Source organism: Lissotriton vulgaris, chromosome 3_1, assembly GCF_964263255.1.
Source record: "Lissotriton vulgaris chromosome 3_1, aLisVul1.2, whole genome shotgun sequence".
Taxonomy (NCBI): domain Eukaryota; kingdom Metazoa; phylum Chordata; class Amphibia; order Caudata; family Salamandridae; genus Lissotriton; species Lissotriton vulgaris.
Window position 1 is genome coordinate 665,774,541 of NC_141689.1, and position 144,179 is coordinate 665,918,719.

Here is a 144,179-nt window from a genome sequence, read left to right on the forward strand (position 1 = left end):
AGTCCGAAGGGTGAGCTTCAAAGAAGAAGTGCCTTTGAAGGGCTACTGGTTGATACATACAAGGGGATGTTCTTTTGTTCTTTGTTCTTGCTGGTGGGAAGGCATTGAGGACAGAGAGGGCAACACCCTTGGCAAACTGGTTTTCCGTAGGTGGGTAGCCCCCAGATAGCGACACCTCTGGGGTGGATTAGGAACACCACATACCAAGAAAAGAGTTCTGCCATCTTGGGAGGGGGCAAAATAGAGTATTCTAGGATAGCTAGATCCCACACTTCACAGGATGTGTTCATTAAGGGGGAGGATATCTGGTAGCCCATTGGCTAGTAGCCACTGCATCCACTGAGGGCATGAACTGGGCATAAAAGTGGCAACCTTGGAACATGGACCTCAGATCACATTTGTGCTGAAGAGTGGACTAACGAAGGACTGCCTTGCTGTTCCCTGGACCCAGGAAAGAGAGGCTTCACCATGACTGGACTGCCCCTGCTGCTTCTTGGGCTAGCAAACAGAGGACTGCTCCTGTGGTGCCCTACTTCAGCAAAAGTCATTCCCGATCCTCAGACAGAACAGGTGACTCTGCTACAGATACAGGGCAACAAAAACTGAAGAAGCCTGCTTTGGTGAGTTGGTAACCAAGAACACCTGACCACCATGGATCGACGATGCGCAGCCTGGGAGACCGAGTCCTGACCCTCAAGAAATCACTCTTATGGACTTACACACATTAAGTCTTGGCCCAGTCTTCGCCGGGCTTAGCATGGGTACATCCTGTAGTGCAGGAAGGGCATTATGTTTCAAGGTTCACCTTCTCCACAACCTACTGGACACTGGTGCAGCTTGGGAGGTGACATGCCTTGTGCCAGAGCAAAAGAGCAACAGTTAGTAAGTCCTGTACTGTGGAAGCAGGAAAAGTACTACAAGGTGCTGGTTTTAGTATCCACCTCCTCCTCCACCAGCACCCATTGAATAGAGGTTAACCCTGAGAGGTGTAGTCTCTCTCTCACTCTCTCTCAGGCACCATGGCAGCACTCAGTGGGTAGCTGCTGTGGAAGCAGGAAGAGCAGCCATTGCTGAATGGATGAGGAACAGCCGACTGAAGCTGAACTCGGACAAGACAGAGGTCCTCATCCTCGGATCCAACCCTTCGGCCTGGGACGACTCCTCGTGGCCGACCACATTGGGAACCGCTCCAACACCCACCGACCACGCACACAACCTAGGGGTCATCCTCGACTCCACCCTCTCCATGACTAAACAGGTTAACGCCGTCTCCTGCTTCTGCTTCAACACCCTCTGCAGGCTCCGTAGGATCTACAAGTGGATCCCCCTTGAAACGAGAAGAAGTCACCCAGGCCCTTGTCAGCAGTAGGTTGGACTATGGAAACTTCCTCTACGCAGGAGCCTCGGCCAAACTCATGAGACGGCTCCAACGCATCCAGAACGCCTATGCATGCCTGATCCTCGACATCCCTTGCTGCAGCCACATCACACCCCACCTGAGAGACCTGCACTGGCTCCTGGTCGACAAGAGGATAACCTTCAAGCTCCTCTCCCACGCACACAAGGCACTCCACAACACCGGACCAACGTGTCTCAACAAACGACTCAGGTTCTACACCCCCACCCACCAGCTCCGAAAAGACCTGGAACACCCTCCCCGTCCACCTACGGCAGACCCAAGACCTGCTGACCTTCAGAAAACTCCTCAAGACGTGGCTTTTCGAGCAGTAGCAGCATTCCCCACCCCAGTGCCTTGAGACCCTCACGGGTGAGTAGTGAGCTTTACAAATGATATGATTGATTGATTGATTGATTGCATGCTTCAGGGTCTGTCTCTTCCATGAACCACTCTAAACAGGTGAGGTCTCGGAGGATTAGTATCTCCCTCTAGGTTTTAGCTGTCAGTGAGTCACTCAGGTTTTCAGCAATTTATTTTCAAAACATGGCAATTACCTTCTGTGTCCTGCAGAAAGAGAAATATCCCTTCTAATGCATGCCTAATATCTGTATTTCCCTGCAGAGTACCTATGGGCAATAAACTGGATGCAGTGCTTTCTAGAAATTTTAAAGCAAAGTACTGGTATAAAGTACTTGTTATTTGGTTGCAGGTATCACCCCATGGCTGAATGGAAAACTGCCACATCCATATATCATCATCTGCATATCCTAAGGCTCCTAGCACTGGTACTAGACTTGCCACTCCCAGACTGCTCAGAATATACTGATAATTATATTTGAACCTTTTTGAACAATTTTTGCAATACATGATAACTCTCCCCAGAATTTATCACGCAGCAAAATTCCATGGATTGACCCACGTTTGTGTCCCCGACCTTGCTTTTCCATGACTGGTTGACCTGGAGAACACTCAAGTCAAGTCAAGTCAAATATAACTTTATTCGGTTAGATTAAAACCATCAAAGTGCATGAGATATAGCATTAAAATTCAAACAGTACATTAATACATAATACTTACACCGTAACAGTATATTGAATAAACCCTATATATTAAACATGCTTACTCATGTCCTCAGGAGTTAAACAAATATATGATATATATGTCTAAACTGATCAAAAATTGACGATTTACATAGGAATATGTTAAAAAGTACATGTTAATAAATAGATAACCTCACTTAAGACACAGTCCACTCTACAGTTCCATGAGCCCCTTCCTACACCTTATTGCGCCTGTTATATAACTTGCAACCCCAAAACACACCACTGGCGATTCTAACATTTGCAAATAAGCCAGCGCTGGCCTAACTTGTACAAAATGTTGGCCTTTTAGGAGGGTAATGATGAATTTCCTACGTAATGACACATAAAAGTCACAAAAAAATATCATGTGTATAGTATTCTAATCAGAGAAGTTGTCACAAGGACAAGGACTCAATGATCCTTCTTTAAAATTCCCTTTTGGAAAACCTAGTAGCCAGGGAACCATATTATGCTTAAATCTAATTAGAATAAATAAATGAAAAGGTTTATTTATATAAGACAAATACGGCTGCAACTCTCTACCTAAGTTCAATGTGACAAAACTTCTCACTGTAGGTTTTACTGTTTCTCTTTCCTCCTTTATCAGCATTGATCTAGCCAAAAACAGCCTCTTCAGATTTCTAATAACTGGCTTACCAAGGAATCTGGGGCTTAAAAAGAGATCAGGGCCGCCCAGAGAGTCCATCCAAGACTTAATGTAACGTAGCCAAGGTATATCTAATCCTTGGTCTAACGAAATGCAGTCTTGGATGACCAACTGGTTTAGGTTTGGGGACGGTTGCGCCAAAATTCTCAGCCAAAACATTAAAGGTGCCACCGCAATCTAGTCCGCACTAAAACCAGCTCCCAGGTCCTCGTGGAGATTGAAAACAGGGGTGGAGGCAGGAAGCGACAGCAGCCTGCGAAAAAGGCTTCCTAAAGTTTCCAGCTGACCAATTCCAACTGGACCTGACCTGGACTCTGCTGATGGACTCTTTTGGAGTGTGTCTTAGACACCAAGCACTGTTCCTAAGGTCCTGGGTCACTTGGCTGTGTCTAACTGGACTTTCCTTCTCACTCCTGAAAAACCCTGGACTTTTTGGACCTTTTAAACTTCCAGATTTCCAGAGGACCGGTATAAAATATTTATTTTTTCCTACTTGAAACTTCTCTGCAGTAGCAAATCCCATTCAGCTGACCTACAGCAAGAAGGTATCTGGCCTTTGTGGAAATCAACGATAGATTCAGCCACAGCCTTGCCCCCCTGAAAGATTGTGAGGTCCAAAAAAGAGACAAAGTTTGAAGGGAAAAAAGGCATAAGACGTCAATCATTTCCAACAAGCCTAGTGAACTTCCCTTTTGGGTAAAATTTCTCCCGCTCAGGGCTTTTCCCGCCAAATCCAATGGCTTCAGTGGTACCTTGTCCAACATCAAACCAACTTCATGAAGACTTTGTAGTATACAGCCTGCTTATTTAAGATTTTACTAAAATCCTGGGTCACAAGCCAGTGAAGAATTAGTTCACATCATAAGAACAAGTGTCTTTCTATTAGCATTTGTGGTGCTGGAGTGTGGGGGCACGTAGACATTGACCAAATGCAAAAAGTTGAAAATAGTTTTTTATGCAGTCTTCTGGCTCTGCTGCAATCCTCACACATGATTGTATGTCATGTAGAGATTGGCTTAGAATTTGTGGAGGATTATATCAAATTGCAACCTCTATTGCTGTGGCTGAGAGCATGGCCAACCCAGAAGCCCATTTTACTAGAGCTGTAATGTCTGATTGTCTTGCTGTGGACAGTGAACCTTACATTCCATGACTGGCACATATACAGCAAACCTTCAGTGACTTGGAGGCCCATGAACTGTATACAAATCCAGAGAATGCAAATCCAGAGAAAACTTTGCATCACTCACTAGATTTGGTGAAAGGACAGTTTTTAAATTTGTGCCATAATGCGCAAAGGAGGAGAGCCTCTCTGGAAGGCAGTTGTAAGACTTGTTCCAGAGGTCTATCTATCCTTTATCTCAAATCCATGGTATCGTTCCCAAGGTCAAACCTCCGAACCGACAAAACCTGGTTGGTGTAGCCGACCAGTGCTCCTCAAAGGTTGGCCTCAAGTCTTGCCTAGGTCCTATTCTAACCAGATTATTGGTGCTTTGCTCTGTTTTGCATTATTTTCACTTACAACTTTAAAAATTCATATTTCTGGTTCAACTTATTGGACTTTTTTCGTTTTGGTGTAATTTTAAACAGTAAATCTTACTACGTAAGTTTGAGATTAGTATTGCTTGGGATTTTGGCTTTGGTTCTGCATACTGCTTTACACATTGCCCTAAAATAAGCCTGTTTGCTACCTGCCATAGCTATCAGGGGGTTCACCTCAGATTGGCTTTGAGAATTGACATTGACAAGGTTTGGAAGCCGTACGGATTAAGGGTGGGCGTAGTGGGGCTTCTCGGCCGTAAACTACGCCCACACACGTGCTTCGCGTAGCCCCACTACGCACAGGCGGCCTCCCTCCCGCCCTCTTCTACATCCCTAATTTAGTTTTAAAATAGTATAAAAATAAAATACCAGCACTTACCTGATAAGCGGTGTCCCGGGGCTCCATCTTCTATTTCACGCCGACTTCTTCCAATCAAATGCGCATGCGCATTTCTTGCGAGCAGGCAACACTACGTGCACTCCGTGGGCGGAGCGAAGCACTCTGCCCAGGGTTAGTACACTTCAAAGTTCAAAGTGAGTATCTCCGTAAAGAATCAAACTTGCTACACTTTCGGAAATTACTCAAAACTCTCCAGTTTAAAGAAGCATTAAAAGCAGGCTAACTCCTTGATGATCCGTGATGTCCACCATCTACTCAGCTAGTTTTTTCCTCTACCCTGGTTCCAAGCGCTAAGAGACCTGTCGGTGATTTGGCGCTACATAAATGCCAGTTAACATAACATAACAGTTAACATAACAGTACTGATTTGATGCAGTCCCAGGATTACAAACCTTTTTAAATCTGGAATTGCATCAAATCCATGAATGGATGCACTGAAACACCCATGCTCCACCTATGGTGCACCTCCTAGTTCAAAATGTAACATAGCACAGTGAAAATTGGTGTGTTGTGTTATATTTCTTTACAAATCCACACAAGGCAGCACAAATCACACCTTGTGTGTAAATCCTACTGAAGCATTTGCATTGTCTTTGCAGCACCTTATGCCTTTTGAGTTCCGATTATTGCTGTACCAAATTTATTTGGAGAGTGGGCATTGGAACATGAGGGTGTAGGAGTAATCCTAGTACCCCCTTTTCAATTATTATCTTCTGGATTATTTCTTCAGTTATTGGAGGGAGAGGGGTGGTCTGGAGCACTGCTACTCCTCCTCCCCTGTCTCCCACCTCCCTTCATCACTAACTCCAGAAAGGTGTATCAGGCAAGTGGATAATTACCGACCAATTGCGCGTGTCCCGTTAACTGCTAAATGTGCTGAGAACAATATGAATGATCAACTGGCCCAATACATCTCTGAAAGTAAGCTGTTGGATGAAGCACAATTTGGTTTCAGAAATGGCCATAATACAGAGACTGCACTTATCAAAGCTACTAATGAGATTAGGTTTGGTTTAGACAGAGGAGGAGCGGTTGTCCTTGTGCTACTGGATTTATCTGCAGCATTCGACACAGTTGATCATGGGCTGCTGATCAACTGTGTCTCCGCGCTAGGCATTGGGAATAAGGCCGAATTTCTGTTGACTTCTTTCTTATCAAAAATTCCTCAATTAGTCAGCTTGGGCGACCATGACTCTCCCGTTTTTTCACTCCATTTTGGAGTTCTGCTGGGGTCTTCCAGTAGCCCCACGTTGTTTAACATTTATGTTACAAACTGGGCATGGGTGATCAAGTCTTTTGGTTTAGCGCTCACGTCATATGTAGATGACACCCAATTAGTGCTCTCCGTTCATAGGAATGGGGACACTGTTTTGGTTAATTTTCATGATGGCATGTTGGCCATCAGCGCTTGGGTTTATTTTAGTTTCTTATATCGCGCTGGACTCAATCCCGTAAGGGTATCTCCGCGCTTTGCCGGTCAGAGCATTAACAGAGTCAGAAGGAGATGATTAAAGAGTCTGAGATGCTTCCTGAAAGAGGAAAGTTTTTAATGCCTTTCTAAAGGACAGATGGTTGGTGGTCATTCTCAGGTCTGTTGGAAGTTTATTCCATAAGGCAGGGCCAACTGAGGAGAATGCTCGGTCTCCCTGTCTGGATTTTTTTGTTACAGGGGGTTTCAAAAGAGCTTGGTTGCTTGAACGGAGTGACCGGCTGGGTTGATACAGCTCCAATGATTGGGACAGGTATTTAGGACTATCCCCATATAAGCACTTGTGGACCGTACAGCATATCTTGAAGCTGATACGCTGCCGTATAGGGAGCCAATGCAGCTCATCCAACAACGGCTTAGAGGGAGTCCTAGCCGGTGCACTCATGACCAATCTGGCTGCAGTATTCTGAACTACCTGCAAACGGCCTACTGCATCTGCATTTGCTAATGTCAGCAGGCCGTTGCAGTAGTCCAGGCGGCTAGTAATCAAAGCCTGTACGAGTGTCTTCCAATAGGTGTCCGGAAGATATGGGAAGACTCGTCTTAGAAGGCCAATAGTGTGAAAGCACTGTCCTGCGATAAAGTTGGCATGTTCCTTAAGGGTCAATTTTTGATCAATTTTTACCCCTAAGTTTTTAACATGTGGCTTTGATGTTTGAATTGGACCCAAATCCAGCGGCCACCAGTCTGGAGACCACAGGAGACTTGCTTTGGCGAAGAGCATAACCTCTGTTTTTGCAACGTTACATTGGAGGCAGTTTGTGGCCATCCAATGTGACACTGCTCTCATACCCTCAGCAAAGTTTTCCATGACTCTAGGGCCAAGGGAGCTGAAAGGGTAGAGAAGCTGGGTGTCATCAGCGTAGGAAACCGGTGTGAACCCATACTTCCGCACAATCTCAGCAAGGGGGGCCACGTATACATTAAACAATGTAGGGCTAAGGCATGAGCCCTGTGGCACCCCCTTCGTGAGTTCCCTCGAGATGGAGCGATAGGGACCTAGACTGATAGATTGCGACCTCCCGGAAAGGAAACTCTCCAGCCAAGATAGTGCTGAGCCTCCAATCCCCACTCCCTGCAAACGGCTGAAAAGGATGTTATGAGACACGGTATCAAAGGCCGCAGACAGGTCCAACAGCACTAGAATCATGGATCCCCCTCTATCCTGTGACATTTTGATCTTATCAGTCACCGAGAGGAGGGCCGATTCAGTGCTGTGGTTGGGCCTGAACCCAGATTGTGATTGGTCCAGGCCCCCTGTCGCCTCAATAAAGCTGGAAATGATGGTATTAACGTGTTTCTCAGCCAGTTTGCTAATAAAAGGGAGGAGGGAAATAGGGCGGAGGTTGGAGAGTTCTGACCAAGGTAGAGTGGTGGTTTTGCGTATAGGGTTCACTATCGCTTCTTCCCAGGGTTGTGGGAGTTGTCCTTCGACAAAGGAAAGATTCATTAGTTTTTTAATAGTGGGGCCTAATGATTCCGTCAGAGGGGAAATCATTTTAGCAGAGATCAAATCAGTGGGGGAGCCGGTTTTCATTTTGTTGATAAGTGTAGTCAGATCTTGTAGAGTTATTTCAGGGATTACATGAAGGGTATTCCCATGGGTCACCATTGGGGAAATTTCAGAGGTCTCCGTCTCTGAAGGACCTGCAACTTTCAGAATTTTTTTATATATCCCCTCAATTTTGTCCTCAAAAAATTGAGAGATTTTATTACAAAGATCTTGGGAAAAAATATCCGGGCTCTCACACATTACTGGATTAGTGAAGGCCTGTATAATTTTAAATAGCTCTCAAGTAGAGTTGCCTGCCTCTGGTATTTGGGAGGTGAGACTGATTTACCTTGCTTTTTTTATATTTTTATAATAAGTGGTCATGGCTACCAAGTATCGATCCTTATCTTCTCCCTTATGTGTCCGTCTCCACAGCTTCTCCAATTTCCTACACCCCTGCTTTTCTACTTTGAGGGCCTCAGTGTACCATGTTTCCCTCTTAGATGTGGTTGGCTGTTTAACAGTTTTCTGAGGAGCTAGTGTGTTAATGGCTGTCATCAGTGTAGAGTTGAATTTAGAGAGGGATGTCTCAACGTCATCCGAATTTAAAAATGTTGACTGCTTCCAGACTTGTGCAAATCTGGCAGGAGTGACTTTATGCCAAGGTCTACGTTTGACGGGCTGCGTAATAGGGTGATTAGTAGACTCAGGTAGATGCGGAAAAGAGAAGTCTAGCATTTTGTGATCAGACCAGTAAATGTTTTTAGGAGGATGACAATAAACGTTAGGGAGGGAAGTAAAAATTAAGTCCAGGGTGTGGCCAGTGTTACGAAGGTGAAGGCCCAGCAAGGTCTGCAGCATCAATATGAAAATTAAAATCTCCGAGTAGGATAACATTTTCATTGGTTTTAATGTAAGGAGCTAAGAGTTCAGCCAAGGCTAGAGAAAAACCAGCATTAGGTCCGGGTGGGCGGTATACTAGTGCCCCTTTCCAGTGTACCATAGGGCTAGCTTTTAGGTGAAAAATCACTACTTCCATAGTAGGTTTCAAGACACTGCCTCAAATTCAACTCATCCAAGACTGTCTGGTATACTGGCTGCTGGCCAGATAAATTGGGATCACTCCCAATCCCGCTTACTGTAGCCAAGAACTTGGGTGTCATCCTAGATAACAAGCTGTCCTTTGAATGTCATGTTAATGCAGTGGTCTCCTCATGCTTCTATGTTCTCAGAATGGTGAAGAAACTGTTCCTTTTCATTCCGGTTGATGCCAGGAGAAAGATAATATCCACTTTGGTTATGTCCAAAGTTAATTACTGTAACAGTTTATTGATTAATGCAAAGGAAATGGTTCTAAATAAGCTACTGCTGGTACAGAATGCATCTGCCAGAGTGCTTTTGGGCACTACAAAATTCAAGTCAGTCTCCAAGGTGATTAGACAACTTCATTGGTTGCCTATATAGTCAAAATAGCGGTAAAATAATCCTGAACAGACTTCAAGAGTGGGCTAAATCTAGGGGTGTTTTGGTGGATATACAATACGAGTTTCGTACTTGGGTGTGGACTATCGAACAAAACCTTAACCTGAGCATACTAGTTGGGAAATATACGAAGATCGAAGCAGGAAACTTGTATTTGGGGTTTGTAGATTTGTTTTCCGCCTTTGTCTACATTAACCACTCAAAGCTTTGATTGAGTGATTTGGGTGTGGATCCTGCTATTATTTCCTTTCTGAAGGACTTATACTCTGGTACTAAGGCTAGGATTAGATATGGGAACAGGGGTGAGTGTACAAGACCATTCAGCATACAGAGTGGGGTGAGGCAGGGCTGTGTCCTAGTATTTTCACTTTATATTATTAATGTAGGCACTACCCTGACATTGCAACCGAGGGATCTAGCCCAGGTGGGACATCGCCCTGTACCTGCCCTCTATGCTGATGACACTGTCTTGATGGTACACACTCCAATCTCCCTGCTGTTGGTACTGAATGATTTGGTTAATTATATGCAGGATCTTGTTCTACAAATTAACCAGTCTAAGACATTTATAATAAAAGGCGGCAGGAGAATAGGCAACTGCCGCGATTCCAGCATTGAATGTACCAACACTTTTGCGTATCTTGGTGTCTTATTTGACAAAAGTTAAACATGGACCCCCACCATCAAGACAGGGACACTGTTTTTTATAAGCGCTTATATGGTACATAAATTTGCGATAAGATTAGGTACAAACCCACCATGAGAAATTATTACTATTTACAAGGCAAAATGCATCAGAAAAGCAGTATACAGGGTTAGCATATGGGGTTATGCAAACTATATGGTGATACAACTGGTGGAGAATTAGTTTTAAAGATATCTACTTGCTTGCACTAAATCCCCTTCGACCTTTGTGTGTCACACAGGGCTGGGGGTACCATTCTTTGTAGATTTAATTACAATTCAACCAATCCTGCTGGTCGTCAGATTACACCGCCCTAAACCAGCTCATTATCATTTTAAGGGATTGCCTAAAGTCTACTCTATATTCATATGGCTTAAAAGACGGCAGATGCAGGATGCTCCTATTCCTCGGAGCGGCACATGGGTAGGATTAATGCATTGCAAAAAGCGGCAACGTAAGTAATAGACTCCGACCACGAATTGACGAAAGGGTGCGGTTTTCTTTTACAGTTTACCTCGTAGAATACCCTTCGCCTGCCAGCTCATGGGGCACGCAACATTTGTCGAACTAGTATGTATGCATACCTTTCCTTTGGTTTATTGACATTGGCCATTTCACTTATTTATTTTATTCTCTATATCCACTTAAAAATAGACCAAAGGTCTTCCAGATCAGAACATTCATAGCAACGGAGTCCTCAGTCTCTTTGTCTTGAGGGTGCCACTTAAGTGTATTGAGTCACGCCTGTGTGTGTGTTTGTATCTTGAGATAATTTTGTCCGCATATCAGTGTGGCTACATGAAATTCGTTTAACTACATTTGGCAAACGAGTAACAGCAAGAAAAGTGCATATAATGCTTCTCTCGCCTTATGAAGCGTAATGTGAATGCTTGATACAAAAGAGGTCACCCAAGAATATTATGACCCTCGACATAATACGGACGTTGAAAACTGTGCGCAAACAACTTTATAATTATGTTTTTGCATTTTTTCCCCATCTTCCTTTACAGAGACCACAATAGGTCAATATTTTTCACGCTTCACCTAGGGCCAACTCATGCCCTGAAGCTCAAACGGGTGGCCGATTTTTGCTACCAGTTTGTAGGACTTTAGGCTTACTACTTTAGGACTGAGTATTAGTAGGGACCACTAGAGGTCCTGATGAATAAGGAGTAGGGGACTGCTTATGAAACATGTCTAACAGCTCTACCACAAAACCCCCTTTTTAACGTTCCCAGCCAGAGAAGTTAATAAAATATATTTTTTCTACTAGCCAGGGAATTTTTAATTTCTTTTTTATCTTGCACCTACATATTTAGGTCCCTACACCTCACTGATATCACCTACACTGCACCATCACATAGCCTTCTGTCACAATAAAATCAGTGCTCCCGCGTAGTCCGTAGGTCGTAGCACGCCCCGCCCCGTAGAGGGACGGGAAGACCCCTATGATGAAGCATGACACTAAGGGACTCTTAGTGTGTGAGGGGTATTCTAAAAGCACATAGTGCCCTCGTCTTGTCATTTTAAGAGAGAGCCTAGTACCACACTCATATAATAAAAAAAATTAAAAATTTAGTCACCATCACACATTGATAGAATCCTTTTTTTTAGATAGATTGGTTAGGAGGGTGATTCTATCATTACCTCTACACTTCCTCTACTGTTCACAAGAAACTGTATCTCAAGCGCACCCCGTGATTCTACACTTGATAGCGCCCCACGAGTGGGACTGAAAGGAATCCTCTTTTTTCTTTTTCCGAAAATGGCCGATCTGGGCCTCACATTCACCGAAGATGAAATCTCTAACCTAATGGCTTCTTTGGGGACTTTTGAGGGCCTTAGCTCCACAGCTCCTTCTACAAGAAACAATGACTGGGATGAGTTGGAAGAACTGAGAAGAACCCAAATTAAGACCGCAATCCATGGGCTACTAATGTCAGAATACCTCAAAAGTAAACACCGCTCCATCAGGCCTTATAGTTCGTAACGAACCATTCATCTTCCATGACGACATAACTTTTGAAATCGACTGGTCACAAATCTCGTGGCGATGTACACAAGACTGGTTTGTACTCATAATCAAAACCGCCAGTAGGCGAGCATCAGCACTCACGGTTGAGATACAAACAATTGAAGTACGGCTAAAAAGTAATGAATCTCCTACCAATCTTAAAAAACATCTAGACGAACTTAACAAAAAACTAAATGAGGTTGAAACATCCCTCAAACTAAGCAAGTATGAAAAACTAAATAAAGACACAAGCCGGTGGACCAAAGAAAGAATTTATCCCTACATAAAAGATGACTACAAACCGTCACGCGACAATGTCACAGATGACGCATCATCTGATGCTGGATCCAGTAGTTCGGACTCTAGTAGAAGCAAAAGCCCTAGATATCAAGGCACGAGACAAAACTTCAGACGCCCCAACTATCGAGGTACAGGAGGATGGAACAATTATCCACCACATATGATGTATCCTCAACAACAATATGGCCCACCACCTTTTCCACATCCACATTGGCTGTTTCCACCTTGGGGATACCAACAGCAAGACTACGGCTACTTTGACCAATCGTCGTCTTTTTTAGGTGCGTGCCAAGGACGGAACAAAGGAAGGAACAGGAGAGGGATCAATGTGCACTGGAATACCGGAGAAGAAGAAACTCCGAGGGTGTCCACAAGGAACATGACAGGGGCATCGAAGAAGCTGAAACAAGCCTAGTGGTAAACCTTACAGACATAGAATTGTCTGAATCTCAGGAAAGAGTTTTGGAGAAGGGCTTAGGATACGACCCACTGCCAATATGGACAAGTTCCACCTCTGCAAAGAAGTGCAGGAATTCATGAGACGACTAAAACTCCAAGTCTTCTTTAAAGATAAAGAGGATATGACCGAACAAGGAGATACCGGTCTAAAACCAAAATCCAAATTCACTCCTATGGACAACACACTACCCATTGAACTTCTTACATTCGAAAAAGCTGTCATGAAAGATCTTGAAGAACTCAATCCACTAAACAAACGAGTGTTACTGAATGTTTCAAATGAAGAGCGGAAAGCTTTGCGAGAACTGAGTAATAAAACCATCGGATAAGGGGGGTGCCACGGTGATACAAAGCCAGACACTGTACGACAACGAATGCATGCGACTCTTACAAGACCGACGAAATTATGAAGTTCTCCGGGTGGACCCCCACTGAGAGTATAAAAATTAAGATCAACACAATGGTGGAGTAGGCATTGGCCCACAATTGGATCACCAAAAAAGAAGGGGATTTCTTATGTCAAAAAAATCCTAAGACTCCCTATATGTACACTCTACCGAAGATCCATAAAAATCTGGACAACCCCCTGGGACATCCCATTGTCTCGGGGATTGGGTCAGTTTTAGAACCGATCTCGAAATTTGCAGATGCATTTCTCAGACCTATGGTTCAACGGACATCGACCTACCTTAGGGACACAAAAGACGTGCTGAACCTACTCGAGGATTTGACTTTTGATCCCAACACCCAGCTCTTAATTAGCTGTGATGTGGAAAGCCTATACACTAGCCTGCCACACAATGAAACCCTTGCAATCATTGAAGATGTACTCTTTGAAGACGATTGGGAATACCAGACCCCACGAAACGTGATCATGGAATGTTGCTCTTTGGCACTAATAGAGAATTTCTTTGAATACAAGGGCACCATATACCTCCAGAAGCACGGGACCAGCATGGGGAGCACTTTTGCTCCCAGCATAGCAGGTCTCTATGTGCTTCACCTGGAGGTAACCAGGATACTGAACCCTAGAAATCCATTCAGGGACAACATCAGGACTTGGAAAAGGTACATCGATGATATCCTTATCATCTGGGATGGAGATGAAAGGACCTCCCAACAGTTCCTAACCTGGTTGAACTTACATGATGATTTTCTCAAATTTACCAGCACCACCTCAAACAGCAATCTTGTATTCCTAGATTTGAACATCTTGCCCAAGAATGGCAGGCTGATGACTACCACCCACTTTAAGAGTACTTCTAAGAACTGCCTGTTAATGTACCAGAGTTTCCATCCAAAACTTATACGGGTCAATTTACCGTATGGTCAGTTTCTGCGCCTTTGCAGAAACTGCACAGAAATTGAGAATTTTAAACTCCAGTCCAGACACCTACCGAAAAAGTTGAAAACCCGCCAGTATCCGGATAAAATCATTAACCAGGCATATAAAAGGGCGAGAAACAACTGCAGAGAGAGTCTTCTTGAGGAGAAGGTACCAAAGGAAGAGGATCAGAGACCCATTTGTGTAACCACGTATAACACAAGCTTGAAGTTTGAACCAGGTGACAAGAATTATCAACAAGAACTGGAAGATCCTAAACAGTGGAGGTCTTCAGATACCAAAACCCATCTTCTCCCACAGAAAGGCACGGAGTATAATAGACATATTGGTACATACGAGACCAAGAGCTGACAAAACCAACTCTCAGAAAAACTCTAACTTTGTACAAGGGCACCACCCCTGTGGCAGTTGCAAAGTATGTTGCCTGACCAGAAAGAGCAAAAAACTGACTTTCCGCAATGGGACCACCTGGGAACAGAGATGTTTCAGCAACTGCAATAGTCTCAATGTGGTATATCTCATCACCTGCCCATGCCACCTGGAATATGTCGGCATGACACGCAGGGCCATAAAGACTAGAATAGGGGAACATAAAAGCACAATAAAATGCAAAAAATCCAGCACAAAACTGACTAGCCATTTCTTGGAAAACGGCCACAAACCGGAGGACATTTCCTGGACAATAATCGAATTGGTCGATAATGAGGAACGCCTCCTAGAAAAAGAACAGAGGTGGGTTTTCCGCATTAACTCAAACAAAAATGGTCTGAACGATGAAATTCCCTGGGCTCAACTATAGAGTGATAACTACAATATGTGACCTATCTACCTCCCCTTTCTGAACTTATCTTGTACATATTCGTAACAATCAGACTTATGTCTGTCGAAAATGCCCATGTGAGTAGTTGGCGATTCACATGACGGTAAAAAACAAGGCCTCAAATACGTGACCATTTTTCCTTCAAATCTACAACTCATCTTCCCTCCATCTGGCCATAGGATGAAACCTGAGACCATCCAACTTATGCAAATCCACTTGTAAAACCATGCCCATGTGAGCAGTTGGCGATCCACGTAGAGACAACGCCTCTAAATACGAGATCAACCATAGTCACAAAAGACATGGAGTATCCCCTTGGTGAGAAACGCTTTTGCACTGGATCATCGCGATTCAAAATTCATACTTTTTGAAATAATTATTGTAGAGAAAGGTACAATGTAAAAGAATATCCCCTAATGAGACATTGCCCAAATGTAAGTAACACTTCATAGACAAAAAGAAAATAGAAGAAATACTTTCAAAACTATCAGATCAATCACTGGATGTTCCACGGCTGGCGGCCATCTTGGGTTAGCGCACCAGTGTTTGCCGGCATCTGAAACTAGAGATGACAATGCAGCTTGCATGGGGCTTAAAAGACGGCAGATGCAGGATGCTCCTATTCCTCGGAGCGGCACAAGGGTGGGATTAAGGCATTGCACAAAAGCGGCAACGTAAGTAATAGACTCCGACCACGAGTCTCTAAACTTGGTCATTCACATCACAAAGGTTAAAACGAATTACGGGCAACGAGTAATTGACGAAATGGTGCGGTTTTCTTTTACAGTTCACCGTGTGGAATACCCTTCGCCTGCCAGCTCATGGGGCACGCAACATTTGTCGAACTAGTATGTATGCATACCTTTCCTTTGGTTTATTGACATTGGCCATTTCATTTATTTATTTTATTCTCTATATCCACTTAAAACCATACCAAAGGTCTTCCAGATCAGATCAATCATAGCAGCGGAGTCCTCAGTCTCTTTGTCTTGAGGGTGCCACTTAAGTGTATTGAGTCACGTGTGTGTGTGTATCTTGAGATTATTTTGTCCGCATATCAGTGTGGCTACATGAAATTCGTTTAACTACAGTTGGCAAATGAGTAACAGCAAGAAAAGTGCATATAATGCTTCTCTCGCCTTATGAAGCGTAATGTGAACGCTTGATACAAAAGAGGTCACCCAAGAATATTGTGACCCTCGAATAATACGGACGTTTAGAACTGTGCGCAAACAACTTTATAATTATGTTTTTGCATTTTTTTCCCATCTTCCTTTACAGAGACCACAATAGGTCAATATTTTTCACGCTTCACCTAGGGCCGACTCATGCCCTGAAGCTCAAACGGGTGGCCGATTTTTGCTACCAGTTTGTAGGACTTTAGGCTCACTACTTTAGAACTGAATATTAGTAGGGGCCACTAGAGGTCCTGATGAATAAGCAGTAGTGGACTGCTTATGAAACATGTCGACCAGGTAGCCAGCTAACAGCTCTACCACAAAACCCCCTTTTTAACGTTCCCAGCCAGAGAAGTTAATAAAATATATTTTTTCTACTAGCTTGGGAATTTTTTATTTCTTTTTTATCTTGCACTCACATATTTAGGTCCCTACACCTCACTGATATCACCTACACTGCACCATCACATAGCCTTCTGTCACAACAAAATCAGTGCTCCCACGTAGTCCGTAGGTCGTAGCACGCCCGCCCCGTAGAGGGACGGGAAGACCCCCACGATGAAGCATGACACTAAGGGACTCTTAGTGTGTGATGGGTATTTTAAAAGCACATAGTGCCCTCATCTTGTCATTTTAAGAGAGAGCCTAGTACCACACTCATATAATACAAAAAATTAAACATTTAGTCACCATCACACATTGATAGAATCCTTTTGTTTAGATAGATCTGTTAGGAGGGGTGATTCTATCATTACCTCTACACTTCCTCTACTGTTGTTCTGGAGCATGATTTGAACCTCCAAATAATAAACAAATATACAAAAACAAGTATCCACCAGGCAAATGGTCAGATATAGAAAATGTTCATGTAATTTAAATATAGGCAAAGTTATCAAACTTTTCTTATTTAACTTTGTAAAGCATAAGCATTGCATACACATCATTGGGATAAGTGCAATGTTACAAGATGTAGAAATTGCACTAAGCAAGGTGTAACCTTTACTTTATTAATTACCTGTAATGGCAAAGTCATTCTAAACTTGGAATCATTCAACATATTCATCCATGTAACATTTCCCTTGTCTAGTGCAAGTCCCGTAGTGTATCCAAGTTCAATAGTTACATTAGTTTTTAAGATGAATGCATATGTGTTTATTCTTATCAGTTATCAAGGTGAAATAAACCCACCGGTAGAAACACTTCAAATAATAATGTCAAATATCTATTTTTTGGTGCATGTGTCCATTATCATGCTGAATTGCTGCACCTAAATACAAATGACTATGACATACTATTTTAAACTGTGTATGCACTTAACAAAGTAAAACAATATATATATTTAGTTTTTCATGCCATAATGGTAAATAAAAAATACGCACTGCACATTTTAGTCATAAACATTGCTAGGAATCAAACATTTGCCCCAAAAAATTGATACCAGTACAAACTTAGTGAAATCAGAATGGTGATTTATTACCCCAAAGAGATATGGCTCTCAAATAAAAAAAAAAAATGTAGTGGCAGTCCAATACATCATAATGTTTAGTGCACAGTTGTGCTGTAGCAATAAGCATGGCTCCTAAATAACCGCCAAGGGGAAGCTCTTTAGGAAGGGGCATCTAGTGGGGACAGAGACCACACCTCAATGATCTTTTTTGGGAGGGGGGATTGTTTTGGGAGAGCTGGGTTTGGGTTTGGTTTTGGGAGGGTGGTTTTCGGTTTGGGTGGCCTTGGGTATGGGAGAGGCGCATTGGTTTTTGGAAGGGCTGGGTTGTTGTTTGAATAGGCTCAAGGCAACTGCAAATAAATTATCCTCACAGAGAAAACGGGTAGGATGGTCAGGAGTATGTTGGGTTTGGGAGGTAGAGAGAGTGGCAGTGGGTGATGTACATTGAGGTTTGATTTGCATGTGGGTCTGGTATATGCCATGTACATTTGGGTGTGTGGTTCTACCTAAGTGCTTATTTTCTGGTTGAGTGTGGGCATTTGTGTTTTTTCTAATGTATGTGTGTTTTGTCAACGAGTGTACTTTTGACGTGTTGGGTGTGGTTAGGGTACTTGTGGTTATGTTGGTGCATGTGGGTGTGGTGTCTGTGGTGGTGGCTGTGGGAGTGTTGGTGGCTTTAGAAGTCCTGGTGGTGGTGGTTGTGGGTGTGGTGGTAGTTGTGGGTATGGTGGTGGGGTGGTGGGTGTTGGTGAGTGTTGGGTGTGGGTGTGGTGTTTGTATGTTGTTTGGGTGTGCACCTGTGTTTTTGGTATGTTTGTTTTTATGTATGTGTATGCTGCTTGTGTGTTAGGGTGGGTGTGCGCTACAGAGTGAGTGTGCTTGGGACAGGGCTGGGAGTATGGAATTGGGATGGGAAAATGTCCTGATTCAGGGCACAAGGTTGGGATACTTAGGAGGTTGCAGTCAGGGAGGAGGCTAGGCCAGTGAATGCATTCTCCAAGCCAGACATAAGACTATGGGGCAGATTTACAAGACCCTCGCGACACTTTTGCGCAGCGATTGTGTCACTTTTGTGATGCAGCTGTGGCTTAAAAAATGTGGCCAATTTACAATGTGAGGCATCTAGGGAGATGCATCATGTTGTGAAGCCCTGCATCACATTATACCTGCATCAGGTATAATGTATGCAGGGTGGGCGGTCCCACGCTGGAAAATCTCATAAAAGTGACACAGTGAAATATATGATTTCACTTCACCTCTTCTAGGATGCCACTGAGTCATATTGAAGCAGGCATAAGAAGTTACACAGTGTAGTGAGAAAAAGCCCCAACATGCATTGCTGGAGTTGGGTAGTGCTTGCAACACCACTCCAGCAATGCATGACTTTTGCGGCAACAGATGCTTCAGAATTTCCGCCGCCTCTATCTATCCTTGCGACATGGTGAACCGTATTGTAAATATGGCGCATCCATGGTGGGACTGGCGCAGAGAAACAAATGCATCTCTACAGATGTGTCAGTTTCTTGTAAATCTTCCCTCATGAATGTCTTCTAGGTATGCTACTATTTATAGTATGTGGCAACTAAGCCCCTGTATGGCGTTCAGGAGTGCAGTCTGGCCTACAGAGATGTTTGGTAGGAGGTCAATAGCCGCCTCACTAAGCGCAACTATGGTTATAGTGGCAAGGAGTGAGGTACCTACAGCAAAGGAAACACCACACCCTTTAGGGGGCAGGTGTGGCCAACTTGGGAGGAGCAAGAGGGAGCAGGGAGATGGTTCTCTGGGTAGCGGAAAACGATGCATTGGTGGAATTCCTGTAATGTCTGCCAGTACTAGGGACCACTCGCTTTCCGAGGCCTCCAATGCTGTCTCCTCACCCACCGTGCCACAGAATCCCTCAGTGTTGGTGGTCTCAGCACCCAAACCACAGTGGCCAGCTTCTTTCCGCTTATGTGGCCAATGTCTCCTCTGTCTGCTCCTGATGATGCTGAAATTGCATATAAAACATTGCATTTTATCTGTGTAAATAGAAATGATCATAAACTTTGATCACAAAACATTTTCAAAGTTGTTATATTTCACCTGCTTCAAGGCTCTCAACTGTGGTACTACATTAGCATAAGCTCATGCAGGTAGGCAACCTTTTCAGAAACCATTTGGTCACAGTTTTGGAATTCCCCATGATAGCGCCTATATCATGCATGGTCATGTCTCTTATCCAATTATATTTCTCTGTAGGAAGTGTTTAACACAAGTGAATTGTTGGGCTTAGTTGTTAGGAAAAGTTAACTTATGTCACTCAAAAAGATAAAGTAAAATATGAATCAATATTTGTAGACATTAAATGGTGCAGTTCCTCGAACATCACAGTACATATTACATACAATATTTCATATATATTTGTAAATCCAAAGTTTCTAATGTTATTCACAATAAGAAAAACCTTACCACTTGATGCATTTCTACATTTAATTAACGAGTCATGAATTGGGCCTGAGTTTTCCAGGTGGGCTACTCCTACATACATGTTATAGAACATTCCGTCTTCAAAAATCCCTTTAAGAAACCCATTTTTCTCCATCACCGATTTATCATCTGGACATAGCAAGGGACATTGGAAAATGGTTTTGGCTATGTTTAGCTCTGTCAACAATGGATACATATTCCTGTCAGTGTTGTTCAAAAAATTGGATGCCTCTCACAAATATTTTCCCAAAAACTGGCTTACATGCACACTTGTGAAGGGGTAGGATATCATGCAAATCGGTCACTTTTAAAATGAATTAACTAGTATTTTGTAATCAAATACATTTGGGTAATATGTTGAATCTAAAATGTAGCCATTGATCTAATGATACTAGACATTTTGGCCTAACATGCTTAATCTTGTTTCTGTATAAAACCACCTTACCAATGTGACACTTGGAGCGTCCACTGTATCATAACTGCATTTTATGCTATGTCACCTGTAGTAGTGCTAACTGTACATCATTCACAATAGTGAAGGAGCATCACATCTGACACAATAAAGACTAGAGGACAGTTTGGTACTGCTGTCCCTTATAATATCAAACACACTCTTCAATATTTGTTGTTTAGGCAGACATGTGCCTGCTAAAACCAGTCATTTGTTGGTGAACAGAAATCAGGTTGTATTCTTTTCCACAAATTGATATACAAAACACATCAACATATACCTTTTGCAAAATGTACTGCTGCAAGAACTGAATTAGACATGTTTCAACCTTAATGTTGGGCTGGTTTCCTGAGATGGAGTATTGTTGTGCAGGTCCCGGAAAATCGATCTGTTCTACGATTCCATCTAACAACAAAGCAGTACAGGTGTTTTAGCCCATTTTGGTGTGGTGGGGCCACAGCAAGTGTATCAGGTATACGTATTGTGTTCCCCCCTTAAATTTTCACCTGAGATGATGGCGATCTGAGGTCAAAAATAAAAATTTAAAAAAACGTAATGTTGATGGCAAAGTGAATTGCTGTAACAGGAATTATTTCATAAACATGTGGTACTCACACTAGAACCTACCCCCCCTTTATGCTGCTGTTGGGCTCTCAACTACCCATGAAGCTCCAGATAGGTCACCACAAGTATGTAGCCATAAGGCGATTCAGGGTGTGGCGCATGTGTGTTGAAGCCATCTTTTCCTTTGATAACAAATATAACAGCTTCAGGCCTATTAACTTAGCCTACATCTAAAAAACCTCCATCTTGGGAAGTTTTGCCCTTTCACCGTCTGAGAAATGCTATCCTTGCATTTCTCCACGCCCAGACGAGGTACGTGACACACGGCTTGCACAATACATTTTATTAACAAATAACACATTTCGCAATATTACTCATCGCCTTGCTTCTGTCGCAGTTTGTATGGAAATATACTAGGCCATGGCAGCTCGCATTTTGATTGACTGTCCCCAAAACTGCCCATTCTGATCACATGGTTAGCTACAGTATGTGTGCATCAAATATATCACACCTTACAAGGAGATGTCTTGTTACAGCTCTTGTCCATTGGCTGTGGGATACTGTAAACTACGTATAATACATCTTGCTACGTGTCATATGGGTGGTCTTGTGGTTTGAGTCTATAAAGTATACCAGACTCAATAAATCTTTGGACATTCTAGCTTCTATGCTGACTGTCACTGTGTTGCACGTTAAAATTGTTATTTGCTGTGGCTAATAAATATACCATATTCTGAGCTGACAAAAATCTGTGGTTGTGTCTGTCTTTCCTATCATTAATTATCCCTTGTATTTCAGACTCGCTTCTACACGTGCTTCCCACATTGGGAGGACTTGCTGAGCTTGACTTCGGATGACTTCTTGGTCCAGCATCGTAGGTCCTTCCACCTCTTTCAACATTGAATGCTGTGCCACTTGTAGACCCCCACGGTCTACCCCTTCTTGGCAATGTTCTTCCATATTTTTTTTTCTGATGGGCCTTGACCTGTATGGATGAAAGAAATGAAGGAAAAATGAATGGCTTTGTGACGTGTTGTTTATCTGTATTGATCTAACTCAATTTTACTACATCAATGCCAAGCAGTCAGTAGTTACTACACAATACATTTTTCATGTTGCCAAAGTCTGACAATAATTAATACTTTTGTTCTAACCTAGTGACTACCTGTATCCCTAGTCACTCCCTAATTTCTATTAACCAGGCAGGTGACATCATCTTTGCCAGGGGGCTCCAACATTTTCTGTAAAGAGAGCAACCTCTCTTCAGTGAATATCAATATAAAATACTGAAGGCTAAACCATATGCACATTGTAACCAGACACCCCCATATCCAGCTACAGTGACTTGAGGCCTAATGACCATAGAGTCAGATAATATGGTTTAGACTATATACAGGGACTAAGGGCACTATGAAAGGGCTGTCAAGTCTGTCAGTGAGAGCATGATCTTTGGGAATGTATGAACATATGTGCTTATGAAGGTGAGGTAATTGAAATTTTTATGGTCAAGTATGTCCCCTAACGTGTACCCCATCATCTCCATGTACGAGTTTAAAGTACATGTAACTTCCCTCCGCAACCGAATCTGAAGACGCAAATACATTTGCATCCAACGTTAACATGTCCTTTATCAGATCCACCATGAATGGATTGATAATTCCGTTCCTAACTATGCCTTGCCAACATCTTTACATGGTGCACTTCCACGTTTTTCCTGGCTCTGCAGAGCTAGGCCCTGATTCCTGCCCTCGAACCACTTTTTGTCTCCGTCTCTGAAAACTGCATCCCTGACCTCTGCCTTACTTCCTGCCAAGCGAAGCGGTGCCTGGCTCGGCCTGGCCTGCATGCCAAACAGTATTTTGCCTTCAAGTTATCAGTGTAGCCGGCTCAGCCTCCTCGAAAACACATTCCTGTCTAGTGAAATAGGTAAACAGCTCCCCGGCTGCAGAGCAAAGGGCCAAGCCTCCCTGTCTCCCTCATGTAATTCATAGCTCCCGTTACCGTGGTAGGCCCATGGCCCCGCGCATTGCACTTAGACACATATGCATTCAGTATAGAATAGCCTCTGCCCGAGAGACCTTTTACTTCAGATTACACCTACCCCAAATACCAGATATCAGATATGTTATAGGAACAGGTCGGTCTGACATGCCAGACGTCTGTCTCTTCTACTAGTGCTAAAAGTCAGACCCTTAGCTTTCTCCAGACACACGTAAATCACACGTCATACCAGCTGCGCGCGCACCCAGGTTATAGGTCTTAGCTGACTCTGCAGAATCTTCTATGTATCCACCCACTTATGACACTTTTCTGTGATGTTTCCAGCACACACCTCCGTGCACGCCTTTGTACACGCCTTTTTGCTACGCACATTCACTTGTCACGCCTACTGTATTCATTGCTATTGCACCGTTATGCTATATATGTCCTGTACTGTTAATAAATCGTTGACATCTATTTGCCATCATTGCATATACCCCCGAACCCTTGTATTGATGGAATTGATTTCCATGGCTCGAGCCATCCTGAATTAAAGCCCTTATGACTCAGACACCCCGGACTCTGCCTCTCATTTGATTGAGCTATTCTTCTCTTGTCAGTAATTATACGGTAAAAATTGACCGGTAAATTATATTTACCACATAATTTGGCGCCCGAATAGGGACCCCTCCCCCACCCCACGCGCCGGCGATGCGTCGCAGGCCTTGCCCCCTGCCACAGCCGTGACGGACTCCTATGCGCATCTGCAGGTTTTCCTGTATCTCCCTCAGGCCTACGGAGGTGACGGAGACTGCGATCGACATCCAGACGAGGCGGTGAGGAGTGCGGAGGATCCCGACCAGAGCCCAGCCGAGAGAACAGTGTCCGAGGTGTACAGAGGCCCACCTGTCCGAAGCGTCCGAGGCGCATGCGTAGCAGTGACGTCGTAGCGGTCCAGTCCAGTCGAGTTTTCAAGGCCTTCCGTTCCGTGCTTCCCGGTGAGTACTGTTGCTGGGGACGCATCAAGACGGGTGCATTGATTTGTATCCGGTCAAGACGGGTTTGGGTACACAGATCCGGTCTGCACTGTTTTAGCAGTGTATCTGTGCTGTTTAGCAGTACATCTAGTAATTCAGTTTTTCAGCGGTTCAGTTTTGTTTTCGTTATAGAATTCGTTAATAGTCAGTATCTGTTTGAAATGTTTCAATGTGTTTAATGTCGTGGTATGAGTGATTGTTTGCATTTTTTTTGTGTTTGTTCATTGTGTTCAAATAGAGGTAACGATGCCTTTGTTCTCGAAATTACGACAGATAGGAACTAGGAAAGGGATACTCGAAGAAGCTGTTCCCATCCCACCTAGGGACACTCCAGGACATTTTATGTACCATAAACATGGCTTAGATGCCATACTGTACTTAGACTTATGGGTGGATTATACCAAAGACTTGCCAGAGAATCAGAGATGGCCCGTTACAGGGACATGGGATGCCGAGTGCATCATGAGAGTAGAAGAGGCGTTATGGAAAAAGAAAGCCAGACAATCACAGAAAGATGCCATTGAATTGTGGCGCAAAGAATCGCATAGGCGGACAGAGAAGGCACTCAGAAAAGCAGAGAAGAGTAGAGAAGATTCCGAAAAAGCTAAAGAAAAAGAACTACTAGAAGAGGGACAGCGAGTCAAGATCGAACAACCTGAAAGACAGAGTAATGCCCTTATAACAGGATTGTATCCAGTCCTGGCCGAGGGCCCAAGGCAACCCTGGAAATACCAAATGATCTGCCCCCTCCACTAGTTCCGACCAAAGTACGTCATAAACAGACCGCAGCAGATATTTTCCTTTCTTCCTATTTAGATGATGTTGCTTCCGCATATACCAATGCACCTCGACAACCCGCTAATAATGATCAGCCACCTGATCAGCCACAGCATCTTCCTGCTGATCAAGGCACGACCCCTCCACGTCATCAACTTCCCGCACCTGTTGTCACTTGCCCTGCTGGTCCCCTTACTATTGGTCCTAATAACCCTTTTGGTACAGATGCGACGCATAGACAGTCGTCCCCGATAAATATACCTCACCCACACCCATTAACATCGAGTCATGCTCACGGTTCTGCCTCAGGAGGTGCTTCAGGAAGTTCCCATCACACTCCACCACCGTTACACCGAGTGACAATGAGAGAAATAGCAATGTCGCGTACACCTAAAGCAAGCCCAGCCGAAAAACTTAAAGAGTACCTGACAGATTGCAGATACGATCCAGTACCTGGCAAGACAGGTACCATGATGCTAGCCTCACTACGTCTACGCCGTGTTAGAGATTATCTGCTGTTGTTACCAGACATGCCAGAACATCTAGATAACATATATCATTTTGTTAGAACAGGAGAAAGGCCGAAATGTGTTCGCGAAGCCATGGCACACGAGAAAGTTGAGACACAAAGTATGATATTGCGATTTCTGATTAATTGTTTGATAAGGGTACTGGACAAGCCAGGCTTTTCGCAAGAAGAGATGGAGGGATTGACGAGGTGGAGTCAGAATATTGCAGATTGTAAGCATGATAAAGAGAAATGTATAGCGGCCATGACTAGAAAGATCCGTAAAGAAATATTAGCAATACATGCCAGACGAGAGACTGACAAGCCTCTCGAGTCAGACGATAAAGACACCTCAGAGGAGGACGAACCAGAAGATTCAGCAGCAACCCAAGTGGCTCCAGGCACAATAGCTTACGTAGGTAGGGCGAAACTCCCTAAGCAATATACTCTTGATAGGCCATTCGACAGACCCATTCGCCTGGAAAACAAGAAACGTTACCTTTCCCCGATTCCAGAGCAATGTTCCCTTGAACATGTTTTCCAAGTTACTGATAGAATCCTGAAAGAAAGAGTGGGTTATCATGAACTCACTACCTTGCGGGATCAGGAACTGGCCCGGTCCGCAGTCCAATGGGCCGGGGATGACAGTATATATAAAGATGACTTAGTAGTACAAACATTTCTAAGTCTTACTCCAGATGAACAGCGACTAGCTGGTGTATACATGACCCAACATCTTATTATACAGTACGAAAATCAACAATCTGATCCAGGTCCGCTGTATATTCTATTACAAGACCTACTCCTGCATACATGGAGAGGCCTAGGTACTGATTTGATTAATGTAATTCTCGAACAACGCCATAAATACAGAAAGTTCTTGACCCCACGTTTTGTGTCTGTTCCACCCCCAGTAAGCAATCCTTTTCACCTAGACAGACAGAACCCTTTACGAGAAGTACATCCCATCCGGAAACCAGATGATACACTAGAACGCGTATTTGTATATACGCCCATAACTAAGATGGAATTATTGGAAATGAAGAAAATAGTGCCAAGTCATGATAAAGATCCAGCTGGGTTTCACCGTGAAATAAAAGACATGTTACTCATGGGAGATTACACATATTCCGATATTATGAAAATACTGAAAGTGTTATTGCCTGCCGGTATTTACGAGAAACTCAAAGAAAAAGAATGGGAGGTGGGAGACAAAAAGATTAATTGGACTGAATTGGAAGACGAAGACAAGGGTCGGACCTGAGGTTTAGGTCTTGGGGATAAGACTAAAGCGTTACCAGGATTATTAGTACAGGTCTTGCCAAGATTATTGACAACTAAAAAGGAGGACTGGGATGCAATCTCAGCCTGCAAACAGAAACACGATGAAGACACTAGTGATTTTTATTCTAGATTCTAGAAATGTTTTATCATTAATAGTGGCCTGAAAACAAGTAGCGAGTCATACCCACACCTATTTGTAACCAAATTGGTTGAGAATTCATTGCCCCAGGTTAAGAACCGTGTATTGTAGGTCGAGAGCACGTGGCAAGCAAATACGCCATCTCAAATGTTACAAATGTTACAGTACCATCAGAACAGAATTAGGGAGGAACATGATCACGAACAAAGACGAATGAAAGACACGAAAATGAAAATGCTAGTTGCTCAGTCAGTTCCAGCTGATGGTCAGAAAAAGGGTATGACACAGTCCAATAATTCGGCAGCTCCCGTTAAAGGGACATGCAACTATTGTAAACAGCCAGGTCACTATGTAAACGAGTGTGCAGTTTTGAAGCACAATATTGCCACAGGTAAAACCAAAGAGAGACCACGTCCACCTAGACAGGACCAGGTCCAACAACATATTCCACAGAATGTACAACCTATGCATGTTCCACAACAGACTGTAGCGGTACCACAGCCCCAACCCATTGCCGCGACACAGCATGTCACACAACAGATGTACCAGTATGCACAATCTGATTACCCCGATTATCAGCAGTACACATGAAACAGCCTAGAGAGGGAGGTTGGCTTGCCTCTTATTGAAGTTCCTGTAGATCAAGAGGGTCCTTATGTACATAGTCAGGTGTTAGGAAAGGATAGAAAGTTTTTGATTGACACAGGGGCAAGCAGAACTACCATCAGTCATGACGAGGTTCCAGGGGCACCCCTCTCAGGCTCACATAATGTTTCTCTTGGATTTTCAGGAAAGCCTATTGTTAACGAAGTATCGAAACCTGTTCCCCTTGCAGTTGGTCCATTATCCCGTACTACTGATTTATTGCTTACAAACTCATGTCCAGAAAACTTGCTTGGTATAAAGACTCTGAAAGCTCTAGGAGCTGTAATTTGTTGTTCTCCGGAAGGAGTAAGGCTGTTTCTTCGTGATTTTAAGGGCCATTATGTGTTGAGAGATTTTGATCCCAGGTTACAGAATGTCCCTGCACATTTATGGGCACAAGGCCCCACTGATGTAGGTTGTATGCACATTACACCATACCGTGTCACACTCAAGCCAGGAGTAGTACTGCCCCGAATCCGACAATACAAGTTACCACCTGATGCTGTAGTGGCTTTACTGAAAATCATTGACGAGCTCATTGCCCAAGGAGTGGTTGTAGAAACCGACTCCAATGTTTGTAATTCCCCTATCATTCCGATTCTTAAACGCACTGATCCAAATGCACCTCCAGTCTATCGACTGGTGATTGATTTACGAGAACTGAATAAATGCATTGTGCCACAGTATCCTGTGGTCCCTGACATCTCTTCATTATTGACAGCTATTGATTCAGAGGCGACGTTCTTTACTGTAATCGATCTCAAGAACGCCTTCTTTAGTGTCCCCATTGACCCGGAAAGCCAGTATCTTTTCGGATTCTGTTTAAATGGCCGTAGCTTCAAATTTGCACGCACCCCTCAAGGATTCACAGAAAGCCCCAGCATCTACAGCCAAGCATTGAAACGACAACTTGACAATATACACATGCCTCCTAATACTGCCCTACTCCAATATGTCGATGATCTATTGATCACCGCCCGAAGTGAACCAGAATGTGAACAAGCATCACTGACAGTTTTGTTTTTCCTGGCGGACAAGGGACACAAGGTGTCTCCTTCGAAGCTACAATTCTGCGCCCAGCGAGTGGTGTACCTTGGGCACTTGCTGTCCAAAGAGGGGAGACAGCTGACACCAGATCGTATAAAGTTAATTGCACATCTTCCACAACCCAAGTCACAGAAGGAAGTACGAGCTTTTATTGGTCTCACTTCCTATTGTAGACAATGGATTCCCCAATATGCATTTCTAGCTAAACCACTTATACAGTTGACAACACAAGAGGCAGCGTCTTCGTCTGTCCTCCCATGGACTCAGGAACATACACAAGCTTTTGACGAATTAAAGAAAGCCTTATGTCAAGCACCTGTTTTAGCGACACCATGTTACAGCAAACCTTTTACACTTTTTGTCACAGAACGCGATGGCACAGCATTATCGGTTCTCACTCAGGTTCAAGCAGACAAATACAGACCGTGTGCTTATTTTTCGAGCACATTAGATCCAGTAGCCCAGGCCTTGCCTGCGTGCTTAAAATCAGTTGCAGCAACAGCCCTAGCAATCAGACAAAGTGATTCCATTGTATTAGGACACCAATTGACAGTACAGGTTCCACACTCTGTGGAAGTTCTCCTAAACAGAACACAGACTCAACACTTGACCATAGCACGACTGACAGGTTATGAATTGACATTATTCCAACCACACATAGAAATCAGACGTTGCAATACACTGAATCCTGCTACACTTTTACCATCGAGCACAACAGATCCTACTCCACATGACTGCGTGGAGGTCATTGATACTATCACGAAACCCAGACAAGACTTGACAGATGTTGCATTACCCGATCCAGACCTAACACTTTATGTGGATGGTTCATGTATGAGAACAAGTACAGGAGAGCTAGTGGCCGCATATGCAGTGACCACTGAAACTGAAGTCTTAGAAACACACCGCATTGACATCCTGTCAGCCCAAGCAGCAGAGCTCATTGCTCTGACCCAAGCCTGTATACGAGCCAAGAACCTTAAAGTAAACATATACACCGATTCGCGTTATGCATTTGGAGTCGTACACGACTTCGGTGTCCTCTGGCAAGAAAGAGGTTTTCTGACCTCTCACGGAGCCAAAATCCAGCATGGTCCCCTCATTCAAGCTCTGTTAGAAGCAATACATCTGCCTACAGCCATAGCCATCATAAAGTGCAAGGCACATACAAAGGTCACAGACACAATTTCCCAGGGTAACGACTTTGCAGATCGGACAGCGAAGCATACAGCACAGACTCATACTCATACGACTGATATGACAAAGACTGACATATCATCGCTGACACATTGCATGACAGCTGGTCCCCGGCGATGTAGTCGTCGTGCGCAACTTCGACAGGTCAAGCCCTCTGGAGCCCCGTTGGAAGGATCCGAAGATCGTCTTGTTAACCACCCGGACTGCGGTAAAGCTAGAAGGAAGAAAAACTTGGCTCCACTCGAGTCATGTGAAACGATTTTATGGACTTCCGCCAAAGACTGATTCCCAGCCCTGCCACATTCCAGACATTGATACTAAACTCCCCCTGATAGAGAAAACTCCTCAGCAGGAGTACAGAATGAAATTGAGGTCTAGTAAGTCAGACAGTTTAATTGTTTAAGTCCCCTCCTGGGTGAAGCGGTTAGACAGTTTCTTGACATGTACAAGTTAGACCCCAATAGAGAGAGAGATAGACAGGAGATCAAGAAAATAAATTATTGTAAAAATCTCCGAAGTCGCTGCATCTGCACGTTACTTATTATGTTTTTTCTGAGTCTTACGTTAATTTGCATCAGTTGGATGTTATATATGTACTTTCCTATTGCACCTTCTTTTCCTAATGAAACTACAGAACACACGTTTAGTGAATTACCCCCACACGAATTGTCTTATCGACTTGCGCTGCGCAACAATACATTCATTCGTATGTTACACCATTCTCACCAGATCAACAATGCTACAAATTGTTGGATATGTGGCCGACTCCCTCCCTATCAGTACTACAAGGGAGCTCTGCCCCTCTTTCCTTACCCGTTTACACATAATGGTTCCTGTGGTGCATGGTTTAGTTTAATATCTTCTTTAGACACTGAATCCAGAGTTTCCCGAGGCAAATGGATATAGGGAAACCTGAACACAGTCATGAACAAAGCATGTTTCCCAGATGAAGAAGGTTTTCCACAAATGACAGGGACCGATCTAGGAAATGAAGTGTATGGATTAGGCAACTTTACACTTAACCTCATGATTCTAAATGTTCAGTCAGAAACTAGTCCAGACTTGCCATCTATATCAGTTTTACCAGCAAAGGGTGTAATATGCGTCAGAAAGAATGGTTCAGTACATCTAGGCCATAGTGACTGTACTACTGTGGTCGAATTCAGTGATGAAGGCAAGTCTACATTCAAAGCTTCCCGACATTCCTATTTCATTTGTGGCCATACAGCTTATGTACGTCTACCTCTATACTGGGATGGTACTTGTTTCATTGCATTCCTATTGCCACCAGTTTTCCTAGCCCCATCTGACTATCACAGGAATTCCCGCCTCAATCTTGTTAGGCACAAGAGAGATCTTACAATAGTTGATCAGACTGAAACCGCATGGGAACAATATACAGATTTCAATAAAGGATTCTTTCCTTATTTAGGCACTGTCTCCAATAGTAAACTGATACGCAAATTTACCAGAATTCTTGAAGCAGTAGTGAATGAGACTACTTCAGCTTTGGGCAACTTAACAGAGGAGCAATCTGCTATGAGACTTGTTGTTCTTCAGAACCGCCTTGTCCTTGACGTCATCCTGGCCGATAGGGGCGGAGCTTGTAGAGTCATCGGATCCAGTTGTTGCGTGCTTATTCCTAATAACGCGCCATCAGTCTATAAGGCCATCACCAGACTTCACGAAATTGCCCATCAGATTCATCAGAACCCAGGCTCCTGGACTTGGTCCGGTTGGCTCTGGAGTGTAATAACAGCCTGGGGATGGAAGCTATTGTCATTCCTAGGGATTATATTGGCCATAGTATTCAGTTGTTGTTTATGTCTTCAATGTGGGCCAGCGATTTGCGGCTTGTGCGCCACAGCTTGTATTCGCCGCTCAAGTTCACATTCCCATTCCCGACTAAAGAAAGAAGAACAGATGATGTTATATGAACAGATAGATGGTCTCATGAAAATAGATATATCCTAATGGGTCCGTAGGGGACAAGGAGGGAATGAGGTAATTGAAATTTGTATGGTCAAGTATGTCCCCTAACGTGTACCCCATCGTCTCCATGTACGAGTTTAAAGTACATGTAACTTCCCTCCGCAACCGAATCTGAAGACGCAAATACATTTGCGTCCAACGTTAACATGTCCTTTATCAGATCCACCATGAATGGATTGATAATTCCGTTCCTAACTATGCCTTGCCAACGTCTTTACATGGTGCACTTCCACGTTTTTCCTGGCTCTGCAGAGCTAGGCCCTGATTCCTGCCCTCGAACCACTTTTTGTCTCCGTCTCTGAAAACTGCAGCGTGGAGATGCATCCCTGACCTCGGCCTTACTTCCTGCCAAGCGAAGCGGTGCCTGGCTCGGCCTGGCCTGCATGCCAAACAGTATTTTGCCTTCAAGTTATCAGTGTAGCCGGCTCAGCCTCCTCGAAAACACATTCCTGTCTAGTGAAATAGGTAAACAGCTCCCCGGCTGCAGAGCAAAGGGCCAAGCCTCCCTGTCTCCCTCATGTAATTCATAGCTCCCATTACCGTGGTAGGCCCATGGCCCCGCGCATTGCACTTAGACACATATGCATTCAGTATAGAATAGCCTCTGCCCGAGAGACCTTTTACTTCAGATTACACCTACCCCAAATACCAGATATCAGATATGTTATAGGAACAGGTCGGTCTGACATGCCAGACGTCTGTCTCTTCTACTAGTGCTAAAAGTCAGACCCTTAGCTTTCTCCAGACACACGTAAATCACACGTCATACCAGCTGCGCGCACACCCAGGTTATAGGTCTTAGCTGACTCTGCAGAATCTTCTATGTATCCACCCACTTATGACACTTTTCTGTGACGTTTCCAGCACACACCTCCGTGCACGCCTTTGTACACGCCTTTTTGCTACGCACATTCACTTGTCACGCCTACTGTATTCATTGCTATTGCACCGTTATGCTATATATGTCCTGTACTGTTAATAAATCGTTGACATCTATTTGCCATCATTGCATATACCCCCGAACCCTTGTATTGATGGAATTGATTTCCATGGCTCGAGCCATCCTGAATTAAAGCCCTTATGACTCAGACACCCCGGACTCTGCCTCTCATTTGATTGAGCTATTCTTCTCTTGTCAGTAATTATACGGTAAAAATTGACCGGTAAATTATATTTACCACAAAGGTGGTATATTTGCATGGGTGACTTAGAGCTTGTAAAAAGTAAGGCTACACCATATTTACAAGTTGATGGTGCAGCCTTGGGTTCCCCCCTGTGCTAGTGCTACACTTAGCAGTGTAGCACCAACACAGGTACCCTTGCACCATAGTGCAAGGGTGTCTGCGTGCAACGGAGGATTGTTTATGTGTAGGACGATGTGCCTCCCTACACAGAAACAATCCTCAAATGCCATTTTGTCACATCTATGTGTGCTGCATGTCATTTTCCTTACAGATCGTTTATGTGCAGGAAGGTCCGCCCTGGTTTCCATGTTGGACAGGCCGGCATGGAAACCATGTCGCAAACCAACCATTGTAATCTCAAGGGCAGAAAGGCCCACCCTTGAGGTTTCTGTCAAGATTCCAACTGGCCCGTCAGATGCCAACAGGAATGACCATCTGGTTTACTTTCCAACGGCCTATATCTTAATTAGGCAGTCAGAAAGTAAACCGATGAACCCATTACAATGAGGCTCGAATGGCTCCCACCATCAGTCGGAGCCTTCCGAGCCACATCGTAATCGGCCCCTAAATGTGTGTTCTATTAAAAATAGTTTGTACATGTTTGAAACTGTTGACAATTTTTTAATTATAGACATATGAACCCAGGGAGAGTGAGGAGATAACAGCATTTGGTGTTCTAACTATTTCCAAACCTTATGGAAGAACAGGATATTATAAAAAGAAATTATATTAAATAGGCAAACTATAGTGGATTTATGCAATCAGCTGGAACACGATATTTTGCCTCACAATAGTAATCCCACATCTATTGCACCAATTGTCAAACTCATGGCAGTACTTAATTGATTCTAATACATTGTGGCAGTATCTGGTGGAATCTCACAATTAACCATCAGAGATGTGCTACAAGATGTTATTGCTTCAATGACGAGACACAACAGCTTCATCCAGTTTCGACAACATGAGCATATGGTGACTATGAAGGGAGCATTTTGTGGTTTGGGTCACATACCATACATGTGGTTGGAGCAATTGATGGCCTACATATTGCATTAGTGCCACCTCATGCCAGGGATCAAGACTACTAGAATCAGAGGCACTTCCATTCAATCAATGTGGAAGTTATCTGCTTACCTGATTTGTATATCAAAAGTGTCTGTGCACATTTCCCTAGATCAACCCATGATTCCTTTTTACTACGGAAAAGCAGCATACCCCTGCAAATGACACATCTTGCTGGTAAGTAGAATCTGACAATATATGTTCTTTGGTTAATTTCAAGTTACATTTTCTGCAATAGTAATTTTACTTCTGCCTCTTTTTTTGTCATATAGGAGACTCAGCTCATCCTAACTGACCATGGTTGTTGGCACCCCTACGGAATCCTACAACACCAAGTGAAGTCTGTTTCAATTAGTTGAATAGAAGAACACAGAGGTCAGTGGAGTGGGCTTTTTGGCTCCTAAAGGTCAGATTTTGCTGTTTGGATAATACTTATGTAGCCCTCCTCCACGCACCGATAAAGTGTTCCAAATCACTATGGCTTGCTCCATGTTGCACAACATAGCTCTTCAATGGAACATCCTATACATCGCAGAGGATGGAGCCCTTCAAGAGCCACCAGGTGAGGATGTTGAAATGCCAAACCAAGATGATATGTTATCCGAATGTTATCCGAATTTATTGAGTGCACAGATGCCTCAGCAAAGGGGCGTCCTGGCGCTGGCAGAACAGAAAACCGGATAAAGCAATACCAGAATGAACAAACACAACAAAATTAGAGAACCAGAGGAAAGAGGAAGGTTTTTACAGCTCTCCTAAAACCCAAAAGGTTGTCAATCACACGAATTTGAACAGGGAGGGAGTTCCTCAACCTGGCAGCAAGCACACAAAAGGAGTGGCCGCCGGATCTGGACCTCTTGAAGCGTGGAACTATAGCCAGATGCAGGTTAGAGGACCTCAGAGAGCCAGTGGGAATGTACGGAGAGATGAGATTCTCCAGGATCTGGGGAGAAGAAAGTTTAAGGATTTTAAATGAAAGACAAAGGCACTTAAACTTAATACGCTGAGCCACAGGGAGCCAGTGGAGCTTTTTTTTTTTTTTTAAATATATTTTTTATTTTAACCATTGCACAGTTAGCACATTGCGATGCACATTCTCCAATAATACAATTAATTTCTTACAGCACACTACTTATCAAATCATTTCCATCATAAACACAATTCATCAAAACATCCTACTGAGTTCGGTAAGCTGATATCATCTCAAATTTCTACAATACATGCAGCAATGTCATCCGAAACTGTCCTAACCTAATCGATCAACCCCAGGCCCTCTCTCCATCTTATAATAGGGTCCCATATCCTTAACCCCAAGCTCCTCCCTTTTCTACCTTTCCGAGCATATATATTTTTTTCCAGAATGTAAGTTGACAAAAGGTTAGACAGCCAGACTTGCATTGCTGGGGGGTTTTCATCAAGCCAGGCCCTGGCTATGCAGAGCCTGTAAACTGCCATAGCAACAAAAACAAACTCCCCCTGAGTAACATTACTATCTGTGACTATCCCTAACAATATTTATGCCGGTTTTAGGGTGATCTGGATATCCAGGGAGGCATCAAGAAACTTCTCTATCTCTTTTATCACTGTATGTAATTGCGGACATGTCGCAAATACATGTATTAAATCTGTATTGGGGGAACTACATCTTGGACATGTAATACCTACGCTGCCCCCCCATTTTGCTATCTTAGCTGGTGTAAAGTACAGCGAGTAGAGGATTTTATACTGCTGCGACTGCAGCGGCGCTGAGCAGAGCAGAGTGCGACCTAAATCCAATGACTCTTGAAACCAACTAACCTCGCCTTCCAACTTGTCTGCCCACTTAACACTATACTTGTCCATATCATCCGGCTTTGCTGCTATCAGGCTTGCGTAGAAGCTCCGAATAGAGCAATCCCCCCCTAACCTTATTTTCTCCAATATTTCTACCTTACCGAACCCCACAAGCCCACCCTGCTTATTTCCGAGAAAACTTCTTAACTGCAGAAATTTAAAAAAATCCCTCCTGTCTAATCCAAATCTGCTCATTAAGTCTGTAAATTGAAACACCCCCTCCCTACTCCTCACATCCCCAATTTGAACGATCCCCTTTTCCATCCAGCCCGCCAATGTAGTATCCCCAAATATCTGCATTGGAAAGGAGACATTTTTAAACAACCTGGTATACCAATTGTACCGGCTTAGGCCAATTTTCTTCATCACAGCATTCCAAATCTTAATTGCGGCTTGGACTGTCTTGAATCTGGTTCTTTTATAATATGCGAAATCGGTACATTTAAGAAAAGAATTCTCAACCTCCGGTCCCAACACTACAGAGTATATCCTAGATGAATCATTTGTTGTTCTGACGTCCAAACCGCCCCCTCCAATCAGTCCCCGCATATATTGCAGTGCAGATTCCCAGTAATATAATCTGAAATCAGGCACCCCCATCCTCCTCTTTCTCTAGGCAGTGACATAAAACGATACGCCCTACGAGTCTTGCCATGAGCCCAAATAAATCTATTCAGAATGCTTTTCAGATCTTTAAACCATTTCGCCTCAAAAAATAACGGTATTGCCCTATAGAAATACAAATATTTTGGCAATATTAACATCTTTATGACATTGGTGCAGCCCACTAATGAGAAATGCAAATTATTCATTTGATCTAGATCCGTCTTGACCTTTAGCATCAGGGGCACGAGGTTGTTCTGTACCAGTGAGTCTAAATCAGCTGTGATTGCAACCCCCAAATATACCGCTGAGCCCACAACTCTTTGATCATTACAAACAATGTGATGGTTACACACTATCTGAGTTTTTGAGCTATTTAAACTGTACCCCGATATTTGCCCAAATCTTTGTGCTTCGGACTCGATTTCCCCTATGGCCATGCTGGGATTGGGTGTCAAGATGGCCACGTCGTCAGCATCGGCCAGCGTCTTTACCTCACACCCATTCAGCCTTATTGGTGGAATCCTTGGTTTGCCCTCCAATTTACTTATCAATGGGTTCAGATAAAGAGCGAAGAGCAGTGGGTAAGACGGGCAGCCCTGTCTAGTCCCTCTCCCAATCCTAACTGCTGACGATTGTCCTCTGTTAACTCTGATCCTTCCTGACGGATTCTTATACAGAGTCTGCATCGTGGTTATAAAGCTATTCCCCATTCCATTCCACTTTAACGTTTGCCACAGGTATTCCCAGGAGACCCTATCAAACGCCTTCTCGGCATTCAAAAAGAGTGCCACGATAGGGTCCCCCAGGACACCCGCCGCATCAAAGGTTGTGACCACCTGCCTAATGTGTTGTGTAGTACTTTTGCCTGGAATAAACCCATGCTGAGTGTGGCTTACTAAACCCTCTATCACCTCTGCCAGCCTTCTTGCTAATATCTTGGAGTACACTTTGGTATCTGCGTTCATCAGTGTAATATGCCTATATGACCCAGGGAGTGTCGAATTTTTACCTTTTTTTAAGATGACAATGATATCCGCTTCCCCCCATGAGTCAGGTATCATGTCCCCCTTCTGCGCCTTCAACATGACATTAAACATATCAATTCCCATAACTTGATGAAACACTTTGTAAAACTCCACCGGGAGTTGGTCTGGGCCGGCTGCTTTACCTGATGGTAACATGCTTAATGCCATACGAAATTCCTCAAGGCTAAAGGGGGAGTCCAACCTAACCTTTTCCTCCATAGATATAACCGGAGGGGTAATATCCCTGAGATAGCTTTCAATCTCGCTTAAAGTTCCTGTCCTGCCCCGGGTATATAGCTCTTCGTAAAACAGCCTGAACACTTCCCTTACTTTAGCTGTTTAAGTGACCATGACCCAGTTCCCATCCATAATCTCCACAATGTCTGATGCTGCTAGCCTCTGTCTGGTACGCACTGCCAATAAGTGGCCCACCTTCTCACTTAGCTCATAGGCAGCTTCCCTCTTAGTTAAATAGTTCTCTGCTGCTTTTTTTGAAATGCTTTCTGCAGCTTCTGCCCTAAGAGCCACAATTTTAGGCAGATGCTCTTCGATTGGTGCCTTCTCCCGCAAGTCCTGCGCCAGTTCCTCCTCAACCCTTATCAACTTTTGATAAACTTCCTTAATTTTAAGTCATGTTTTTTCTGGGCTGAAAACACATAGCTAATTGTCTCACCCCTTACCCCGGCCTTAAAAGCATCCCATACCACTCCCGAGGGAGCCGTACCTTTATTGATATCCCAAAAAGCCCTAATCCATTCTATCATATAATCCCTGTATGCTTCATCCTTCAAGAGGGCTCTATCGTATGTCCACTGTGTATCCTTTCGCCGTGCCTGGCCCATTCTAATAGTTAAGATCAATGGGCTATGGTCCGAAACAATTCATGGCTGTTTTTCTATTTGTGCTTCTGCCAGAAAGGGGGTTGATATCAGAAAGTAATCCAGCCTAACAAGTAGCTTATGAGGGGCCGAATAGAATGTGCTACCATCTATTCCTGGATTCAGCTTAACCCATGGGTCAACTAGAGAGTTATTTGTCACCATATCTGTCAGTGCCCTGTGGGTTCTCTTTTTTCTCCCTGCATATACCCTCCCCGTCTGTAGGAATGAGCTACTGGGATCGTGAACATTAAAGTCCCCACAACATATAATTGGCTCGGGCCACAATGCCAACTCAGGAATATCTCAGGATCATCTTCTGTGGAACCATACACGGAAACTATGGTACATTTTTCCCCCTTAAATCTTATTTCCAATATTACCCACCTACCCCATTGATCCTCCTTTTTCTTTATCACCTCTACATCAGTGGATCTCCCTAATACTGCCACCCCCCTATGCTTCGTGCCTTGCTTAGAGTTTGCCAGAACGGCGAACCCTTGGTGCTCCAAAAGATAGCCCTTAGAGGCTTCAACGTGTGTTTCCTGGAGGCAAACCAAATCCAGCTGTAGTGTCCTAAGTAGTGCCGCAACCCTTAGTCTTTTACCAGAATCGTTCAGACCGCAGATATTAATAGTAGTAATTCTGCAACTCATTAAAATACATCATAGGTTTTGCCCAACCCTGCATACCTTACCCGGGCGAACGCCTTGCTTTGATAATATACCTGATATTTATCAAGTATCCACCAACTTATGTCTAATGCGTACTGTAAAATTTGAAATCCCTGCGCGCTGGACTGTGCTTTCCTGTGCTGCTTCTTACACCCTACATCTCCTTCTTTTTTTATGTTTTTAGCCCTCTTTTTGACCCCTAAGCCCACCCTGGCCCCCCTCAGTCTCCCACCCCCCTCCCCCCCTTTACTGGCAAATAGGTCAATGAGACCTATGTGTAGCCGCTACAGCTTGTGGCAATCGCTCCTCTCTCCCCCCTCCACCCCTCCACCCAGTGTATACCTATGAGTCCTATACCCCCTCTCTGTGCCTTTATCTTAATCATTTCGCTATTCTGTGCATGTTGCCCCCTCAGTGGTAGCCCAGACAGCGACATACCAAGTTATAGAACCTTCCTCTACCAGTACACACTCCCACTTCAGCTCGTCTTGCATCCTTGCTATTTAACAGCTCTGCGTTTCTCAACCCCCTTTCTGTGACTTAATCTGCTCCAAGAACTGTTGGGCCTTGATCTCGGACAGGAAGATGTTTGTTCTGCTCCTTGTAACTACCTTTAGCCTTGCGGGGAACAGGAGAAACGCCTCGAAACCTAAGGCCTGGAACGGTGTAATGAGCTGCCTAAGTCGCCACCTTCTCTCGACAGTTACATGGCAAAAATCGGGCCTGGCAAAGAAGGTGGTTCCCTCAAAGGTTTTTTTTCTGTCGGGCCTAGCCTTATCCATTATTTCCTCTCTGAGTAGGTAATTACTGACATATATCAAGATAGCTCCAGGCAGCGCAGGTTGTCCTGCCTGCCCCTCGCCGCCTCGGCCTTTTCTGATGGTGAAAGGGAATCTGTGAGCCCGTTGTATCTCCCTTTCCCACTCCCACTGTGATTCTGGGAAGGCTCCTCTTAGCAGTTTAACCATAAAGTGCATAATGTCCTGCCCCTCTGCTCCTTCCGCCACACCCAAAATACGAATGTTATTCCGCCTCTGGCGGTTTTCGAAGTCCTCCAACTTCCATTGTAGATCGTTTGTCAGTTTTTCCTGCTCCAGCTTGAAGTCCTGCCATGCCCCAACATCATCTTCTAGCTTCCCAGTCCGCTCCTCAACCTCAGTCACCCTCTCGGCGATACCATCATAGAGTTTATTAACATTCCGGAGGGTGTTATGGATCTTTTTTGTGGCTTGCCTTGCCCTTCGACTTTCTGCCCTTGCTTCCCCCTGTATCTGCTTGAGTGTGGTACAAATCATGTCAAAGGGGGCCATGTACTGCGCCGGAATAGGGGTATTGCCAGGGGCCGGGGAGTTACTCTCCTCTAAGTAGGTCTGCGAAGTTGCAGAGTAGTCCCAGTCTAGCTTCTTCCCCCCTACTGAGGGTGATCCCGTGTCTCCACCATGCCTCCTCCCCCTCACCCGTCTCTTTTTCTGCATGCTTTCTTTCATTGACAAGCTTGATCCTGAGCTTGTCTCTCCGTCTAGCTCTCCCTTCTCTGAGGTGTCATCACTTGTCTGAGTAGCATCAGTGTCCTCATTCACTGAGTAAAAACATTCTCCTTCCAGTGAGGCTCCTTCTCTTTTCTGTGGTCCCAGAGTCCCTCTACCGACAGCTAGGGGTGCACTTTTCCCTGCGAGGCTAAGATTACTGCCCCCGTTGTTCGCTTCTTTATTCTTGTTGCCCATTTCAGCCTCCAGTTGTATTAACGCCTCCATCATATCTGCGCTCCCAGCTGTCCCGGCTCTAAAAGGCGCCCCACTCCAATCTGATTCTAAGTCATTTCTGGACCCCTTGGCCTCCTTCAGTCCGCTGTTGCTAGAGCATGTAGCCTGCGTTACCTGAGGTGCTATGTTTCCTCCATTGTCTCCGTCTCTGGTGCTGCTGCAACTACTGGCGGGTGCTGCGGCCAAATCCCGGGGTTGCCTAGCAACCGCTGACTTCGCGCCGGGAGCGTCTGCTGTTGCGTCCTCGAGGACGTTTCTGTGTGTGGTCTGCTTCATGTCCGGCTGGGGGCTCGATCTAGGTGTAAATGCTTCTAACAAGGAAGGCTGCCTCAGAGCCGCTTCTTTTCCTTTACTCGATCCTTGCCTCACATCCATTAGAGTGTCTGCAGTGGGGTGGTCCGGTCCTGCCCAGGTCGATCGATCCTCTCTGCTGCCACTGCCTCTGGTTTCAGACGAGTCTCCGTTTTCTTCCCCTTTTGAGCCAGGGGTATAACTTTTCGAATAGCGCCAGGCCCACGCTGTTGCAGTCCCGGGGCCACAACGTTATTGCTTTTTTTAATATTTGCCGGGCCGCTTCTGGCACTCATTCCTTGCTGATGTGTTGGAGTATCCTGTAGCGCTTTTGTCTTCTCCTTGTCCTTCTCTGCTTTAGATAAGCGTGCCGGCATCCTCGCCAACTGCACCCGCACATCTGCCTTCCACCCAGTTAGCTTTAGCAAGAACCAGCTGATTTTAACTTTAGTTGCTGGGTATGTTGAGCGTACTCTGGTTAGTCTCGCCTGCAACCAAACAGCCAGCTCCATAAGGGGGGTATATCGTCCTTATTCCGCAGTCATCTGGGTATCATGGGGAGAGAGGTCTGGAGCGACTTCTCACCACAACCTCACGGCGGCCATCTTGCCCATGTCTCCTTTTTTTAGCGGAGCCAGTGGAGCTTTTGAATGGTTTTTTTGGCCGAGCAGAATCTGGGTAGGCCTACCATAGCCCTGGCGGCAGTGTTTTGAACGCGTTGGAGTCTTAGTATTTCAGTCTGATTAGCTCCAAGCAAAAGAGAGCTGGCGTAGTCCAACCTGGACAGAATCGTGGCTTGTACAATGAGCTGTCTAGTGGGAGCGTCAAAAAACCTAAAAGTAGGTCTGAGTTTACGAAGAGTGCCAAAACTAGTGGCGGCCACTTTTTTAGTGTGGGTGACAAAATTAAGTTGAGAATCGAGCCAGACCCCTAGGTTTTTAACCTCGATGACAGGGGTAGGGGTCAGACCGAGTTCAGATGGCCACCATTTATCACTCCAGAGATGACTCTGCTTACCGACAATGAGCACCTCGTTTTTTTGGCGTTCAATTGAAGGTAATTGTCTGTCATCCAACGGGCCACTGAGAGAAACCCCTCACGGAACTTGGCAGCCTCAAGATCAGAAGCCCCACTTATTTCAACCGCCAGCTGCGTATCGTCAGTGTAGGATACCATGGTGAGGTTCCAACGCTTAGCAACAGCAGCCAGCGGCTGCACATAGAGGTTGAATAAAATGGGGCTGAGGGCCGAGCCCTGCAGGACTCCCTGGTCAATGGAGTAAGGTCTAGATTCATAAGGTGGAGTGGTAACCTTGAAGGTGCGACCAGATAGAAAAGATCGAAACCATTCAAGTGCCACATTGTCGACACCTGCCTCAACCAAACGCTGTAATAAAACAGCGTGGGAGACCGTGAGCGGCACTGAGATCAAGAAGCACCAGTGCCGCAGTATGACCAGAATCGACCAAAGTCCGAAGATGTTCGACCATAGAGAGCAGCACAGTCTCGGTACTATGACCGGGCCGAAAACCGTTCTGCGAAGGATCTAATAAATTCGCAGAGTGAAGATGATTAGATAGGATGGTATTAACGTGTGCCTCGGTCAATTTGGCAGCCCAAGGAAGGAGGGATATGGGGCGGTGATATTGGTGAACATGAAGAAATTGACTAACACCAAGATGTAATTGACAACTTATTCACATGAGTTTGAGTATATATTTACATTAAAAAAAAAGAAATGTTATATACAACTTTTAATCTAATGAGGTTGACAGTCTGTGTTGGAAATTTTGTAGAAAGGGTCAGTTAAGGAAAATCCAGGGCAGAGTTGTTTGTTTATTATGTTCATTTATATTGTTTTTAGAAAGAGTGTCCACAAAATAGTTCATTAGTAATGTGTCTATTTTCCTTTTTTTTGATCCTTCACCACCTCATCTTCATTTGGACATTTCAAAGGTGTGACTTATATGCTTCTGTTTGCCAAGTTTGCCAAGTGCAATGGGAACATAGACTTTGAGTGTACATATCTTGAACTGAGACAACTTGAACAGTGATTGAATGGAAGATTTTAAGATTGCATTTGACTTGCTTTCTGTTGAATGTTGGCACCAAACCAATATGTGCTGCTTGATTTGCTCTAACCACATGCAACAGTCAATAAAAAGCATAATTATCTCCCTACACATTGGAACAATGCTCATTTTGTGTTAAGTGTATGAACATGTTGATGGGTTTCATCATTGTAGAAATACCTTCATGCAGTACAACATTTAAATTTGGTTGTGACAATCCCCCAGATACTGCAATGGTATCTTTGAATGATCCAGTGACCACAAAATTGAGTACTACCGGGATTTAGGACTATTGGTGTTATTTTTGCACTATTCCTTTTGTGAAGCAGACTATCTGACTATTGCTGATCACATAATCCAATGATATTGTGCTTATTTAATCTGATTATTTTTATTATATCCCCTTATTCCATGGTGGCAAGTTGTGGTACTGGGAATGTAAAACATGGCACTGAGTATTTGAATTATGTATGGTTTGTTATGCTTAAGAAAAAATGTGACTGGACAGTCTATTTCAAATTTAATAAAATACCAGTTGATTACTATTTGGTGTGTATTTTGTTGTCATGTAAAAATTTGTGATAATGATTATTTACTGGCAATTCATTTATAAATAAACAATCATTTGGTTGTTTGCATTTTAAAATATAATGCTGGAAGGAAAACACTATTGAATTAATACAGAAAATAACTACAACACCGGACTTTGGATTTATTTTTGCTTTTATTAAACAAAATCAAAATATACTAAAACAGGAAGAAAACCAAAAAGAAAGCCTCAAAAGTAAATGTCATTCATACCCTGAATTTATTACCACCTTTCCCCGGCCTACGGCTGAGATGAACATTCAGGATGATCTAAGAGCAATTTGTCTCAAAATCCATCTGAGTAGAATGCATGAATGAGTTTTGTATGAGCATGATTGGCTGCGATGTATGTATTTGTTGAAGTGTGAATGCTGGAAGGTTGAAGGGTTGTATATACATATATGTTTTTTACCCTAATATTGTGAAACTTTTCTAAAAAATGAACTTGTTTAATTGTGTTATATATAAAAATATATGAAGGAAACTAGAATAAAAATGATATATTTTTTATAAGAATGCTTCTGTATAAATTGTATCTGGCCTTGACTAATTGGTGAGGTCAAGAATGGGTGACTTTTGAAGATTCTGGACTCTAACGAGCCGATATATGATTAAATACGGGGCAGATCTAATTTCTCCTTTATGTTATTTGACTGTTCTTTCCCCCGCCGATCTGCCTCACATCATACCCCCGGGGTGCCCCTCACTTTGTGACTTATTACATCCTCTCCTGGTTGTCTGGATGAATGTGTGCTCCTGGGGGGGCTGATGGACCCACAGATGCATGGACTGAGCAGGTGTTAACTTTTATGGTAGGGCTTCCTTTCCCGTGGCTTAGACAGAAGTAGTTGCCCCAGATGTAGAAGTACCCCAGAAAGGGGAAGATGGTGCAAGGAAAGCCCTGTACATACAGGTGTAAATGTCCTACAGCACCCAGATTGGGAGCACAAATTCGAGTTGAGATTCTTCATCTGTACATTGTGCTCCCTCTGCAAGTGCTTCTGTAAGGACCTGGCCATCATTTCTTGGGACTGATGGAGGGATCCCAACACTTGGTTGATGGTTGCCTGGGTGGCAGTGATCTCAGTGGCATCACTATGCTGCCCCACAGTATCCCTCTCACAGCTCATACCCCCACTACCCTGTGCCCCATCCATCTACATCCTGGCTGATCTGGAGCTGGTGGTGGTTTTATTTCAACAGCGACTATTAGTGGGGGAGGGGGGCAAAAGATCGGTGTGATGTTGCCTTGCGAATAGGAAGTGGAGGAATCTGTAAGCTGATATGTTATAGCAGCTGGGGTGAGAGGTGTAGTTGTGGGCCAAATGAGGCTCACTTAAGCCGTTTACCCAGGCAAACTAGATGAATGAGGCTGCTCCTCTTCATCCTAGCTTTCAGAAGTGGAGTGCTCCCTGGAGGCCTAATCCTGGGCTGGAGGTATCCTGAGTGACAGAAGTTTGACCTAGTGGTCTGGCTGTTTTTTAATTTTATCAAATTTTTATTGAATGCTATTGTATTGTATTATGAATGTAAAAATAAATAAATAGTGTGGATTATACATCTAAATAATTTTGAGCAAAAAAAGTGTAGTAAACTAAAAGGGAAAAGGAATGAAATATCATGATTAAACCTTCAGGAGGAATTGTAGGTATTTACATAAACAGTTTATCTTTCATACAAAACTACTTCAAATTGACGAGTAAGAAGATGTCCTGAAATGAAAAAAATGAATGAGTAAGTATAAATGAAATGTACCAATAATTAACACAACACAGTAGAGAGGAGAAATTTGTAATTAACCATTGCAAGGCCTAGAAGTCTAAAAAACACACATTTATGCAACATAGAAGGATGTTTCACATTAGTCATTACATGAGCAGTACAGAGTTGAGTTTCCACATATACCACTTATATTCAGCATACAAATTGACAAATATTTCATTTTGTTGGTCAAAAATCTTTAATTTGTGAAACTAATGACATCCATTCATTTACATGACAAGAAATTGACAACATACAAAATTCAACACAAAGATTTTTCCAAAAGAGAGCATTTAATAGAGATTAATCAATAAGTGACACTTTACCAAATGTGAAAATATGATAGAAAATGGAGAATGAGAAATATGTAATGATAACATTATTTTCACAAAACCAAAACAAGGCATCATGGTAGTTGTAGTTATTTCAATGAAACATTGACAACACTTGCAAAATTGTAACTTGAACATACCATGTAAAAATCTGCAGCAATAGAACAAACACTTACAAGCACCATAACATCATGCAAAATGTGATGGGCATTGCAACCTGTTATCTTAAATACAACTCAATACATTCAAACAAAGAAGCCAAACAAGATGTTACTATATATTTAGGTTTCTGTAAAATACATTGTATTGAACACATTAGCAATAGCTAACTTCAAAGCAAACAGGATATTTAGGTTTAGTGAAACATTGAAAAGTATAACTTACCAGTCTCCACTCCACCAGAGATTCCTGTTAAGCCTTCAGGATGTAGGATCTGCAAAACCTTCTCCTCGCATGCATAAAGTTATAAGGGGGGCCTGGGAGAGCCACCACCATGCCCCCTCACCCTCCAGGTGATGCTTGGAGGCCAGGGAATACACTTTCCCTCGAAGGTCATTCCATCTCTTCATAAATTCCTCCTGTGTGCACAGGTTGTTTACTACCACATTCACTCTGTCAGCTATTCTGGCCCACATTTGCCTTTTCTGAGATATAGTTGTAGTTTGTACTTGAGCCCAAAACATTGTAGCTTTACTCTAATATTTTCATCCACCATGAATGACAAGTCTCCTTCTATAAAACTGGATTTTTCTTCCCTGCCATTATCTAAATTAACAGATTTGACATAAATTATAAACCCCCAAGAAGATAAATGAAAGAAGGAAAAGGGGAGTAGAAACAGGAAAACAAAACAAGACCCCTGACTTAACTGACAAATGTTTAGCATCTAAGTGTTGTGCTGCAGTGGTATTGCAAATGTTCATGGTCTCAAATGAAGTGTGTTTTATACTATGGTCTGCAGGTGTTACCAATAGGCCAAATACCATCAGGTGTGTGATGCTAGCATCCATCCTACAGCCACAGGAGTAGTCCAATGTTAAAGCGTCCCATAATAGATTCACTCTGTTGGCAAACTGCCACTAGAACACCAGCAGCAAAACTGTGAAATCTAAAGAGATTTGGCACAACCCCACCACCTGATGGCAATGGAGTATTATTTATCAGCTGAGGAGATTGCCACATAATACAGCGGTGAGCCGTATACACCATAGTAAACACTCTATCAATGCGTGTAGGGATTCAGCCTGCATACATCTAAATAGGGCAGGTGAGATTCCGTCAGCCTGGCGGAGTACTTGGATACTCCACCAAGGAGTGACAACAGTAGTCCTGCCACTATCTAAAACAGGCCCTAAGTCACAAGGTCAAACCTCCAATCAGGTTAAACCAGGTACCCGTACCCTACCTGTGCTCTATCGCAACCAGCCTTAAACTGCACCTAGTACCCCGTCTAATATGACCAGTTGATGACTGCTCTTTTTAGTGCTATTTTCGCTTACATTTCTAAATTTCTAAATTCATATCTCTAGGTCTCCTTATTGGAATAGTGTTGCTATGGTGTCATTTTATTCATTACAATTTGATTTAATTTTCTCATTCAGTTTGAGATTATTATCATGTAGTGTTTATTATATTGTAACTGTTTTGTTACTGCATAAATGCTTTACACATTTCTCTAAGATAAGCCTTACGGCTCCATGCCATAGCAACCACGTGGTTGAGCTCAGCCTAATTTATGAGGGTGCACTCTGACAAGTTATCCCAGTTCAGGCCTAATTTAAATGGAAATTATTATGTTCTATTACCATGTTAACATGATATGTTTTGTTCTATTTCTTTGGTAACCTGACCTTAGCAACAGCTGGCTCTGTCACTGGATTCTAGATTGTGAAATCTAGTGACAGTAGTAGCTGAGCTGGATGAGGAACGGCTACTAGGGGTTACTCTGCTTATACTTAAATAAAGCCGTTCATTGAAGATCACTGCTGTTGACCCTCCTTAAAAATGGCGACGAGGATAGGATCCACTCTATGAAGCAGAAGAGGAGGAAGTCATTTTTTGCAGCATTTTCAACTTTTAATCGGGTATTTCATTGAGGCAAATTAGTTTGATCGCCGCTTTGGAAGCCCTGAAGACCCTTGGCAGCGTGTGTATTGCACAGTATTTCGGAACCACATTCCTTTGAAGAGCACATGTAATTAGTTTAAAAACTTACATTTCAGTGCTTGGCAGTTTCTTTTGAAGTCTCTGCGTGCATCCGCTCAATTTTGAATCATCACAATTCTGCGCTAGTGCTGAGTGTGTGAGCCGTTTGCCGTCATCTTGATGAATTCACCAGAGCTCCGATTCTGGCTGTGTTCTGCATGACTGTGGAGTCACGTATGGCATGCAATGTAGAGTCAAGCACAACGTGTAACGTGCCGCTATATTGGAAGGATAAAGTATTCCTGTGTTCCTGGTTACACTAATCACATACTTGCATGAATCTCATTGGGCGAGATCACGCTGTGCACGCTGGCATTTTGGAGGAAGTGTGTCAGCATTTGAGCATCAGCATTGATATTTATCATTTCACCCCATCTGCAGTTTCCGCCTTCAAACACTCTCGGCAACACTTTTGATTAATGGCTGCTGTGCGGTTTATGAACATCAGCTAGGTGGCAAATGGTGAGACTTTATCTTCATTTGTATGACTATTGGGAATCTTTTTATTCCGGAGATGTTTTTTCTTTTTCTCACCTTTAATATGCACAATATTTAATATTTGATGTGAATTTTTCCTTCTTCTACACACTCTCTAAAGATTGACTTGAGTAATATTCACCTCATTTTTAAGTTTTGCCTCACTCAAATCTACTTAAAGCTAGTACTTCACCGTGACAGCTCAATCTATTCCTCTGCATCCTGTATTTTTAGAGGAACCTGGTCCTACGTACATGGATTGGGAAAATTGGCTTGAAGCTTTCATGACGTATTTAGAAGCAATTGGTGGAGAAGTGTATGTTGCTAGCAGAAAGTTAGCAATGTTGAAACTGAGCCTAGGTGTAGAAGGGAGGCAAGTTTTAAAAACCCTTCCCAAACCTGTCATTATTGTGAGGAGTACTGGAGAGGATGCAACAAAAGAAGGGGAAGATGTTTATGAGTTAGCCCTTGCAGCACTAACTGAAAACTATGGAATGAAACTAAGCATAGTAGTAGAAAGACACAATTGTTTTTACCGCAAACAATTACAAGTGAATAGATTGAACAGTATGTAGCTGTGATAAGAAGACTATCTACAACATGTAAATTCAGGGATCTCAGAGATGAGATAATTAGAGATCAATTGATAAATGCTGCTACCAATTCGAAAAATCAAGAAAAATTGCTGGATTTAAAGGATCCCACATTGGAAAAGTCTTCAGAAGTTGCAAAACGGATTGAGAACAAATCGCCGTGTGTTAAAGAATAAAAGTGTAATGTGGAAGCTAATTCAACTAAGATATGCAATGTAATCAGCCACAAGAAGATAACAAAAACAACATCGATAAGAAACAAATTCATAATTTCAAGAGGGCATGTTATAGATGTGGGAGCAATAGGCACACTGCTGATGCTACTCATTGTCCTTGTCTAAAGAGTAGATGTTACAAATGTAAAAAGATAGGTAATTTCTCTGGAGTTTGCAAGGCGAGTGATACTTCTCGTACTAAACAAATGGTAAATGTCATTAATGATTACTCAGTAGTGAATTCAGGAAGTGAAAGTGACATAGAAGTTCTAGTGCTCAATGAATTAAATGAAAGCAAAGGAAAACTTAAAAACATATACTGTCCACCCAAATGCATTATTAGTATTGACAACAAAACATTACCTATGTGGGCTGGCTCATGTTCACCTATCACTTTAATTGATAGGCAGGTGTGTTTGGATTTGGGTTCCAAAGAATTACAAACAGCTGATGAAAATCCTGTAGGATATTATGGCAAATTATTGCCTGACCTTGCTACTTTTTGGATATCCAGTTTTCCCAATCTGTTCAAAAAAGATTTAGGCTGTCGACATCGCATAGTCCTCAGAAATGGGTCTATTCCAAAAGTGCATAAAGTTTGGAATGTTCCTTCGACTTTAACAGAACCTCTCAAAAAGGAATTCAACAGGTTATGTGAGGAAGGCGTACTTGAACCAACAGTAGCATCTGATTGGTTAAGTCCCATAGTAATCGCACTCAAACCTGATGGCAATATCCGCATTGCTTGCGGATTTGAAAGATTTAAATGAATGTATATGGGTGGATCGTCATCCGTTACCACACATTAATGAAATGTTTGCCAGTGTGGACAACAGGAAAGTGTTTTCAACCTTGGATTTATCAAGTGCTTATCATCAGGTTTTGTTACAACCTGATTCTAAACATTGGCCAACTTTCATAACTCCTGAAGGTACATATCAATTCATTTGCATGCCCTTTGGACTGGCATCTGCTTCAGCAGTTTTCCAAAGGGTGATGCAAGGAGTTTTGAAGGATGTCCCCAATGTGTTAGTCTTCCAAGACGGTGTTTTAGTGTGGGGTAAGAACAATCTTCAACATGATAAGACTTTCAGAATTGTACTTAGCAGGTTAGAGTAGGCAGGCCTAATGATAACTTTACATAAGTGCAAATTTTTTAAATCTCAAGTAGATTATTTTGGTCATCCACAATCCCAAGATGGCATCAAACCAAAACTCAAAGTGGTAGAAGATTTAGAGAGAGCTCCTATACCTCAAGATAAGGACCAGTTAAGGTAATTTCTTGGGTTGGCGGAATATTATTCGAGATTCCTCTGTAATTTTTCTAATGCTATTTTTCCTTTACGTGAACTAATGAAGAAGAATGTGACATATGTGTGGACTGAAGAATGTCAAAGGGCTTTTGATAATGCCAAAGTAGCTGTTGCAAAAGCCGCTGCCTTAAGACCTTTCAGCCCCAATGATAAAAGCATTATAGTAACAAATGCCAGTGGGTATGGTTTGGGTGCCATCTTAATGCAGTTACATGCAGGGAAAGAAAGAGTGGTAGCCTTTGCGTCACGCAAGCTCAAAGGTGCTGAGGGCACGTATTATACAATTGAAAAACAAGCTTTAGCATGCTGGTGGGGAGTACAGCATTTTCATACTTTTGTCTAGGGCACCAATTTTGAACTTACTACTGACCGAAACCCCCTCATTGATATATTTTCTACTGCTGGTGTAGGTAGAGCTTCTCCAGGCATAGCTAAGTGGATTTATCAGTTACAAGAATACAATTTTGTTTTAAAGTATGTTCCTGGGACTAGAAATGTAAACGCTGATTGTTTATCTCTTTTACCTGTAGATAAATTGGAGAACATTGAAGAGAGATCTGATGAAGATGAATGGATTGTGGCTAATTTAGATGAGGTTTTTCGGGCCATTAAGTAATCAGACTGGAAACTGGCCATAGCTGATGACGAAATCACAAGTAAAGTGATAAAATACTTTCCTAATAATTATGGATGGAAATTGCATGATGACTTGTTGCAGTATAAAGAGGTTTGGAGTGAGTTATCAGTTGTTAAAGGGATTTTGAGAAGGAGTGATAAATTAGTAGTTCTGGTCGGTATGTGGAATTGTCGTGGGGCTGAGCCTTGCATTCACACTGTGTTAATTTGACATGAGCTTATTAGAAGTTTGAACACCATTTTTCCTTTCTGCTGCCTTTTGCACATGGCACACATTATAATTAATGTTTAGAGTTTAGCAGAGTATAACATGTTTTCCTATATTAGCAGCCTTGCTTGGTACGCTTAGTTTGCACAGTGAGTGCCGAGGCCTTCAAGTTTATTTCAACACAGTAGTTGTTGTTCGGACTGATCAGTGCACGTTCTAGACATAACATATATGCAGATGTGGCCACCTCTGAGATTCGCGTGTTTAATAATGCACTGCGTAGGCATGATCACACACACTTGGAGAACATTCGTATGCTGAGAGCTGGTGCAGAATCTGATGTGATCCATTTCTGCTAAATACCAGAGGTATGGGACCGCCTATGTAATCCCACGGACCTTCTATAGATATAAAATACCCTACTAGCAAGGAAGGGTGAAATATAGGTATATTTTAAACCTGTTGCCATTTAGCATTATAACATGCTTTCGCCCTTTGTATTATAGTAACTATGCTGATAATCTTGTTGCTTATAATATGTCTGCTTGTATTAGCTAAGATACTGCACATTAGAACACAGCATTAGAAATAAATATTTCAAACTTGCACGTGTCTTCTTTTACTCCCTGTTTTGGACTGATATGATAGTAGAACGAAAGAGTGTTCATGTGTTCCACATTGCCTGAGGTAATCTAAGTTCCATGTTCTGGGTTGTCTAATCATTGGTGTTATGGAAGAGCCAATGAGCCACTGATGCTAGTCTGGTAGGGGATGTTGGGTACTAAGGTGAGTTTTGGCACACCCTAATTCACTGAGGTTCCAAGTCTCTATGCACAGTTCTGTGTAGGAGCAGAATCCCTGCTACAGAATAGGCTAATGGAACTTTTACATGAAGGTCATAATGGCATGACTGCTATGAAAAGGAAAGCAAGAGATGATTTTAGGTGGCCAGGGATGGACAGACACATAGAACGATTTGTGAAGGAGTTTATTGCATGCTTGTGTAGTGATAAAAGTCTTGTGGTACAAGAGTTGCCTATTCATTCTGTAAAGTGGCCCATGCATGCGTGGGAAAGAGTGGCCATAGATAATTGTGAACCCTTTTATCTGATAGGGGGGGTAGAAAAGTATGCCTTGATGATGACGGATTATTTTTTCCAAATGGCCTGAGGTGACCTATGTTCATGAGGTTAAGACAAGCAATATAATTAGTTGTTGTGAGGACATTTTTCGCAGAGAAGGATGTCCTGTGGAAATGTTATCTGATAATGGCCCCCAATTTACATCTGATGAGTTCCATGATTTTTTGAAAAGATGGGGTATCAAACATTTTAAAACACCCCTTTATCATCCATGGGGAAATGGCTTAGTTGAGCGATTTAACGGAGCTTTAGGTGAGTGCATTCAAATGGATGTTCATCGTAATTTGTGCTGGAGGACTTGTGTAAAAATATTTTTGGGGAATTATAGAACTACTCCACTTTCTGTAACTGGTGAAACACCATTTTGTTTATTGAAGGGAAGAGTTCTGTGCACCATAGCAGTGCCTGCGTGGATGGAGAGATGTGGTAAGAAAATGGTAGATGAGAGAGCTGAACGGAACAAGGTGGAAAATTACCAGCTAGCATATGAGCGAAGACACAACGACAAGTTTGTTAGAAAACCGAGAGTGTTTAAAGAAGGTATGTATGTGAGAGTATACATAGGAACTTCCTCTGGAAAGAGTCATTCTAAGTTATCAGACATTAAAAAGGTATCTGAAGTTAAAGGTGATTTGATTAGACTTTGTAATGAGGATGGTGGAATTCCAAGCGTTTTGCTATTTGCAGCGAGTTCAAGAAAGGTTAAAAATCAATCCTGAGGCTGACAAACAAATTTGTACTGCCAGAAGGAATCTCAGCATACGTTCTATAGTACCACCTGAAAAATTTCAAGATTACATTTGCAATTAAAATGTGTATTTCTGTACTTGTTCTAGAGAATTACACGTTATATTGTTTGTTGTTGCTTAAAGAAAGATGATATATGTTATGTCATATTACCAAGTCAACATGATATGTTTTGTTCTATTGCTTTGGTAACCGGACGTTAGCAACGGCTGAATTCTGGATTGTGGAATTTAGTGACAGTAGTAGCTGAGCTGGATGAGGAACGGCTGCAGGGAGTTACTCTGCTTATACGTAAATAAAGCCTTTCATTGAAGATCACTGCTGTTGACCCTCATTAAAATAAATATCTTTCCCTATGCCAACATTTGGTCTAGGTATCATGTAGAACCTGGTTCCAATGAGTCGCATAACCTCTTCAATGAATGCTGAAATGGATTTCAGGGTTTAGTAAGTAACAAATGTTCAACGTGAAAGTTCCCACAGGTTTCCTCCCTCCTATTCTGGGCAATGTTTAGTAATTCCCTACACATGGCAGTGGGAGAGCAGAAACAGCAAAAGTTGTTGACTGCTATTTTATTTCATAACTTATAACAGCTCTTAGAGGTGTAGGTAACACAAAACTAACTTCATCACTGGTCTGTTCATCCTAGATTACCTAATTTAATTTTAATAGCGTTCTAGTCAAAAGTAATTTTTACTTCCTATTACATGTTGAGGCGCAGAAAAGATGTGATGCACCAGAAGGTACATCAAAATAAATGCTCTAAAATCACATAACTTTGAAACAGGTGGTACAGATATATTCTTCGCTCTGACTTCCTATGTTTATGCTCAGTCCAGCTACTTTTCTTCAGACAATTTAATTATCAGTAGCAGTTATATGGTGATTTGAGAAATAAACGCCCTAGACTGTTAAACAGCCAGATATAGCTGAATATATCAGCAGCCACTGTCTAATGCAGAGATCAAAATACCAGTTGCCTCATGTACGGGGAATTGGCGTAGAGCAGCACCACAGGGCTTTTTGCTTGGCTGCCCTATGAAAATGTGAAAGGGCAGGAATGCACCATATTCATGAAATACGGTGCATTATTGTCCTTTCCCCCTGTGCTAGTGCACCATTTGCTGCCTAGCACCAATGCGGGCACCCTTGCACCACGGCTCAAGGGTGTCTGCGTTGCATGTAGTATTGTTTATGCAAAGAAAGGGACCCCTTCCTGCACAAAAACAATCCTGAGAGAAGTTCTCCTCATTCTATGTGTACACATTTAAAGGGGAAAAAAAGAAGAGTAATACAAATATTTCTCCTCGTTAGGCCTGCTCTGGTGAAGTGCAAGGTTTTGGTGCTGACTTCTGACCTAGCTTTTACGTAACTAAGTAAATCTGGGGCAGCATCAAAACCCATGGGTGTTGCATGGGAAAACCCCCATGGAATGCCACCTTGGTCCAGAATAAGGCAACTCAGCAACTTGTTCTAATTTGTCTTAATCCATATTTATTAGGCCATGGAAAGCCATGCAGAGTGGCTTTGCCTTGCCTCATAATCATGATTGAGAGGAGTATGCCACTGCAAGCCTTTCATAAATAAGACCCCAGATATCGTCTAAAAAAACAAATGGAAGGGCAAAAAAATATGGACTCTAGAAAGGGAAGGAAAGATTTTTTGGTCCATTTTTATATATGAATCACATTATTTTTTTAGGCATAGCAGATTAAGTGATTTGTCCAGAATCAATGGATGTTGAGCCAAAGCCGAAAATCGAAACTGGGTTTCAAGTTCCAATTTCAGCAGCTCTGTTTGTAACACCCATCCTCTTCTGGGGATACAAGGGGGTCCAGTGGCAGGCAGCATGTATCACGGGTGGGGGCAAGGGCTGAAGGGGGGAACGCAGGAGAGCTGGAGAAGTCGGTGTAAATTAAAAAGAAGGAAAAGATCCTACCTTCTCACTGCTTTCTTGCAGTGTCTCTCTTTGTAGTCCCTCGCAGTGGCTGGAACTGAAGCACACCAAGACTCCCAGTCATCCAATCACAAAGCTACAGCGCAGAATTGTGATTGGTCTGAGAGCCATGGATCAGCGCTCAGACGCTGACTGGGAGCCTGGTCATGTTCTCCATGCAGGCTGTAATGCAGCCAGCATGAAGCACTTCCAAAGTGTGCATGAATGTTTGGCTGGCCCGACAATCATGCACACCTACATTGTGCTCACCACTCCCGCTGCTCCTGTTATGAGAGCAGCCCTGCCCCGCAAAGCTGCTGGACATCAGGACAAAATAAAATGATAATAACACGTGTTATTATCACTTTCTTTTTCTTAACTTCGCTGCTAAAAAGCAGTGTGGCGACGATCTTCTGCCTCAACAGAGGAGCTGCCACTGGGGGGGTGGGGGGAAGTTCATGCATACCCATGATCAAGTGAAAAGCTAGCTAAGTCTGTTCTGTGTCAGTAGAAACACAAGTACAACCTCTTAAGACTTTTTTCTGTATAGAAGGCTGAATGGTGGACTAATATGTTGTTTTTTCCTGCTATGATTATAATACAATGCTTTCATATTTGTGTCAAAATTGAGTAATGATTCAAATACATGTTAAAAGCTCTACTTTGCAGTTCAGGAAAAAGGCTTGCTTAAATATGTATGTAGCAAGCGACATAATTAACTTTGGGTTGGTTTCTCTTCATACAAAGCCAGAAGAGGGGGCAATTTCAGTAAAGCTGAACAGCATCAACTAGAATTCAGTGAAACGAGCATTAAACCATGAAGCACTATTCTCTTCCTGCAATTACAGGCTATTTAATTTTAAATGCACACAGGGGGTTGCCAATCCATAGTGCATAGTGCTGTGATAAATGGGCTTGTCTAGTTGCTTTATAATTATTAACCTTATTACTATAGTCTCTTCTTTGCTTTAATGTGGATTTCATTTTCAAAGCCATTAGTTTATTAATTCAGAATTAAAGATCAACACGACCAGTATGGAGCTTAACATTTATGTTTTGTACAGGTCTGATTTATGAGTATAACTGCTGTGTTCTAACCTTTACATCAGCTGGAATCGGTTTTAACTTAATTATCTTTGTGCAAGCCATAGTAATTTAATGTAACCGCGTTGCCGTGCTGTAATTATTACTGAATACATTACTTTCAACAAGGGCCTGAGTTCCGTAGATCTGTCAGTGCTTGGCGACTGCATATTTCCAGGAGAGACCATAATTTAGCAATACGCGGAGAAGGATATTTAGCAAAACCTCTGAAATATAATGGCACACCCATTGGTGGCCTGCTGATAAATTCACCAGCCCTACCAGGGGAGCAACCATCATTGGCGCCGCATGTACAGTGGGAGAGGGACTGCGCATGTGTGGGGTTCACTGTCCCTCAATGATGCATGGTTTTATAACTCGCCTGGGGGGAAGTGAGGTTGGCCTATGAGCCTTGTTTCCATTAGCACCCATGGGGCCACTACTATGCCTATGCAACTTTCACTATGAAAATATGATGTCCAATGCCTGCCATGAAGAAGAGATATTTTTTCTCTCTGTCCACCCTGCCCAAAATGGATGAAGCGAGGATTATCCATTGATTTCTAGAGTAGACATGGAAATACTCACCGGAATATTCGCAGCAAGTAATGACACACTTATGGTATGTAACATGTTGTAGTATTGCAATGGAAAGCAACCAAATGAAGCGATTCCAACATTTTGTGGTCATCTGAAATGACCACAGTACTCTTGATGCATGGTCTTTATACATATCCTATGGGCGGTGATTTAATGAGCAATAGAACATTTTCTATCCACAAGAAGATCTATGCTATATGAAAATACCAAAATGTTACTTGACATAATCAGCAGCTAGATTGGTACCCTCAAAACGGGGTTTAGCCATGCTATCATAATTCTCTCCATCAAGTGCCAACCTCTACGTGTTTTTCAGAATTTTCATAACTGGAAAAACTGCACACCACTCCTAACCAAGCATATTTTTGATTGGGGCAGATACATTGACAATGTGATCACTTGAACACTTAAAAACATACATTGCACAGCACTATATAGCGACAGTTCTAATGCATTTCCTGATATTTTTTACACTTTTCTCTAGTTTATTCCACAAACCAACAGGATGCAATGTTACCCTGCATGCAGACAGCACACATTCCACATCACAAACTGTCTCGATTCCATTAGGGACGAAGATGCGAATCAGAGGGAATTGTTGTGATGATTGCATATCTCTCTCTCTCAACATTTTCCTATAAAAGATACTCTAAACTATTAGGACGCAGTAGAAATAAAAACCTGCTGGCACAAAAACTCTCATTTGTTTTTATACACACACAGGAAATGCAATGAAACCCTTATAGCTGTGATCACACCAAATAACGTAAATAGTCAAACTTATTTTTAGGATTCTACGTAGGCATTGGCACAACCTGAAAACGAACCCCACCTTAAACAAACATCTCACAAATCCAACATGATTCCTCGAAAAGGGTAAAAAGATTTGTGATCAAAACTGTCACTGTTTTCCAGTTTCAGTATTAAAGCCAAATAAACATTCCTGGTTACCCAAGATATCAATATTTTTACACAGTGGCAATTGTAACGATTTCTGTACATAAAAAATGTGAATTCAAATAAAACAGCAACACCATATATGGAATCAAGGATTTAATAAATTGTCGTTTATGTATTGATTTGTCAATGCAATACAGTCCATGTGGGCAGAATTGTACATCCCTTTAATGGGCGCATACAGGGACATATTAGGGCTATACGAAACTGCAATGAGATTTATCCTCTAGCTAACTATTATAAAGTAAAGCATGGATCTTTTGATCTGATCCAAATATGCTTTCATGGATTGTCTGTGGTGGAACCCACATGCAAGAAATGGCCACAGATCCTTCTCGTAATGGAAAACAGAGGCCAAAGAGATCATCAATCTTTGATCCTTTGAAATGGACATCAATCAAGATAGAGAATTGAACCATGTTCTCATGGACTAAACACTATACACTACATGATCCATACATTTCAAACTAGGCATGGATTGTTACCTCTTGATGTTCCTCTCATTAGTGTGTTTGAATAAAATACTTTGAGCTTGTATGAGGGTATATGTTCAATACGCATATTATTTGTAAAATTAAATTAGCTGCTTTTTCTCAGGATTAGAATTCACCCATCTAAATTTGCTTCTGTTTCAATAGCAATTAAAGGGGAAAATACATTCTTCCGATTTTTTTTCGGAATCTCCCTCTTTTCTGATTCAAAATGCCGGCAAGCATGCATTCTTGCATATTTATGCTTACATAACCTTCTGCACCAATAGCACTCCCAGGTTGTATATTTTCTACTGGTTACTAGTCTCACTCAATCTAATTCAATGACTTTGAAACTTTATCTCCATATATTCTGCATTCAAACCACTGTTTTAATGGTACTTTCATAAATATCCTTTCTAAAATATGTTGATCGCTTTTTTATCAACTATTTTCCAAACACATGCATCTATACATTGTGGTTGGATTTTATACTTTTCAATTTTTTCTTTTTAGACACCAATCCTCTTTGGTTCACGTCTGTCTAACACATTCATGCAAGTTCTATCAATCTATTTCGGACAAAAGTGGTGCATGCTATTCTGTATTTATCTCCATCCCCTTAACACACACAAATTCGGTGTAGTAATTACAGATCACTCTATTCGTTTTACATATAACAAAGGACCATCACGTTTTCCTCTTTCACATTACCATTTTACACAATCAAATGTATGCAGCAATTTTTATCTCATATTTAGACACATTTTTAAGTTCGAAAAAACATTTGATTTACAACATGCCACAATATTCATTTATATTGTCAAAGTCAAAGTCAAAAAGGCTTTATTTCGATAAAAAGTTATCATAAAAGCTTCACATGAAATGCACAAGTACAATACGTTTAAAAACAAAAGCAAAAGCAAGCGTAAACAAGAGACAAGAATTAATGTGCAAACAGTTTTTTAAAAGATTGCAATATTTTTAAAAGGAATCATTTCATAGTTAGTTTAAAAAGAGATTAAACAGTTGATTTTAGCCTTTTAGTTCTGATGGACCAAGCCCATGATAAGAATTTAGCTAGGGCGCAAGCATAAGTGGTGCGACTGTCCGACATTAGTATGCGTATTGCGTCCATGTGGCTCCTAGTGCCCAGCTGGCGACATAAGTGTTTGAGCCATATCCTCCTGGGTAGGGCATGCTCTCCACATTCAAACATAAAGTGAGCCACTGTCTCTGGTCTATCAAGACATACTGGGCAAAACTCTGTCGTTTGTGCAGGGGATTTCCATCGTGAAGAGAAGGCATACAAGGGAAGAGTTCCTGCTCTAAATTTAAAATACAGGGCCCTATCAAAAGGTTTTTCGATGGTATCTAGATATAATTCCCGTTTTGGTAGGTCCTTGAATTTCAAAAAGTCTTCGGTGAGTCTGCCCAATGAAGTACTGGTATTCCGTTGGAGCGAAATCCAGTTCCAATAGAGTTTCTTGAGAATTGTCTTTGGGGGAGAGGATCTATTTACCCACGCATTGTTTAGGCCCAAGTTTAGTAGCAATGTTTTCATGTCTCTCAACAATTTGATTTTATGCCACCCTGGTAGTGAGATGATTTCCGAAAGACCTTGCGCGTATTTACCAAGTTCCTGCACTCGCCACAGGCGTGCCCATAGCAGAAGTGGGCGGAATTTTGCAAGATCGTCAATTGGGCGACATCCTAGGTCTAGCATTAACGGGACCGTAGGAGTGCCCTGTGGGAGTGACATAATCGCTCTACAAAATTTCCTCTCAGATCTTGGCAGGTCATTGGTGATAGATGAACCCCAAAGCTCCGCCCCTTAAAGAGCAGAACTAACCCCTTTAGCTGAATAAATTTCGAGGACAACAGCTATCGGTCTAATTGAGCAGGAGCGTTGTTCTTTCAAAAGGGCTCCTGTTATGCTCTTGTGGGTTAGTAGCATTTTATCCAGATGTGGGGTCCATTGCATTTTGTGTGATAACCGAATACCAAGATAGTCAAAAACTTCCACCCTCTCCAAAGGTTCTGCATTCAGGGTAGGGGAGCGAACTGACTTTTTAGGAGGATTCAACACAAGGTATTTTGTCTTGCTCGTGTTAATTACCAGGCCCCGTTTAGAACAAAAGGATTGAAAGTTGTTCAGGAGCCTTTGGAGGCCTATTGGGGTTTTCGATATTAAAAGCGTATCATCCGCGAAGAGGAGGGTAGGTATCCGTTCGCCAGCCAGGGATGGTTCGTCTGAAGGATGTTCCCGAAGATGCTCAACCACCCCATTGATGTAAAGGGAAAAGAGGGTGGGAGCTAACATACATCCCTGGCGGACCCCTCTCTCAACCGGGATACTGCTTGTTTTTTCCCCTCCTGGGCCCCACCTAATCTGGGCAAAGCTATTTTCATGTAGCCTAACGAGTAGTGAGAGTATATAATGGGGCAACTCCATATCAGCCAAAACACTCCATAGGGTTTCCCTCGGTACAAGTTCAAAGGCAGTCTTTAAATGGATAAACGCGAGATAAAGACTGCCCTTGCCTATAACCACGACTTTCCAATATACCATCATCAGCCTAAAAGCTTGTTCAATTGTCCCAGTACCCGCTCTAAAACCCGCCTGGTAGTCAGAAAGGATTTTATTTTCTTCTATCCAGTCTAGTATTCTGACCAGTAAGACCTTGCCAACTACTTTTTGACTGATATCCAACAGACTGATGGGTCTATAGTTTGATGGGTCTTCTCTGGCACCTTTTTTAAAAATAGGGACCACCTCCGCCCCTTTCCACGAAAAGGGGATAGGAGCACCCCTGCAGATGGCAACAAGTAGGCAGTGAATTAATTTTCCCCACTTCGGAATATCTGATCGCAAAAGGTCGCCAGGAATACCATCCGGACCAGCAGCTTTTTGATTGTAAAGTCAAATTCTTCAGGGTGGATATCCCAATTTAGTGGGAGCGAAGTTAAGGCCACTTCCCCCCCTTCAGGATCGTTGGGAGCAGCAGAAGTAGTGTGATCATCTTGGCGGGTATATAACTTTGAAAAGTGTTTAACCCACGCCTGGCTTGGGATATTACATGTTATCAGGTCACTATCTGGCCTGTTTCTGGCTCTGATAGCATCCCAGAAACACTTAGAATCTTTTTTGGAACTAGCTTCTTTAAGAGTACACCAGTAGGTCTCTTCCCACTCTTTTTTTGCATGTGCCAGTGTTCTCTTATGCTCTTTCCTGGCTATCTGGATCAGGGGTTGGGATTTGCCTTTAACTGCCTCAATTAAGTGAGTCTTTGCCCTCCTGCATGCTGCAGTGTACCAATCGTGCATTCCCCTAGTTTTGTGCTGGGACAAGTTCCTCCCTACGGAGCCCCTTACCCAAAAAACTTCGCCTATGTTCTTAACAGCTGCTTCAAAAATGGGTGTTGCCTTATCAGCTAGCATAACTGGGTTGATATTGTCTAATTCTATTTGTGAGGCCATAAGTACCTCTTCTATGCTGGAAAGTTTGGCGGCGTCAGTGGCAACTTTATTCCACTTTAAGCGCCTTCCACAGGAAGAAACAGTGACTTTATGCGGGCAATTAGGTGGTACTATCGATGCATTACTGAGCCAGGGATTCGTTATAGATAGGGAAAGTGAGTTATGGTCACTCTCCACAGCCATATCTTCGACCAGACTCCAAAGTTTTAAGTCCAACAGAATATAGTCAATCCTTGAGGTATGACCGACTCTGTTGAACGTAGGAGCACCCAGCCGATCTGAAATTGTACGGCCATTCGTGGCTCTTAGACCAAACTCTAGTGTCAGTGCATTTAACTGTATTGCGCTGCGGGACCATCGTTTTATCGGGGGGATGGTGAGTGTGGGAATACCCCATCTACAATCTTCCTCTCCTAAATCAGGGAGGTCATCCATAGGAAGTGGCTCATAGGTGCAATTAAAATCACCTGCTACTAAGGTGTGATTATCTTCCGTATGGTCTCTAAGCTGCACTTCGAGGTCAGATATTACCGATGAGATGCACCCATTTTTAGTGCCTCTAGCATAGATATTGTATAGGACGAGGGATAGGCCTCTACAAGGGTTAGTCAATATAATTCCTAAAATATCTGGGTGTTATACAACAGTTAAGGGAAATGCTTACGCAGATAAGGAGACCCCCCGAGGGACGTCCCTTCCCGTACCTGGGTTTCTCAGCAGGCACAAAGTGGGTTACAAATCCGACCCGGTGGAGCGGTTCAGTGCTCCAGGTCTCCTGGAACAGGCAGATCTTGTGTGCTTCAACCAAATCGCTCCACTCGGGCAGACCCAATTTTCTATGGATGCCTGCAAGATTCCAGCTAAGGATTTTTATTGTTTCCTTGATGGTTTTACTTTTATTGCCAGTAGTATCGCTATAGCTATGGGGTTCCAAGCATTCCCTTTCTAGCATAGAAGATGTTAACTGGGTTAGGCTAGTGACTATCGTGGTTGGAGGATTAGGGCACGCGGGATGTAATACAGGTGGCGTGCCCTCCTCCTCGCCCCAATTCAAGTCCAAATGTGAGATGATAGTTTCCTCAGAAGTGAGTCAATCTACCTCATCAAGAGCACAAAATCTATTCCAGTGAGCAAACTGAGATAGAAAGGGGTCGACTACAGGGGGACCTTGCCATGGTTGCTGCCACTGGTGAATAGTGTGTTGCGGAGCGTGTGTGTACACTCTATTGGTTGGATAGCTGAATCTTGGGGGATGTTGTCTTGGTGCCACAGTTAGAAAATAAGATAACAGGAGTGGGTGGATTTGGTTGGTTGGTCCACTACTAGGTGCATTGCATATATAATTTACTACACCTGTATCCCTAAAGTTAACAGTTACAACATCTCCTGCTATAGTCTTAGTATTTCTTCCCACCCACTCTCCTCTTCTGACTGCAAGTATTTCACCACACATATGAAGGGGTAACGGTCTGTGTAGCTGCAGCCACTGGGCACACTTATTTCTCAACTCAACAAAGGATTCCCTTCTTCCCTCCTTCAGAGGTGGTACACCCGTCAATACAACCACAAAGGGTGACGCTTCCGGTGGCAAGTTGATTGTCTTGAAGCGAGCCGATCTTGTTTTTGGTTCTTGGTTTTTATTTGGAGAAGAAATTGATGTTAAGTTGGTACCCACACTTTGAGAACCCTTTGCTGGTTGGTTAGGCACTTTTTTGGAACCTAAGTTCAGTTGGGTCTCCGGAATAGGGCCAGTAGCACTGGGAGTTGAAGGAGTGGCATCAGATTTTTCCCCAGTTTGAGTCGGGTGTTGGGTAACTGGTCCTGAGTTTGCTGGTGATACTTTGGCCTTAGTGGTAGCATCTTTTGAGGGTTTGCTGATAGTGGTATTTCCCAAGGGCACCTCTTTTGGTTTTCCATGTGACGCTATCACTTTATTAGAGCCAGTCCATTTGGTGTTGATTAATGATGTCAGTCTATCAATTTTGGACATTAGGGGCTTAATATGAGCAGTTATCGTAGCTTCAAGATCTGATTTTAGATCAGCTACCATGTTTTCGACCCAACACGGTATGCCTGATGCGGAGTTTGGAGCGGGTGACACAAAGTTATGGTTCCGTGTATTATTTTTAGGCTTTTTCTTTGGCTTTAGTTCGCTATTTGTAGGACCTATATTCCCTATTCCTGACAATGCACTGCTTGTCGTTCCATCGTCCCTTGTAGGAATTGGGTTAGGTGACATTTTTTGTAGGTTTCCCTGTTGTTCAGTTAAGGGCTGGCCGCATGGAAGGTCGGCAAAAGAGGCGGTGACTCCGAGGCTTAAATCTAGATCATCAGTAACATCTTGTGATGGGACCACAGGATCAACTGCCGCCTCCTGGGTGTCAGGCAGAAATATTGTTGGCGGCAAAGATAACCTCCTTTCGGTATTAGCAATAGCGGAAGATACAGCCCCTATAGTCTGTTGTAACATGATATCAATTGCTGTGAGGGTAGGGACCGGTTGCGGGGCAATTTCTTTTTGTCTCATTTTAGAACGTAGAACAGGCATTCTACCGAGTTTCAGACCCTTCCTCATGCTATATCGAGTCAAGGGGGTAATGTCCGAGTGTGCAAGGGGTAAAAAGACTTAGGATCCTGACCTTTAGCACTCGATAGTCAGCAGGAAAGAGAGGTGGCCCGGCCCGGTCTCTTCTGGCCGCTGAGGGCCGTAGAGGGCCCGCCCTTTGCCCGGGCTTCGCCAGCGCCTCCGTCCGCGCGCGTCCCGCGTTCGCGTCAGGAGGCGTGGCTAAGTAGGAGGAGGAGGGGGGTGGGAAGAGGCACCAGGTGCGCGAGATGGTGTTGCACAAGCACTCCTGGTCCTCGCAGTCCCGCTCCTGAGCACAGCGATTGGTTTTCATCACGAGCGTTGGTGACTGAGCACACGGGCTCCCAAGTCACGGGCAAGTTCCCTTGAACACAAAGGTACTGGGCAGAAGGGTTTCTCCCTTCACCACACCACATCGTTATGAAGCTCCCAGGGAGGAGGGGGCGGGAAGAGGCACCAGGTGCGCAAGATGGTGTTGCGCAAGCACTCCTGGTCCTCGCAGTCCCGCTCCCGAGCACAGCAATTGGTTCTCCTCACGAGCGTTGGTGACTGAGCACACGGGCTCCCAAGTCACGGGCAAGTTCCCTTGAACACAAAGGTACTGGGCAGAAGGGTTTCTCCGTTCACCACACCACGACTGCGACCTAAAATGAATACACAGAAGGTCTAGTCATTTATATTGTGGTTCCTGCTCACTCATTTCCGGTCAAGATACCTACTTTAGCATTCTTGTATTGCTAGAGGTATTCCATTTGTGTACACACTCGAAGACCAGATCAGTGAGAGTGAACTTCCAACTCTTTTTTCCTATTCACTCTGTTTTTTAGCTTGTTAACCTGTTTTCAACACATAGGGCCTCATTATGATGAGATTTGGAAAGCCTCCAATCACAGATCAGAGGCTTTCCAAGTCTGATTGTGGGTTTCACTTTGAACCACTGCATTACAATGCAGGCCATCGAAAGTGAAACTGGCTGGTCAATCCAGCTGGAGTCCAACAGGCTCAAGGAACCCATCGGCCAGTTGGAGGCCTAACTGTAATCCCTATGGATGGCATTTTCGCCATAGGGATTACAATGTCGGTTTCTGACAGGCTTCTATATTGGGCTTTAAGACATGGAAAGACTGTCAGGAAGCAGCTCTGAGGGTCCCTAGCAGAGGCCCCTTAACCCTGCAGCCTCCAGTTAGGGCAGAGGGGGCACATATGAAGACCCCTATTCATCCCTACACAGCTTGGCAGCCACCTTGAGGTGCTTTCCAAGCAGTGCAGGGATGGACAGATTCTCCCATTTCTATATGGCTTCAGAGACACAAAAAGCAGAATGACTCCAAACATCAAGACTGGTACTTCTGACCACAGATAACTGTTCTGTGCAGCTTCAGCAGGAGTTTGACCATAACATATCCAACTTTGAGAGTCCAGCCACAGCCTCGGGCCGCGTCCTGCTGAAAGCTTTCAAATTCTGACACTGAGTCAGAATTTAACAAGTGTACAGGTGTGACCAAGTTGGTGCATCCTAATCTATCTCTGCACAGGAAATCATGCCTTGGTGCTGGTAAATATACAAATTGTTTTTTTTTATGGCGCTTCATGTTTTGTAGCTCTTTTTGATTTAACGCTTCAAAATTCATATTTCCTTTTCCTCCTTTCAATTTTAGTGACCATGGTGTATTTTTGCTCACCTAATTTTACTCTGTTGGTACTGCTTGAACTGAACGCCCATTTCTCTAGGGATTGCCTGCTGCTTGTGACATCCACTTGTTGTGTGTGAGAAATGTGTTTTGGTCTAACCAGGTTGTGTATATCAAGTTGGTAGGGATCATGCCCACTACATTTTTAACCTGATTTCTGACAGTGAATATTTCTAAATATTAGTGAGCTACCCCTTATAGAGTGTGGTCCATTGGCTGAAAATAAACATGAATTACAGACATTGTGCCATGTCATTCTCGCATATAGGCATTTCGCTGTTTGTTCTGCTGCACCTTATTTAAATGCACTGCAGTTGTAGGTGTTGAGATGCCTATCATCACAGTGCAAAGGGGAGTGGGAACATGGGGGGTACCACAATAAAAAAGCATTGTTGGCACTAGGCTGCAAAAACGGCACCAGAAAAAGGGAAGAGAGCAGAAATGTGTCCAATATGGCATATTCCTGCCATTTACTTGTGATTCAGAGCAGTGCAAAATGACTTGCTGTGCTACCCTGAACCACAATTTCCATAAATATGTCCCTTAGTTTTTTAGGAACACAAAGCATATGGACCCTAAGAAAGGAACAATTCGCCTCTAAAGAAATACAATTCTTGTCAGCCTTTGTCACAATGTTTTCCATTTACAATGGCTATTTCTCTCTGGAACGCAAACACCTAGATATTTGCAACATTTCTGTTGGTTTAGATTTGGATGTCAATCAACACATCAAAGTAGAAAATGAAAAATGAAAAAATGAATAAATACTAGTAGTTGGTCAGCACCCTCCCGTTCTTTCTAATATAGTCCCTGTTGTGACTTATCTAGGAGTGAAGATTACATCTCCAGTGTCACTGATCCCAGAATTAAATTTCAATCCTATTCTGGAAAAGGCCAATTCCATGCTGGAGCGAAATGACCACTTTCATTTGTCTTTACACGGGAGGAACACTGTTCTGAAAATGTTAATACTACCGAAATTTCTTTACCTTTTCAGAACCATTCCTCTTGAGTTTCCCTTAACTTTTTTTAAACAATTGGAAAGGATGTCAGGGAGATTTTAATGGGGATATAACAGCCATCGGAGAGCTCATCAAAAAATGATACTTCCAAAAGCTAGGGGGGGATGGGGCATTCCACCCTTCTTTTTCTATTATTTGGCCTCAGTTTTGCAATTCATAACCCCCTTAATAATTGGTGATCGGGCGCCGATTCTTGATGCGTATACCCCGTCTATCTTTGAATTTGCCCTAGGGGTAGAGGCTCGGGGTGATTTTTAAAACATGTTGAGCCGAGCTACTATAAAAAAACAAAATTTAAGATCTTAAAATCAGCATTTCGGGCTTGGAAGTCAATTAGGCGAACTGCTACTATTCCTAAAATTGCGAGATATACCCCCTTTACCTCGCACTCCGTTTTCCCATCTGTTTTTAGAGATCCTATTATGGAAAGATGGTGTCACCAGGGTATTAGTTACCTCAGGGATGTATGGCTAAAAAGCCATATTGCATCTTTTTTAGAGCTCCAAAGTAAGTTCAATCTCTCTAACTCCGATTACTTTAAATACCTTCAGGTGCGCAGCTTCTTATTACCTTAACGCCTCAGGAATCAGCAGATCCCTCTGATGGATTCCTTTTTTAATAAAAGAAAAATTGGCTTTTTTTATAATTTATTGGTTTCATTTCTTCCAGATGATTTAGCATATGTCCAATTAGGATGAGGCGAGAAGCTGGGCTCTAATGATATTAAGATTGAGGATTCCATATATCTGGCTAATTCTATCCTTTTATCCGGTAGAAGTCGGGCACAGCACTACATGGCGTTGTTCGATATATATTATACACCAGCCAAAATCTCTAAATGGGGAGCTTCAGTTGGTACCTCATGTAGCAGATGTGGGCTGCATGCAGCAGATGCTGCCCATATGTTTTTCTTATGCCCACAGTTATCTGCACGTATAGCGGATATTCAAACTTTTCTAGCTCTGATACTGGAAAGGGGCGACCACTCGGTCCCCGCGAACGTATGTTTGGGTGCCTCGATCCCCCCGGGAAACCATTTTGGGCGGGGGGCGTGGCCCGGCTGGTATGCCCGAAGTGGCGTAGCCGGGGCGCGCCTTCTCCCGCCCAGGAGGGGTTGTCCTAGACACCTCCGCAGAAGACCACGCCCCGTAGGCGTACGGAAAGAGGGTACACGCCCTCCCGCAGAAGAATAAATGGAGCGGGAATTCGAAGAAGCGTCCTCTTGTTCCTCGGCTCGGAAGGCTGCACCCACTCGTTGCTCGTGAGCCCTCGACGGAACAAGCAGCAATTTTGACCCACCCACCAGCCCCTTATGGCAAATGTTTGAGTAAATAAAGTTTTGCTGAGTAATAAGAGTATAGGCCTTTTTTCCTTTTAGAGAAAGAGTAAAGGAATGTTTAGGATAAGGATTTGACTTTTGCATTGCAGAATGTGTCCTTGCAGGAGAGAGCAGTTGATGGCCATCAAGGCTATGTCAGAATTTTCTTTCCTTAGTAGGTAAACAACTGTCGTATTTATTTTTTGGTCGGGCGGTAAGGTCATGATCGGTGAGCAGTAATTTCAAGGTCCCTAGAGGGGGGCGCCACCCAGAATGGATGGGGGCGCCCGGGGGGAGGCGGCCATTTGCCCCTCCTACGGGGAGGCGGCACCCACTAAGGATGGGTCGCCTATGGGGAGATGGCCATAGGCCCCTCCCAGGGGGGGGGGGACGGTTAGATGCCCCTCCTACTAATTTCCCGGGGGCCGGATTTCCACGACGGTGGATAGAGAGTGTGGGGATGGGGGGGAGTCCACGCTGTCCTTCCTACAGATACCTCACACGGGAACTCGGACGACCTTTAAGATGGCGTTGAGTGCAAAGGGGGCCCCCACCACGACAAGGGAAGTTACAGTTGGCGATGAGGGTAGAGTCTTCTGCGCATGCGCCGCTCACACCGTGAGGGCGAGAGTCTGGTAGTATGGATCTGACACCGGTTAAGACCTTGCCGTTGGCCCTTAATGCTAGGATGTACAATTTTAATTTAGAATGTATGCATTTTCAGGATGTTAGACTCGGCTAGGAAACCTTTGTATTAGAGATATGTTAAGGTTAGCCAAAGTACATGTCTTCATCGAAATGTAATAAATGTAAAATTGTACATAATGCATAATGATGAAACTTTTATTTAATGTTTTAAATTTTGTTTCATATTTTAATAAATATGGCCGGGAGGGTGACTCCCTCCCGCCTTCCAAAAGTTCAACCAGTGTCCGGCTTCTCCCATCCTTGGGGATAGGTGTTGGGAGGGGGTGGCGGGCATCCCGGCCATATTGGTATGCCAGTAGAACTAACACTGGAGCTTGTACTGATTGGAGTCTCCCCGGTAGTATTACCAGTCGAGAAAAGAAATCTGATTTTCAAATTCCTGGGAATTCTGCGCTCATGTGTTACCCAAGACTGGATTAGCCCAGATCCGCCATCCTTTTTCACATGGAGGGCCCGCCTTCTGGCTATGTATGATGTTGAACATGCCATATATAGAACAAAAGGTTATAAAAAAAGGATAACTGGTATGAAAATGTGGGCGCCAGTCGAAAGGTGGATTGAGGGGGAACTGGGGTAGCTGATTATTGTTTTTTTTTAACTTTCATTTCTTTGTCTTTGTTGGGTTAAATTCTTTCCAGCCAATTTATGCTTGTAATGTTTATTTTTCGAATCTACGATATGTAATGTATTAAGTTCTTCAGCTTATCTCTGTTGAAAATTTGTATATAATCTGACTTGCTTGCAATAAAAGAAAATTTAAAAAAAATGACTTCCTATAGCACTTATTAGATGGATAAAACAGATCTGACAAATAAATTTACCATTTACACCAGTATGTGTGTGTCATTTTTGCCTCATTCACTGTTCAGGGTTTAACTATAACTATGTCACTTTTATCACTTGCATATCCTGTGCCATAAGTCTATGGAAGAGTTATTCTACAATTATGTATTAGATGGATGAACTCAGGGCAACAAAGAAGTGGATACACATACTTTGTAGAAAGTATCCTCATCTGGTGCAACCACACACGCCTTTATAGAACTTGAATATAAATCAATACTGTTCCTTACCCAGTTTCAAACATCAAGTAGTTCAACATACAGCGCATACAATTAAGTATTTATGACTTGCACTTGCCATTTGTCACCAACACCTATTGACTCTTCCACATTTTACTGTGTTTCCATTATGCATATACTGTCAATATGATTAGCCTAGTTGCTAGATGCATTAATCTGGTCTCCCTAAAAATCAGTTTAAGTTAAACTTCATTTTGTGCAGTCATATTAATTTTGATCGGTTTTGAAATAAATATGAACTTACACATCAATGACTGTAGGCAAGTTATTTGAGGCAATTTGCTTTTTTAGTTAGGCAAAGTATGCATTTATGTATGTGCCTATGTATGTGTGCATTTACGTAAGCATGTATTTATGTTTGTATTTATATAGGTATAAAAACAAATGGCTATATGCTTGTATATCCTGATTGGAGTGCGGACATATAGCCATTTTTCCGATGGCCTTTACTCCATCTGTGAAGTTTGGCTATGGTGTTGAAAGATAAGTTACCACTGTAACCAAGCATAAAGTCTTCCCACATCAAAATTGGGTGGTCAGACCTTTGTCTTGGCGGTATTACACTCTGACACATTGCAATGGAGTTTACATACTGCCAAGATATAAATCAGCCCCTTAGTCTCAAAAATGGAAATCCAGAATCTTCAGCTGGTAATGCAGCAGGCCTAGCCAAGGAGGGGTCCACAAGGTCGAAGAGCCTTTGGATGTGGTCGCAGTGAAGCCATTGGTTTTTGGTGGGAAAATGACGAGTGCAAGAAATTTTAATTTTGGCCGCAGAAGGCCCCCCACCCATAAGATTCTTTGGCCACCTTCATCTTGACTGCCAACAAGATACGTTTTCCGCCTTCACCTGATCAAGATTTCTTATTACGCACTTACTTTTTGATTCCTCCAGTTAGGCAAGCCTGCAAGCTGTAGCAGAATATGGCTTAACAAAGCCAGATATTGTGTCCAGGAAGTCCCTCTAATGAGGATTTGCCATTTTAAAAAGCTCAGAGTGGAAGAAGTCAGAATCTGTCACAACTCAACTTGGTCCATTTGGCTTGACATGTGTATCCCGATCCTCTGGAGGTTTGCTGGGGTGGCATGAGAAGTCCTCTTAGACCAAATCAAGGGTTTGAGAACCTCAGGAACAGCACTTGTTTGTTAGGAATTACTCCAGCCGAGGCCAACAGCAGTGTCCAGGGCAGGTCTAGTTTGAACTAGTTGGCTAGAAATCTTCAATAAGGCCTCTTGTACCTTTTAGTGCCCTGGTAGATTGAAGAAGAGGTAAGCCTTATGACCCTTGCAGTCCACATCTTTGCCTGTGTACAAATGAGAGCAGGTCCGGTCCTTCTTGGCTATTCTTAGGGCTCTGACAACAGGTTCAGTACACTTCCGATCTTTACAGGTCCTTTACTGTTCTGAGGAGGGTACTAGGGATGCCACATTAATGCCCGGCACCCAGCTTAGGGGTGGGGGTGACTTGACGCTCTTTCCTAACCAATGGGAAAATATTTCCAAAGAGTTACCTTACCCACTTTTTCAGCATTTACTGTGTGCCATACTGCAAAAAACATAGTGACCCTCTCTACCTAAATCCAATATGGTGAAACCCGTCTTCCCTTGTGCAGAGCCTGGTTTCCCATCCCAGATGTGTGGCCAGGATAATGAAAGATTCCTCCTCTGTCATAACTTTAAACAAGTTCTTGGGGCAGCTCTCTTACCACTGGGATTGTTGCCTACCTGACTGAGGGAACAAAAGAAAGGGCCTGTCTAGATGTTGTCTGACATCTGCCTCTGACAAATGAGCCCCCTTTTAAGTGCATTACTTTCCTGGGTACAGCCAACATGATCATCCTGCATATGAACAGAAACACGTTCCCACATCCAGTCCTTTGTCTCTGCTCTGGGAGCAGTTTTACACCTCAGTTAGGGCTCGAGCGTTCAGAAGGTTTCAACTGCAAGTTACTGCAAATTAGCCATTCAGAGGCTTTAGGCAGAGAAAAGGTAGCTTTTAAAAAGTGCATTTCCCTTATTATGTATTAAAATCTGACTTCACCAATGAATTGAAATTTTGATAAACATTGCAGAGAGTCCAAAAATGTAGTTTCCAGGTGTTTCATAACCAAAGAAAACATCATTAAATGTAATAGTGCATCCCAGTGTTTGTCCATCGAACAGTCAGCCTTGCTACAGTGAAAACAGCTTTTCAGTGCTAATCACTGTAAGGACATGTTCATCTCCATCATCGTGTATTTCATAATTTATTAGTCCACATGAAGTTCAGTATCTGAAGATAAAACATCGAAATTGAGTTTATACAGGTACAGCTTCTTAAAACAAATATAATCTATGCAGGAATATGATTAGTTTCCACTCTAAAGTTCAATGAAGCAAAGTCACTATACATAACTCTCCTCTCTGGCATGTAATAATGTAAGGGATAAAGTACCCCCTGTTTCCCATTATAAGGATATTGTAAGGAGTTCCATAACTATATAGAGGAACTAGGACGAATATCTTTATCATATACAGCATCATGTAAGTGTATAAATGCACCTTCAGAATAGATAGAGAGTTTTATTAACGGTATGTTTTCTCATTAGTCACATTGTTAAACTATAATAACAGCAAAACTGAATAGCTAATTGCTAAAGCGTTCTCCCTCAAAGCTGGGGAACTGGGTTCAAGTCTAGGCAGGGATGCTCAATATCCTGTGATTCTGGGCAAATCGCTAATTCTCCCCAAGCCTAACAAAATGAATCTATCCATCTGTAACGCAACTGATGCTCATGTAAAGTGTGCTGATACCTTCGGGTTGAGTACGCACTATATAAAACTCTGGAAAAAAAGGAATTATTTTTCAGCACTCTACATGAATTCATGAATGTATTACAAAAAATATGAAAAGATAAAAAAACATTGAATGCTTCTTTGTTAGTTCGAAAGTAAATAAAACACTCCCGAAGAGAATATAAACAATAAAACATAATGACACCCCTTAACCCCTTAGCTGCGGCGGCTATTACGCCACAGTGCTAGTGGGGAGGGGGGCCGCGAGGCGCTCCCATACTAGCCTCGGTCGCACTGTGCTTGTGACGGACCGGTTCCGTCACAGCCCCACCCGCTTAATAGAATGCCCCGCACAGGCGCGAAATCAGCGCCGAGCAGGCGCACCGAGCGGGCCATGACGGAACCGCTCCGTCACCAGCACAGCCCACCCAAGGCTCGTGATGGAGCAGTTCCATCACGAGCATGGACGGGTTAAGCAATCCTCTTACCCCTCATAACAAGAAACAAGAAACTGAGTCTCTCAGCTCATATACTCCGCTGTAAAATGGTCCTTGCCCGAATAACTACCTTTATAGCCTCTCTTACCATAATTTATCTATGTGCTTCTCATTGCCTAATTAAATTCTATTGAAAAGTCCTTTTAAAAAAAACACTATGTTTAAGTAGCCATATCTTTTCGGAATAGCAAACTCATTATCACTATTACTCTCACAATCGCGAATTTTCTGCTACAACATCATTATTAACAAAACCATATTAAATAAACAAAACTCAGAACTCACAAAAAGGTAAAGATAAATAATAATCTCATTCTTTTAAACATTAAAAAAAATCTAGTTGCCTATTTATTTCATTTGTGGTGGGAATCAAACCCCCTACTGACATTATCAGCTCACTTTCTTTACACAACCAGCTGAGCAACACCTGTGCATATGAATATTGAGACACAGATCAAGTAAAAAAGACTTTGTGTGACCACATCAAAACTTCTTGTTTAAAGTGTGTATTATTTTACTTAAAAGAACCATCTTATCTATTGCTGACCATTATACTTGGTTAAAATGATATTATAACATCAACATCTATAGTAGCTTTGTCAACTCTCCTCACATTACAGATAAATATTGGAAATATCCTGAATTTATCAGATTTCATTTTGGGCCCAAGATTTCTGGATCAGGGGACATTGTAAAATTATATACATCAAATTGGCCAAAGGGTGAATATGGCACCGAAAACACTGCCCGATTGATTTGGGTAGGCCTTTGCTATAATGCTCGGAGTTCTATACAGTAGCCACTTACTAAAGACTAAAATCCTTCACCAATTCGCCCCTCTGACCGCGCTGAAATCTAATTTATTAATTGTAGACCAAATATTTGCAGTAATGTCCGACTCCTCATATTTTTACCATTTAGTTATAGCCTTAGCCTCTAAATCTAGCCCCTTGATTGAGGCTAGACATTTTTTTCCATTCCCCCATTTTTTTGAAACCGTATCTTTTAACAGGTCATGAACTAGACTCTTCTGATTGATAATTTTAACCAAGACCAGAATACTAAAAAACGTCCTAAGAACTTTATAAAACCCCAGGAGAAGAAAATTGTGGGGAATTAAATGAGACATTTCATCTATATTCAACCATCTGTCGTTCCGCAAGAAATCCGAAAGTTTCCGGTACCCGGCCTTACTCCAATTTTGAATAATTGTAGATAGATCTTTAATTCCTACAAAGGAAATAAGACCAGCTATAGGAGTTGAGCTATTAATTTCTAGGATAGAGTATCTTCTATAGACAGCCTGATGTTTATGATAAAACCAATGTAAACACTTATAACGTACTAATTTAGGAGATCTGAAAATTGATAGTGGGCAATGGATCTGGTTTTCTTTACAAATTCAATTAATAAAATAATTAACAAAAAAAAACAAGTGTAAATCCTGCTTAAAGCTAGATATATATTGTGTAAAGTATGCGTAGTAATATTCCTTTAAATTGGGGAGAGCTAAACCCCCCTCTGTCTGTTCTTCATATAAAGTATTCAGTGTTATTCGGGGGACCTTTTTGCCCCAGAGGAAAGATGTAAACATAGACTCTAGTGTCTTAAAAGACGAATTGATTAAAACACATGGAATTGCGGAAAAGAAAAAGTTAAAAGGAGGAAGCACTGACATTTTAATCAACGCCACCCTACCTAAAATAGATAATGGGAGAGAATGCCATCGGGTAAGCAGATCTTCAACCTTACTATTTAAATCATATAATTCCAAAATCAGTGGTGAGAAATAAATCCCTAAATATCTCTTCGGATTTGTTTTTAAACATGAGATAATATCGGGATGCAAATCCCTAGATGCCTCACCGCCACAAAGCAGTATTTCTGTTTTTTTTTAAATTAATTTTATACCCACCAAATGCCTCACACTGTTAAAAAATCTGGAAAGCCTTGCCTTCTCTGGTTTTATAATAAGCATAATATCATCAGCGCATAATTTTATTTTATCCAAATTTGGAAGCAGGGGCAGAACGCCATATTATTCCTAATGGCTATCGCGGGAGGTTCAATAAAAAAGGTGACTAGCACTGGGGGCAATGGACATCCCTGTCTGGTTCCTCTTTTGACTTTTACTTGCCCGACTTTATTTGCCTTGATAAGAATGTTGGCCTCAGCATTCAAGTATAACTTTTCCAACCAACCCCGTGATTTTAGAGGGAATGCCAAAAATTTACCCAAAATACAAAATAAAGATTCCCATATCACCAGATCAAATGCCTTTTCAGCATCTAAAAAAATACTTAAGCTGGTATCTATTGGGTATCAAAATAGTCAAGTGCTTCCACTAAAAAGTGTGTGGTTGTGCCTAGTTGCCTTCCAGCAATAAAACCATTTTGATCCTGATGAATTAAATGTGGTTAAAACGCTTAGCTAAAAGTTTAGTTATTATTTTGAAGCCAGAGTTTAGAAGCATAATGGGGCGATATGAGTTAGGATCTTTACCGTTTTTACCTTTCTTTTTAAAACTGACTACACTTCCTTCTATAAATGACAGAGGGAGAGGCCTGCCCTCAAAAATTGAATTTATAACTAATAATAGCTGATCTCCAGTTACACCTACAAATGTTTTAAAAAATTCAGCTGGCTGACCATCCAGGCCGCAAGCTTTACCATTTGGAAGATTTTTTATGACCTCCCCTAATTCCTCTTTGGTAAACGTGCTCATCATATGCCCTTTATCGTCCTCAGATAGTCCAGGTAATTCATATTCCATACAAATCACATGCTATTGGAATATCATACATGTTTTCATTTTAAATAACCGTGGGCAATGAACTCTGCTCGCAGAGATTTGTTAACTACGCATTACATTGAAAACAGAATACATGCAAAAATTCTGACTCCGTCACGTAGCAGAGTTAGCTACTGTACCCAAAACCCTTTGATAAAACAACTTTCCCTTTACATGCTAATAAGCATATAACCAATTTACAAAAGAACTTCCAACAATGACATATCAATTGGTAATTGCTGGCCGTAGATGTTCCTATAATGTTGGACTGTTATCTCCCCTATTTCTCCTGAATCCTCAGTATGAGAGCCGGAGATGGGGCATTTCAATGCCAATTCGACATTTTAGATTATTTAACATCAGAAGGTATATTAGCAAGTGGGCCCAATGCTCTGCTGATAATGATTGGTTATGATCCAGTCCTCAACCTACCTGATAAAATGATTAAACTCCTTTATATTGGAATAGCTGGTGCCAGATCACTTCTACTTCAAAGATGGCGATCGGATTTAATTCCATCAAAATATGAATGGGTCAGGAAATTGGCACAAGTCAAAGGAGGGAACATGTGCATGCCTTACGAACGGGTGGGCTGAAAAAGTTCAATAAGATCTGGGCGGAGTTTTTTAATGGTGAGACTTATTTTGACAGAATGGATATTGGAATCTAATATTGTTGGTCTCCTGGCGTGTATGATTTTTAGAAAAAAAGTAGTAGCACTATATTTCATCTAGATTAGTCTTCGGAATCTAAGTAAACTATGTAGGATCAAGTTACACTCTTTAAAGATGTTTTTACTAGGTTCATATTTTAGAAATGGAAGATATGAGAATATGTTAAGGTTGATGAGAATATGGGGCAATGGACGATATTTTAAAACAATTGATGTTTTATCTCGTTGGTGTTTTAATGATTTTTTGATTGGTTCGCTGGTTGAACTTTTGATTAAGTATTGTATGTTAAATCATAATTCCTGCTAATCCGATGATATTGATGAATCTTTTCATATAGGAATATGAAGATGCTAATTTATGTAATATATGGATTTCAATAAAAATACATTTAAAAAAAAGATTTCATTTTGGGCAACAAACATAATGCCACATCAAAATCCAGAGAATCTGTTGCAACTCTCCTCACATCATAACCAAATGGTGGAAATATCCCCAGTTTATCAGAATCTAAACTCAAAATACTTAAGACCCTTTTATTGTGAAAATAGAAATCACTACCCCATTGCTAATTTGCTTTATCAAAATGTACCATTAAGAATGAGTGAACATTAATGAGTGTTTGAACTCAAGTCTGTGCCATTTTATTCAGTCTTAATAGTCTCTGATTAAAATGAGTTCATAATCCGTAATGGCTGTATTGGACAGAAAAGACTGCATATGTGATATTTTTACTACATATTCATAATAGCAACGTTATAATTACATTGCTGTGCAATGCAACTAGGAAAAATGGCAATATTCATGTTCTGAATTAAGTCAACATTTAACTCAATCAGCTGTGAAATCAAGTATCTCAGTGTTCACAGTCAAGAGTTATGGAGTCGTTTTGGGTTAGCGTTGATAGGTACCTAGGAAAATGGATATCTCATGACTTGTGTGTCTAGTGACTTAAAGGGGAACATATCTAGATATGAAAGTCTCTCTTCAAGCTATCTGGCTAGTGCTCAGTAAACAGGGTGCTGAACCACTGAAAAGCAGCAGAGAATCAAGGGATCCACAGTGTGTCCACTGAGGCAACTGATGTGCCCCTTGTCACACTGGACCAGGTGGAGGCAAGTGGCTAGTAGGAAAGAGCAAGTGAGGTTTCCCTACAAAATTGATCACAAATCATCAACCAAATGTTCCCTTCTTACATGAGTGTGCCTACAATACAGAGCCACCTAAACTCACCTAAATGTGTAAATTGATGGTTCTAAGAAAGCTCTTTTCCAGTCTCTGGGGAGGGCCCCAGAGGGTTCCTAAGATCTATTTGTTTATGTCTGTGATCACTTCACTTCATGGACTTCCACAGAGGCCAGGCCACAAGACATTCTGCAGGGCATCACACTCAACTCTAGCCTGGAGAAAAAGGGCTACATATAGTTGTATGACCAGGATAGACCCTAGCAGAGCCTAGACTAGTTTGCATTAAGGGTAGCTTGAGAGGTTTGCTACCTTCGACCTGTTTATATGGTCATAGAACTCCTCTGTAACTTGCAATATCCTTATATTTTACAGCAGAGGGTACTTTAACCATTTATCATGTTTGATTTGATACTGACAATCAATAAGTCAAGAACAAGCAAGAACATTGCAAAAAATGATGATGCTCATTTCCACATATTAAAAATAAATAAAGATGAAGGTCCTTTTATGGAGCAGGATTCACAATGAGCAGCTATTGCTGCATGAAAGAAACAGATAAATGCCTACAGCCCATTGCATGTTTTGGTGTAAGAAAATTAAGGAGCAGTAAAGAATTACACATAATATCGAGGATAGATTCCTGGTCCTGTACCTTTGTGGGTGGGGTGGCAGATGTTGATGTGCCAGGAAACCTATGGTGACAGAGCGCTATATAAAACCCCTTTAACCACATCGCTGCTGTGGTTATTTTTCCCCTGTGCTGGATCCTCTCATTTCCCATTGTTCATGACGAGCTCAGCTCGTCATCAGCACACGACACCCGTGGGTGATGACGAGCTGAGCTCGTCATCAGCATCGAAAGGGTTAAGATAAGATAAGATAAGATAAGATAAGATAAGATAAGATAAGATAAGATAAGATAAGGTAGCTGGGCATACAGCAATTCTGATTGTACCAGTGAATTAAACTACATGACGTGGCAAGTAGCATACGGTCGCCTCTGATTTAGTTTACAAACAAAGCAGGCTTATATTTGGGCTTCAACTCGTAAACCTAAAATTCACTCCCTCAGGCTGGTGTCTTCTTACAGCGCCACATTTGTGTCTGCTTGTGCTTATTGATGCATGTGTTAGTTAGCCACTGATGTTCATAGAAATATAAATGCGCCCTCCTATAAGCGATTTCCTAAAATTCCTTAATTGCAACACGCAAATTGCGAGTCGCAATTAAGGAATACCTCCCCATTCATTCCTATGGGCCTAGTGGCCCATAGGAGTGAATGGGAAGACAATATCAATTTGCGATTCTAAATTAGAGAATCGCAAATTGAGGTTGCAATTTCAAGGGTGCCAGGGTGTTAAAAGGACACCCTGTTGCACCCCTGAAATCTGCATATGGGTACATCTTGCACACACACATGCCCTAAAGGCATGTTTGTGTGTGAAATGGAACTTTGAAAAATGCACCTTAGTGCATTTTTCAAAGTTTTTGCAAATTACCATGAAGTTCAACTTCATGGTAATTTGCACACCCTTTTAGCGAAATCACATTTTTTTTACTTCAATGCATTGCATTTAAGGAATCTCAATTTGTGATTCCTTAAATGCAATAGCAATTTAAGTAATTGCAAGTTTGCGAATTCTTATATTGCGATTTTTGCTTTTGGGATGTTGCATCCGGAATGCAAAAATACTGGTCGCAAAGGGGCCGATTCTGAGAACTGCCCCATTGCGAGCGTTTTTTTTATCTTGATGCATCTGGGCCATAGTTTAGATATAAAGCTGGTGAAAAGCAGCTGCCTCTAATGAAGGCAGCGCATTTCAAACCGGTTTGACAGAAAATTGGCAGGAAATATGTATTTTGAAAGATAGTTTTCTTTGACAACACCTAAAGCATTAGCTGCTAGATTTAGCGAATATGTGCTAGATAGCTGTAAGATGCACTGTGCATGAATTGAATAGCTGATAACTATAATTCTCGGAAAGCTTTCAATAAATCTGACATGCAGTAACGTATTCACTACGTTGCAGTGAAAATATGCAGAGTGTGTGCCACTTCAAGAATATAAATGGACTGATAATTGATACGAAGTGCCGGCTTGATTTAGAGCAGTGCAGTACTTATGCAAACGTAAAATAATGAATGCGAACCTACAAGGCTGTTATAAAACGGACATCAATTCCTGAAAGTTGACATATCCCTAATATGTGAAAAGAATAACACAGTTTTTCAGAAAATCAGACTTTTACTGCTGTAGGTGCAGAAGTGTCCAAGACCAACTGAGAAATTTCCATTGGCGCGCGCCTCTTACTCAAAGCTGATTGATAGCAGTGCCGCAGGTGAGGCAGATTTAGCAATGCAGACCCCCCAGGATATAGCGGCATGGATTAGCAAATTTAGCGGCACAAAAATGGAAATTTGGCGGCACAAATATGGAAATTTTGCGGCAATTTTGTGCCATTTTATTTGCCCATTTTTCCTATAACATATAACATCCAGGTGATAAAACAGCAGGTTCATGAAGAATTGCTTGTCTCCAGTGAAATAACATCACCTTCCACACAAGTGAGTAGAATTGTAGGTTTATTCAAGATCTCCCTATAAGCGATCAGCCCGTGAAAGGCTCTGCACTGTAACTTCCCTCCCTTCAAATGTCATAGAACTTCATAATAAAATGGACTTCCATGCACTTGAACCAAGAGAGGGACATCAGAGACATGCAGTTTTATAAATGACAAGAAGGAAAGACGCCCAATGGTGTTCAATAGGCTTCCTCAAAGCCCACTGTTATTGTTGGTAATGTCCATAATAGGTCTTCATCAACAGTTAAAAAGCAGTCTGTAGGGAAGACCTAATGAGGCTGTATTCGCCATTAGAGGTGGGATAACCAAAAAAGAAAGAAAGAAGGATGTTCCAGAGTAGTAGTGTACCTCTGAAAGGCCTCTAGTGTGTTTTCTAGCACCATCCTCATTATTTCATAGTCAGAAATTACCAATTAGCTCTAGCTTTTTCAATGTAGTGAGATCAGAATAGAGAGGCTGCTTTGCCCCAGATGCACAATAGGACTGTGCAAGCCTGAAGTAAGGAAAACCTGTGGCTGACAGAGGAATCATCTTCCATATTGGAATACGAGTGTTTTTGTAACCTGCTTTGCCTCATTGGTGGGCAGGGAAAGAGCATGGGTGCAAAAACATGTTTTTGCACCACAGGCATGACAGCACATACCGTTATACACTTAAAGATTGTAAGTAGAACATCATAATTACTGTCATTGAGTCAAGGTGGTGCATTTTTTAACAGCAGTTAGGTTTCTGGGGCTTGCAGTTTTGCTTTTCCAGCTGTATGAACAGGTGGGCCTGCAATGATGTGTGATGTAGTGTATGCTAAAGTTCAAGGACCATCCTACTTTTAGGGGTGAACATACACCTGCTCCATGCAGCCTATTATGACTTAAATTGAGTAAGCACTTCCTTTGTATTCAAAGATGTATGTGTACATAATGGGGTAGTATCGGTAAAACTCGATGTGGGTTTAAACCAGCAGAACTCTTGCCACCTGAATGCACACACATCTTATTCAAACTGTTGTTGGACAACCTTTTTTTCCACAGCTGAGCTGGTACACATTGTGCCAGAATATGGTTAATGTGTGTTTCTTGGGTACTCAAGATACTTTTGATTGAAAGGCACAATATAATTCGGGCAATAATCACGCCTCACGCCAAAGTGGGGTAAAAGGCCGCTTTATTGGACAGGTAGGCAGTACAATACAATTGCATATTATCAGATATAACATTACCCAAGCTAACATCCCATCCCCTAAGCCCTGACCCCCTATCAACTAAATTGCCCAGCTTGTTCATCCTAAACCTCCTTTCCAAACGCCTATCTCAATCTCCTGCCTACCTCTTGACTCCAACTTCTCTCCCCTGCTTCCTTCTGCCCAAACCTATTCCTGATGCCCCCAAACCTTTCCTGCCTGTCCTAATTTCCTCCAATTCTGCCACCTGTCCAAGCGACAACCACCAGAACAAAAAGTTGAAACATAAACGACTAAACATGAGTACAATAAATGGAGCAAAAAAGAGAGGGGTGGGAGGGCGGTCCAAAATTCAACTGCCTCCGATGCCCTTTCTCTTTGCATAATGACGCTTGAGCCTAATGCTCGCGTCTCGCGCCCCCCGTCCAATCCCCGCAGTCCCCGCCCGCACTTGACACCAGGGCGTACCATCGCCCGAAACTTCCCGGGGGCGAACACTCTGCGAGTGTCGCCCCCAGGAGCCCATCGGGCAATAACCACGCCTCAGGCCAAAGTGGGGTAAAAGGCCGCTTTATTGGACAGGTAGGCAGTACAATACAATTGCATATTATCAGATATAACATTACCCAAGCTAACATCCCATCCCCTAAGCCCTGACCCCCTATCAACTAAATTGCCCACCTTGTTCATCTTAAACCTCCTCCCCAAACGCCTAACTCAATCTCCTGCCTACCTCTTGACTCCAACTTCTCTCCCCTGCTTCCCTCTGCCCAAACCTATTCCTGATGCCCCCAAACCTTTCCTGCCTGTCCTAATTTCCTCCGGATCTGCCACAAGGAAAAACCCCATCACAGGTGTTTTTCCTGTCCCTCCCTAGGGATTGAACTGGCACCACATGTAGGGCAGTAGAAAAAACGCCACTGTCGCCAAACAGTAACGGTATTCATAACATAGCAAAATAGATTCATAAAACATGCAAAACCGCACTGTACTGTCGCATAACAGTGAAATCGCATTAGGGCAATAAATAAGTACCCAGAAGAAAAGTATCCACTAACCCAAATCTAAATTGAACTATGCGGATAAAATGCTGTGGACTGTCCTAATAAATTGCATGGTAAGAGAGAGCAAGAAAAAGAAAGAAGAAATACAGCGAAATTGGGATAAAAAAGGGGGGGAGGACATAAGGAAAAGATAGGAGGAGGGGGTATAAAGGATAACAGTAAGCAAAGGAAAATACATCGCCGTAATGCTAAAACAAGCAGTTACACTGTCGCTATAACAGTAACTTCCTAACACCATGGGTTAATATTAAAAATGCCGGCAATAATTGTTTTTAAATATGTAGCAAGTAAATCTCATTTCCAATAAACGACAGATGAACCCCATCGTACTGAAAGTCTTCCTTATTAACTTCTTCATGAACTAGCCAAAAGATTCTATGTACAAAACAGAAACGCTGCCAATCCCATTTGACCTTCCTGCCCGCTCTTTCTACAGCCACAAAGCTGTCCGTCCCTCGCCATACTCTCCATGGCAGAAGTGCAGTGAGGATGATATAGCTGCCCATTATATGAACGAATGGCCGATGAGCCAAACTTGCTTGCAGGAGAAGGGCACACCTGGAAAGAAATGACAATTAGTATCACGGAACTCGAACCACATGTTCCAATTTCCTGATGTAACGCAACAAACAATCAGAAAACCAGCTCCCCAATGTTTTAATGTCTCCCACGGAAAAACCCCACCTAGCGGCTTCGGAAGCCGCCCCAATGTGGTAAGAGTGTGTCCCCAATTTGTGTGGGTTCTCGCAATACTCATCAAAGATTTCCTAAGCACTGCTAGTAATGGCGAGGCTGAAAGACGTGATCCATATTGATGGCGAAAAAAGAAATTTGAACATAGCCCCACCGCGCCCAAAAAATCCAACCAAGCTTGCAAAGGACAAAGAGAACCACCTATAGCCTGTAAAGTTACTGTAGAACCCTTACCCATCCAATCAGTTTTGGAATGCTCCAAGAAAATCTCAATGTGGGAATCAAATTTTGACACCTGTAAAGTCTGCAGATCATTATAGATAGCGGAACCCAGCAATCCTGACACCCGAAAAGCTCCAAAAAATGACCACAACATGCATAGTTTTATCAGATGGAATTCAAAGTTAGAAAACAAATCAGGGGAAGGACTTGGAGGATCCTAGAGAACAACTGTACAGATATTGGCTCCCGTTGATAAGAACACCGCTAACGTGACTTGGCCCAACCTTGTAGCATACGCTTACCCATCTCTCCCGTTGAAGGTTCATATCCCCAGAATGATTTTCCGTAAAAAGAAATGCCTGGTAATGTACCAGCAATAGTGGTTGAGGAAACATTCTTCTTGATGTTAAGCATAATGAAATTTACTACATCGTCTCTACGCTGTCGTACACCCCATCCATCGTGACGTCAAAAAATGGCCCCTGACTCTAAAAATCCGAGCAACGCTCACCTGTAAGCCAATTTGGTACGTTGTGCCAAGGAATCTTCCAACTAGCTGATAAGCAGTCACAGCCCCAAACTCCATACCTAGCTGGAAAATGGGAGTCCTTCTCAAATCCGCTCCGGGCGCCAAACCACTGAATATCTCCCACTGAAAACAAGACAGTGCATCCGCTATATTATTTGCCATGCCTACAATGTGTTTGACCTTGAAACAATGTTAAACTTTAAACCTCCTAACATAAACGCCTGCAGCAACTTTAACATCTGTTTGTCTTTTGCCCTGTGACCGTTCACCAAATCCACCACTGGTTTGTTGTCCACGTTAAACAAAACTGTTGGGACCCCAAACTGCAAGAGCTACTACTAGAGGAAAAAATTCCAAAAAAGCAATGCTCTTCTATTTAGCAAACCAATTCTCCGGCCATCTTTCCGCACACCATGTACCATCCCAAAAAAGACCGAACCATGAGCGCCAGAAGCATCAGAAAAAAGCTGCAGCTGCCAAACAAAATCTTCGTCCAGGGACCTAAGCATTACGCCATTGAAATCAGCTAAAAATGTTGACCAAACCTCCAAATCAGCTCGCATATGCGCTGTCACTCTAATTCTGTGGTGAGGAAGCTTCATACCAGCCGAAGATAAACCCAACCGTCTGCAAAAGACCTACCAGCGCGCATGACTGTACATGCAAAGTTCAGATGCCCCAGAAAGTGTCTTTCGCGGGCTCCCATCTTGGCTTGGGCTTAGCTTTCCACCACAGCCCTGCCCCTCCCCCGCCGCTCCGCCCCTATTTAGTAGCGTGTTGCCCTGCTCCCCTCGTGTCTGACCAGTGGCCCGGTGGCAGTGGGCTGATTGGTGGGTTACTTGGCGAGTTGCTGCTTCCCTCATCTTCCGCCCCGCTGACTGCGAGCGGAGGCGATACTCTGGCTGAGATTGTATTTTTAAAACTGTTATTAACTCACCTTTGAACTTATGCAGGTATTGACATCCTTGGGCAGCGGGTGCCATCTTGGCTTGGGCTTAGCTTTCCACCACAGCCCTGCCCCTCCCCCGCCGCTCCGCCCCTATTTAAACAGGCATCATGAGGCAGCGCAGCGGACGAGCGCAGCGGGCGCGACGGAGGCGCGCCGGAGTTGCGCCTGAGTTAAGCCCGTCTGCGCCCGTCCGCGGCCGGCCAGGGCTAGGGGCACGAGACGTTGCTGGTTACATCTCCTATACCCCGTCTCAGTTATGCCTCTATTGGTCCCCCGGCAGTATTAACCCCTCTACCACTACCTATCTACAACACCTTGGCCTATACAGTTCCCCTCCATCTTCCCCCCTGGGTTAGTATCACATCTTGCCTCACCTGCCCTCACATTCTCCCCAGTTCCCCCCTCACCCCCAGCCACCTCTGCCCAGTTGTTTTCTACTTCGGCTACCCTCCTAAATACCAGGTCCGCCGTAAACCACCAATACGAGCTATTTGACTATCTCGACTCCAATGAACCAGATCTCCTTTTCTTAACCGAGACCTGGTTCAAGACCGACTCCCTGCCCAACGTGCTTGCCGCCTTACCATCAACATATTCCGTCATTCGTGCGGGTCGTCCTGAAGGCAAGCAGGGTGGTGGAGTGGCTTTAATAGCTCGTACTGATTTCAATTTTCAAATCCTCCCTTCCCCACTTATCACCGATGTCGATCTCCTTGTAGCTCGTTCTACCTCCCACCAAGCCCCCCTCACTTTTGTCCTTATTTACCGTCCTCCCCTGTCCACCCCTTTGTTTCTCCCCGATATCCAGACTCTTCTGGCCACTTTGGTAGTTAATAATTCTTCTGTATTGGTTTTAGGGGATCTCAATTTCTGGCCCAATGACCCTGTCGAAAGCCCCCAATCCAAGGAATTTACCAGCCTTATGAAAAACTTGAATTTTGTACCGCTCATCCACAGTCCAACCCACCTACATGGCCACGTGCTAGATCAAATTTGGACACTGAATGTCCCATCCACTTCCCCCATTATATCCCCTTGCCCATGCTCAGATCACTCCACCATCACTCTCTCCCTTGCCCTAGCACCCCTGGTTAAACCCCCCCTTCCCAAAAACACCTGGGTTCGGAAATGGGGTAAGGTAGACATGTCCTCCTTCTGTTCAGCCCTGGCCAAGACCTGTCCGGATCTTACCGGTCTGACAGCCGCCCCTCAGCTGGCCGCAATTAACAACTGGCTCACGGTGTCAGTCGACGAATTCGCCTCCCTCAAGCGGCTCTCAGTTAAACGGGCCCATGCAGCCAATCGTTGGTTTACCTCCGACCTTAAAGAGAAAAAACTTGCTGCAAGAAGGGCTGAACGAGTCTGGAGAAGAACTTACGACCCTGCCCAAAAAACAATCTACTTGGCCGCTCTGCAAACCTATAAAAAGAGCATCCTGGAAGCAAAAGCTGAATACTACACCAACAGGATAATGGTCGCTGAATCACAATCGAAAGAAATCTTCTCCACTGTCCATGAACTTGCCTCATCCACCAGAGCCACAGCAACCATCCCCCGTCCCAATCCCTCTGTGACTCACTCAATGAGTTTTTCATAGACAAAGTCGTTAAAATTAAACACAACATCCCTCCGCCCTACTCCACCTTTGTTGACCCTTCCCCCCCCACTACCGTTAAACTGACTAACTTCCCACTTCTAACCATTGACACCCTCCGTCCTCTGCTCCAACGGGTCAAATCAGGCTCACCCCTGGATTTTGCTCCTGCCTGCATACTCAGGGAAGTTTACTCAGCCTGCCCCACCCCCCCTTTGACCCTCCTTAACGACTCACTTATTCATGGTCATGTTCCCATCTCACACAAATCGGCGGCTGTCATCCCAATCTTAAAAAATCTTAAAAAAATTGGACGCCGATCCCTCCTCCCCTTCCAATTACCGCCCCATTTCACTCCTCCCTTACCTTGCAAAGGTTCTTGAAACTCACATCACTTCTACTCGGAGCACTCACATTGAGGCAAACCATTGCCTCTCTCTTTGCCAAGCTGGCTTCCGTCCCCTGCATTCTACTGAAAAAGTGGTCATCTCAGTCATGGACAAGCTGCGTGAAGGCATTGACATCAACCTTCCGCAAGCCTTGATTCTCCTAGACCTATCCGCCGCTTTTGACACGGTGGACCATACCATCCTCCTTAACAGTGTCAAGGCGGCGGGCATAGAGGGCTTAGCCTTTTCTTGGCTGGAGTCCTTTCTTGCTGAGAGAACACAAGGAATCTGGTCTGTGGTGGATTGCAAAGCGTCTTGTTATTTTGTTGTAATAATTATTTGTGACAGCTTTTTCTAATCAAAAGTTGCTGCTGTGTCAATTATGTATTAGTATACATATTATCTATGTATGTGTTTACACTAAAACCATGTTAAACAATGTAAAATATCTATGTTGTCTTGTATTTATGTATATTTATGTGTATATATAAGTGATTGGTGTGTATTTTAATATTTCTAGCATTGAAAAAGTCTTTGTGAGACGAAACACGTTCTCAGCACACAAGCTGTGTGCTGGGAACTTTTATTGAAGTGGTTTTTAGAACAAAGAAAATCAAGCTCACTACACGTCTTGAATCCTTATGTCAGACTAAAACTGCTGTGAATGTCTCTACAACAAGTTGAGTTGATACTTTGATAAGAGGTGTGCTGTTGAACCCTTTGCCATTTTCTTCTTGATAATATGCCCCCTAATTTGTTATATTTGTTCCAGAAAGCATTCCATTGCAAAGTTTCTACAGCATCAGATATGATGAGCATACCTTCTAACCAACTAACACAATGGGCCCGATTCACAGAATGAACTTAAGACTCAATCCTAAACTTACTACTATTTTGGCATTCACAGAATGCACTTACTACTTTTGGCATTCACATAATTAACTTACTACTTTTGGTATTCACAGAAGTTAGAATTTTGTCTTAAGTCTGTCGTAAATCTGTCTTAAGTCTATCTTAAGTTTGTCTTAAGACAAACTTAAGACAAAATCCTAACTTCTGTGAATACCAAAAGTAGTAAATTCATTCTGTGAATGCCAAATGTAGTAAGTGCATTCTGTGAATACCAAAATAGTAGTAAGTTTAGGATTGAGTCTTAAGTTCATTCTGTGAATCGGGCCCAATGAGTTCCACTCAATACTGACTGGACGGTTTTTCTTCCAAAGATTTCTGCCTCAATAAGTGCAATCTCTAAGCCACATTCACTGAGATATCCATCTGCACACCACAACGTAACTTTTATCATGTGGAAAACGCCCATCATTGGATAAAGATCATCAAATTCTACTGGATTATTCAGGAAAATGTCAGCCACGATACAGAAACGACCTTCTTCACCGAAAATTGGAAGGATAGGCTGGTCTTCAGACTGAGCTCGCATTGTTTGGATTTTTTTTGAGCTGTGTATACTATTGTGTAGTTACTGGTAAAACCCCAATCTTCCTCAGTGGGAAGGTATTCTGGGAGACCAGAGCATGAATTCCAGCCCACGGATATTAACATTGTGGACCGCAGCATCACGTAGAAGAAGATCCATATCCTCATCCACTTTGAAACATTCTGGTCGAATGGGATGTGTAGTGATTTTGCACACGTTGGCAAGGCAGTTGGGTTATACATTTGCAGCTTCAATTGTTTATGCCTACAGCTGGCACAGCTTGTTTACCAGCAGCTACCTAATTGGCTACAGGCTTGAAAAAGTGACATGGCAAAATTTTGTTGGCTGGATGTTCCAGACAAAGAGTTGTCTTCAAAATCAGAATTATCAAGAGCAGCAATTGTAAAACCTTTCCTCGTAAAGTAACTTGGAAGTGGTGTGATATCGGATTCACAAGAATTTACAGCATGAGCTGTTAACACATTTCTGCTCCATACTATGTCATTATAACTTGTTGATAGAACAATTCAATTCAATAAAGTGATTGGCTATCTGCTATCAAGCTTGTCATAGATTGCAAGGCAATAGTGATGTGTAGTGGAGTTTTTTTTTTGCTGTGATGTAATTCATAAAACATGATTTGGAAAAGACAGTGCATTTGCACCGCAGAAGTCTGTTGGTTCATGGGATTGTTTCCACTTCGTTGCTCAGAACTTTAAAGTCCTCATCAATGTTGTCGGCTTCTGTTATGAACTTAAGTTTGTAATAGTATTGCTTTGCTCACATTAAATAATGGGGTAAAAAATGTTTAAGACAGCATCAGGCATTCTTGTTGACCCCATTATTTGCGGAGAGCTGTGGCATCACAACATTTGTCATTGAGTCCAAAATCTAAATCTTTCAGGACATTTTTTAAAATGGTTCCTGCTAATTTTATTGCAATCTGTGATCTCATTCTGGCAGCTAGAACTTCAGGAGTCAAATCAGTTGTGAACACCATAAGTGGCTCATTCATTTCATTAGACTGACAACAAAAATTCTGTAATTGGACCTTCTAACCAGAAAATTTTAAATGTCATTATTATGGATCAATAACCCATAGCCAGCATTCATGAGTGGCTTTAAAACTTAATTTGCTTTTTCAAAGAGTGCAAACGTAACTGAATACTGGTGGTTACATTGCTGCTGGAAGCTTATTGTACATTCATATTCTTGAATGTACGCACAAATGCAGTTCAAGTGAGCATACGATTCTACCTTGCTGTTTAAATAAGCTACTTGGTTGAAAACGTCAGCTTGGAAGAAACTAGCTGCAGATAAAAACATGTTTGTCCATTGAGACTCACATATTCTGCACTTTGTTCTTTTGTCAATCTCTTTGGCCCTTGTTCTAGCTAAATCACAGGTAATACATCACAGTAAATTGAGTAGTTGGGGCGCATAAAACTCCAGCCTACATGCTTCAATGTTAATTCTCAAAAGAAATCGGTATGCTGTTCCTAAAGCAGACAAAGGACAAAAGGGAGTAGGTCAGAGAAAAGCGGTGGCATACTTCATCATCGGGCTTGATCCACAACAGGCCAGCACTACAATGCTTCCCATTGAGGTCTCCTGATTCTGGTTATATTCTTGTTCACCAAATTGAAATAAAGATTCTGTCAGGGAAATGGTGGCATAATCCATAATGAAACTGACTGGAGTTGGGGCAGTCCAGTCCTCAGAAAGTAGGGCTCTCTCGACCACTGCTAAGGTGGCTGTTTGAGGAATGCTAGTATAGAGAGCCTCTATATCAAGAGTTACCAGTAAATCAATAAAATCTGTATGGTAAGTTCTTTCTATGAGACGTAGTACATCTCTGGTATCCTGAAGGAAGAAGGGAGTTTTTTCACCATGGGTGGAAATAGTAGCAGAATCTGGACAATGGTTCCAGAAGTGAGTCAATACCTTATACAATTGGTCTCCCTGGTGGTGGGAAGTCACCTGTTTGTATCTAGGGGACAATGTAAAAGAAGGGTGTTCTCGATTGAGTGTTAACCAAAAATTCAGCCTCATTCTTACTAATCCACTCTTGAGAATCTGCTGTTGATATCGCAGAGGAAATCTGAGTACTCAAACGTCTCATGGGATCAATGGAGATACGAGTATAGTTTTTCCCGTCTGACAGTTGGCGATTACATTCAGTGTTATTGTCAATGGTAGACATGATAACAATACCTCTACAAATACTACACAAGAGTTCTATGTATGGCACTGTGTTATAACTTGATTACCTATAATGCCTCATTTCCCTGGTTACCCATTCCCTGCTGATCAGCCAGTATGAGTATGATGTGTATGTGGAATGTTAGAATTCTTAATAAGATAGTGAAATGCGTGAGTGCCTGGTGGAGAGGAGAGAGAGAGACAGTTGGAGTGTGTGGGCTGAGCAGCTCCTAGTGGGGCTCTACTTTATATCTTCTACTTATCATCTTGATGTGTCCTGTAACTAAGCCTAATAAACCTCTTACCTACAACCTGCTAAATGGCTAACTATGGACTTCTTTTGGATTACATTATGCTCTTTTATGATTTCTTTTCATATCTTCCTCACCCAGGTCAGTCATTTTGCATTCTGCAGGCACACGTATAGGGTATTTAGTGTTTGGACACTACTTGTTGCATCCTTGGTTCCAGACACTGTGTAGATGGATTAAGCTTATGGACTCCCTAAACCCTGACCGGTTCCGCCAAGTCGCTGGGAATCCTACTGTACCCTAACTTGAACATGTGGACTCACATAAAGGCCACCGCTAGGAGTGCCCACTACAACTTAAAACTACTCAACAAAATCAAGCCCTTCCTCCCGCCTAATGATCTCAAGACCGCAACGCAAGCCCTGGTTCTTTCCAGATTAGACTATGGAAACGCTACTCTCACAGGCACAGCAAAATCTCACCTAGCCCCTATGTGATCAACTCCAAACGCAGCAGCAAGGATAGTCACTGGAGCAAAAAGGCATCATCATATCTCACCTTCTATCAAAAACCTAAAATGGCTCCCCATTGACGCTCGCTGCCAGTTCAAAACTGCTTGTCTCACCCACAAAGTCTTTCACACTGGAAACCCAGTCAGCCTTGCAGCCAAGCTCACCAAGGCAGGCCAGGCAAGAAACCTGAGGAGCACCAACAACCTACTTTTAATTCCCCCAAAAAGACTCAAACAAAAAGCCCTGGTGTGCTCCTTCTCAGGAAATCTCACAAAAATGTGGAACTCCCTACCAGCAGAACTCAAAACCAACCCCTCCTTCCTGACCTTGAAAAAAACCTCAAGAATCTCCCCCTCGCTCGACACCTTTAACCTTTGGACAAATTAACCGCAATACCTTCCCATAGACTCCTATTTTTGCTGTCTGTCTAACCTCTCTTATTTATCTGTGTACTTGTTGTAAAGCGTTCTGATACCCTTGGGTCTTACCAGTGCTACTTAAATAAAAACAAATAAAAGTAGATTAGTTATAAATGTTACTTTCCTGAAGAATTGCCCTAGATCTAATTGACGGCATGAAACGTGTTGACCTGATAAGTGACCAGGGATAATTGTTCCTACTGGTGACAGCACAATTTTAATAAGCCATGGATTAAAATTAGATATGAGACTTTCCTAGCCTTTCATAAGTCACTAATCACTACATCGACACCTACATTTTCTAAATCTACTCAAAGAGCCCTTAACTTGCACTTCACATCACAGCTTCGGAAAAAGATCTCAGATAAAGAGCCCCCTTCAGTGTGACCATCAGGCATTGTACCACCGGCCCGACAAGAAGCAAGCCTGATGATAAACCATGACACTCGATAGGGTGTGTGATTTCCAAAAAGGAGCTACTCCATTTGTAGTGTCTCATTTTCTCTATATCACAGGTAAAAAATTGAGGATCCTCTGCTTTCTGATCAGTTGCTGAAGGTAGGCGAGGGCCAACCATCAATCTTCTAAGTGGATGAGCATTGAGTTTGGTTGTAGTTGCTTTCTCAGAAGACTCTGATTCTTTTTCTGATTCACTGGTTTCTGCTGTTCTTTGATTATTTTTTGTCAGGCTTTTAGTTCGTTTTTATATGATTTGTAGCACTTGTTGCAATGAAATATTTGATCCTCTTCACCCATCACTTTCAATCATTTGTGAAATGTCTTGCCATATTTCTGCAGCCTCTCAAACTCTCTTCTGCCCAGCCACAGTTGATGTTAATTTTTTTTTCAGATTAGTTTGGCATATGACTCACTTTTCTTTGTTGGAGGACTCCTCAGATTTTGCAGTAAGTAACACTCTCTCAGGGAGTAGATTCTCTGCTACCACCTGCTTCGCTCATGTTTACGATGTTAAATCAATGGAAACCTGAAACAATATTAAAATAAATTACCAATATGATGGCTAAAACACATCTTTTAGAGCCACCATTTTGGAAAATGGTGGAAGGTTTGCTCTGAGGAGTTATTCCCTGAGTCTATAAGCCTATGTGACCCCAAACCTATGTTTTGACAGCAAAATGAAGTGTATAGGTCTCATGGAAAATTAAATATTGCATCATCACTACAATACATCCAGCAAATTTGGCCCAATTAGCAATGTCTTCCCACACTAAATTACTTCTCTAATGATACAAAAACACAAATCAAAAATGAAAATATCTGGACAATAACTTTTTTAACAGAGGTTTATCAAGGGGCCAGGACAATTCCCTTCTAGCCAAGTATATCCAGCCACTTCAGTATCCAAGATTTCCTGACTTGGGGTGTCTATGCTTTTGGTCACACATCCTTTATGAGACTTATTTCTTTTGCTTCATTGAGCTGGAGGGCCCTACACAGGAATTCCATTTCTGGGGTCCACTTATTGTTAAAGGAGACTGCACCTGACACGCTAAGGACCCTTGGATCACAAATAAAGGCAGGGGTGGATGTGTTTGTGCATTGCATTGAGGTTTTCGCTACGTCCAAGAATCTCTTTTTTGGGAAGTCTCAATGCCAAACACTATCCTCCTCTATGGTGCCCTTCCTGCGCATCCTGTCTAGCTCAATTTGAATATCGTTAGGATATATGAAAAGGTATAGGTAAGTACGTCTTTATTTACATGATTAGTTAAAACCATTGCAATGGTATTTACATTCTAAAAGTGAAATGTCAAGCAAACCATGCAGAATAAACATCAATATTTAAAACATAGATTCCTTTTTGCATTATTTGCAGGGCCACTGGAATTATGCGGCACTCTGTGTGGGGCTGTGTAAAGACTTCTGGTTCTCCCGCTTTTCTCCTGTGGCCGGGCTTGGCTCAGCCCCCTGTTTCACCGCTCCTGTTTAGCGACCCACCGGGCTTGGCTCCGCCGGTCCCGTCGGTGAACTACAAGACCCAGGATCCCTTGGGGCAAGGACGCATCTGCAACACGCGGCAGGAGGTGCATAAAGCCCCGCCTCGGGCCGAGTCCCTTTGTAGAGTCACACTGTGTGGGGCTGTGTAAAGACTTCTGGTTCTCCCGCTTTTCTCCTGTGGCCGGGCTTGGCTCCGTCCCCTGTTTCACCGCACCTGTTAACCGACCGGCCGGGCTTGGCTCCGCCGGTCCCGTCGGTGAACTACAAGACCCAGGATCCCTTGGGGCAAGGACGCATCTGCAACACGCCCCAGGAGGCACATAAAGCCCCGCCTGGTCCCTCACCCCACGAGGACGTGCGCGTGTCGCAACGGGCTAAGCCCGGGCAAAGGCCAGGCCGTCTGTGGCCGTCCGGGGCCAGACAAGGCCGGGCTGGGCTACCCCCCCCCCAACGTGCATCTTTAGCCGGTAAGACTACACAAGACTACACGAGGAGGGTTTGGGACGATCACCTGTGCCAGATATAATTCACCAGTGTGTCCCAGTGTGTAACTCAACTCAGACAAGTTGGCCCCCCTTACTGACATTACACCTGAAATGGCCCATTATTTAGGGAAGGGAAGAAAGACTGCTACAAATTTAAAGGAAGGTAGTATTACTGGGAACCTGGACAATTTTATCACCAGAGCTGCCGGTGTGCTAGAGCGTAAAATAGCCCTCACAGAGAAATGGCTATCCTTGGAACTTATGGTCCCTAAGAGATCCTCCCTGGGCAATATACGGAACACTGTGTCACCAGATCATACTGATAAACGAAGACTTAGTGTGACCAGATCTAGATCTTCAAGCAATGGTCCAGATGGGTGTACCCCCATCCCCTTGGAGATTGTTTCATCTTGTAGTAGCCTTTCTATAGAGGACTTCCATCCTATTGTTTTAAACAACAAGAATGCGCAGGCTACTGTTACACCTAAAAATCCAGCTATAGGTCCCATACAAACAGGCAAAAGAAAAAGAGGAGGGGGCCGTCAAATAGGTAGAAAATCAAAGGTACCCAAAACAACTAATAAATCGGTGAAGACCGCTACCCCTAAAATAACTACAACATCTAATACACTTGTTGCAAGTATGCCTGTTCCATCAAAACCTATATTAGGCACCATCTCTCAGTCTCTCTTGCCACATCCGGCGCTGTTTGCACTTTATCACAAGTGGAACAGTTGCTTAAATCTTTCATGCTTCCAATTATCGAGAGACTTAAGATATTCAATGAGAAAATGGAATACCTCCATAAGGTAACCACAGAAAACACCCTCATGTTGGTGAATTTAACTCCCAGTCTACAGATTGGGGGAACCTCTATTGCCCTAAATAAACAGGCTAATAATCCCCCCTCTGTTCCTCATTTGAATTTAACCAGTGTAGTCAACGAGTCAAGGCTTTTAAAAAACAAGGGACTGAGTCGAAGGGAGGTACCACCAACCCATCGGGGGGTATAGGCCAACAAGTAACCATAGAGGAAAGTGATAAAAACCGTAGACAGAATATTGCCCTCTCTACCCTGTTACCTGTAGAGATAGAGAGGGTAAGCAATTGGGACAAATCCACTAATTTCAGGCCCATTCTCCCAGTTATTGACCTACCTCCCCAATCTACCCCGCTGGTGCTAGTGTTAGGCAATGTAACCCCCCTCAACAAGGGAGTAAAAGAGGACTATAGCCAATTAAAAAGGTTGCAAGGTTGTGCATTGGCTTTCCTGTAACACCATAGAAGGTAACATGGTAGGGCATAGCGTTATAATGGCCCAACGGGTGTCCTGGTTGGGAAGGTCAAGAAAATCTAAAAACGGAGATTGCATCATGATTAACTTGAACAGTCCAGCTCCAGTAGAAAGGATATTGAGGGGAGTAGCGTGTGGTGTGGGATACATGGGCTCGGACATTGAGATTTTACCCCTAGGTTTTTTCTATGGGGCACCGAATCAAGCACAATTTGGCACACGGTACGGGTGACAACAAGCCAGGATACCCCACCATAGAATACAACAGGGTTCGGGTCGAACATGGGCGAGACAATCAAGCGACAATCAAGCGTACCATTTAGGGGTGGACATGGGTTTCCTCCATCCCTCGAGGGGTCAAACAGATTTGCAGCACTCTCTGACCTTAATGATTGTGATTGACTGTGCTGCATAAATGTAATCCCCACTCCCTGTGAAAGAAACACCTCACCTAAAACTATTTCTCCTCAGGTTAAGAGCTTAGGGTTGGAGTCTGTACCAGTGGGAGACAAATTAGATCACCAAGCCTCCCCTATATTTGATGGGCATCAAGAAATTAATCCCCCTGAAATAGTTCTGTCTGCCCCTTCTCGGGCAGTTACCCCTGTTATTAATGGGAATAACTATGTAAATAATGTAATTTCCTGGAATATCGCAGGGTTGGCGGGAAAGGATACTGACCCCTTGTGGATGTAGTTTGTTAGTACATTCTCATTAATATGTTTACAAGAGACCTGGCTTACCAATACCAACTTTACACTGGAGGGTTTTAAAGCCTTTTTTGTCCCAGCGATCAATGCCACCAGCGGAAGGGATAGGGGTCGCTTGGCAATCTTTGTATCACTGGCACTTAGATGTAGCATCAGGGCTATTCCTTCCGACAATAGAAATATTCAAGTCATCTCCCTGGGACAAAAAGAAAGCACCCTCCTTGTTATAAATTTTTATAATGCTACCCATAAAGATGAGAGCTGTGGGATCACTAAGTTGAATACGTTTATAAAACACGGTTGCAACTCACAAATTAACAACCTGCTTATCGTAGGAGATTTCAATGTACACCCCTGTGGTGACCCCAAGCTGAACACTATGGGGTCTATGGGTTGCCCATTGATAACAGGACTTCACTTTGAGCACACAAGACATGGTGACGCCCCTAATGAGATGCTCAACGAGTGGGACTTATTTCCTGTGCTAAGCTTTGTTCCACCGCTTAGCAAACAAAGTCATCCTACGTTTAAAGGTAGAGGCTGTGGTTCGTTTATCGACCACATTCTCTTGTCTAGGACCATAGTACCCCTCTTAAAGGGCTTTTCTATAATCTCTACCGCACAAAGCGATCATAACCCTGTATGTGTGACAATAGGAGGAAGTATTTGGAAAAAAGGGAAAAACACTAAGAGGGGACACTTTAAAACCAATTAATGGAGGGCAATGGATTAAATGGAGCCAAATATTTCCGTCCCATTTCCATGATATAATAAAGGCCACTTGCGCAGCAGAATTCTCCTGCTGCCTTAACGTAGCTTCTATGGCCCAAGGAATATTAAAATCCTTTGTGGATATTGCCATTAAAGTAGAAGGTCTGCTATCAGCCCCAGGTAGACCTGGCCTACCTAAAGATCCAAGATGGTTTTGCCACTTATGCTCAAAAGCAGCAAGAGATTTAAAGGCAGGTTTACAAATCATGCCCAGGGATAACTCCCGGATTAGAATCTTGCGGAAAACCTATAAAAACGCACTGGTTAAAATTTAAAAAGGAAATAAAAGAAGCATTATGGAGGGAGCTTTTAGACCCCCAGACCCTATCTAGTAGTTGTAGATTTTGGAGTACCATCAATCAATCACCTTTTTATGCTCATGGGGTTAAAGTGGTGGGCTCCAATATTTCAGAGGAAGAATGGGTGTCCCATTTTGCTTCTATATTTGAGAACACGTCTACCCTGCCAGTGACACCCGTTAAGAATCCAGGGAACGAAGTTATGATGTTTTCTTTGAAAGAAATAGAGGTGGCTATAAATCAACTTACAAATAAAAAGGCCCCTGGTCCGGATGGTATTCCTCCGGACCTTTTTAAACCTAATCCCTAGTTTTGGGCCCGGATCCTGACCGCAGTGGCCAAGGAAGGATATCAATATCCTGGGGAGTTTCCATATAGTTCCAGTTTACAAGAAAGGGGATCGCAATTGTGTGATGAATTACAGGCCAATCTCCCTGATCGATTCAGTAGTAAAGGTTATAGGGGGAACCATTTTAAAGAGACTGAGTACCTGGGTCGAGGTGCACAAGATAATCTCGGACATCCAGTACGGGTTCCGCCCAGGCCACTCGACAATGGCACAGTGTTTAAACCTATATCTGATCTTAGGTAAATATTCCATCGCCTGCCCTGGGAGGACCTACTTGACCTTCATGGACCTTTCCTCTGCCTTTGACTGTGTCAACTGAGGAAAGCTGTGGCAGTCCATGGAGGCCATGGTGGTGGAGCGATCCCTGGTGGACTTCTTAAGAGACCTCCACAGAGATACCAAAGCCAATATCAGATACACAACAGACCTGAAGGTATCCAGGAATTTTAATACAGAAACGGGGGTCCGACAAGGGTGCATTTTAGTGCCCTTTCTTTTTAATGTATAAATTGACAACTTAGAAGGAGTATTGCTGGACACAGGGGCTGATTACCCTTACGTGGGACGGAGAGGACTGCCCGTTCTGCTCTATGCGGACGACGCAGTCCTCCTCGCCCGCACCCCCAAGTGACTACAAACCCTACTTGACGCCTTCAATGGATTTATGACTAAGCAAGATCTGGCCATAAAAAACACCAAATCATACGTGATGCAGGTGGGGTCTAGTTTCAATAAGAAGTACACCTTTACGGTGGATGGAACTAGAGTGCCTAACTGTTCAACTTTCTACTATTTGGGTGTTCTCCTAGATCACCAGCTTAACTGGGCAGCACTTTTAAACAAAAAAATGGGTGAATTTACCAGGGCAAATGCTGCATTTTTCGGATTTGCATCTAAAATGGGCAATCGACCAGCAGCAGTGTTGTTAAAAATATATCGAGCCAAAAGTCTATCTATAGCCAGCTACGGCAGCGATATTTGGGGATACTCCGGCCTTTTAGGCCTCCAGGTGACTGAAAAAAATTTTTTAAAACAATTATTGAGCGTCCCAAAGGGGACAGCGAATTTGTCAGTCCACGAAGAAACTGGTTTGCCCTATATAAGTGATACCCTGGCTTTAAGCCAGCTGGCTTTTTGGCTTGAATGCTGGCTAAACAAGCACCTAGGTCTTACACACAACGTCATGAGGGATATTTTAAAACTAGATCATAGACTCAAAATTCCTTGGATTTGTTTTAGCAACCTGGGACGTCTGGACTTATTCACAAAACCTTAGGGAATAGCAAGAAAGGATATAACGTTCATTAAAAATTATTTTATTCTTAACAAAATTATGGATAGGGAGGAGAAAGAACTGTCGAAGCCCAGTGTCCGGTTACACCTGATGCTTAAAACCTCCCCAGATATGGAACCGTATTTGTCCTTGCCAATATCGGCTTATGAGCGATTCTTACTTACCAGGTTTAGACTGAATCTCTTTTATCTACTATTAGCAGTACCAAGGGGAAGTCACAAAGGTAAAGTGCTAGAATCCTGTGGCTGCGACAATAAGTCTCCTCAGGACTTGCTCCACTTTATATTCCTCTGTAAATATTATGAAATGCCCAGATCCCTCTTTTTAAAACCCATTTTAGAAAAGTTAAATTTTAAGCAAGTACGTCCAGCACTTTTTTATTTGCAGCTGTTGAACCTCAATTGTATCCCCTTTGTGGCCGGTTTTCTAAAATGTGCAATGAAATGTAGAAAAAGCCTAGATTTTTAACTGGATATCGTGTTTTATTGTTCTTTTTAATATGTTAACGGTTATAATAGCCGCCATCCACATCACCAGGAGGAAGAAGTGAATTCCCTGTTTACGTCTCGCTGTTGGGCAACGACCTATTTTATGTTTTTAATTATGTGCTTGTATTGTATTATGGAATATATAACTTTTACGGTTTCTAAAATTGTAAACCGAATAAAGTGTTTTGAAAGAAAGAATGCCAAAATATGCAGCAGAATTCAGTAAATTACGTGGTAAGAAAAGGCAAATCATGTGCCATAATAATGCACATTTTGTAATAGTATTTCTTCATTATTTTGTCATCTTTAAACTTGGTAACTCTTTCCGGGCATTGGTTGCACCTCATTAGTACCAGTTTAATACTCAAATATAGTAATAAGCAACAGAAAGGTTACCAGTCCAGCTTTACAGTACCATTTGAACTGATTGAGCATCAAACAAATGGTTTCACTGTGGCCGCACAATCACATAATTCCAGTGCCTTTGATTATATGTCAGTGTTAAACTTCCAACATTTATTTAATTTGGATCATGTATAATTAAAGCCGTAATGTGGTAATGCAGTAAACTATAAAAACAACATTTATCTTCTAACAATATTAAAAATAGAGCTTCCCTTCTCCAAGTATACCAAGTTTAATGCATGCTGTGTCTTCTAGAGAATCATATGACTTAGCACCTTAAAATATAGTAAGATATAGTCACTGAACAATAAACCCCACTTTAGGTGACAAACAGCTTCTCAGCTTATCAGTGGGGTCGTGCCTATTCCCAATAGTTAGAGTAAAGCAAACTGAAAATAAGTAAAAGATGGAGAATTAAGATTTGCTTAACAATCTGTCCAGAATTGGGTAGCTTGCAGCTTCAATGCTTTTCACAAGTTCTTGACAGTTCCCACTAGTTGGTTAACAGAAATAAGCGTACAAATTAAGCAACCATTTAAAATTATGAATTAAATGTTGCCTGTGGTGACATCTCATTATGATCTTTTTGAATGTATAGTTTTTGGAGCTAACAGAGAAGTATGAAGCATTATGCCTGACAACCAGCATAAAATGGATAAAGGGTAACAGCCTACTTTTATGAGGTTGACAGCTTAGAGACTTATCCTCGTGTTCATGGCAGTCCCTAGTGATTAATGATCATCAATCAAAATGCACCTGGGCAGTAGTAAGGTATAATTCTGTAATCAAAGTGACATTAAGAGGTTGCTAGCTTCTGTTTTTGTCAGCTTGCTTGTGTCAGGCCCAAATGGTCAGAAACCAGGTGAAAAGGTATGCAGCCATTGATTTGGTCTCGTACCAGGTCAAATTCTCTACCATGCTGTGGGGCTCTATCTTGTTGTGTTGGACTTTGGCACTAATTCTGCATAGGTATAAATGGAGAAGGCATTTTGCTTTTTCAGGGGCCGCCTCTTCATACATGTAAAGTCTGTCTACGCCTACTACATGCGGTATCAGTGATCAGACATAACATGACGTGGCTGATGTCTTAGAGCCCATGGTGGTCATGTGCTGATACCATGTATTGTGTAAGAGGGCACTGTGCAGTGCATGTGGAATGCTAGTGTTTGGTTTGCTGTAATTACAAGTGACATGAGAGAGATCCCTGCACCAGCGCTTTGACTCTATTTGGCCAGGCAGTTAATTACCAGTGAATATGTGCAGCAGCACTCAAAATAGACAAGTGGTATATAGAAGTGTAATAATACATAACCAATTATTGAACATTTCAGATCTTAGATATGGATCCAGGGGAGGTGCCTGTGGTCCTTTGGTGATTGAATTTTCTTGTTTAACAGTTCAATCAAAAGGTTTAAGTTTAAAATCTTGATAAGTGCACTTTTAGATTTGTGTTGGGATGTTGATGTGGCAGCTAAAACAGGTGGTTTACTTGGCGGTTTGATTGTTGACCTGTTGGATAAGAGCTTGGTTCATTTTGTTAGTTATAAAAACATTGCAGTGTCATCATCAATCATTTTTCATCGGGATTCCTGTAGTTACCTTTAGTGGTTTGTTTTCCACACTCGACTTATGCAATTTTTAATAAGGCACTGGAATTTGGGCCTGACACTGGTATCTTTTGATAGTTAAAACTTAAAGGTGGCTTATTAGTAATTAGGAAAATGTATCTTATTTTATGAGCTCCACCCCTTTTTCTTTGTGCCTAATTGTGTGCTTGTATTAGTACGTAATGTTATGGTGATATCTTGTGATCATAGGGATGGATTGTATTTTTTTTTCTAGGGTTTTATGGTTCTCACCAGTTTTCCAAGTTCCTATGTCTCTCCTGGTCAGTGTGGGCTGCTTTCATCCTAAACGTGTGTGGTCCTGTGCGAGGAGGGGTGTGCTGCTGTTGTGTGTTGTTGGTGGTTGCAATGTGCTCCAAAACCATGTATGTATTCTTCCCCGATCTCAGCATGTGGTATAACTCTCCCCTGTGGTGTCAGATGTTTCAACTCCACCCATTTTCTGGAAACCTTTATTTGGGCCCCTTTTGTAGGTTTTTGGGCTCTTCCCTAGATCTTGCGTGATCTGCTAAAGCTGTTCGGTGGCCTTCGTGCAACCCTTATCATACCGTCTCGTGATGCCCAAGGTCAGGGCTTGCTGCTTTGTCTGGATGGTATAGGTAAGGCCTGGTGTCTTTGTAAATTGCTAGGCCTGACACTGGGGAAAGCACATTCTGTGTTATACTCTTGTCGGAAGCTGTGATGGACTCTGCAGACTTCCATTTTCCAGGCACTCCCCTCTCTCTCAGACCACATTTTTTAATGACTTTGGAGATTTTAAACACCTGAAGGAAAAAAAAGAAAACACCACCAGAATCATAAGAACATGGGGAGCCCGATGCCAAGGTCGGAAACCTCCCTGAACTTTGCCTAGGAATGTTAACTGTACAGGGATTGCCTTGAAATTCTGGGACATCTGGTCATCCTGGCAAACCTCCTGACTGACTTAGTCTCCCAGTGCCATGTGGGAGCTTTGCAACTCATTGGTTCTTGTGCATGTGCTGTGGAGATTGTGGGGCCTTCACTCTCTCCTGGGTATGGGAAATCTGGCTCCTGACACTGTAGGACAGCTTTGTTTTAGAGCTGAGAGGGGCCCTCCATTTGACCAGGGGATTACAGTATTTGGATGGCTCTGTTGAGGCTACAAGCAATGAAGGAACTTTGGGCGGGCTGGATGCCCCAGAATAAGGGCCTTTTGATTTGATAATTGGAACCTGTCAGCATTGACTTTGAACACAGGGACTAGGGTGACTGTTTTAAGTACTTTGTCTGAGAGCCACCCAGTGCTTAATTTTTGCCAGTGCTTTTCTGTGCTTAGCACCAGCACTTAACTATCAGGGCCGGGTCTACACTAAGCGTCTGCACTTCTATGAAAAATGAATTATTATCACCTCATTCACTGTAGACGCATTTGGCGCATAGAGTTTTGTTCGCCTCACAAGTGCTCAGTGCTGGCTCAGGTAGGGCAAGCTACAATATTTCTTCACTCACCGCTAGGGTGACCAACCGTCCGTAAATTTCACGGACTGTCCGTAATTTGGGCTTCACGTCCGTTGTCCGTGAGGAACACTTTTACGGACGCCTTTTGTCCGTAATTTTGGACATTGGGAAACATCGCTGTTCCCCTGCCTGAGCCTCAGCTCCCTGATGGCCCCTCCACGCACTCAGCCTCTGAGAGCAAGACAAGCACCATCCACCCATTGTCATTCTGTATGGAGCCGAGTGCAACATTCAGAATGACAATGGGACAGTCTGTACTTTTAACGCATGTGGTGGGCCTCCTGCAGCCTCGGTTCAGGGCAGGGCATTCAGTCAGGTGGTGAAATGCACAAAAACGCCAATGCTGCTACACGAGAATTCAGTTCACAAAAAAAAGGCAGTGAAACAAGTTATAAAAAAAGGGTTATTGGTCCTTCACTGTCTCATCATTTTAAAACGGCCGCATTTTCATTGTCATATCCAAAAGCCAAGGTTGCTGCTTTTTTTATTTTGTGCAACTGACAACCATTGACAAAGCCAATAGTTCTGGCATGTAGGTGTAATACTAAATGCTGTGTTATATATTTGGATGCAATGAAAGAAGCAGCACACTATGCTGAGCACAGACTTTTAGCTTAGATATGCCCTTAATTACATCGAACACCCCATTTGGAGACCCCCCCACCCTCCCCTTCCAGTTTTTCATTCCACTTAAAACCCTAGAAACAACACCCTGTCACAGTGGCACAGTGCTTCATGCTTTGCACTTTTTCCGATTTCCTATGTACAGGGGCATAGTTAGCCCACCCGCCCCACCTCTTGCTTTAGGAACCATAGCAGGGGTGAAGTCCTTGATGGGCCTCTTCTGTCTGCAACTCTGCAGACAAAGGCTCAGCTCAGCTCATAATTAATGTGAAAAATTGAGTAAGTGAAGGGATGGGTGGATGGCTGGATGGATTAGTGAAGGGGTTAAGGGATGAATGAATAGGGTGACGGGATGAATAATGAAAGAAAAGATGGACGGATGAGTGAGTGGACGGATGGATGAGAGAAGGTAAATACATGAATGTATGAGTGGAAGGGTAGATGGACGGGTAAATGGATGGATGAGTGGATGGATGAATGAGTGAAAGGGTGGATGATAGGTGGGTGAATGGGGGATGGATGAGTGAACTGATGGGAGGATTGATGAATTGATAAGTGAAAGGATGAATGTATGGATGGATGAGTGAAAAGGTGTATGTAAGACTGGATGAGTGAGTGAAAGGGAGGGTAAATGGACAAAAGGGTGGATAGATAAGTGAAGGGGTAAAAGGGTAGATGGATGAGAGAATGGATGGATGGATGATAGAAAGGATGGATGGATGAGTGACCGAGTGAAAGGGTGGATGGATGAGAGACAGGATAGATGGATGAGTAAAAGGATGGATGAGTGATAGGGTCAATGGATGAATTCATGAGTGGATGAGTAGATGGATGGGTGGATGGATGACTAAGTGTAAGGGGGATGGAGAGCGAAAGGGTGGATGGATGACTGAAAGGGTGGAAGGATGAGGGACTGGGTGGATGAATGAGTAAGTGAAAGGATGGCTGGATCGGTGAAAGGTTAAATGGCTGGATGGATGAGTGAATGGATGGATGAGTGGAAGAGTGGATGGATGAATGGGTAGGGTGAAAGGATGAATGGAGGGATGGATGAGTGAAAGGGTGGATGGAGGGATAGATGAGTGGAATGATGGATGGATGGAAGGATAGATGATGGATAGGTTTGCAAATGGTTGAATGTTGTTATGGATGGCACACAGATAGGACAGAATAAATGGTGAAAGATTGAATGATGTATGAAAGAATGATTACACCTTGTAACACCATTATCTTATGTGACAGTTCCTATACAATGACTTTCACATGCATATGGGTCATTGTCTCAATATAAGATGTGTGTGATGTAACGCACTCCGACACCCTGTCCTACTTACTTGGGATGTGTAGCACTGTAAAAAAATTTAAAAACACATGAGAGAGGGTCTTTGTGAAGATGAGGGGCACCATTGGAGGGTCGTTGCAAGGCTGACCTGGCCGGACTGGTTATCAGGCATTTTCCTGGGAGGCTGGGAAGGTGGGGTGGGGGCGGTTTTGTTACCACAAAAAGACATGCACATTTGCTCAAAGCTGCGTGCATACTGAAAAACCATGAAGTGCACAATTTGCTTAGCCTAATATAAACTTATTTTCACTTGTACTTAAGTGGTTGTCTATTTACTTACTTATATACTATTGCGCAACGTCCTCTGATGTGTCTTTAAAACGTACCCTTTGTCCTGAATTTTTACACTCACCGTCCTGAATTTGTACCCATGCCAGTTGGTCACCCTACTCACCGCACAAAGTCACTGACGTCACATGAAGTTGAGACTGGGTTTCATAATTAAATTTGTTCAATCAACATTCAGCAGACATGCGCACTGAACTAGGGCCCGGGCGTGGCACAGTTTGAATTGTGTTTGATTCGGATGTGCGTGGCCGCTGTGGTGGTGTGTTCAGCCTGGCCAGATGCCCTGCACTGCAGTCCCCTCACTTCTGGAGCAGTCATGAATGCAGTCAGAGTCCTGCACTGAGGCCGCAGCGCAGCTTAGATCAGACGGTGCCGGGAGTTCTTGCAGCTGGCTGAGTAAGTGCCTCTATTAACATTTTGCAGAGTAGGCCGTGCGCCAGTCTCCGCTTTTCCTGGACATCTATAATGCAACTGATGCTCGTGTGAAGCTCTCTGATACCATCTGATCAAGTTTGCGCTATACACTGCAAAAGAAATGAATAGTGAAAGATTGCCTAATAGATCCCAACTTCTTCCCACACTGACTTTGGAGTGAATGATGGGCCTGTATTAAGGCCTTCTGTAGGCACCAGTGACCTATCTTAGTGCACGGGAAACGTGTCCAAGCCTTCTATGTACGTGTAATATACTGTGCGCTACATTCCAGGACTGGCTTTTTCATAATCAACTTATTTTGATGCATTTCCTGTTTTGTTTGTCCAACGTGATACAGCCCATTTCCTTCACTGCATGTATAGAAAAATTCACTTTAAGGATGTTAATGTAGTGTACCTCGGGTATGCACTTTAAGCCTGATGTTAAGTACTGGTTGTAAACTATGGGGCAGATTTATGAGGCCGTTGCACCTCTTTGCGCTGCAATTGCGTCACTTTATTTGACGCAACTGCGGCGCAAACAATGCGCCCTATTTACAACGTGACGCATCTAGGAGATGCATCACGTTGTAAAGCACTGCGCCATAAGGAGGCGTTCCTGCGCAGGGGAGGGGCGTTCCTGCGCAGGAACGCCTCCTGAAAGTGGCTGAGTGAAATCTATGAGATTTCACTCAGTCACTTTCAGGGCAATGCTGCGTCAAAACCCTGTGCCTGCTTGAAGCAGGCATAGGTCTTGACGCAGCATTGTGCACATGCTGTACCCCCGAGACTTGCTGGAGCTGCGTCGCGCTTGCCACGCAACTCTAGCAATGCACCACATTTCCGGCACAGATGCGTCACGCATCTGTGCCGTTTTTGCACCATGGTGCGCCGCATTATAAATGCGGCGCACCATGGGTGGCGGAGCTGTGGCGCACTGTGGCGCATGTTAACTGGCGCATCCCTGGGGATGCGCCAGTTAACATAAATCTGCCCCAAAGTGTGCTGAAGCAGCAGAAATGAAGTGCCCAGCACTTCACAAAGGCCTGTGATTAAATAAATAAATACTTAAGCTACAACACCCCTATAAATTTGTCTAATATGTTCCTAACAAACTGCTTGCCCATATGTTACTTGTCAACACCTAGATCCACATTATCTGGATGAATGGCTTTTTCCAGGTTGCCGAGCTCGCCTGATTTTAACCTTGCAAATGCACCTTGAATTTATTATTTTTTATGTTTTGCTTTTTAAGAGTATGTAGCGCACTCACCTAATCCAATCCCATGAAACTAGCTGTGTTGCGGAAATGATATGACCAATTTGACTCAAAATATAAAAATCCCACAAAAGCATGGGAACAGAAACATGATTTATTTATAAATCAGCAATGAAAACCAGAAAACCTACAACACGAAATACACCGTGATAGAGCACCATGGCATTGAAGAGAGCGCTGCATTCATAAAGTGAATACATGCACATTAAACTGCTGGTGAGCAGACAAAATACACCTCAAGGCTTGAAGGGGCAGCTCTGAGTTCGTGAGTGCAGACAGCCCATGCTACTTTCACAGTGGGTCACTTGGTGAATCTTTTTTGTGCTTTAAAAAGATACATTTCTGGAACCTGATTGGCTTCATGACTGATTGTGAGTGTGTATATGTAGGTGCAGAGTGAGGGGTGTATCCTCATCAGGGCAAGGTGAGCAGCCTGTCTGCCCATGTGACTGGCTGATGATCAGTCTGCCACTGTAAATTATTTAAGTATTCAGTGTGAGTGGGGTGTGTGTGTAGTGAGTGGTGTGCTCCTGCTACTGCTGAATGAAGGGTGTGTCCCTGTGATTGTAGGGTGAGCGCTCTGTCCGTGTGAGTGCAGTGCTAGGGTGGTGTCCTTATGAACGCTGTGTATGTGTAGTGAGTGGTGTGCTATATGGTGATGGTGAAGGGTGTGTCCCTGTGAGTGTATGGTTGAGAGGTGTGTCCATGTGAGTGCAAGGTTAACTTTGTCATTGCAAAGTGAGCAGTGTGCCTATATGAGTGCATGCTGAGGGGTGTGCCGGTTTAGATGCAATGAGTGAGGTATGGCACCGTGAGTGATGTGCTCCGGTTGAGTGCCAGGTGATAGCAGCGACCAGTTGAGTGCAGGGTTAGGCCCCTGTGCATATTATGAGTGGTGTGCTGCTGTGACAGCTGCATGAAGGATGTTACTCTGTGAGTGAAGGGGGGAGTTGTGCCTGTATGACTTCAGGGGGTGCAGTGGGCACATGTGAGTGCAAAATGAGAGGTGTACCTGTGTGAGTACAAGGTGAGAGGTGTATCCGTGTGAGTGCAAGGTGAGAGGTGAACTCGAGTGAGTGCAAGCTGAGAGGTGAGTAGTGTACTTGTGTGAGTGCAAGGTGAGGTTCATCCATGTGTGAGAAAGGTGAGCGGTGTACTTGTGTGAGTGCAAGGTGAGCATTGGGCCTGTGTGAGTACAGGGTGAGCGATATCAACCTGTATGTGGTGTGTCTTTGTTGATCACAGAGTAAATAGTTTCCCTGTCTGAGTGTAGTGTCAGAGGTGTCCTCTATGAGTGAAGGGTGAGTGGTGTGCCTTTCTGAGTGCAGGGGAAGCTATGTGGTTTTGTAAAAGTATAAATTAGAAAAGAAATGTAAGCTAATTTCGAATTGCAAGTTTCATTACTTTATATATATGTCTGAATGTTAGCATATGTTGGGAGCTTTTGAAAAATATGAATATTCATTTATCGCTTTGTTAAGATGCAGCACCTGTAGGTAGTAAGCGTAAAGCATGAGCAAAGGTCAGCAAACATGCAGACATAGCACAGGAGAGAGAGATCAGTTTTCCTCCATTTTAAACATGCATTGTAAATGCATTGGTTTCGCCTATGACCTGAGCAATCATGCCTCTGGCACCGGGCACCGTGTGCAAGTGGAAGTTTAATGCCCCGGGCGAGGAGGTGGCTGGAAGGGCAGGGCAGCGCCCTTAACTTAACCCCTATTGTTCTAATAATCCTTGATCATTCACACCATAGAAATATGCTGTTTTTTATGCATTTCACTTTTATCATCTCTTTTGGAATCCGGATCTATTTAGGTATTTATAATTCTTTTTTAACTTCTTCCCTGTGTGTAGTATGTTGAAATGCAACAGTTTTAAGTTATTTCTATTCCAGGACATCAAGCCTCGTGGTTGTGCATGCAGGTGGTTCAATGCTGAGGCATTCCCTTAGCTCAAAGCACAAAATGGTGCTGCCTTGCTCAAGTTTATCAAATACAACCCTTCAATTCTATGATGCGGATCACTTAAACATTGCTGCTCCTACTTCTGCCTCCTATGTTTTGCAAGGTTTGGTTTAAAGTGAACACCCAATGGAGGCCGCATGATGTCATTTCATCCTCTAAGTAGAAGTTGGGGCCCATGTCCTATTAATTACTTTTAAGTGCCAATCAGCTACGTTGCCAACTCTTGTGATCTATGGCCCTATTAATGGACTATGTAGAATTATTTCATTGTGCATAAAATAATGTGTTTAGACAGATGAAAGGCTGAGCTATCCTAACTAAAGTTTATGAACACTATCTGCAAAAACATTACCGGACACATTTAATTTAAGTGTACACTTGTACCAACATAACTTGCTGCTCTTTCTTGGGCTTACTATAGACAGACTGAATTCTGATCAGAGAATGTATTGAAGCATGCTTTCTGGACATGCGGAGCCGGCATTGCTTTAATCCCTGATGCGTTCTTTCTTTTTGAACACGGTATTCCAAAACATGAACACTCTGAATGTCCATGAGATCAGGGAGGGCCATCCAGGCGGCGAAATGTAGCTAACTTTTCCTGCTGCTTGCCACGTTTGCCTGTGTTTGTTTGCTGGATGTCCCAAGACAACGGAGGCCTGCACTATGCAGACTCTCATATTGTGCTTTGTGCCTGAATGTCACATGTTGTGGTGGTGATGCCTTTGTGGCAAACCAGTATCATCTGCGAGGAAAATCAGTAATCATTTAGAGCTAGCCCCAGCAGAGAGAGTGCAGATTCTCCTCACAGAGCAGGCTGAGCAATCACACTCGGCATTATGCTTTAAAATGTCATACTGTTAGTCCCAGGATGTGGTGGAAAATAGTGAAGTCAAAATAAAAATATCGCCATAGCCATACTGCCCACATAATGCACATACACATGACAGCAAGATGGTGCAGAAAGAAGCAGGACACCCATTAGAGAGAAAAAAGCTGATTGAAAAGGCACAGGCATGCAGCTAGCTTTCAGAAATACAATAAAAACAATCCCCTCCTCACTAATACTCTTAACAACCTATGCTCCCACCCTTAATCACCCTTAACTTATGAACTCCCCATAGCAAACAATGACAGCCTCCGCTACCATTCTGCTTCCTTTTTTTCCACCCACCTTCCTTTCATATCTTACCACTAGAGTAAGGAGGCGGAGCCAGTTGAGGATGTGGGTGGAGCTTGGAGACGTGGGTGTGGCCTCCTATAAAAATGTGAGCACATGGACTTAATGTTTTACAAATTAAGCACTGGAGTCACCCTGCCCCCTCATCAGACTGCCCTTTTCCTGGGGTGTGGAAAGTCAACCCCGCCCTGGGATATCATCAGCAGAGTGGGGCCTTAGCTCATGCAGGAGCCCTAAATGTTTAACATTAGAGAGGATACCTGATCGACAGAACACATACAGCAGCCTTGAATTTCTGAGCACAAGTAAAAGCCTGAATTCCTAACATTGTCTCTGTGGTCACAGGGGACAGAGGCTGCTACCAAGCAGCAGAGGTATAACCTGTTGCACTGCAGAGTCGTTCGATGCAATAGCAATGGATGATTACCACCACCAATGGCAGTATCGTTCGATGCAATAGGAATGGATGATTACCACCACCAATGGCAGTATCGTTCAATGCAATAGGAATGGATGATTACCACCACCAATGGCAGTATCGTTCAATGCAATAGGAATGGATGATTACCACCACCAATGGCAGTATCGTTCGATGCAATAGGAATGGATGATTACCACCACCAATGGCAGTATCGTTCAATGCAATAGGAATGGATGATTACCACCACCAATGGCAGTATCGTTCAATGCAATAGGAATGGATGATTACCACCACCAATAGCAGTATCGTTCGATGCAATAGGAATGTATGATTACCACCACCAATGGCAGTAATGTGTGTTGAGGATACATATAGGAGGGGACCCCTCTAATGTTACTTTAAGGTCAGGGAAAAGAGGGGAAAAAAGTAACAAGTACTGGAGAAATTCCCTCAAGACCTGTATACTTTTCATTATTAACATGATTTGCATATATTTACTTTCTACATGCACAACAATAACATCAAAACTAATGAGTTTCATTTCTTTGATATTTTATGTCATCATTCTTTTGTTTTTCATTTATATTTCTTATAAGTCCATAATTCTTTGTTTGTTCAACAAAGTTATTACAAAAAGGGAAAAGGACCCTGTACTATACAAACACAATAAATACAATACCACTCATACATTCACATTCATTCTAATCCTATTACCATCCACACATTCCATACAAATGCAGTATCTGAACGAATCTTGATGTAATAAGGCAGAAGGAGAAATTATACTGCCCAAATTTATAATATATTATAGTAATGTGTGTTGATACATATGATGCTTTGAACAACCAATGGCTGATGTCTCTTGACAAATACTCCTTTCTCTTAAAAACAGACATTTTACATCCTGCCCAATTATTTTCCATACCATGCCTCGATTAATGTTTTTTCTGCAAAAATGTGTTCGATGGCACAGATTCCTTAAAGCGGTACTCCCTCAATAATAATGATCTTGGCACAAACATTTTTTGGAAGTATTTGCCCAATAAAGTGTGTTTTTCGATAATTATGGCAGGAGATAAAGTACTGCAAACTATGTTGGTCTGTGAGAAAAGGTTTTAAAATTCTAAATACGTGTCTCATTTGAAATGCTGTGCAGTTAGTCATAAACGTTATTTCTAGCGTGCAAGTATGTTTTATAATCACTGTAATGGGCTCCGATTTTTACTGTGCCTAATATAGGTCATTAAAGCAGGTTTATTAACTGTAAAACTGGAAACAGTAAATGTTATACATTCTCTGCATTTTCAATGATTTAGTTAGATTCATAATGATACTGGACAATGTAAAACACGTGCAATTTATTTTTAAAAAACAACAAATTATTTCTTACTAAATACAAGGTAACAGTGAAATGGATACAAGTTTCTGAAAGAAATAGAATTATCGAGAACAAGAGCATATTTTCCTCATTATATGAAATAAAGAACTTTTTTCATTTCTTAGAATGTTGTTATCCATATTCACTGTATTTGCTGAAGTAGCATTCTTTGCTTTAGGAAAACATTCAAACATTTTATACCAGAACTTGCGTCGTGATGTGGCGGAAGACTGACCGCTTCGGTCCATACTTTCATTGTTCACAGCACCACACAGCACCTGCCTCCTTGGCCCATCTGCCAGCCCTGTGCTATTTAACAGATGGCCCAATATTATATAATATTAAATAATACAAACGGAATTTAAAATACATTATAATTCTATAGAAACATTAAAAATACCAAAGTATGTAAATCTCTTTTCAACTTTTGAAAGAATAATTTATAAAATAAATTTTAATTGAAAAAATACACGAATGTTTATCCCAGATGTTTTTCATTTTACAATATAAATGACCGCAAATGGTTTTTGTTCACATACAAAAATATAGAAATAAAATAATATTATCTACAAACAATATATTTTTTTTAAATTCCCACAATGTAAATATAGTTGTAAATAAATATTACATTCTACAAACGTATATGTATATACAAATACATAATATTATTTATTTGATCTTTACAAAAATATAAATGAGTTGTCTGTGAGAAAACTGAAACCAATCAAGTTTCAAAAATATTTTTGCCAGAACATCGACCTCCAATTTATTTAGAAGATCAGCATATATAGGTATTTAAAGAGTTATTATTCATAGCCCGACAGCTAAATGTCACAAGATATATGTGTCAATGTTAGAAATGGGGGTCTCTAGTTGGCAATGGTTTGCATCTTTCTCCAAGTAGGGACCCTTCCTTCTGGTCAGGATAAGGGGATATATTACTGAAATAACCCAACATGAAGACCGTTGGAAACACAGAAAAAGACACCACTCCAGTTTATGAAAAAAAAACAATATTTATCTGTGCAAACAAGACCAAAACGATAAAAGACCAACATACAGTAATCAAACTAGGCAATTTTTTCCCTGTTTATTTGTTTCTGAAAAAGTGCTCAATAAAATCCTCCCTAAATAAAAAAAAATGCAGTTTCCTGAAGATGGTAGCTCTGTTTGATGCTGAAAACAACAGAATCCAACAGTTCAGGCTGACCACATAGGTGCGGACATTAGTGGGTGTAGACTCATAAACAGTACCTTTGGTTCCAGCCGACCAGGTCGGTGCGGGCTGGTTGTGGCAACCATCGTGGTTGCAATGTGAAGCGTAGTGGTGTGGCCCTCAAGTTGCGGTGCAGGCAATGGCTCGGTGACAGTCGTCCAGCAGCATCGGTGAGACCAGGGCTGCAGTGCAGAGTGAGACGGTGTACACTGAGGTGCTGACAGGTCAAGGTGCAAGCGACAGTGCCGATTGATAGGAGCTGGCGTCAGTCGGGCCCAAACTACGGTGTTGGACGGGTTAGTTCTTTGTGTGACTTAAGAGTGGTGCCTCAAACCCCAATGCAGTCACAGGTGTTGTGGGCAGCGGGCAGCGAAGTCCTGGGTGAGACCAAGGCAGCGGAGTGAAGCGAGGCAGTGTGGAGTGCGGTGCCCACAGGTTGCGGTGCAAGCAGCAGCTTAGTGTCAGCACCAGTCGTCTTTGACTGTGAGATTAAGTTTGGAGTGGAAAGTGTGAAGGTGCCTACTGCAGTGCCTTCAGGACACTGAGCCAGCAGCGGTGTCAGTGATGGTGTTGGCTGCTTTCTCCCTCTGTGGCAACAGAAACCCACGATTCCAGTGGCGGTACCCAGAGGTAACTGAAGTCTTCGCTGTCCCTGGACTTTGTGAATAGGAGACAATCTCAATTTCAATCTCTTGGAGATACTCAGCAACAACTGAAGAAAGTTAAGTCCAATCCTTTCACAGCCCATGGCAGAAGCAGCAACTGCAGGTCAACCCCACAAAGCAACAACACAGCAAAGGGTCAGTACTCCTCCTGGCAGTTCTCCCAGCTCTTCTTCTTGGCAGGTTCCTAGATCCAAACGAGTTCTAAAGTTCTTGGGTCTGGGCCCCAATATTTATACTGCCTTTCCATGTGTTCTCTTGGGCAGAGAGTGCCTGTGCTCAGTCCAAACCAGTTTGGTCCTCTCTGGCCCAGCTTCCCGGCAGGAAGTGAAGATAGCATTGTCCAAGGCAGACCAGGCACATTTAGGTGAAAGGAAATCTCCTCCCACTACTCTGAATGCAGACAGGTCTATTCAGCCCAGCCCAGACTCATCCAGGAAAGGCAGGACACACCTTGACCCCCCACTGTGGCTGTCTGATGAAAATGTACACCCCATGCCCTATCATTCCAAACCCAGACAGCCAATCGACAACCCAGCAGAGGCACACAGGAGGGCTAAGCAAGAAAATGCCTACTTTCTGAAAGTGGTATTTTCAAATACAGAATATAAAAATCATCTTTACTAAAACTAAATTTCTCCATCTTGTCCCAATGGGAAGATATGCTCTCAAATTGTTACCAAGTTTTCCCCATTTTATCCTATAGGACAGATAGCCTTTCAACAATGAAAAACAAATTACCCTATAGTTTGCTGTCAGGACATGTAAGTGTCACACACACCAGGGCATGACCTACCTTTCACAAACAGGGCACCCTGCCCAAAGGGGTACCTTAGGCCTACATTAGTGGTGAATCACATGTAATAAAAGGGAAGGTTAGGGCTTGGCAAATGGGTGCACTTGCCAAGTCGATATGCCAGTACAAACTGTGTGCAGACACTGCTGTGCCAGGTCTGAGATACCTTTGCAGGGCTACTTCTGTGGGTTGCCTAATCAGTGCTGCAGGCTCACTAGTAGCATTTGATTTACACGCCCTAGAACTCCCAGTGCACTTTACTAGGGACTTACCAATAAATCAAATATGCCAATCATGGGAAAAACCAATCCATAATACAATTAACAATAGGAACAATTGCACTTTAACAATGAACAGCAATGAGAAATCACGCAGAGACAATAAAGAAGCAAAAACAGTGTCAAAACCGGGAGGTCAGAAAGCAAAAAGACAGGTGAAATATGCCAAAAGATGCCAAGTATAAGACTTACCATATATGTGAAGGTTAGCATAGAAAATCTATAATTACCTATGTAAATTTAGCACACAATACTCTGCAATATTTTTGTAGCACTTAACTTAGCGGCAATGTGTACAGTATTTATGTAGCAGGTAAACAGTAATAAGGTGATAAAACAGCACTGAAAAAGTCCACAGCAATTAAGAACAATAGATTGGAACATAATAAATTATTTGACACCAACATTACAAAACTTCAATCAGTAGAACCAGAGATATGAAATGTCAAAGATTTAAGGTAAGTATAGCACCTAAAAACACAAAGCGCAGCTCCCAGTTATCTGGTCATCCTAGACTGGGGAAAGTCACAAGTCCTGGCCAACCTCAGTGGAGTGTGTGCTGGATAGAGGGACCAGGTTAGTCCTACTAAAAAAGTTATATTCTTATGGTCTGGAATGAAGAGTCCAGTATGCCATGGGGAATGCCATGAGGAGCAATGAGATCCTGTTAGAAGTCACAAACATTTGTTGCTGGAGCTCCGTGTTGGCAGTCAAAGAGGGCTTTCAATGCTGTAGTGAAAGGTGCAGGTATTTTGTTGCTGAGGTTCACTGGAGCTTTGCTTTGGCGGTCATTGTAGTCAGGAAAATCTTGGAGCAGACAGACAGACAACTTCATAATTTCTCCTTCTTCTTCAGAGGAGGAGGGCACTCTTATCCCAACCAAGGGGCGAGGACATGAGGAGGTGCCTCTTGGAGATAAGAGTTAAAACAAGTCAGATGGGTAGTTGCAGGAGGGCGGCTGGAGCTTGTTGTGTTCCTGTTGATCTGAACATGAGGTTAGTCTGCTGACCCTTGGAGTAGGCTAGAATTAAGGGAGCAGGTCCAGTCTTCCTTCACAGGCAGCAGGGCATACATGAGGCAGCAGGACAGTTCTATGGGAGCAAGGCATTCCTTCTTCTATAGTGTACACAGATCTAGGAGTGTAATAAAGAGTTGGTCTGAGGGTTCAATATTTATACCTGGTGCCATCTTTGAAGTGAGAGAAACCTCTAGACTCCCCACATCTGGTTCTGGAATTGTCTTCCTCCCTGCATACCTCTACAATTGTATCTATAGCTTGCACAAATCCCATGCATATGGAATACCGGATCCGGTGGTTGAGCCTTCTTCTGCATTGCTCCTAAAGCGTGAATGTCCTGCCCTTACACATAAGAGCTTCCGTCTGATTTCTTGAATTATCAAGAAGCTGAAGACCTGTCTTATTGAGTAGTTTACAGGCCCTAAGTGTGCCTAGACTTATACCTTATATCGACTTATATCGAGTGATTGGTGGCCCCCATCCCTTGGGGCGTGACCCCTTCCCTCCCAATCTGCTAGGAATTTGGGTGTGCTGATAGATACCACGCTCTCCTTTGACAGTCAGGTCAGTAGGACAGTTTCCACCTGCTGTGGTATCATCCGGATCTTAAGAAAGATCGCACACTACCTCTCTCATGATGCCCATAAGCAAGTTACTGTGGCCTCGGTCACTTTGAGACTGGACTACTGTAATGCTCTTTACTCAGGCATTAATAGGTATCTTATCCAACGCCTACAAATAGTGCAGAATGCAGCGGCCAGGCTGGTTCTTAATCTTCCTAGACTCTCCTCAGCCTCCCTGGCCAGGAAAAACCTGCATTGGCTGCCCATCCAGTCTAGGTTCTCATTTAAGATCCATTGTCTTGCCCATGGGGCCCTGTATGGCTCAGGTTCAGAGGACATTAGGTCTCTCTACACATTTATTCCCCCTGTAGAGCTCTCCGCTCTTCCAATGAAAACCTTCTTTTGGTTCCTAGGTTTTCTAAAGCAAGGTGGGGAGGGAGAGCCTTTTCCTCCCTGGTCCCTAGGCTGTGGAATACTCTTCCCCCCCCCGAATTGGCAGGACAATCCTCCATTTTGCTTTTTCGTAAATCATTAAAAACGTGGCTTTTCGTACAGGCTTATCCGTAGTCCTGCACTAAGAGAACTCCAAGTTGTACGATCTTTTAGGCGCCTTGATGCCCTTGGGCTAAGTCGCCCGTTACAAGTCCTCATTCATTCATTCATTCATTCATTTATTCATTCATACCTGCTCAGTGGCAGGATACCCTCCCGGTGATAGTGAGCTTCACAAATCTGCATAACATAACATAACAAGGATCTTTTAATAAAAAATCATGAAATAATATAGACATCCATATATATATATATAACTACATAAAGTTAAATGGAAAGCCTTTGGGTCAGATCTGTTCTGCCTTTGGTCTGTCTGTCTGTTTGAATGTCATTTACACACTGCTTATATGAATGACAGTGCACTGAATGGCACACTGTTTCAATCCACATCAGTTCATGGCTCTCTTACCTTATAAATGATGGCATTTTCTGATCACATGTGTGCATCCACCCAAAAACGAATATGTTTCAGTATCAGGGCTGGTTGGCTAGTCATTTTGTTTTAATTTTTATAGATCCTCTTTCATTCCTATGATTCAACTCTTTTTAATATAATAACAATTGTTAAGCGAACACTAGAGATTTACAGGCACTGCTAATAATGTGTGTGATGTGTAATGTGAGATGGGACTTATATAGCACGCTATCACTCCAAGGAGTATCTTGGCGCTTGGATTCCAGAAAACATCAGGTAGTAGATGAAAAGAGGCTATCAGTCTGTGAAGCACATCATATGAATTCCATGCATTCGGAGTTGGACAGGGAGTAAATCCATGTTTTTAGAGACTTTCTGAATTTTAGTTCAGTTGTGGATTGACGCAGGAAAGAGGGAAGTTTGTTCCATGCTTTCGCGCCAATGACTGCAATGGATTTTCCTCCTCTAGTTGACATTTTGAACCTGGGGACAAGGAGTAGATTAGCAGTGGAGGACCTGAGTGATCTTGATGGATGATATTGTTTAAAGTATTTGCGCAGGTACAGTGCGCCATGGTGGTGAAAAGCTCTGTAAGTAATGGTAAGAACTTTGAAAAGTATGCGCTTGTGTATAGGAAGCCAGTGTAGTGCATCCAGAGCTGCAGAAGCCGAAGATTTCCTAGGCAGTCTGAGGACCAGTCTGGCGGCTGCATGTTGGACCATTTGAAGTTTATGCAGGGCTGATTTCTTAAGTCCTGCATAGAGACTATTACAATAGTCCAGCCTAGATGTTATTAGGGCAACAGCTACTGTGCGTCTGGCGCTCAGGGGAAGAAGATCGAAAAAAATTCTAAGGCTCCTGATGATGCCGAAGCATACCCCTGCTACTTCCTTGGCTTGTTGGTTGAAAGGTTTCCAAAGGAAGGGAGGCGCAGGGACACTATTTACCACTCAAGATGGTGGAAGGTCCAGTAGCAGCTTAGTGTCCGTACTGAGTACTAGAGATGCAAGCAAAAAGAGGGGGTGCTGCACTGTTCCTGGAGAGAGGTGAGGAAGTAGGGAAAATTTAGGGAAAGATTTACATGGCGTGACCAAGGATGTTACAATGATACCCTGGGGCATCCATTATGTTGGATGTAATTGCCTCACACACCCCGAAGAGTGTCATGCTTCATCATCGGCGGTTGCTCCTCGTCGGGGAGGCGGTGCAACCCCCGACGGGCTCACCTCAAAGAGGGGCTCTTTGGCGGAGATCTTTTTCCAACAGCCTTGTGGTGAAGTGGGGGTATGTGGGCAGGATGGTGTATTCCTATTGAACTGGTTAAAATGTAGCAAGGGGTACCGGAATGACCTTTATTCTGGGGGTCCTCTGGCTACAGTTAAAAAGTGGGGCTAGCTTCCTAGGTGTCAACTAGTTAGGGTTGTGTGACCCTAGAAGAGGCTAGAAGTGAATGTGGTCAACATGTTTCTCGCTAAGGCTAAATTAACCGCGATTCTTCAGGACCAAAGTGAAAACAACAACATGCTAGTCTCATATATGTTGTATTTGTTACCTTAGTGGATCCTCCTATGCCTATACATAAAGAAGGGATAAGGAAACAGTAATTACATTCAGTACAGATATGCGAGTCACAATAATGCCAGGGAGAAAATGTATACATATATACTGACATGCTGGTGGTACTGGGAGTGATTATACACATCCACCGCATGCCAAGTGTATTGAGCGTGCAATGTTCAAGGTGAATAGCACACACAATAACTAGAACTGTGACTAGGACTGTGATTAGTGAGGGTGGTGATTAAAAACATGGAGATTTCTTGTTAAAAATGCAGCAGTCTACAAATGAATGCCTGCCTGTAGTGTTTCAAATACTGGGCAGGTCTAGAGTGCAGACACCAGTGGACAATTTTTCTAGACAAAGTAAGCAACATTCACTGTGACCTGTAAAAACGAAAACGAAAATGGAAACACTTAGTTGAATTCCCTACTCACCTAATGGTCATATGTTAGAGGCCACATGAGGGATCGGCGGTGTGGTACTACAGAGTTGAGCCCTTATGATGTGGCTAAAATGGAGGTAGAGAAAGAGCGTCCCTGCATTAAAACGAGTGGGCTGCATAATGCCCAGTAATTGGTATGGGGCGATGGGCTCCCTGTCCGCCCTTCGTTTAGCGCTAAACGCACTCACCTTCAGCGCTCCGAGTCCGTGTGTGGTGACCTACCCCTTACCGCCGAGCTCGAGTAGATGACTGTGCTCGGCGGCGGGGGTTATTTCAGCAACAACGGACTCCCTGCGCGCCAAGTCTAGGCACCGCCTCCTGTTTAGGTCACATGTTCGAGGCCGATTGTGTGGCGGCCATCTTGAGAAGGTGTAGAGATAGCGGAGTATGCATAGATCACTGGCTTTGGTACCGCCGTTTCCGCTTTGCAGGGCCTTAATTAGAGGGACCATAGTGCAGTTAGGACGCGGCTGGGGCATGCATGAATATGGTGTTGGGGGTTATACACTACTATGCATAAAAATGTACATCTCATCGGTACAGACTTGGCTATTGCATATAGACAAAAGGTTTGCATGGTGTGGGACGTCTATGGATAAATGGAGTGCTACGCTGCAGATGACTAAATCAGTTCAGGTAGCCCCCAGACGACTAAGGTGTGGGGGGGGACCAAAGATTATCCAAACCATACACAAACCTGCAGGTGTCTGAGTAAGATCCCTCTGTGTAGTTGGAGCAGGGTGCACATGAGTTGGGGGACCAATGTCAGTGGGTGGGTTACGGTCAACAGTGGCAACAGCTAGGGTGGGTAGTGACCTCGAGTTGGATTGGTTCTTCGTGAGTGCTTATGTCAGATGTCTAATCACGGGAATGTGGCTGGTAACAGTGTCTCATGGGGAAACTTCAGAGTTTACAAAGAATGCCAGGGAATGTCTTCGTTAAGCCCCTGTTTATCAGAAGACAATCGATGCACCCATCTCTGTTCCTTGTTGAAAAGGGCTTTTGTAGGGCAGTTGGGACTGGATTCCAAAACTACCCATTTCATAGAATTCTCATCGTGGTTGGATTCCACGTAATGTTTACACATTTTAGTGTGGGTTTTTTTGCAACGAAAATTGCTGCGGTGTTCTATGATGCGAGTCTTGATGGGGCGGGTGGTCATCCCTATGTACTGTAGGCCACACGGGCACACGAGCAAATATATACAGTGTGATGTGTTGCAATTTGTGTGTTGCCTGAGCTCCCATTTGAAGTTCTCGGAGAGTTGTATGGTTTTAACAGTCAGGGTGTATCTGCAGACCCCGCACATGCCACAAGGGTAGTGGCCCGTCACTGGCGGTAAATGCCATAAGGTTAGTTGGGTTTCTTTTCTCACAAGTTTAGGCCTGGTGCTGATCAAGATGTCTTTTAAATTTTGTGACCTCTTGAAGGCAAACCTGGGTTCCTCTAGAGTCATGTCTCCTGTGTTGAGTAGGCCCCAATGGTGTTTAATCGTGTTCCTGATTTTATTGGACAAAGGGGTAAATGTGGTTACACAGGTGATCGGTTGGTCCTCGACAGGGGTTCTCTCCTGCCGTTCAAGAAGGGCTTCTCGGTTATTATTTCTGGCCCGTTTCCTTGCTTTGCGGACATCACTCTTGGGATAGCCCCTGTCTAGAAGGTTCCTTGAGAGAATTGCGGATTCCTTCTTGTAATCAGACACAGCACTACAATTACGCCTGATTCGTAAGAATTGGCCAAAGGGCAAGTTGGTACGTAAGGCCCATGGATGGTGACTCTTGTAGTGCAGTAGGCTGTTGCGGTCTGTAGGTTTACGGTACATGGTGGTACTTATGGACCCTGCTTCCAATCTGATAGTTAGGTCAAGGAATGCAATTTCATGGGGTGAGGATGCCATAGTGAAGTGTAGGTGAGGGTTAAGTGTGTTGACCCATACCAGAAACCCATCGTGTGAGCTCGGTGGACCGCTCCATAGGATCAGGATGTCGTCTATGAAGCGTTTCCACATTTTGATGTTATTCAGAAAGGGGTTGGACTCATGATGTATATGAGTACCCTCAAATTTGGCCATATATAGACAGGCCACCGAGGGGGCGAAGGTACTGCCCATAGAGGTCCCCTGGGTCTGGTGGTAAAACTTGCCTCTGTATTCGAAATAGTTTTCCGTCAAGGCTAGGGTGGCGCACTCCATGATGAAGGTTTGGGGAGTGTGGGAGCTCCAAGACTCTTGACCCAGTCTTTCCTCGATTACCTCTAGAGTGGCCCTCTGGGGGATGTTCGTGTAGAGGGCTTCAACATCTAGGGTAATCAGAAGGTCAATCTCTTCTGTGTCCTGGACTGTATCCAATATTCTTAGAACATCTGTGGTGTCCTGAATGTATGAGGGAATGCTTTTCACCAGGGGTTGAAGGAAATGGTCACAAAATTGTGAGAGAGGCTCTAACACAGAGTCTATTCCAGAGACAATAGGTCTCCCTGGTACTGGTCTAGTGGCTTTGTGGATTTTAGGCAGGATGTAGAAATATGGTACCCTAGGGTCCTTTTTCATGAGAAATTCTGCCTCCTTTCTGCTGATCCATTGGTCACATTCAGCGCTAGTGATCAGGCTTGTAATCTTGGTTTGTAGTCTTGTGGTCGGGTCAATAGTGATTGGAGTATAATATCTCTGATCACTGAGTTGTCTGGTACATTCCAACTCATAATCCACAGTATTCATTAGAACTGTGGCTCCCCCTTTGTCTGCCTGTTTGATTGTGATTAAGGGGTCATTAGCCAGTGATTTGAGTACAGCCAACTCACTCTTAGAGATGTCTGAGTGTGGTATCTGTCGGTTGAGTTTATTGATGTCTCTCAGTACTGCTTGCTCGAAAGTCAGCACTTCGTTGGGGACCATTCCATTGTGAGGTGTAAAGGTTGAGGGATTGTGGAGTCCTGAATCTTCCGTAGGTTCACTGGGTTTCCCTTCAAAGAAGGTTTTCAACCTTATTTTTCTAAAAAAGGCTTTGAGTTCCCTGGTTTGTAGGAACGGATCGATCCTGGGTGTTGGGACAAAGCCCAAACCTTTTTGTAGGACTTCTTCCTCTCTTTGAGTAAGGTGGCGATCCGATAGGTTGACCACCAAGCTTACTGTTGCCCTGACCGGCTCGTGCTCCTCGTATCCATCCCTTGGGGGCGTGTGTCCTCCCATTGGACTCTTTTCTCTGCTGCGTTCCCTCTTTTTCGCCCTCGCCCTCTGCCCCAACCTCTGCCTAAAAAAGGAGGGTGTGAAGGGTTTTGTGGGGGATATAATGCAGGTTATTGTGCTGCAAAAGGGGGTTGGAAGTGTGGGAATTGTGGGTATTGCCAGAACGGGGGACCTACAGGTTGCCCCTGATTTTGGTAATTTGGGAAGTTGTGTTGCCCCCGTCCCTTACCTCTTTTAGCCCTGGGGGGCATCTGTGCAGGATTGTTATCCCCACTACTGTCCGAGCCACTATTTGAGCCCCTCCTTGACGAAGTCATGCTAGAGTCTGAACTATAGCTGGTACCCGGGGGGACATAGTCATCCCTTAAATAGGGGTAGACTTTCTCTTTTGGGAACTTTTTGATGTCCTTTTGCAATTTGGCTACCTTTTGGTTCATAAGATACTCCTTATGTTCTGCCATTTCTTTGTTGATCTCAGCCAATTTTGTTTTGAAGCCCGGATTTTTTACCGCAGTCTTTAGAGCAGCCTCTGCTGCTTGTATTTTGACTAGAAGAGCATCTGCTAGTCGTTTAGCTGTATTGACTATAAGGATGAGAAGGTCGTGGGTACACTTCCACGAGACCTGTGACCATTCCACTTTAAATTGTCCGTCCTCCCAGAATATTCTTGGGAAGTTTTTGACGATCAGTCCATTGGGTGCAATTTTAGCTTTGAAATATTGAGCCATCATTGTTCCATGAATTGTTACCCTAATCCATTCCCGTTTGAGGTCTGACAGGGATTGCCGCTCGGTGGTATTGCTGCTTGTTCCTGGTTCGATGTCGATGCCAAAAAGAGAAGGTGTCCTCATTATGGCTGCTGCATCCTCCTCACCAAAACTCAGTCCCTGCCCCTCCATGGTGGCGAGGTCTAATAGGACTGGTCCGGGTGTGGTGGAGTCCTTCACAGAAGGTAGGGAATAAAAGTGAGGGGTTAAGGGGGGGTGGCTTTTTTATTAAGCACACCCTGGAGAGAGTGAGAGAGGGCCCCACGCCGGGTTCGGCTATGGACCAGGTGTGAGCCACCAATATAGTGTGGGCTCAAGTTTTTGGGGGATTTGAACAAACTAACCCACCATGTGAGAGCTCCCACGGTTACACCGTGCACGAGTAGGTTTCCAAAGGAAGGGAGGCGCAGGGACACTATTTACCACTCAAGATGGTGGAAGGTCCAGTAGCAGCTTAGTGTCCGTACTGAGTACTAGAGATGCAAGCAAAAAGAGGGGGTGCTGCACTGTTCCTGGAGAGAGGTGAGGAAGTAGGGAAAATTTAGGGAAAGATTTACCTGGCGTGACCAAGGGTGTTACAATGATACCCTGGGGCATCCATTATGTTGGATGTAATTGCCTCACACACCCCGAAGAGTGTCATGCTTCATCATCAGCGGTTGCTCCTCGTCGGGGAGGCGTTGCAACCCCCGACGGGCTCACCTCAAAGAGGGGCTCTTTGGCGGAGATCTTTTTCCAACAGCCTTGTGGTGAAGTGGGGGTATGTGGGCAGGATGGTGTATTCCTATTGAACTGGTAAAATGTAGCAAGGGGTACCGGAATGACCTTTATTCTGGGTCCTCTGGCTACAGTTAAAAAGTGGGGCTAGCTTCCTAGGTGTCAACTAGTTAGGGTTGTGTGACCCTAGAAGAGGCTAGAAGTGAATGTGGTCAACATGTTTCTCGCTAAGGCTAAATTAACCGCGATTCTTCAGGACCAAAGTGAAAACAACAACATGCTAGTCTCATATATGTTGTATTTGTTACCTTAGTGGATCCTCCTATGCCTATACATAAATAAGGGATAAGGAAACAGTAATTACATTCAGTACAGATATGCGAGTCACAATAATGCCAGGGAGAAAATGTATACATATATACTGACATGCTGGTGGTACTGGGAGTGATTATACACATCCACCGCATGCCAAGTGTATTGAGCGTGCAATGTTCAAGGTGAATAGCACACACAATAACTAGAACTGTGACTAGGACTGTGATTAGTGAGGGTGGTGATTAAAAACATGGAGATTTCTTGTTAAAAATGCAGCAGTCTACAAATGAATGCCTGCCTGTAGTGTTTCAAATACTGGGCAGGTCTAGAGTGCAGACACCAGTGGACAATTTTTCTAGACAAAGTAAGCAACATTCACTGTGACCTGTAAAAACGAAAACGAAAATGGAAACACTTAGTTGAATTCCCTACTCACCTAATGGTCATATGTTAGAGGCCACATGAGGGATCGGCGGTGTGGTACTACAGAGTTGAGCCCTTATGATGTGGCTAAAATGGAGGTAGAGAAAGAGCGTCCCTGCATTAAAACGAGTGGGCTGCATAATGCCCAGTAATTGGTATGGGGCGATGGGCTCCCTGTCCGCCCTTCGTTTAGCGCTAAACGCACTCACCTTCAGCACTCCGAGTCCGTGTGTGGTGACCTACCCCTTACCGCCGAGCTCGAGTAGATGACTGTGCTCAGCGGCGGGGGTTATTTCAGCAACAACGGACCCCGCCAAAGAGCCCCTCTTTGAGGTGAGCCCGTCGGGGGTTGCACCGCCTCCCCGACGAGGAGCAACCGCCGATGATGAAGCATGACACTCTTCGGGGTGTGTGAGGCAATTACATCCAACATAATGGATGCCCCAGGGTATCATTGTAACACCCTTGGTCACGCCAGGTAAATCTTTCCCTAAATTTTCCCTACTTCCTCACCTCTCTCCAGGAACAGTGCAGCACCCCCTCTTTTTGCTTGTTGGTTGAAAGTCAGAGTATTATCAAACTTTATGCCTAGGTTTCGAGCAGCATTGATGGTATTAGGGGGGGCTTCTGCCTGTTCAGGCCATCAGTCTTGTGGCGAGAAGGAATTATTGGGTCCGGAAGGAATGATTTCAGTTTTGGACGAGTTACACTTCAAGTGGTTGTGTGACATCCATTCGAAGGTTGCTGACAGACATTCTTTTAATGTTTGTTCTGCGTTAGATTGATTTTTGTCAAGGGTCAGAACAAGCTGAGTGTCGTCAGCGTAGGCGACGGTATTGATGTTAAAGGAGGAAATTAAATTTAATAGGGGAACCATGTACAGGTTGAATAAGGTAGGGATTAAACTAGAGCCCTGCGGGACCCCAGTTTTGGTGGTTTGTTCTTCTGAAGAAAAGTCGCCTAGCCTTACAATTTGGTGCCTGTGTGCTAGATAGTTTTTAAACCATTCGAACACGGTTCTTGCTATGCCTGCATTGGTAAGGCGATGTAAAAGGATAGCATGGGATACCGTGTCGAATGCTGCCGAGAGATCTAATAGGATCAGGTACTACCTAGAGGGTAATAACCCACTAGGTTGCATCTGCAGTGTCATGTGGCCAATTCCACTAAACTAGGAGACCATTATGGAATGCTGTACTTCATAACATATCATTCTTTAACCATTTCAAGATGATAAACACAGTGCTAGATGTAGCTGTCATGTTTAACTTTAAAACAATGATAGACTATCTATAATACCTCTACAAGACAGACACCTGCTGCTATGTTACGTTTTGTGACTGCAAACAGATGCCTTCCATATTTTCATTTTTTCAATTTGTATTCTTTTAATTTATTATGCATATATTGTTGAGTTTATGTGTTTTTTTGGGGTTGTGTCAGAAGGTGACCACAAGAATGAGTCAGCGAGTGGATGAATGAGTGCACGGGGGGACTTTTAACCTATGCTGCTCATTGCTCGCTGTGCCCAGGGATCACTGATGACCTTACTTGCTGCTGGCTGCTGACCATCACGCCGTCCCTCCTTTTTGCCAGAGTCTGCCGCCCCCCTCTCACTGCTACACTCTAATTCAACTCTTGTGTGGCCGCCGAATGGAGGGGAGCACCGGCCGGGAAGAGACTACATCCTCCAGCTGCCTTTGCGGCCGGAGCCGCACATGCGAGCATCGCGCCAAGTGGCGCATAAATTAAGGCACCACCTACCGCTTTGCGGGCGCGCGCCGGGCTATGCCCGGGCAAAGGGCGGGCCCTCTGTGGTCCTCAGAGGCCAGAGGAGGTTGGGCCGGGCAACCCCCCTTTGTTTTGGGGGACAAAGCACATGACCTAAGGTATGCGCATCTAGAGACTATCCACGAATACTTCTGCTTCTGCTTCCTCTAAATGGTCTACCTATTGGTTATTAAGATACCCACTGGACCGATACAGGTTCGTGTATGTTATTATTGGTTATAACTTAGTTGTACCATGGCTTTTTAAGGGGCCTCCAAACAAACACTCTCTCTGGGGGGGTCATTCAAGGGGACACTGGACTACGAACTAATTAGGGTAAGATCAGCAATTGAGAGAGCAGAACATAGTTTGTCTACAGATCCTATATCCTGCAAACCATCCCCTTTGATTTCAACTGACTCACCGAATTCTTTATTACTGAGGGAAATAAATGACATTTGTAACACTAGGTACTTCCCAGTAGAACAGGGAAATGATCAATTCAGTCCCCCAACATGCCCTATGGGAAATAGAAGCCCCCAGTTTAGTAAATCTCCCCACCCGAAAATTAGTCCCCTGGAATCCCCTTTTCCATTAATAGACAAAGCTAACACTCAAGCGATCACGCATTCCCAGGTCCCTCCCCAGAACAGAAAGCGTAAAGGTGCGGAACATAGGGGGAGTCTAGCGAAACATCCAAAAAGGATTTCAAGTCCCCCCTCGGTCAATGCCACCATCACACCAGAACCACCCAAAGCATATCCAATACTTGATACTTCTGTATCCACTTTACCATCCAATCTTTTGGCCCAGCTTGAAGAACTGGTTAAAACCTTATTATCCCAGCTCATAGAAAGGATAGAGAGAATTGGGAAAAGCTCACGTCGATAGAAGAAACTATCAAGCTAAGTAAGCAACCGCAGAGCCTAGTTGCTCCCAATATGCTCGAAACCACTTCACATAGTATAATTGGCCAAAATTGGTCACTAGATTCCACATTACTAGCCTCAAAAAGTAATGAAGTACCCAAAAAATCTACAAAGGAACCGATATCTGCCGCTAGAGCAGGGCCATCTAAAGTAGCCACGAGCTCTGAGGGGTCAGTTGCTAACCAAGGTAATATGCGTAGAAAAATAAATTGTATAAAACTACCACCAGAGGCAGCACCCTATGTGTGCGTCCTCTCTGGAGTACCGGTGCTCACAAACGGGAAAACTGAAGGGCATCAGGACCTCAAAAATAAAGTAAAATTTTGGTTAACTAAGAATAGACCTCTTCCATCTAATGTTGATGGAAAAATGTTAAATGTCAGAAGGGTGGGATGGTTAGGTTCCCGTCCTAAGGACATGGTTGGAGACCTGGTAATTGTTAACTTCAGGGATAACCAGGTCATCCCATATCTACGCAATTGGGACCCACAAATAGGAGACGGGCCCATAGAAACAAGAGAATTGTCAGATTTCTATCCCAGAACCGCATATCTGCCCCTCACAAGATGGAGCATAGAGGAAAACGACTGGATGGGCCCCGTAACGAGTAGTTACAAGATACCCACCTACAATCGTTATGACCTTCTTCATGGCTTAGATTTGGTGATCTGAAAGCATCCAATAAGCACAGTTACTTTTTTGCATTGTCAAATGTAATGAATCTTAATTGATGTCACCTATGTACTTTCTTTTACATAGCCCAGATACAGTTTCATACTCATTTCACTTCCTCGAATGTAATTGTTTCTTTTTTAACTTTCAAAATCTATCTTGTTGGGTTGACTCCTTACTGTCTGCACACAGGGAAAATTGATTTATGTTTTTCTAATTATATTTTATTGTAAATGATATTTGTATGCTGTATGCTTTTATGGTTATTAATTTTAACCAAATAAAGTACTTTGAACTTTGAACTGTGAGTGCACAGATGAGTGACAGATGCATGCATGATGACCTAGTGAGCGTCTAATACCATAAATGATAGAAAAGCCACTTTCATTCATGAGCAAGGCATGTTGGCAATGCCAATGCTTGTTCTACAAATCTATGGCTACAGATCCCTCTTCTCTTGCTTATTTATCCACAGCTTCCCCATATTACTGAGTCCATGTGCATGTGAAATGAGAAAATCAAATGCGTATTGGCTTACATCTCACTCTTCTTTCACACTTGTTTAACTTGCTGCAGTGAATGTGCAGTTTATGCCTTTTTTCTTACAGCTAAGGTGTCAGCTCCAACTATATCTTTACTAGTGACACCAGCCACTAAGACATTTTCTTGAAATGGAACAAACTCCTCTTCCAGGAGTGGACTGGGTTCCTAAGCTTCTATTATTTTCTCCTTGATGCAACTTCTTATAGTCTGCCATTCCTTTTTACAGACTTTGTATTCCTTTGTACTGCTGCAACAGCATTCACTTGAACCAGAATGTTGCTCCATATCTAATTTTCCACAGATGTTGGTTAGTATATGGTATCATTGTGATCCAAAGAGATGGGCCTCACTTACTATGACTGCATTCACCAAGATTCCCAGTTCACAACCAGCAAAGTAATCATTCTTTTTATGATCTTCATTGTCAGATGCTACCTGGAAGATGGACTGAACCCAGGTGTCCAGGTGTCAAAGATAAGTGTTTTCAAAAGGACAGATTACTTACCATAAAAAATTGATGACATTTGCCCATTACTCAATTAACCCCTTGCGCCCTGGCGGTTTTCCCGTTGTGTGCTGGATTTTTTCAAATCGTCATCAGCATACGAGTGCCGTAGCTGATGACGAGCTCAGCTCGTCATCAGCATCGAAGGGGTTAAGTTCCCCAGTACTGGTAGTATCAGGTGACTCACGGTGCCGCAAGAATGGTGGTAAGAGCTAACGCCCTCAATGATAGTAATGGTTGACAGGCATCGTAGATGTACCATGGGTGATGATAACATTTGACTTCCTTAGTGCTGATAAGATCTGACAAGCACAGTGAATGACCCAGGAATGGGTGTGAATGCTGCCCTATAGATTCATCCTGTTCCCATGAGGCACAGGGTCAAGACTGATTTGCATATAGCTGTGTCTGAACTGGGGTGGTGAAGTGAGCTAAAGAACGATGATGGATTCAACCCAGATCTGTGACTAGGGGTGAGTGGCTGAACAATTTTCAGCGCTCCGTCCATCATCTACTTGTGTTTGCTTAGCTCATTGCCAGCTACCAAGGGTTGCGCAAGGGAATAATATATTGAGACCATAACTGAACCTTTTATTGTGTTTGTGACCTTATTACTAGTGGTAAGTCACTACTTATCACTACTAATGATACGCTTTCCAACATCCATCATATGGCCTAACACTTTATTCACCTCCCTATCACAGGTCTTTAGGAAAGAAACTTTCCTCCACCCACAATACTGCAAAAGCGCAGGTATGCATATAATATTTTTAGCAGAGAGGAGGGTACTCTTTTATTTTCATTTAAGAACACTGACTATTTTAATTTCAGACCAAGCACATTAAACAATGAACAGACTATTCAGTCAGTCAGTCAGTCAAAAATATCTTTATTCGATTTAGTTGAAAATCATACAAAGAGATAAAAACATTTCATACAATGTAAAACCTATTTACAATATCATACAAATCAGAGCATACATGGGGTTTATAAAAAGGCAAATTGAATTCATTTAGTATTAAGCAAAGTTTGAATACACTGATTAAACGCGGTATTAAAAGGACCCGTTGTTCTGATGTGTTTTTTTAGTTCTAGCTGCTGCCACCAAAAAATTGGCCATACAAAATGTAATGCGTATGTTGTTCAAAGATTGTAGGTAGAGCAGGGCTGGACTCACTTGTGTGAAACCAGCCTCCTTCAAAACAGGTAACAGATATTTTTCCTGGGCTCTAAATAAAACCCACAAAACATAACAAAGTGCATGGTATCTTGTACAGAAAAGTGATCACAACAACAGGGGGGGGCTAATTCAGGTTTTTCCCACGTTTTAAACAGACTAGTCCATAGTTCCACAAACATGAAGAAACATTCATATGGTCTGACTTCCACATAAACATGAATACAAAAAGCAGTGGTAGGTTCAGGTTTTGCCTTTCAGACAGGCACAGTCAATATCACAGAATGGGGCTGTTATTTTCTCAATTCCTAGCAGTTTTAAGTATGGCTGAATGTAAAGGTTGTGCCTGCAAGTGATTCACCCTCTGGGAGTTGCTCAGGGCTATTCTTTCTTGTCCACTAAGCCTTTCAAGACAAGAACCAGCCATATGCAATCAGAACCCCCAGACTGGTTTCCGACTTATTTCACCTCATTATTAGGATGCTGCTTGATTCCAGTGACACATGATCACATGTCTGGGCACACCCTTTCTATTTAAAGTTTCACACTGAAAACAAAGGTGAAGGGTGGAATGCTAACAAAAATCTCAACCTGTGTAAAATTCTTGGGCTGTATTTAAGTTCATAGGGGCATATTATCAAGAACGGCATTAAACTTATCACCGCTTTAGCGGCAGGAAACTGCTGCTGAAGCGGCGATAATGAACTTGATAATTTGCCCTTGAGAATTCCAATAGAAGCCCATGTTCACACCAGAACATGGGCTTCTATGGGAATTCACAAGGGCATATTATCAAGCCCATTATCGCCACTTTAGCAGCAGTTTCCTGCCTCTAAAGAGGTGATCATTTTAACGCTGTTTCTTGATAATATGCCCCATAGTTTTTTGCCCACTATGTCAGTCCAGACAGGAAGCCGCAGTACTCACATTAAACTTGCACCAATAGGAATAGTTCAGCCCAGAATGCCAGGCTAGGGTACCTCTAGGCAGGAATGTAAGCAACCTCAGACTGGTTTTAGCTTTAGTCGTCCTCAGAAGTGAGGTGCAGCTTGAGAACTATAGTACAGTGCATAGCAACATGCTGAAACACAGCATTGATGAGACAAATCCATGAAAAAGTCTCAGCCAGTGACAATCGAGTAGGACTATATTTCAGTCCTTTGTTCTCACCGATCAACCGGAAGTAGACAGTGCTGCAGATTAGACCAGGGAAAGGAAACAGAATGGCAGGAATATTAATGTTTTTGTGCAGAGGAGTGGAGGAGGTCCTCAAAAAGTCACACTAGGCTTATAGAGTGGTTTTGCAAAGCAATGTGTAATTTGTTTTATGTGCAGGAGGAAGTTGGTGGTCTTAGGAGTTAAGATCATGTTTGTACGGGATCTGCCAGGGATTTTTCTAGACGTGTGCTTTGCCCTGCTTTTCGTATGCACTATCAAGAACATCCTAAATACATGCAGTGGTGTATACATGTAATTTATTGGAGAGAAGTCTATCAATAAATCACCAACATATTAATTTCGTCATGTGATACAAATGTTGCAAGTGTAAAATAATGTAAGATGATTTCCATGGAAATGTAAATGATATCATTTCAATATTATTTTCATAAGTTAAAATGCAAAACTGGTTTAAACGCATTTGAAACACCTGCTCATCTTTTGCTTGCCGCACCACTAATTTCCTACCTCTGACTCAGTGTTAATCGCAGAGGTCTTGAACACTTCATTAGAATATCAATAATATTTAACAATCTATAAAACCATTACTATCCTCTAATATAATGCTTCGATTGAAATAGCTAGCCCCGCATTCCTTAATATGGAGCCAGACTTTATTTGGAAAATTTTAGCTCGTCGAGAACACGCTCGCTGCAGATATTTGGCAACTATGCAGGCAGATTGCATTTTTTTAAGTTGGTTTATACAGGATTATAGTACTCATGTCTGTACGTATTGGGCGCCATTTCAATTGAGAAACAAGCCATATAACTTAGTTATCCTTATGTATGAAAATAAGAAGAGGAAATGCAATAATGTTTATAGCGATACGTCATTATACTTACAGAAATCATCGAAACATAAATCATCATAAATGGATATCATATATGCATACATACATGCATGCATACTAACATATCATTCTTACGTATATACGTATAATACATACATGCATGCAGTTGAGGAAAAGGTGAGAAAGGGTGAGTTCATGAAATACGTCATCACACAGGTGAAAAAAGAACGAGTTGGCTTCCAGTTCAATTTTTAAATCTGACTAGTCAACACCGAAATTGGCATTTGCCTAAATGTAGCATTACTACAGATGTCTGTAGGCAACCACACTGCTATAAAACATGTTACTACAGTTGAGGACAGGAGTTAAGTTCCCTATAGACAATGTCATGCTGTACAAGACAAGGCAAATGGCGGACTCAGCTGCTACCCATTCTCTTTGAAGCAAAGTCAAGTCGCATCCTCCATGGATATTTTATTTCTCCAGATTTCAGGTTTTTTGCTTATGACAGGGCAGAGATACAGGGCACAGTTAGGACCATTTTAATGTAGATTTTTTTCACTGATGGCGTTGAGTCCTGGCATGACCAATCTGCCTAAAAGGCCAGATGAGTCAAGTCAAGTCAAGTCAAAACATTTATATAGCGCACTACATACCCAGAGGGTTTCAAGGCGCTTAGGAAGGGGAGGTGGATTATTTGTCAAATATCCACGTTTTAAGCTGCTTTCTGAACTCTAGGTGATTCTGGGTGAGGCGAAGGTAAGCGGGGAGTGAGTTCCATGTTTTGGCAGCCAGGTATGAGAAGGATCTGCCTCCCATGGTGGTCTTGTTGATGCGAGGTACAGTGGCGAAGGCTTGGCTGGAAGAGCGGAGTTGGCGGCAGGGGGTGTAGAAGGACAGTCGAGAGTTGAGGCAATCTGGTCCGATGTCGTAGAGTGATTTGTGTGCGTGGGTAAGCAGTCGGAAAGTGATCCTCTTATTGACGGGTAGCCAGTGGAGGTCTTTAAGGTGACCGGAGATGTGTTCGTTGCGTGGGATGTCTAATATGAGCCTGGCTGAGGCGTTTTGGATTCGTTGTAGTTTCTTCTGGAGTTTCGCGGTGGTACCTGCGTAGAGGGTGTTTCCGTAGTCCAGTCGGCTCGTGACTAGAGCGTGGGTGACTGTTTTCCTTGTTTCGGGGGGGATCCAGCGAAATGTTTTTCTGAGCATGCGAAGAATGTTAAAGCAGGAAGAGGATATGGCGCTGACTTGTCTGTTCATTGAGAGTGAAGAGTCCAGGATGACGCCAAGGTTCCGTGCGTGGTCTGTCGGGATGGGTGCATTTCCGAGGGCTTCCGGCCACCAGGAGTCGTCCCATGCAGAGGGGGATTTACCTAAGATGAGGACTTCTGTTTTGTCTGAGTTCAGTTTCAGACGGCTTTGTTTCATCCATTCGGCGACTTCTTTCATTCCTTCGTGTAGGTTAGTCTTAGCGGTGCTGGGGTCCTTGGTGAGAGATAGGATCAGTTGAGTGTCATCCGCGTAAGAGATGATGTTGAGGTTGTGTTGGCGGGCGATGGCCGCGAGGGGGCTCATGTATACGTTGAAGAGGGTGGGACTGAGTGAGGATCCTTGTGGTACGCCGCAGATGATTTCGGAGGCCTCGGACTTGAATGGTGGGAGGCGGACTCTCTGGGTTCTTCCGGTGAGGAACGAGGTGATCCATTCCAGTGCTTTACCTTGGATTCCGATGTTTCTGAGGCGTTGTAAAAGGGTGCTGTGGCAGACTGTGTCGAAGGCTGCAGAGAGGTCGAGGAGGATGAGGGCGACTGTGTCTCCATTGTCCAGTAGAGTTCGAATGTCGTCTGTTGCTGCGATGAGGGCGGTCTCAGTGCTGTGTTTGGCTCGGAAGCCAGATTGTGAGGGGTCGAGTGATTTGTTGTCTTCGAGGAAGGCGGCGAGCTGGTTGTTGACAGCTTTCTCGATGACTTTGGCCGGGAATGGAAGAAGCGAGATGGGGCGGTAGTTTTTGAGTTCGGTGGGGTCTGCTGTTGGTTTTTTCAGAAGGGCGGTGAGTTCAGCGTGTTTCCAATCTTCTGGGAAGGTAGCGGAGTTGAAGGAGCAGTTGATGACGTCTCGGAGGTGCGGAGCTATGACGGAGTCTGCTTTGTTGAAGATGTGGTGGGGGCATGGGTCTGTGGGGGATCCAGAGTGGATGGAATTCATCAGGCGGATGGTGTCCTCAGTGGAGATTGGGTTCCAGGCGTTAAGGGTGTTAACGGGGGGAAGATGGTCAGTTGATGGTGGGGTGGGTTGGTTTCCGGGTTGGTTGTCAAAGCTGTTGTGGATGTCAGCAATCTTGTTGTGGAAAAAAGAGGCTAGGGAATCGCAGAGGGTTTGAGAGGGGGTGATGTCGTTGGAGTTGGCCGAGGGGTTGGAAAATTCCTTGACGATGTTGAAAAGTTCCTTGCTGTTGTGGGCGTTGTTGTCAAGTCGATCTTTGAATGCTGTTTTCTTGGCTTTTCGGATCAGTTGGTGGTGAGTACGGATGGCGCTTTTGAAGGCGTCCTTGTTGCTGGTAGATGGGTCTTTTTTCCAGGCCTTTTCAAGGGAGCGGCACAGTTTCTTGGATTTCTTGAGGTCGTCGTTGAACCATGACGCCTTCTTGATGCCAAGTTTGTGTTGACGTTTTTTCAGTGGTGCTAAGGTGTCGGTGGTATTGGATAACCAAAGGGTGAGGTTGGAGGCGGCTTCGTTGGCATTAGAAGAGAGGGCTGGGGAGGTTTGAAGGAGTGATGTGGAGATCTGCTCTGTGGTGATTTTGTTCCAGTTTCTTTGTAGAGTTGGTTGGAGGTGGATGATGGGTTTCGGCTTGTTGTAGGTGAAGTGAACGCAGCTGTGGTCAGTCCAGAGGAGATCTGTAGTGTGGCTGAAGGAGACATGGTTGCTGGAGGTGAAGATGGGGTCGAGAGTGTGACCTGCGATGTGTGTGGGGGAAGTGACCAGTTGTTTAAGTCCGAGGTTGGCGAGGTTGTCTAAGAGGGTGGCGGTGTTGCGGTCGTTGCTCTTTTCAAGGTGGAAGTTGAGGTCTCCCAGAAGGATGTAGTCTTTGGAGGGGAGCGCGTGTGGGGTGATGAAGTCCGTGATGTCTTCACTGAATTTTGCGCGTGGTCCTGGTGGTCTGTAGAGGAGGGTGCCTCTGAGTGTGGTCGTGGGGTCGATGTGGATCTGGAAGTGAAGGTGTTCGGAGTTAGCGAGGTTGGCGTCGGAGCTGGTGGTGATGCGGATGGATTTCTTATGGACGATAGCGATTCCTCCTCCTGTATGGTCGGTGCGGTCCTTGCGAGTGATCTTATAGTCTTCAGGGATAGCAATGGTGATGTCTGGTGCGGAGGAAGCATTCATCCATGTTTCCGTAAGGAAGGCGACGTCTGGAGAGAAGGTGTCTAGTAGGGTCCATAGGTCAATAGCGTGCCTGTGCACCGATCGGGTGTTGAGAAGGATGCATTGTAGGTGGTTGGGGTCGGGAATCTGTGGTGTGGTCGTAGCAGAGATGTTGTCGGTGCCGCTGAATTTGCAGGAGTAGCAGGAGAAAGGTCCATGGGTGTGTCCAGGAGCGGCTTGGACGCAGTTGGGGGCGCGACCGGGGTTAAGGGCTAGGAGGGTGGCGGCATCGTAGGTAGTGCGGGGGGCTGGGGAGCGCGAGGGGCAGGGGGTCTGGCGCTGGGCGCGGTCCAGGCGCGGACAGGCGTAGATGGGCTTACCTTTGGCGCACCTTCGGCGTGGTCGTAGCGCGTGGACGCTGCGCGTGGGGGCATTGGCCATAAAAGGATGGTGGAGGGGCGGAGCGTGGGAGGGGGAGCTGGGAGGCGTTAGCGAAGGGGGAGGGACGGGCTGCAGGCACAACAAAATGGAGGGCTCCCAAATAATAACACGGCGCTATGCGAAGGCTGATTGAATGCACAACAACTAATGCGAGCAGCAGCGCTATGCATACAGGTGTCAGAAATATTTAAGCCTGAGAAGGACAACTGCAGTGACGGCGCTGTACACTTTACACAAAATACACTATTAGCTGAACTGAACTACGCAAATGCGGAGCGCTACGCTGGGGGCTGGGCGCTTAAACACGAGTGAGTCAGAAGGCAATTGAAATATGCTGCAGTAAATAGTCAGCGCTACGATACCACAGGGCGCTTGTAGGTCGGTCGGGAGGTGGGCAGGAGCAACCGCTTCACTGGGAGTTCAGCTGGTCACAGGGGTTTCTCAGCCGAGTAGTTCCAAGTGCTTCGTGGGTGGGAGGGGGAGCTGGGAGGCGTTAGCGAAGGGGGAGGGACGGGCTGCAGGCACAACAAAATGGAGGGCTCCCAAATAATAACACGGCGCTATGCGAAGGCTGATTGAATGCACAACAACTAATGCGAGCAGCAGCGCTATGCATACAGGTGTCAGAAATATTTAAGCCTGAGAAGGACAACTGCAGTGACGGCGCTGTACACTTTGCACAAAATACACTATTAGCTGAACTGAACTACGCAAATGCGGAGCGCTACGCTGGGGGCTGGGCGCTTAAACACGAGTGAGTCAGAAGGCAATTGAAATATGCTGCAGTAAATAGTCAGCGCTACGATACCACAGGGCGCTTGTAGGTCGGTCGGGAGGTGGGCAGGAGCAACCGCTTCACTGGGAGTTCAGCTGGTCACAGGGGTTTCTCAGCCGAGTAGTTCCAAGTGCTTCGTGGGTGGGAGGGGGAGCTGGGAGGCGTTAGCGAAGGGGGAGGGACGGGCTGCAGGCACAACAAAATGGAGGGCTCCCAAATAATAACACGGCGCTATGCGAAGGCTGATTGAATGCACAACAACTAATGCGAGCAGCAGCGCTATGCATACAGGTGTCAGAAATATTTAAGCCTGAGAAGGACAACTGCAGTGACGGCGCTGTACACTTTGCACAAAATACACTATTAGCTGAACTGAACTACGCAAATGCGGAGCGCTACGCTGGGGGCTGGGCGCTTAAACACGAGTGAGTCAGAAGGCAATTGAAATATGCTGCAGTAAATAGTCAGCGCTACGATACCACAGGGCGCTTGTAGGTCGGTCGGGAGGTGGGCAGGAGCAACCGCTTCACTGGGAGTTCAGCTGGTCACAGGGGTTTCTCAGCCGAGTAGTTCCAAGTGCTTCGTGGGTGGGAGGGGGAGCTGGGAGGCGTTAGCGAAGGGGGAGGGACGGGCTGCAGGCACAACAAAATGGAGGGCTCCCAAATAATAACACGGCGCTATGCGAAGGCTGATTGAATGCACAACAACTAATGCGAGCAGCAGCGCTATGCATACAGGTGTCAGAAATATTTAAGCCTGAGAAGGACAACTGCAGTGACGGCGCTGTACACTTTGCACAAAATACACTATTAGCTGAACTGAACTACGCAAATGCGGAGCGCTACGCTGGGGGCTGGGCGCTTAAACACGAGTGAGTCAGAAGGCAATTGAAATATGCTGCAGTAAATAGTCAGCGCTACGATACCACAGGGCGCTTGTAGGTCGGTCGGGAGGTGGGCAGGAGCAACCGCTTCACTGGGAGTTCAGCTGGTCACAGGGGTTTCTCAGCCGAGTAGTTCCAAGTGCTTCGTGGGTGGGAGGGGGAGCTGGGAGGCGTTAGCGAAGGGGGAGGGACGGGCTGCAGGCACAACAAAATGGAGGGCTCCCAAATAATAACACGGCGCTATGCGAAGGCTGATTGAATGCACAACAACTAATGCGAGCAGCAGCGCTATGCATACAGGTGTCAGAAATATTTAAGCCTGAGAAGGACAACTGCAGTGACGGCGCTGTACACTTTGCACAAAATACACTATTAGCTGAACTGAACTACGCAAATGCGGAGCGCTACGCTGGGGGCTGGGCGCTTAAACACGAGTGAGTCAGAAGGCAATTGAAATATGCTGCAGTAAATAGTCAGCGCTACGATACCACAGGGCGCTTGTAGGTCGGTCGGGAGGTGGGCAGGAGCAACCGCTTCACTGGGAGTTCAGCTGGTCACCTTATCTAATCAATCAATCAATCCGTCATTATATTTCTAAGCGCGCTACATACCTGTGAGGGTCTCACATCGCTAGGGGGGGGGGGTGCTACTGATCGAAGAGCCAGGTCTTGAGGAGTCCTCTGAAGGCCAGCAGGACCTGAGTCTGTTGTAGGTTGGTTGGGAGAGTGTTCCAGGTCTTGGCGGTGAGGTAGGAGAAGGATCTTCCGCCGGCTGTGGTTTTCCGGATACGGGGGACTGTGGCGAGGGCAAGGTTGGCTGAGCGGAGGCTTCGGGTGGGGGTGTGGAAGCTGAGTCGGTTGTTGAGTTAAGTAGGTCCGGTGTTGGGTAGTGCTTTGTGTGCTTGGATGAGGAGTTTGAAGGTGATCCTCTTGTTGACGGGGAGCCAGTGCAGGCCTCTCAGGTGGGGTGTGATGTGGCTGCGGTGGGTGACGTCGAGGATCTGTCGAGCCGAGGCGTTCTGGATTTGTTGTAGTCGTCTCAAGAGCTTGTTTGTAGTTCCTGAGTAGAGGGCGTTCCCGTAGTCGAGTCTGCTGGTGATGAGGGCCTGGGTGACGCTTTTTCTAGTGTCGATAGAAATCCATTTGAAGATTCTGCGGAGCATTCTGAGGGTGTTGAAGCAGGACGCAGAGACGGCGTTGACTTGCCTGGTCATGGAGAGGGTGGAGTCGAGCATGACCCCCAGGTTGCGTGCATGGTCCGTGGGTTCTGGGGCTGTGCCTAGCGATGTGGGCCACCAGGAGTTGTCCCAGGCTGATGGGGCGGGTCCGAGAATGAGGACCTCTGTCTTGTCTGAGTTCAGTTTCAGTCTGCTGTCCTTCATCCAGTCGGCTACAGCCCTCATTCCTCTGTGGAGGTTGGCTTTGGCGGTGTGGGGGTCTTCGGTGAGGGATATGATCGGCTGGGTGTCATCAGCGTAGGAGATGATGTTGAGGTTATGTTGTCGTGCAACGTGGGTGAGAGGAGCCATGTAGATATTGAACAGCGTCAGGCTGAGGGAGGATCCCTGTGGGACGCAGCAGATGATCTCTGTACGAAAGGGTGGGAGGCGGACGCTCTGGGTTCTGCCGGAGAGGAAGGATATGGTCCAGGCCAGGGCCTTCTCTTGAATACCGGCGTCATGGAGGCTTGCTGATAGGGTGCGGTGGCAGACTGTTTCTGATCAACCTACACGCCGACTATAGACATCACTTACGCGATCGTCTCCAAAACGAATATACCACGCTGTTTCGAACAAATTACCTCTCGAACGTGAGTCAATTGATGTGGCCCTACTTCCATTAACTAAAGGTCCCTGACGGTTACCGTGCTCCATATTCACCCATTGGACAAAGCCAACTGCTGTGGCTTTCTCTTCAATATTCAAGGGAGTATTTTCAGCAATGAAATATTCTGTACTGATGATGGTCTACATGACTACTGCCCTTTAGACCGAAACGTCGACATCTCCAGTCACGTTGCTTTGGCACTAACATACGACCATTTCTGTATTAATTAATTTTGGTTGTTTGTTTAATCCATTAGTAGTTGATGTTTTTAGTTGTGTGTTTTTTTTGCTTCTGTTCTTAACTATTGCTTTAATCCACTTTATGTATTTGTCTCCCCAATCAAATGTTTTTTGAGTAAACATAAATCTCTCTGAATTTCTATCTCTGTGTTTTCTATCCTTACATTGATTTATTTCAGATGTTTATTTAGTTGGATATCCTGTGGATTCATTTGAGTGTGTTACATAAGTACAACTCACAACTAAGTTCAATGTTCGTCTAAAGTAAGTCCCTTGTAGCACACTTTGACCTTGTAGCACACTTTGACCTTAACCAGACTGTGTCAAAGGCTGCTGATAGGTCCAGGAGGATGAGGGTGGGGGGTTCTCCTTTGTCCATCAGGGTCCTGATGTCGCCAGTGGCGGCGATGAGGGCGGTCTCAGTGCTGTGGTTGCAGCGAAAGCCGGATTGGGAAGGGTCCAGGATATTGTTGTCTTTTAGGTAGCGGGTTAGCTGTTTGTTGCCAATCTTCTCTGCCACTTTTGACGGGAACAGGAGCAGGGAGATGGGCCGAAAGTTCTTGAGGTCATTGGGGTCCGCCTTGGGCTTCTTCAGAAGGGCGTTGATCTCGGCGTGCTTCCAGCTTTCCGGGAAGGTGGCTGTCTTGAAGGAGCAGTTCATAGTTTTCTGGAGGTGGGGCGCGATGGTTGTGCTGGCCTTGTTGCAGACGTGGTGAGGGCAGGGGTCCAATGGGGATCCGGAGTGGATGGAGTTCATGGTTTTGATGGTGTCTTCATCACTGACGCTGGACCAGGTGGTCAGGCGGCTGGTGCGGGTGGTAGTCGCAGGGGTGGTGGACTCGGTGGGGGGTGTGGGGGGGTCGGAGTAAAAGCTGTTGTGGATGTCGGTGATCTTGCTGTGAAAGAAGGTAGCCAGGGAGTCACACAGGTCTTGTGATGGTGGGATGTTGTTGGTGTTGGAGCTGGGGTTGGAGAGTTCTTTCAAGATGCTGAAGAGCGCTTTGGTGTTGTGTGCCTTGTTGTCTAGGCGGTCCTTGAAGGCGGTCCTCTTGGCGGTCCTGATGAGTTGGTGGTGTCTGCGGGTGGCGCTCTTGAGGGCTGTGTGGATGTCTGGTGTTCGGTCATGGAGCCATTTCTTCTCCAGCTACCAACAGGTGTGCTTGGAGATCTGGAGGTCTTCGGTGAACCAGGTGGCTTTCTTGGTGTGGTTGGTTGTGGAGGTCTTGAGAGGGGCGAGGGTGTTGGCGCAGTCGTTGATCCACTGTGTGAGGTTGGTTGCGGCAGTGTCTGGGTCGGTGGTGTCGGTGGGTGGTCTCCGGGCGAGGGTGGTCGTCAGTTGGCCCTCGGTGACCTTGTCCCAGCAGCGGCGCGGCAGCTGTTGGGTGCGGTTGTGGGTTTTCTGAAGGTGAAGTGGACGCATCTGTGGTCGGTCCAGTGGGGTTCGGTGGTGTGGTTGAAGGAGACGTGGGGCCTTGCGGAGAAGATGGGGTCAAGTGTGTGTCCAGTGTTGTGGGTGGGTGTTGTCATGAGCTGATTGAGTCCGAGGTTGGCGAGGTTGTTGATCAGAGCAGTGGAGTTGGTGTCGTTTTTGTTCTCGAGGTGGAGGTTCAGGTCCCAGAGGAGGATGTAGTCCGTGGAGGCGAGGGCTTGGGTGCCGATGAGGTCGGTGATGGTGTCGCTGACCTGTGGTCAGGGTCCGGGAGGTCTGTAGAGGAGTGTTCCTCTGAGGGTCGTGTTGGGGTCAGTGTGAATCTGGGAGTGCATGTGCTCGGCGGTGGTGAGGGTGTCATTGGTGTTAGTTGCGATTCTGATAGAGTCTTTGTGGATGATGGCGATTCCACCTCCCACTCCATTGGCGCGGTCTCTGCTGGAGATCTTGTAGCCCTGTAGGATGGCTACAGCAATGTTTGGTGCTGAGGTGGCGTTCAGCCAGGTCTCCGTCAGGAAGGTGACGTCAGGGGCGATGGAGTCTAGGAGTTCCCAGAGTTCGATGGCGTGCTTGCGAGCGTAGCGGGTGTTGAGGAGGATGCAGCAGAGGTGGTTGGGTTCTTTGGCTGGTGTTTTGGTGGGCTGGATTCTGGTGTAGCTGCAGTTGCGGCAGGTGAAGGGTCTTTGGGTGCGCTTTGGGGTGGCCCGGTAGCAGGGGTGGGCTCGTCCGGTGTTGAGTGCACAGAGGGTTCTGGAGTCGTAGTGCAGTCTGGCGTAGCGGGGGCACGGGGTCCAGGGGTTCTGGCACTGGCGTGGTCCAGGCATGGACGGGCGCTGACGGGCTTGCCGATGGTGTGCACGCTGTGCGCGTCCGCTGTGTTTCCGCGCGGCATCCTTCATAAATGGCAGGGAGGAGCAGCTGGAAGGTGGGAGCAGGGTGGCCAATGGGCTACAGAGGGAGGGTGGCACAGAAGGAAAAGGGGAGGGCCGCAGGCGAGCAGCGGCGGGAAGTGGGGGGGCACAGAAGCGGGAAACAATCATGGAGAGCACAAAATAAACAAAATAAACTGGCAACAGGCACTAAACAGGGCACAATGCAGGACAAAAACACTGGGGGCAGTCAGCAACAATACTCAGGAGTGCGGGTGCAGCGGCGAACTCGCGGCAGCAGCGGTAAGGGCAGGAGTCCTGGTCACACACAGGGGGAGCCGTGCGGTGTGTGGAGTGACCGGCCCTGCGAGCAGGGTCAAGGGTCATCTAAGAAAAGCAAATTATGTTCATAGTGCCATCTCCTGGCAATAGCTCCAATAAAAAGATCTAGATAACGAGATCCATGCTCATTTCCCCAGATCCTGGTATAAAAGAATAAGATGCGAAGAGTAGAGTGACCATCTATGTATCACCAAAAGCACTTAGATCAAGAAGTGGCTAAAAGAACTGTAGGAGAGTTTTATGTCCAAATGTATATCAGAGGTATATTTCCACACTTTCATGTCTGAGCACCACCTTTGAGACAGGAAATTTGGGATATATATATATATATATATATATATATATATATATATATATAAAACCTACTGGCAGTCGCCAGTAGGTAGTTATAGTTAGGATCTACTTTCCATAGGAAATCCGCAACATTCTATTGGGAATAACTTTGGCGCCGGTGGATGAATCTTCGCGAATTTCTCAAAGTAAGTGGCCCGCTCCGCTCCACACCGCTCCGCTCTGCTCCTTCTCTGAAAGTTTGGGGGGATTCGTCAAGCGGGGGCCGAGATAAAAGGGGGGTCCCAAAACGTGTTTTCTCCATATTAATTTCCATAGGGCGGTCGAACTCACTTTTAGCCCGAATGGCAGAATGGATTTACACCAAACTTGGCAAAATTGTAGGGACTGGTAGCCCGATGTGCCTTTGCTATGTCTCAAGATATATGCTCCAGTGGTTTTTACGAAAATGAACTTTGAAAAAATATATATTGGGCTACATTGGGCTATATATATGTTAGAGCCCAAATGTAGCCCAATGTAGCCCAAAGATGGCCACCAGAGACAAAAAAAAACAAATGTAGCCGAAATATCAGATGGAATAAAGTGTTAACACTTAAAACATTTAATTTGCAAAGGAACAAAATGAGGGGGTTCCTTTTGCCATAGAAATTATGATTAGTGCTGAAGAAAGAAAAATTAGGGCACATTTTGAGTGACTTCTCAAATCCTCTTATATTTCATTAACACAATTCTGATATGCAGTCTCCCAAGATGGCCACCAGAGACAAAAGAACCCAAATGTAGCCCAA